The sequence below is a fragment of the Onychostoma macrolepis genome, chromosome 09 (genome assembly GCF_012432095.1).
Source record: "Onychostoma macrolepis isolate SWU-2019 chromosome 09, ASM1243209v1, whole genome shotgun sequence".
Classification (NCBI taxonomy): Eukaryota; Metazoa; Chordata; class Actinopteri; order Cypriniformes; family Cyprinidae; genus Onychostoma; species Onychostoma macrolepis.
Genome location: NC_081163.1, coordinates 16036245 through 16150098, shown reverse-complemented (window position 1 = coordinate 16150098; position 113854 = coordinate 16036245). Strand labels below are relative to the sequence as shown.

Genomic DNA, 113854 nt, shown 5'->3' with positions numbered 1-113854 from the left:
CAAAGTTAGGGCTGGACAATAATGTCAATGATTTTTAAACATTTCTAATATTTCAATATACAACCAGTGTTTCCCATACATTGATTTGAGCACTGCACGTTTTAAAATCAAAAAGTGGCGCGGGTGTTTTATATGAATGTATCTCTGAAGGGAACCGACTGTCTTCAGAAAAGTTTCAATGGCATTTTCATTTGATCTGATAAAGTAGATAAAAAAGCGTTCATGAGCAGAGCTGCTTTGATTACAGCTGTTACTGGGGAAACCGCTGTTTCTACCATTTTAAAAGTGCTCCCTGCTGGCAGAGAATGAGTTTGCATTTTCAATAAGCCCATCTCCAGCAACATGCTTTTGTTGTTTGTTGTTGTTGCTTTGTTGTTTTCTGCAGCAACTCTGAGCACTTCTCATATTCTTTATCCTGGCTGAAGCACATTTGATTCAATCTATAAGAATAATCAGCCTTCAACTACCAGTCAAAAGGTTTTGAACAGTAAGATTTTTAATGTTTTTTTTTTTTTTGTTAAGAATTCTCACCAAGCCTGCATTTATTTGATCCAAAATACAGCAAAAGCAGTAATATTGTGAAATATTTTACTATTTAAAATAACTGCTTTCTATTTGAATATATTTTAAAATGTAAGTTATTCCTGTGATCAAAGCTGAATTATCAGCACCATTACTCCAGTCTTCAGTGTCACATGATCCTTCAGAAATCATTCTAATATGCTGATTTGCTGTTCAAGAAACAAGGCTAGGCTTTTTCATGCCAACTTAAAGTTTCCATGAAAAACTTTATCCAAACTTTACGATCTAGTTATTATTATTATTAATAATAATAATAATATTTAAAACAGTTGAGTATATTTTTCAGCATTCTTTGATGAATAGAAATAAAAAGCTTCTGTAACATTTTACACTATACCATTCAAAAGCTTGGAGTCAGTATAATTGTATTAAATTTTTTTCTTGGGAAAGAAATCATAGAAATTAACACTTTTATGCAGCTCCTGAGCCACGTTGTTTAAATAGCAAATGCATTTGCGCCCATTTGTGCGCCCATGGGCGTGCTGGTCTGAAAACGAGGTGTGTTCAGGTGCATTGTTGCCACATTGCTATTTTGAGGAAATTTTGAGGGAAAAAAATTCATCTAGCCATGTCACCTTATTCTCTTTCCTTCTTTACTTCAGTTATTTTCGTTGAGAGTTTCGTGTTCTGAGTTAAGTTTTGCTGCGAAGCCGTTTCTCCGAGTCCAACTCCGACATCAAAACTTCAACCAGCCCACTGACTCTGCACCCTTTGTCAGCCAACGCCCAAGACATCACTTCGAATGCCTACTGAACTTCCAGTCAATCAACAACCTTGGGAAACCCCTTTCTGCAACAATGACAACAAAGGGAACCCCCTAAGCAGTAACGGAAGTACCTCCAGATTCTAGCTGAACTGGTGCATTTAATATAAATTTTAACAGCCTCATTGAGAAACTCAATGCGAGGGTTAATTAAATGATTGATGGTTGTTCAGGTCTAAGCAATTGCACATATTGCTATAAACTTGGGATTTCACATTTTCACTCTCCTAAACTCATTCTTTCCTCACTTTCTCTCTTTCTGTGTGAGAGCGTGTTTACATGTTAGTTTGTATGTCTTCGATTTATCTAATTTATTCAATTTATTAATTTGTCTTCGATTTATTTATATTAAAAAGAGAAGTATGTTGTGTTTTGTGCTTACAATTTAATGTCTTAAACTGCTGATATTGTTGCTGTGTTAATAAATAGTGTTTTGACTATATTTTAGATATTAATATCCATTGCAGAGTTGATTTTATACAGCTTGTGACTGACAGAGATGACGCCAATGGAGAAGGTTCCAAGAACGGAGACGTAGAGCCGAAGAACCAGGGTGACACCATGGGTCCAAAAGGCCAAGGTGGAGTTGACAGCTCCTGTCACTGTGGCAAGGCAGCGACACAGAAGGTCGTGGAGAAGCCAGAGCAACTGAGGACCAAGGTGAAGCTGGAGGGAAGAAGGAGCCAGATAGAGACAGAGGGATGGAGGGACAAGGCAAAGCCAGAGGAGTGGAACTCCGTAGCGATGGAGGATCGATGACTGACCAAGGTGGAGCCAGAGTTACAAGGGAGCCTGGTGGAGCCAGTGGGATGATGGGCCATGGTGGACATGAGGGAGCTAAGAGCCAAAGTGGAGCCGATGGGTTAAAGGGCCGAGGTGGAATCCAGGACTTATAGACCAGGGGCGGAGACAGGGGATCCTCATGCCAAGGTGGAGCTGGAGACTGGAATATCTGAGGTGAGGCAAGGTTCCAAGATGGTGCTGACTGAGGGTGAGCTGTTGGGCTGACAGGAACCAGCGGAGACAGGGATGAAGAACTGACTGACATATGGAGAGGAGGAGGGAGATTCAGGGCTGGATGGAACCAGTGCAATGACAGATGATTCAGGGCAATACAGGAAATTAACCACTTCAAAATTATCCAAAATATTTACAGAGGCCAGTTGCAACTTCCCCTTAGAGGCGGAAGTGTTGTGGGGTTTCTTTCCATACCGTTGTTTGTACTCCATTAATAGTCCTTTGGGAACGTGCGGTGTTGCCTGCCCACACCTTGTGAGGCTCATGCTCCAGGGCAATGATCGGCTCAGTTGCTTCCATTTGCATTGGCTCATGAATCGCGGCAGGCTCAAACTCTCTGTCTGTGGTGGGCTCAGGCAAATGCTCCATGCAGTGGGGTGATAGCTGGCTGGGCTCTGGGTCAGGCTCTGTTCTAGATTGGGGATAGAAGCTCCACTGGATGGTGAAAGTTCGCCCCGATCCAGAACTATGATTTTATGGTCTCGTCAACATAGGGGCTGGTGACGACAAGACAGCAAATACTCTCTGCATAAACAAAGAGATTGTGGCTCAACTGTTTACAGCTTTTTTTCATTTCATTTTAATATAATTTTTCCTGAAAAAAAAACAAAAAACAGATGATCCTTCCAAAACTTGATTTACAAGAGACATAGCTACACAGTTTTAGATGTGCACATTTGATGTTGACATGGCCTGTATTAACTTAAATATAACTGACTTTTCTTCCACTACAGCACAGGGGATCCTACAGAATGAGGGGGAGAACTTCATGGGCCAGATGTACGAGCTGACAGATGACTGTGACAGCATTATGGATCGTTACCGCATGTCTCACTGCCAGTCTTGCCATGTGATGGACGGCCACTGGCTCTTCTATGAGCAGCCCCACTACAGAGGCAGGATGTGTTACTTCAGGCCTGGAGAATACAGGAGCTTCAGCAATATGGATGGCATGAGATTAATGAGCATGAGGCGTATCATGGACTCCTGGTACTAATATTTTATCTTTGTAAAGAATTAATTTCTCTATAAAAATAAAAAAGTGTCATGAAACTAATTTCAGTGTCATTCATGTTTGTATGCTCACAAAAATGCCTCATGAGATAAATAAAAATTTATTAAACACTAAAGACCTCACAGGCAAGATATGATTTACTTCAGATCTGGAAACTGTAGCATTTTCAGAGACATGAGAATGAGTGTAATGAGACTTGAGGTATGTCATGACTTGAAGCATGAGGCATGTCATAAATACCTGTTTGTAAATGGATCCGACTTAATCTGATAAATCAAGAACAAATAAAATTTGAACTCAACAGCTTACAATATAAATTCAGCAGTTGCTTCTTTTTCACTAACAGCCAATAATAAATCAAAATTACACCAACACTTGTACTAAGCTCGCAAGTATAGTTAGGTCCATATATATTTGGACACAGGTGCAATTTGTATTGTTTTAGCTGCTGACCAAAACATATTCAAGTTACAGTTATAAAATATGTGGGCTTAAAGTGCACACTCTGAGCTTTAATTTGAGGGTATTCTCATCAAAATTGGAGGAAAGGTTAAGGAATTACAGTTCTTTAATATGTACCTCCCCTTTTTCAAGGGACCATAAGTATTGACTCAATTGACTCAAAAGCTGTTTCATGGACAGGTGTGGGCTGTTTTTTCAATATTTCTTTGATTCTAAGTGTGCCATTTGCATTTGGAAGCTGTTGCTGTGAACCCACATCATGCGGTCAAAGGATCTCTCCATACAAGTGAAACAGACAATTGTTAGGCTTCAAAAACAAAACAAATCCACCAGAGAGATAGCAGGAACATTAGGAGTAGCCAAATCAACAGTTTGGTACATTCTGAGAAAAAAAGAACATACTGGTGAGCTCAGCAACATAAAAGGCCTGGATGTCCCCGGAGGACAACAGTGGTGGATGATCAGAGAATCCTCTCCATGATAAAGAAAAACCCTTTCACAACATCCAGTAAAGTGAAGAACACTCTCCAGGGGGTAGACGTGTCACTGTCAAAGTCTACAATCAAGAGAAGACTCCACGAGAGCAAATACAGAGGGTTCACCACAAGGTGCAAACAAAGCCAGACCACTTCTGGAAAAGGCATTCTTTGGACGGCTGAAATTAAGATCAACCTGTACCAGAATGACAGGAAGAATAAAGTATGGAGAAGGCTTGGAACAGCTCATGATCCAAAGCATACATCATCTGTGAAGCATGGTGGATCAGTGTGATGCATGAGTGTGCATGGCTTCCAGTGGCACTGGGTTACTGGTGTTTATTGATGAAGTAACAGAAGACAGAAGCAGCCGGAAGAATTCTGAAGTGTAGATATATACTCTCTGCCCAGATTCAGTCAATGGAGCAAAGTTGATTGGGTGGTACTTCATAGTACAAATGAATGATGACCCAAAACACACAGCAAAAGCAACCCAGGAGTTTTTGAAGGTAAAAAAGTGGAATATTCTGCAATGGACAAGTCAATCTCCTGATTTCAACCTGATTGAGCATGCATTTCACTTGCTGAAGACAAAACTAAAGACAGAAAGACCCACAAACAAACAACAACTGAAGTCAGCTGCAGTAAAGGTCTGGCAAAGCATCACAAAAGAGGAAAAAGTCTTTGGTGATGTCCTTGAGTTCCAAACTTAAGGCAGTTATTGCCTGCAAAGGATTTTCAACAAAATATCAAAAATAAGCATTTTATTTATGATTATATTTATTTGTCCAATTAGATTTGAGCCCCCTAAAAATGGTGGGACTGTGTGTAAAAATTTTGTAATTCCTAAGCTTTTTATGTTATATTTTTGTTCAACCCCTTGAATTAAAGTTTAAAGTCTGCACTTCAATTTCATCTTGATTTTTTCATTTTAGTTATATTCTAGTCACATACAGAGCTAAAATTATGAAAATTGTGTCAGTGTCAAAATACTGTATATATGGACCTAACTGTAGGTACTTGTATATTATCTGTCAATCATGAATGAATGGATGACAGAAATGTGAAAACAGATAATGCCCTGATTTCTAAGCTGTTTCAAAGCCAGTATCACATCCACTGAGCAATCTCACTCTAAAACCCTTAAGGGGGAAAAAAAACCCTTTAGGTCAAAGCAGGCATGTGGATTAAGAAGTGCAGGAAAACAAAACTTGTTATCATACAATTTAAAGACAAAACATTTTTTTCTCATGTATGCAAATTAGAAAAAAATGTCAAGTCTCATAGCAAGGCTGTGATACTGATCTCAGTGCTTGATGTTGGAGAGGTCAGAGTATGCCAGGTGACTCTGTCTATTGGGAAAAAACCCAGCATACCAATGTATTCTCCAAAATTAAAAAAAGAGTTCAGTCCTTGGTGGATTTCCCTGGTGGACTGCTGATGACAGTCTAAACTGATAAAGGTGCAATCAGTAAGTTATGTTTGACTTTATACTGACACCTACTGGCCAAACATGGCAGAAAATTGAAATGTCAGAGACAATATTTTTATCTGTTAGTCCAACCATTCTTAATTATTAAGTGTGACTGACACAAAAGGGTGAGACATTTGCACAAAACGTCAACATTATACACAACGTTACTAAAAAAATTAAAAAAATAAAATTCAAGAGAGTGACCTTAATCTTAAAGTAAAAATATTTGTCTAGTGGCTATATTTCTGATACATTATCAAATCTGTTCATCAAATAATTTAATTATTATTATTGTTTTAGTTTAGTTTGCTCTTTCATAGTGATATCAACCAAATTTATTTACTTTATTTTGTGGTTTTCAGAAATCAATATCAACTTTAAATTAAACAACCGTAAAAAAATAATAATAAAAATAATAATAATAATAATAAACCCTATTTCTCTCATCTATATGGTACAGTCCCAAAACCTGAATTAATACGGAAAATACCAGTAATCTAAACTTGTATAAACTCATACAGTGCTGACGTCTTATGGGGTTATTCTGATGCAATTTTAAAAAACTCTGGATAAATGTTGCTCTAGTTCATCAATTGGACTTTCTACTGATGCATGAAGTTTATTAACTGCTTCCAATTCACACTGGAAGTTTATCTTCTTTTTCCTCACATTTTTCCCTTTGTTTCATACCTCACACAATATTTTCAATAGTAGGCCTATTTGCTACAATCTCAACAATTTTCTTGCATTTACAATGAGCTCTTTCCCTAAATCCTTTACATTGTCTCCTATATTATAACGGCATCTTGAACAGAGGAATTGTATGTTGTGATGGCCATAGTTATTGTTTTACCACACTCATCACTTTGAGGCCTGCTGTTTGTCATAGGCTCAGAGGTGTGGGAGTTGCGGATCGCTCCAATATTGCTCCAATAGCAACTGCTTTGAGCATTTAATTTAGCTTCTTCCTCATTTTGTTTGGATTGTTTTCATATTCTTTTTATGTTTTGTAAAGCACATTTAACCAATGCATCATACCATACATTTAATTTTGTTTTATTATTACTGTTAACAGTTGTCAAATTACAATAAGTAGTTAGTTATGTGAACTCAACAAGGAAGCCCCCATCAGGTCCATTAACAAAAAAGCCTTTTGGTTTTTAGGGACTGGTTGAACTGTACTTTATTTTAGTGCCACCTTTTTCTAAAAAAAAAAAACATGTGCAATCTACATTTTAATAATAAGAATCATTGATACGCCTCATGCTCATGAATCTCATGCCACCCATATCTCTGAAGCTCCTGTATTCTCCAGGCTTGAAGTACAACATCTTGCCTCTGTAGTGGGGCTGCTCATACATGAGCCAGTGGCCATCCATCACATGACAGGACTGGAAGTGAGACATGCGGTAACGGTCCGTGATGTTGTCACAATCATCCATCATCTCATGCATCTGACCCATGAAGTTCTCCCTCTCGTAGATCCTCATTCTGAAGGATCCCCTGTGCTACAAAGGTATGAATAGAAATGTACAGTTCATGCTAAATTGTTATAATAGCATTTAGTGAGCAGCTCTGTGGGAAGAAAAGTTGTTTATTCTCTTACCATAGGGATCATTCGGCAAGATCTGATGCAGTCATTCATGCCAAACATAGCATAGTCACCCCTCCTAAAGAAATACTGATTTCCCATGTAGTTTGGACGGTCGTACATCATCCAGCATCCGCTCTCTATTCTGCAAGAGTGACAACGGCTCATGTAGGATGACATATCAGCACAGTCGCTCATGCACTCATAAGAGCGACCCTGGAAGTTCTTGTCCTCGTAAAAGATGATCTATTTTGGAACACAAAAGAAGTAATAAGACACTTGTGTGCTTTTAAAAGGAGTCAATCAGCATCTTAAAGATGTACTATTGTTTTTATTTTTAAGTATCAGTGGTACTTACTCTGCCCATGATGGTAGTGACTGTCCTTTTGGAGCACTTTCGTACTGATATGATGACACTCTGTTCATGTTAACCCTTACATTTATACCTGCCCAAACCTAAAGAATATGTGCCTCCCATTGTGAAAACTCCTGACAAAGCAGCATGGTATAGAGACCCATGGAAAGCTGAAGTGCTTTTGTAATATGTCAATATAATTGAGTCTCTAGTTTCCAGGTTTATCAGTCTTAAGTAGACAATAGAGTGGTTTGCATCTTGGTGTTTCTTTTGTGTTTATAAAATGAATGACCAACTGACTAATTATCAGCCCAAAATTATGTGAGGAGTTCCTCTTCTAATCCATATATCCATTTGGCATTTTTATTAACTGAAAAATGACTGTTTATCTCACCAGAGCAGCCAGATCAACTTGACAAGATTACTGGCAAATTCAGGTATGGATAAAAAGAGGCTCTCATTTCCTTTCCCTGACACATGAGTCTGAGAAAGTTTGTTAGTATGCCTAAAAGTATGTCTTTTAAATCTCCTTAATCTATGTTTTTGAGGCGTATCGCCATCTCAAACATGTGCATACAGGTTTTGGAACAACAACATTTATTTATTGGCCAGGTATGCATAACATACAAGGGATTTACTACCAGTATGAGGCGTCCCACACACACACACACACACACACACACAAATAATAATAAATAAATAAAACCTTTTTTAAAAAGATACGTTTTCTGTAGCCGCTTGTGATCTCCTTACTATATACCTTAGCAGTTTTTCACTTAAAATTACACATATTGGGAAAAGGGAAATCATTGATTTTGAATGAGAGCTGTGTTCATGATGTGTTCAGAATCCAGATATATCAAATGTCTGTGCTATGTCATTGTTTTTGAAATGTCGAGTTATTAGAACAATTTCCAAACAGAAGAATTTTAATAATGGTATTTTTTCTAGTATTAATAGTTTATGTTAACCCTTAAAGCATTATTTAGGGATTAAAAAGCTAACCACAGAACAGGTTTAAACCATAAGTAGTAATGCAGTACCTATTATCAACAGGCCCTGTTTTAACAGATCAATTTTGAACAACATTGTGTTTTACAAAAAGAAAGACTTTTAAAAAAGCATATTTCAAAATGTCTGAAAATGTTATTGTGGAAAGTGTAAATGACCTGTAGGTTATGTCAAAATGGACCACAATGAATGCACTCTGAATGCTTCCATACTTATCTGCTGAGTCAGGAGGTTGTCCTCAATCTCAATAGCAAGCACACAGTTTTATTCAATTCGCCCGGGTATAAAAGTAAGGGTGAGACCTGGCAGGAGGACAGAGCAGTGTAAACGGAAGAGTGTCGAATAATTTTAAAAAATGACTTCAGCAGGCATGAGCATGTGCAAGGTAAGTAATGACATAATAAAATAATGACTAAACATCCCTTTCTCTCACTCTAGTAGAATGTAACATTTACTGAAGTACATACCTAATATTGCTAGTAACCTCATGTTAAACCTCGTCAGGTCGTCTTCTACGAGGACAGGAACTTCCAGGGTCGCTCTTATGAGTGCATGAGCGACTGTGCTGACATGTCTCCCTACTTGAATCGCTGCCACTCTTGCAAAGTGGAAAGTGGCTGCTTCATGATGTACGACCGTCCCAACTACATGGGAAATCAGTATTTCTTTAGGAGGGGAGATTATGCTGATTACATGTCTATGTTTGGCATGAATGACTGCATCAGATCTTGCCGTATGATCCCTATGGTAAGAGAATAATACACTGTGTTGACTTGCCACAGAGTTGGTTGCTAAATGTTCTTACAACAATTTAGCACAATTTTTACATTTCTGTTTACATATTTGCAGCACAGGGGATCCTTCAGAATGAGGATCTATGAGAGGGAGAACTTCATGGGCCAGATGTACGAGATGATGGATGACTGCGACAACATCATGGATCGTTACCACATGTCTCACTGCCAGTCCTGCCATGTGATGGATGGCCACTGGCTCATGTATGAGCAGCCCCACTACAGAGGCAAGATGTGGTACTTCAGGCCTGGAGAGTACAAGAACTTCAGAGATATGGGTGGCATGAGATTCATGAGCACGAGGCGTATCAATGATTCCTTCTATTAAAAAGTAAATTGTATTAATGTGACAAAATTTGTGTTACTTGACAATAAAATACTTCTGAACAACTCTCTTAAAACACCTTTGTTTATTTTATTTTATTTTTTTTATTGTTTTATCATACTTAAGTGAAATCTAGCAAAACAGCATAAGAATCATGGCCTATGGGTACTTAACTAAGTTGGAGACTGCATCACTTCGTGGTCCAAAAAAACAAAAAAAATTTATTAGATCGCTAAAAACTTTTGAAATCTTACAACTTCATTCAATCCAGTTCCAATCTAATCTAATCTTCAATCATGTATGTATGTATGTATGTATGTATATATATATATATACATATATATATATATATATATATATATATACACACATATATACATACACACATATATATATATATATATATATACACACATATACACATATACATATATATACATATACACATATACATATATATATATATATGGGTGGATAATTTATAAAAAATTTTACAGAACAATTAAAAGGAATATTTCATGTTTTATCCCGCCAAGCTCTATCAAACAGTATCTGCTGAATGCTGTTGATTACCACAGAAAAACATTGATTTGTTCCAGATTTCATGTCATACACATGCAGACCTGGGCTTTGTTTCTGTGGAATGAGCTGTGACCTATCCAACGCGTCTTGCACTGCATCAGGGCTGTAGCAGTAAGCAAGGCTACTGGGTCATGAACTTGGGCATGGTAAAGGGCACAAAAAATGACAATGCAGACCCATGGCCTGCAACTGTAAGATCCAGACTATGGGCTTATAGGCCCATTCAAGATCATCAGTAATTGTGCTGGAGCAGCAGTCTCAGCAGTGTAGTAGAAGGTTCTGAAGATGGAGCAGAAAATGGAACAGTAGTGGCTGTGACTATAACAGGTCGTAAGGAAAGGGCTGTTGAGACAAGAAAGAGACAATAGGAATGATATTAAAAAAAAAAAAATTTCAAACAAACACTAGATAGACAAAGACATGCACACAAGCTGGAACAGTTGCAAATCCAGGAGTATGAACCACTCATGAATTCAAATATGAATTCAACCAGAAGACACAGGAATATCCTATGCTCTCTTCACTTTCTCTCAAATCTCTCAAAAGGTTGGGAAAACTAGTTCATTTCATTTCAGAGTATCTCTCACATAGCATAGCTTGTGGGTTTCTCCTGGTTTGCTCCTGGTTAGCTGCAGTGAGAATTTACCAACAGTAGTCCAAGGAGGGACAAACCACAATCCAACAACAGGGTGTTGGGCACCTCATCGACGCATGAGAGCAATGAAGGCTATCTCGTCTGGTCCAAACCAATAGAAGGTCTACTGTGGCACAAGTCACACTAAATTTTAATGAAAGTTATGGGTACAATCTTTAATGTTGCTGGAACAACCCCAGTCTGTAAGGAGTCATTTATAATACTAAGAACAACAGGACACAAAGCATCAAAAGCAAGATTAAATTAGCTAGTGGGAATAGGGTCAAGCAAGGAAGTGGTAGATTTCATACTAGATACCTCCCGTTTAAGAGTCAGTATCAAGTTGAGGAAATTTAATGAGAAACATCTAATGTTTAAGAGAAAACATTTCATTTAATGTTTCAGAGATACATCAGTGAACTCAGGTGAACAGTGACATGAGGTAGTAGAAACAGGTGCAACGGAAATTTGTTTATGAACATTATCAATATTTGAATTGAAAAATTGAAGGAATGACTTACATAACTGCTGAGAAACAGGCATGGTAGAAACATTAACTTGAAGCAGATAATTTATAGTTTGAAACAAGTGTCTCGGGGTTTCCTTGGTTGCTTTCAATAGTCTGTGAAAAAAAAGATCTTGCAGACTCAATTAGTACTCTGTAATCACCCAGAAGATCCTTCCAAGCTAAATAGTAAACATTCAAGCCAGTGAGACGCCATTTACGCTCCATTTTCTGAAAGGCAGCCTTCTTAGTGTGCAGAATGTCATTATACCATGGAGCAGAATGAGCAAAAGTAACTGTGCGTGTCCTCAAAGGAGCAAAAGTGTCTAAGGGTGTATTCACACCTGTCTTGTTTGATTCGATTGAAATGAACTCATGTTTGTTTCCCCTCTTGGTGCGGATCTTTTGGGGAGGTGTGAATACAGCAATCGCATTCGGGTGCACACCAAACAACCGCACTGAGACCCAGCTGAAGAGGTGGTCTTCCGCTTCCAAACGAACTCTGGTATGGTTAATTTAAGGTGTGAATATGAACCGGCCTCGATCCGACCGAATTGCAGAAAGCACGCTTAGAAATACACAGCTCGCGCATATAGTGCTGTTGTTTGCATTTCAATAGCTTAAATCACTTGTTTTTAAACTGCAATGCTTAAAAAACATGTGCAAAATTAGTTTTCGTGACCATAGCGCACAGCAACGTGACATGGGCACACTAAATAGGCTAAAGCTTGCCGCAAAGCCCCAGCAAAAGTTACAATGAATGTGTCTGGGGGAAATGGTAAGGAGATATTTGAATTATTTATTAATAAACTAGTGTTTTCTGAGTCAGTGTCACAAAGATGAAGTTAAAAATCCTGACTCGCCATCTCCTCATTGTGTGTGTGTGTGTGTGTGTGTGTGTGTGTGTGTTTTGTTTTGTTTTTTTTTTGCAATTTCGAGGTGCTCAGTTTTATTTTGGTTTTAGAAAAGAACTTGATTGGTCTAATCACAAATAAAATTTTTCTTGTTTTTGTTACAAGCTCTCTGTGCCTTCTATTGGACTTTTATGTCACTTCGTGTCTACATTGGTGTTTGTAGTCCATTTGTAGTAAATTTGTTCATTGGTTCCCCTTGATGAGTCTACCCAGGTGAGTCTTGTTATCTTGTTAAGCTTGTTAGCCCCCCGTGTATGTATAGTCCTAGTGTTTTTTTAGTTCCTTGTGAGTTGTTGAATGTAATGGTTGTCTGTTTGCCCATCATTCTGTTCTTTGTTCCCTTTGGTTTTTTGGGTTATTGCGTGTTTTAGTTTGTCCATTAAATACCTGCACACAGATCCTTGCCTCTACCTGTTTCCTAGTGATGGTGAAGTGAAGCGTTCTGAACCAGTGAAACTTTCAACACAATTGTATCGGAAAAAGGTTCATTACTCAAAGCTTTTCAACACGGTTTATGTTGTCGCCATCTAGTGGTCATAAGAATGAATCGCACCTTCCAAAGTGCTGTGTTACAGCTGCTGGTTTCACATCACATTTTATTTTATTGTATATAAATAATGGTCATTGTAAAAGTCACTCATTTGTGTCAGTGCACTGGCACTAAAATAAGTAATATAAAATCAAACAAATTCATAAATTAAATCTGCTAATGCATTATAATGTAACATAATGTAAAGGAAACGGCGCTAAGGTTCGCTTCGTTTGAACCAGATACTGAAGCAAAACGACTCAAGCTCCAATACAGTGCTTTAATGTGAAATGTGATGTTTTTTTCAATACAAGCTTTGGATCTTCCGTGTTAAACGTAGCATCACTATTACCTTTTTTTAAGTTTTCCTCGACTTCTCCACAATGTACTGTTTTTCACAGGCATGTCTCTTTGACTATTGCTTATACTATATTTAGTACAAGTAAAGTACTTAAGCACTGTTAAAATCAGATAATCTTAGACTTTTACTCAAGTTGTTTTGGAATTGGTGACTTGTAACATGTAGTGGAGTAATTTTCACTGTAAGGTATCTCTACTTTTACTCAAGTATGGTTTTCAGGTACTCTTTACACCTCTGCCCCAAACTAGCAAATACAAAAAAACGTCCAAACCAACTTAAGGGTTACATTTTTATTGATGTTCAACAAATAATAAACAGATGTAATACAGATAAACAAATGATAAAGCTTGGCTTATTGAATATTAGATCCCTTTCTTCAAAAGCACTTTTTGGAAATGATATGATCACTGACCATAAACTAGATGTGCTCTGTTTGATAGAAACCTGGCTAAAACCAGATGATTATATTACTTTAAACAAGTCCTACCCCCCCCAAGATTACTGTTATAAACATGAGCCATGTCTAAAAGGTAAAGGGGGAGGTGTTGCTACAGTTTATAGCAGTATTTCTCAGAGGTCGGATTTCAAGTATAATTCGTTTGAAGTAACGGTGCTTCATATAACGTTATCCAGAGAAACAAGTGTTAATGATAATGCCCTTGTGACGTTTGTACTGGTTACTGAATACAGGCCACCAGGGTACCATACAGAATTTATCAATGAATTGTTATTTTTTTTCTATCTAAGTTAGTGCTGGCTGCAGATAAAGTCCTTATTGTTGGTGATTTTAATATCCATGTTGATAATGAAAAAGATGCATTGGGATCTGCATTTGTAGACATTCTGAACTCTATTGAGGTTAGACAACAGGTGTCATTACCTACTCATTGTCGAAATCATACTCTAGATTTAATACTGTCACATGGAATTGATGCTAATGGTGTTGAAATTCTGTAGCAGAGCGATGATATCTCAGATCATTATCTAGTTTTGTGTATGCTCCACATAGCTAAAGCTGCAAATTCAACTCCTTGTTACAAATATGGTAGAACCATCACTTACACAAAAGAATGCTTTGTAAATAATCTTCCTGACTTATCTCTTTCCCAGAATTTTAGATATGGTTGCTCCTTTACACTTAAGGAAGATTAAGGAAAACAGTCTGACACTGTGGTATAATGAGCACACTCACGCCCCAAAGAGAGCAGCCCGGAAAATGGAGTGCAGCTGGAGGAAAACAAAACTAGAGGTTTTACGTATTGCATGGAGGGAAATAGTGTTGTGACAGTACCAAAATTTCAGTATTCGGTACCAATACCAGTGAAAATCCATGGTTCTCTGTACCAATTTCGGTACCAAAGCAAAATACAAAAACATGCTAATTGAACAAAATTATTTTTTTTATTAATAACGTTAAACAAAAATAAAATGTACAAAACCAATGTCATTCTTTATAAGTTTTTCTACAAGTAATAAAAGTATGAAAAAAGTAAACAAGTTTAACCCAAAGGTTTTTGTCATATTTCTGCTGCCGCTGAAAAACATCTGTAAACTGTTGTCTGTTAGAACGATTCGATTCAAGACGATTCACAGTTAAATTTGATGTGATTCGATTAACGATTTGATTTGATTTGATTCTGCATTCTTTAAGTGCAATCACAGGATTATTAAAAAGCTTCCCCTAAATTCTTTATATGCTTAGTCAGAGGGCAACACAGCAGCCTTTATGGAGTCAAAAAAAAAAAAAATAGTCAATTGTTAGAGGTTAATCTAATGCTGCTATGGCATGACATATGGCATACGTAGAAGTTTACCCTAGTAAAAAAGTAATATATTTTAAATACATTTATTTCAAACTAAGTATAGTTCAAATCTATTAATACATTGACATATCGCTCGAGACTTACTGATATAAAAATTATAATTAAACTTTATTTGGAGTACTACTTGTGCACAATGCACATTTCCTAATATTAAAGAGCAGGTCAAATGGGTTTTCGAAAAATATCTGTTCCGCAGTTTATACTTGCAATAGTTCCACTTTAGCACAATCAAATGTACTTCAGTATATGTTTAATTGGACTTTCACACTACTCCCTCACAATGAAAGTGCATTAAGTACAAAATTAGTTGTTCCAATTTAGCAGACTTTCAGTATACCAGTTCAGTATACAATTACAGGGTATTTATATTAAGCACTTAAAGACAACCCGAATTCCAGAAATGTTGGGACGTTTTTTAAATTTGAATAAAATGAAAACTAAAAGACTTTCAAATCAATATTTTATTCACAATAGAACATAGACAACATATCAAATGTTTAAACAGAGAAATTTTACACTTTTATCCACTAAATGAACTAATTTCAAATCGGTCGTGGAGTGTGTAAAGGAGAGATGTGAGGGCACAAACAGCACTGTTTAAGGTCTCCATTAATTCGTGCTTGTAGTAATTTAATGTGTATATATTTTAAAGCACTGAATCGCTTGCCAGGGTTTGTAAACAATGCCTTGAGAAACCGAGTAAATTGTTACACCCCTAGCCCCAAATCATAATGTTTCCACCTCTGTGCTTGACTGTAAGGTTGGTGTTTTTTAAGTTATAATCAGCATTTCTCTCCCTCCAAACACAGTGGGATGAGTTGATACCAATGAGCTCAAGTTTGGTCTCATCTGACAACAGAATATTCTTCCAAGCCCTCTCTGAATTATACAGATGTTCACTGGCAAACTTCAGACAGGCCTGTACATGTGCCTTCTTGGGTTTCTCCAGATATTACATCCAGTGGGTTACACTACAAGTTCAACAGTGCTTGCAAAAAGGCATTCTCTGCTCTGACATGTTATGTCTCCCTCAACCCTTCCACTAACTGTTGTCAGCCTTTTTTTAAAAAACAAAATAATCATCAATAATCAATTCCCAGAACCACAAATTATCAATTGTTCTACTTTATAAAGGCTAAAAATTCTATTGACAAAGTTTAAACATTTAATTGAGAGCTCTTAACAGCAATATCAGACTATCAATATCTGCTATGAGTGCTAACAAGAGTCACTCTGTTTCAAACACTCAAACAAGCAAATAAAAAAAAATCCTATTAAAGTTGACATTAAAAAGAAACGTAATAAAAATCTAGGTGTGTTAACTTCCTATACAGGCCCAGGTTATGAAAGCGTATTTAGTTTAACCTATATTTTGGCTGTTTAGTGTGGTCTTGCCACTGGAACTGCTTTACAAGCAGAAATTTCTAATATTCTCCACCACAAGGCTTGAAATAATAACCCTTTCAGGTCTGTAGTAGCAAACTGTACAATTCACTACACCATGCAGCTGACTAAGGCTTTTTTAAACAATAGGAATACAAATTCTTTCAGAGTCCATATAGTATAAATAAGGCAGCAGGCTGTCATTACAGTAGCAAATTTGGAATAACCACAACCGCAACCATGCACGGAAAGGTAAGCCAAGATCAAAGAATAAAAAATTCTCAACATCTTAATAAACTACATAATTTTTGCTTTTCTGATAATTGATTGCTTTTCTTCTCTAACTGACATAGAACAAAATCTTGCAATCTCAATACAACAAATTGTTTTTGAAGTGTTGATAAACAGTTATTTAGTCAATGCTGAATATTTTATGTTTGTCCCAGGTCATCTTTTACGAGGACAGGAACTTCCAGGGTCGCTCTTATGAGTGCATGAGTGACTGTGGTGACTTCTCCTCCTACATGAGCCGCTGTCACTCTTGCAGAGTGGAGAGTGGATGCTGGATGATGTATGATCGTCCCAACTACATGGGAAATCAGTATTTCTTTAGAAGGGAGACTATGCCGATTACATGTCTATGTTTGGAATGAATGAATGCATCAGGTCCTGCCGTATGATCCCCATGGTAAGTTCCACTAACATTTTGCAATAAATTAACTTCATTTAATTTTTTTTATCCAAATTCAGAATAGATACTATAAACTACCAAAACTAAATCACCCAATGACAACTTCTTCACTACAGCACAGGGGATCCTACAGAATGAAGATCTACGAGAGGGAGAACTTCATGGGCCAGATGTACGAGCTGACTGATGATTGTGACAACATCATGGACCGTTACCGCATGTCTCACTGCCAGTCCTGTCATGTGATGGACGGCCACTGGCTCATGTATGAGCAGCCCCACTACAGAGGCAAGATGTTGTACTTCAGGCCTGGAGAGTACAGGAACTTCAGCAATATGGGTGGCATGAGATTCATGAGCATGAGGCGTATCATGGACTCCTGGTACTAGAGTTCTAAAGGGTCAATAAAATAATTTCTCTACAACACTAAACATTTGTTTTGAACATTCTTTAATGCAAGTATTTGATTCGTATGAATGAATAATCCACATAAAACCATCCTATGAAATAAACTCGCAAATAACATATTGTAAAATACAAAAAGATATAAAAGAACAAAATGTTATTCAAGTTACAGTACGAGTACAACAAAGCTAGGCATAATAGTAAAGTTCAATTGAATTATATTATTGAAACATTTGTGTGAGTAAATTACATCAATTCTGACACGACTTGTGAAATATAACATCTATGTTCTTGTGGAAGTCCAGAAATGTTTGCGTGATACGCAAGAACAAACTTAATTTTCCATTTACCATGTTAAGGGCTCGAAATGAACTTTTTTACTTGATAGCACTCGTGTTTCCAACTTCGAAAACTTAGGAGCACCAGCAAAAATTTAGGAGCACCCTAATATGTTTTTATATCAGTTTTGCATTTGTTAACACCATCGGGTAGGTTTAGGGCTGGATTTGGTGTAGGGCATATTTCCAACACGATAGAGCATTAACCTTTAACGACAGTCCCCAGATATGTGAATTCTGAACCGCCGCAATACATATCTGAAGCAACATAATAAAAAAAACAGCAATACGTACCAATATCTAAGTAATAAAAATGTGCCAGGGTTCACATATTGAACCTGTGTTTTAGCGCCACTCAGTGGACATTTCTATTTGAAACTGCGGCGAAAGGTGCAACAAGGTACGTAAAACGGTGTCGCACAAAAAGTGCGCAGAGGTACGTATTTTTATGATACCAGGTTGTTGTTTGCTCTATTACAGGCTGAACTCTCTGTAGCCATTTAAAATTAGAGGCAACCGCTGCATTTTAACCATGAGGATTAACAATTAACCATTTCTGATTCAAATTAGATTGTATAATTTCAAAATCTGAAGCAAAATCAGAATACTCTATCTTCAGCTTTCTAAAATTATGCTACATAAAATATATATGCACAACACAAAAACAGCAGATGCGCTGCATAATAATGAAAATTCACTCTGACAGCAGGTGGAGCTTAAGGAACATCAGCAATGCATCGCTTCCTTGGTTACTGCTGTAAACAAACAGCTTATAAATACTACTTTAATATGCACAAAGAGGCAAGATGAAAAATTACTACTATCTAAATTTTTATGAAGACAGTCAGAAAGATACTCAGAGATGCATTCATATAAACCCCCATACCCAATTCAATATTTAAGATTTTCTTCTAATATTTCGCTCATCGTGAGCAGTGATCTTGCTCTGCCTGCTGCAGCGTTTCCTCCTATTAACGTCCATCTTGGACGTTAATAGTTTCTGGCCTCTGTAGACATTTGGAACAAAACCCAGCCGCTTCTGAGGTAGCTCCCTGTCACATGACAATGGAGTGCAGTGTTAGTGAAAGGGAGTGACTGACATCTCATATTAACCAAAACAATCTAAAATCTGCATAAAAGTTAAGAATGTAAAGATGAAGTTTAATTGGTTATGTAATGTTGGATAGAATGCTCTTGTATCAGCTCACAGCAGGCACATAGTAATTAGCAAATGTTTTGTACAGAACTTAAAATAGGTCGCAACGCAAAACAATTATTTGCACTTGCATAAATGCTCCCAAATATATTTTTGAGGTCACACAGATAAAATTTCAGGAGCATATGCGACCAAAATGGTCACAGTTTCCAGTCCTGCATATTTGATGTGGCCTATATGTGTTGATCAATGTTTATGCGTAAATAAGAGTCTACATCAAATCTGTTCATCACATAGGCCTAAAGCAATTGCGTCTCTTCAGAAGAAAAGACTGCCCAATTTACATGGATTTCTTTTATGAACGCTTTATGAACTTCTGAAGTGTAAACGTTTTGGTGAAATTCACTTTCAATGAAGAGACCGCAATCTCAGGTTTTGCTATTAATTAATTTGCTATTTTTTTAAATTAATATCTTAATTTGTGTTTCAAAGATAACCTAAAGTCTTGTGTGTTTGTAATGACATTTTTGGATGAACTAACTCTTTAGTTCTGTTTGTCCAGAGTTTCAGGCCCTATTTTTCTCTGTATTCATAGCACCTCATTCCATGCCACAATCATTAAGTTACTGTTGAAAGTTAAGGCCACCTTTAAATTTTTCCATACAGCACCGCAAATGTTATGTTTTCAAATAATGACAATTCTCACATTTCAGTCAACTACAAAAAAGAATGATCTTCCTTACCACAAATGGCACACTTATGTCAGACACCTCAGTACAATACATGTAGCCACAACATAGACCTACTGTCAACAAATCTAATGCATAGTGTTTTATGGCATAGTAGCATAATGACTAATGATTAATGGCCATAACTTCACATTATAGGTCTTTTACTCAATATAACCGCATCTTTCAATGAAGTTACAAATAAATTACATTTCAAGAAGACAATATAACTAGGTCAATGGGCCTCACCTTACAAACCTGTGAGTCTAGGATTTGACAAGTGGTGGGATGTATTAGACAGCAAGTGAATAGTCACTTCTTGAATATGTATTGAAAGCAGGAAAAATGGGCAAGAGAAAAATCTGAGTGACTGTGTCATGGGCCTAATATTGATGCCTAGACGATTCAGTCATAGCGTCTCAAAAACATTAAGTCTTGTGGGATGTTCCCTGTAGCTATGCATAGGTTAGTACCGACCCAAAGTGGTGTAAGGAAGGACAACCAGTGGACCAGTGCCAGGCCCATTGGCACCCAGGGCACACTGATGCACATGGAGAGTGAAGGCTAGCCTGTCTGGTCTGATCAGACAGAAGAGCTACTCAAACTGCTGAAAAATTTGATAGATGCAGGCCATGAAAGAAAGGTGCCAGAACAATCATGTGCAGCAGCAGACTGGTCAGATTGCCCATGATAAACCCTGTCCACTGTCGAAAGCGCCTACAATGGGAATGTGAGCACCAAAACTGGACCATGGAGCAATGGAAGAAGTTTGTCTTGTCTGATAAATCACGTATTCTTTTAGATCATGTGGGTGACCAGGTGAGTTGTTTACCTTGCAGGACAGATCTACTGCTAATGTCTTGGTGGCAGGACACATCCAGGTGTTCTTGTATAGTCTATGCCACAACACAGAGGAATGGGTGGCATGACATTTATGAGCATGAGGCATATTACAGATCTTTGGTACTAGTGTTGTACTGTATTTGATATTTTAATTAAAGAAATCATGACTCCATTTAGTTTCAGTATCAATATGTCTGTTACATCATCTAAAATTGCCTAAAACATGCACAAATCTGGAGATGTCAATGCCATAACAGTGCAAGTCTGCCCATGAAGAGCACATAAAATTCATATTAACACTTCAGCATCATTTGGTATTTTCCTGCGATTAAAATCACAATTCAAACATTCATGAACACAGGCGTTTAATAAGCAGCACTGTTATCATTCGCAAGACAGCAAAAAAATAATTTGGTCTGCTGCCAAATGATACAAATTCCTATTGTTGTTCAGCAGCTGACCACTCTTTCAATAAAGCAAAAAGCTGACATCTGAAGTTAATTGAGGTCACTGACAATGTCTCTTTTCCAAAAGTATATAAAAGGATCGCAGTAGTCCTCTCTCAGTGTAGGACAACACAATGGGAAAGGTGAGGCTTTTGTCTAATCTTTGTCTCATTGAATATTTTAACATTTAAAAAACAATGTCATCTGCACAACTTCTGGAAGGGGAGGGGGTTATTTGTGTGTGAATGCATAACACATAAAGGAATGAAACAACAAAAAACTCTCTTACAGCTCATCTTCTATGAAGACAAGAACTTTCAGGGCCGCTCCTATGAGTGCACTAGTGACTGTGCTGACCTGCACTCTCATTTCAGTCGCTGTAACTCTATTCAGGTTGAAAGTGGAAACTGGATGGTATACGAGCGGCCACACTTTATGGGTTACCAGTACTTTCTGCACCAAGGCGAATATGCTGACTACCAAAGGTGGATGGGTTTCAATGACTGTATCAGGTCCTGTCGAATGATACCCCAAGTGAGCCCTCCCCTTTTACTTAAAATTCCAAATAATACAATATGCATGGTCTACACATCTTATAGCATTACAGCTTCCTGTGATGTTTAAATAAATGTGTTTTCACCCCATAGCACCAGGGATCCTACAAAATGTTGATCTATGAACATCCAGACTTTGGTGGTCAGATAATGGAGTTCACTGACGACTGTCCATCACTTTATGAACAATTCCATTATAATGATATCCATTCTTGCAATGTTCAAGATGGATACTGGATCTTCTACGAGCACCCTAATTACAGAGGCAGACAATACCTCATGAGACCTGGCGAATACAGGAGGTACAGCGACTGGGGTGCCATGAGCTCAATAGTTGGTTCTATCAGACGTATTACCTTCTGAAACTGAAAAGCAAGAAATAGATCTGGAATGAAAGAAACTATGCAATGAACCATATTCTGACATTACTTTTGGAAAATAAATGGAAACATTTATTTGTCTAATTAACTCCTGCTGCATTTCAGACAGCAGTCAGTTTTTGCACTTTCTTTTTCAGCTGAAGCGCACATACTAAAAAACAGCACCTGATTACTGGACGAAGTTGTATTTTGTGTCTAATATTGTCAAAAACCATAAATGGTTATATGGATAAACTATTTAAAAATAATGAAGCAAATTACAAACCATAAAACAAATACAACAGATACAGATTAAATATTAAATATACTCGTTTTTCTAATTCAGTAGGTTTAACATGTATAAATTTATTTAACACCGCTAAAGTCCAAAAAAGTCCAAAAAAACTCCAACCTCCATCCCCTGCTAGCGCAGAGCCAACAACGACCGAAATCGTGCCATCCGCTCCTTGCTAGTGGCTGGAGGAAGAATATGAATGCCCATGGTCCAAAAGAAAAACAGAGAACACTGCCCAACTGCTGGATCTGATGTTGGCTTCAGTATTCTGTCACGGATCACTCATGGAAAACATATGATCCAAGTGCAGTTTATTAATCCACAAAAAACAAAGATCCAAAACCAGAGCAACAAGCAGAAAAAAAAAAGGCAAAAGGTAATCCACAAACAGCGCAACAGAAAACAATACTGAAGCAAACAAGCGCTAACAGAACATGGTATATATAGGGGAACTAAAAGGACTAAATGACACACAGCTGGGAACAATAACCAGTCACAAAAATTAGTTTGGAAACACTTTTTGTCGAGAAAAGGGGCTTTAACGCAAATAAATGTCACATGACAGAATTAGCCTATAGGCAGCATCCGTGTTCATGGTGTTGCTCACGTTAAAGCACCGTTTCCCTGTAGTTCAAAATCGCATTAAATCATATTCATATTATTAAATTGCATCTAAAATGATTTTATACATGGTAAGAAAAAGACGAGTTACCTCTCAAACATAATTATCTTAATTTGATGTTTCTTTAGTAGGCTAGCCTACGTTTACGTTCTTTTTTTTACAGTGCACTGTTCAGTTTATAGCCTGTAGTCTATGCCTTTCAGCTTGACCACCATACCCCTGTGATATTATGCCAAGCACATTTTGTTTTACATGGATATTGGAACGCGAAGTACAAAAGTTTAAATTAATTTGTTTTGGCTTGTTAGCTTCTTATATTTTTATTCTTGTTTTGTTCTGAGTTCTTTCTACCGTTAAATTTAAAGGATTTGTTGTGGAGTGAGGGGAAATAAAATGGCATGTTTTTTCAATATGTTTGGCTGACTGTATTTTATTATGACAATGAACAAACTAGCGTTGTCAAGTCAGTAGGCTATGCTTAACTGTGCGCGTGAGGCGCCGGCACGATCACTTGATCCCCCTTATAAAAGTGGAAACAACTTACAATAGCCTACTCCTTCATTTGTGGTCATTTAAGAGTAAGATATTATTCAAAACTATTCAAAATGTTTATTTTATTTGTGTAGGCTACATTCACGATAAAAACAAAACATGTGCTTTCGTGAAATAAAGGAAACAAACAGGATGTGGCTTTCTCTGTGCTCATCACAAAAATGAACCAAAATTCTGCATATAGGCTGCTAATTGTTACACAGTTTTTTTTTTCTTTCGTTTTGCTAATTCATTAATTATTTAGAAAAATATATTTTGCATATGGGCCTATTTCTTTTATATATAATAGCTTTCAGTTTTTCTCCGTTCGCAGAAGCGCTGCAGGTGCGTGACGTGCATGTGAATCCTCACGTTCATGTTGTTTATGCTGCTTTTTGCATGTATAAAATTAATCCCTGGAAAACAAATTTAGGTATTTTTAATGGATCACAGCCACCTATCAATTGAAATTTAATTTAATTGTAATTTAACATAATTATTGTCAGTTAACGGTTAATATGGCTTAACGACCTTCGAGCAGATGGCTGTAACAGTCCACCCCAAGTCAGAATGTACTTTCACTCTGCCTATAGTTTATGTCAAGAAACTGCTTATAATTTTTGTTTACACATCAAAATAATAAATGTGAATTTTACATGGGTGTGTTGACTAGTTAAAACAGCCTGTTCTCATTTCTCATTCAAATAAAGCAGAATTTACAAACCAAATTGCTGTGTTATTTACAGCAATCTCTACAGCAACACATCCAAAGCAACTAGAAGGCTGAGTGGGCTAAGGTGTCCTTCACTGTCACTGACAGCAACAGTGCAGTCATGGGTGGTTTTCAAGATGGCTCCTTGATCGTAGGCGTTTCATGTACATGCTAACATGGCTAATTAAATTTGCAGCAGTTCGCAGGTGACCAAAATTTCTGTTAAACTGTCTTCTAGCGACATGATTACAAACAATTTACATGACTATCTCAAACAGGATACTGATCCAGATGAATTTATGTTGGCGGAGGAAGAATTTCCATGTCTCTCTGAAACCCCCTGTAAATCACCAGCCCCCAAGCAATGCAGAATTGCGGATAAAGATACGATGGTCATACTCTCGCAAATCTCGGATCTTTCTCGGCTGGTGCAGAGCAGATCGGACACGCTGGAGAAGTTGGTGGATCGAAACTCACAGGTAATGAGTTTATCTGTGCCATTCCCACAGATCGAAAAAGCACGCAAGGAAAACAAGAAAGCATTCTTCGTCGGTGGCCGTGCTTTTGTAGATGGCGTTGAGATTTCTCCACCCACTTAAACTCAGAGGGATGCCCTACTATAGTTAAGGTGATTGGTACTGGAAGAAAATAAATGTTTACAGCCTCTTTTAGAGCAAAGGTACTCTCTTCCTCATTTTGTTTAAAGACTTGAATGAGGCTGAGTCTCCAGTTCTAAAGTTTATGATTTGTAATTTTATAAAACAGGCAATAATACAAACATTTTCTTTGCTTTAAAAGGGGATTGCTGTTTTCATCCCTGTATACACTTGTTGAAACCATTTAAGATTTGCTATAATTTTTTATAGAAATCCTCTGGGTTAAACTCTTTGTGTTTTCTATAGGTTTTTGTTTTATGTCTTTATCTTCTCTTAACTGTAGATGGTTACGTAACGTTAAGAGGAAAGCCATTTTTTGTACTTGAAGCATTTTAATACAGACCTTTTTTTTAGGAAGTATTGTAGCGAGCTGGCAAAAAGGAAGAAAATTGAAGAGGTTACATTTTTATTTAAAATTTCTACTTTATTATCTAAAAGTGTAGAATATTTTGAAAAAGCAGAACTCACTTAACAGAAACTTAAACTAGAGGAAATGTACAAACAAAAGGCTGAAAGGGATTTTATAAGGTCTCGAAGAAAATGGCTTGAAGAGGGTGAAAATACTCATATTATATAAACTGACCCTAAAATTATTGCAGATTTTTGTTCTGAGTTTTATAGTCATTTGTATGCTTCTAATTTTTGTCAACAATCTACCTCTTGAGTTTTTTGAGTCCTTACATAATATGAAGCAGATTAGTAATGAGGAGTTCAATATGTGAAACCCCTCTTAGTTTACAAGAAATTACTGATGCCATTAACTCTTTGAAAAATAACAAGTCTCCGGAAACGGACGGATTAACTGCTGAGTTTTATAAAGCATTTAACAAAATTTTAGCTCCTTTTTTGTTTGAAGTTTTTACAGAGAGTATAGACAGAGCCTTGCTTCCTCCGACTTTGTGTCAAGGATTTATAACCTTAATTTAAAATCCTAATAAATACCCCTTGTTAATTTACAGTTGGCGGCCAGTTACGTCGTTAAATAACGATTATAAAATTATTGCTTTGGTTTTATCAAAAAGATTAAAATGTGTTTTGAATAATTTAATTGATGAATGTCAATCTGGCTTTCTACAAAAAAAAGACACATTTTTAATAATATTCGTCTGGTTTTAGATATTCTAGATTATTCTGACTTTTTCCCTAATGATAATTTAGTTCTCTTCTTAGAATATTATAAAGCCTTTGATTCTCTAGATAGAACATTAATTTTTGTTACAGACTCTTTGCAAGGTGGGATTTGGTGACTTATTTTGTAGATCTATTAAAATGCTTTATACTAATTGTATAATAGAGAATGAGGATTACGTCACAGTCTTTTCACTCTGCGTTGCATTTCGGGAAGGCGCTGCCATATTAGCAGGATACGCTATCCGTTGCCATGGTTACTTCGACAGCGAGACCAAGAGAAATAGCAACAGGGAGAGAGATCAGATTAATTTAATAATTAAATTTTTGAGATACTGCGCAGTTTTGTTGGAAGAAATGGAGAAGGAAAAAGAGAAAGTAAAGGGGTTATATCGGGAGAAACTAAACAACACCGCTAAACAGCGTTATTTAGAGAAACTGTTTGACATTAATAACATCGACCCGTACGACCTGCCAGTTAAGTTACAGAATGGACGAAAAACCCAGAAACACTACCACCTCTCACATACCCTGACATCGTCAATTACCTGGTTTATGGCATTAGTGCCTACACAATGCAAGAGTTTAGAAACTTTAAATCATTAGAAGCTTATCAACAATTCTGCTGCGGCTGGGTGCAAGACTTACAAACCTGTAAACTGCGAGAGCTCAGTCATACTTGCCAAGGTTGCACTCCACTTTTATTATGCTTTTTAAAGTTCTAATGCTTATTATTGTAAAAAAAAAAAAAACTGCTAACTGAATCATAGACTGGTTACTATGTTGGGTGATGGGAGCTTGTACATATGGATGATTCTGTAATTGCAGGTACATTTGGTGTCCAAAGTCAAACAAACTATTAAAATAATAAAACAATTATTTGAAAAAAGGTTATGTTTTATTATTTTAATAGTTTGTTATTCATTGTCATTCAAGCCATCCGGCGTCTTCTAGTCACATCAGCAACATGCTCTCCTTCATGCCTTTTCCATGTTGGAAACTTGAAAAACCTAATAAAATTGTGGATTTTGTCTCCACGAAGGTCGTGTGACCTGCTATGGCAGTTTTTCACACAACAGCAGTTTCCAGGCATCGCGAAAACAAAATCAACAGAACTCGACAGCAACAAACAACCAACCATAGACTGTAAACAAACAACGGAATCCTGCTAAGATGGCGGCAGCGTATAAGTTACGTCACATTCTCATTCTCTATAGCTCTATTAGCTCTCCTAGATTTACTCTGAATCGGGGAGTCAGGCAGGGATGCCCAATCTCGCCGTATCTGTTTCTGATAGCTGTTTCTTTTTCCTTGTTTTTGAAGGATGCCTCTCAGTTTGCTGTAGCATTAGAGACTCTTAAGCCCTTTTCTAAATCCTCAGGTCTTCGCCTTGATGTTAACAAATGTGAGCTACTTCCAGTTGGTAATTGTTCGGAATCCTTAATTTGAAATATTCCTGTAAGAGAGAATTTTACCTATTTGGGAGTAAAAAAAATAATCAAAGACGATAAAATTAGATGCCCCTTCGTAAGGTGTTGAACTGGTTACAAAGATATTTATCACTCAAAGGCAGAGTTCTGCTAACTAAAGTAGAAGGCATTTCTCGATTATCATATGCTGCTCAATCGATCTCTGTTGACAAACACACATGTAAACTAATTGATGGCATGTTGACAACATTTCTGTGGAAAAACAAGATTCATTATATTAAGAAATCAGTAATACTGAATTGATATGATAAAGGCGGTCTGAATTTGACTGATTTTAGCTCTCTAAACAGTAATTTCAAAATAAATTGGCTAAGACAATATCTTCAAAATCCTTCATCTGTATGGAATATAATTCCTCAGTTTATTTTCTCTCATGTGGGTGGCTTAGAATTTCTTTTAACGTGTAATTATAAAATAGGAAAAGTTTCAATCAAACTCTCTAAATTTTACCAACAAGTACTTGCTTCCTGGAGTCTTATTTATAAACACGACTTTTCTCCTCAAAGTTTTTTATCTGGAATAATGCCAATATTTTGTATGGAAATAAATTTTTTCACAATTGGTTTAGTAATGGGTTGTTATTAGTGAGTCAGTTATTGAACAATGAAGGAACTTTATTTAAATTTGCAGACTTTATCGCAAGTTACAAAATGCCTATTACATTAAAAGAATTCAAGGTGCTTACTAAGGCTATACCTGCAGGTATATATATATGCTGTTCAAAAGCAGTATATATACTTCGGGACTTTCTGTCTGTCCTCTTACACCTGAACAAAATCTTTTTCTCTGGGTTAAAGCCTAACAACTATAAAATCAGATTGTTGTTTTTGAAAAAGTTTATTTCTACGCCTTCTGTTATTTTTTTACTGGAACAATATCTTTAATCATGTAAATTGGCCATTACTTCAAAAATTCCTCCTTACAAATAGGGTTAAGGAAATCTCATAAGTTAATTCATAGAGTTTATCCTAACAAAAAATGTTTCTACAAGAATGTAAAATTATAGATATTGATTTAAAATGCTTTTTTTTGTGAATGTTCAACTGAAACAAATTCTCATTTGCTTTGGTCCTGTCAATATACCCAGCATTTTTGGAATAATGTGGAGGTTTTCATTGCTGATAATATTTTAAAAACATTTATAATTATACATTTTATTTTTATGTAAATTTCACATTCATAAATGCAAGTTTACAAAGGGCAAACATCTTTTTATAGTGCTTGAAAAAGAGATTAAAATGCATATAGATGTGATGTCAAAATCTAAAAATAGTAAAGCAATTAAAATGATTAATTATGCTCCTCCTCTAAAATTTTCACATAAAAATTATTTAATGGTGTTTACCTGAAAAGTACATTTTCTGTATTAAAATTGCATTGTAACATCCTATGGAATTGTAAATATATCTATAATAGATATTTGTCTGTAAACTGATGCTTATGTACCCTCTCTCCTCTTTTTTTATTTATTCTTTTTTTTTCTGTTTCCTTGTTCCTTCTTGTTCATTCATGTGAAATGTTCTTTGTTATACAGTGGGATAAATCATTGTACATGCTATTGTTGACAATAAAGCATTAAAAAAAAAGCAACAGTGCAAATTCTATGTTAGATGTTTTATCTTCAGTAACTTTAAGGTGAAAAACAGAACACCACAGGTCTTCACCAGGTTCTGACCTCTCGCCTGTTTCTCACCAAAAGCCTCCATCTATACCAGTTCAACACACTTTATAAGAAAACATCACTCTAGTGATTTCTGTCCTCATCAAACAACATTTAAACTTCAATCCCAAATCTCATCAATGAAAATTATGGGCACACAAGGTCACCTGTACTACAGTCACAGAGTGTAATTTATTATATATTAATGTAGTGCATGTGGTCTCAAGACTCCTTCGAACTATTCTAAAATATATTAATCAAATGTGTGTATTGGTGTAGTGCTCCACTCTGTATCTAAACCTCTGCTACTCTAGGTTCATGTAGTGGCAGAATTGTGAATTGTGTTAATGAATTGTGTTAATTTACTGGAGCGCTGAACAGAAAAGTCCATCACAAAAATATAAATAACATAATAATAACATAATAATAAACAGGCACAATTAAAGATAGATTTGCTTTTCTTTCTGTACATTAAAAAACTCCATTCATTCTATATGTTAACAACACAATCTTCCATAAATCCTGAACATGTGCACTACAAACTATTTCTAAATTTAATGTGATTTTATAAGAAATTACACATAAAATCACTCACCAATTACAATGCTCTCAAGCTCGAAGTTATGAATAGTCATCTTCCTTTTCACCTATCCTTTGACTATTTTAAGATGGATTTTTGCCGATTGTTTCCTTCAAAATTCACAAGAAAACGTTTTCAAATTGACCCCTTTGTCTCATTATTTTGATTTTCTGAAATATAAAGTGTTGAAAATACAGAGATGTAACAATACATAGTACCACAATATATCATAGTTAAAAAAAACAACAACAACAACGACTGATAATTAGTATTGTGGATATGCAAAAATGGATCTTGGATGATCATGCTTTTTCATGTCTTTGAGCAACAAAATGTTTGAACACCAGAGGGAGTAGCCTAGTCAACATAGGCCTAATGCATCATAGGTTCAGAGTTGATTCCTGATGTGAAACCTTATTTTGCTATTTTAATGAACAACGCTTTTTGTTCAGTTGTAAAAAAATAAATAAATAATAATAAAAAACAAACAAAAAAAACAACAACAACCGAAAACCAATGTGTATGTATGCATATGTACTGTAACTTAAACAATATAATTACACACACAAAAACATATCTTTTCTCTGCAATTCTCTTCTTCCAGTTTGCTACCTAAAGTAGTTGTCTAAACCTTTTTATTGCATGATCAGTATCATCATATTCAAGCAGGAATCAATTTCATCTCTGAAGGAAAAAGCGCACAGACCTAAAATATATGAGCAACATTAATTTTTACCAATTTCTTCGTCGAATATGCATGCTCATTATTTCTGAAAAATGACTAATGGCACGATGACATCTTGAAGGAATTGTGTTATCCTCTATTAAAAAGACAACAGAAAAGAACTACCAAAGAACAGAAAAAAAGCTAAGTGTAAACCGAGAAAAAAATAACAGCTTTACGCTTCTCTCCGAAAACAGTTGAGCTCCTGGAGGCATGCCGTGGGCGAAGCAAAAGCGTCATTAACATGCAAAGTTTTTGCGTAGCGATCATCTGCAAGCTGTGACACTGACATAAATAAAAAAGGAACAAAAACTTTGACTTAAATTAACTATGGCTAAAAACCAGATCCAGCCATATATATTCAATCTAGAACCGGATCCAAACAACTTCCACAACCCGAATGAAGCAGGTTGATGGGCATGCTCTTGTTCTCGCTCTGGTTGATGTCTGCGCATGATCTTCCCGGAGAAGTGCCCATAAAAGTAATTCCACCCTTCATGATGTCATACAGGGCCATACTTGAAAAAAACTTTCCGAAATGTATACAAATCCTGAAGGAGTGTGTTTGGCACAGAAATACTCCATACATCCAACTATTTAGCATGAGAATCCAACTCTTTAGCAGTGTAAATAAGTCAGAATGCATGAAATAGCATTAGACATCTCCTTTAGGTTTGGAATATGGAAATTTGTTTTCACATACAACAAAACTGTCGCATTTTGCACTAACACCTTCAAACAGGAGCATTTAGACTCTGGCTCTGCATCAAAAAGAAGTGTCCACATATTTTGATACTCATTTTTCTGATAATTATTTTCTAGATGAATCATGATTTTGTAAACCCGCTTGACCAAGTAGATCAAAAAATTGTTTTAATTTATTAATTTGGGCTTGCTAGTTCTGATTCTAAGCAGATAATAGAAAACATACATAATTTCTGAAATATTATCAAAGGAACACTCTCAGGTCGGTACATGGTAATCTCCCTCAGACATAGATTTATCAATTGTACACTGCACAAAAAATTAAAGAAACACTTTTGGTAACACTTTATTTCGATAGTCCACTTTAGACATTCTACTAACAGTAAGTAACTTTGCAACTACATGTCAACTAGCAGTCATTAGAGTGTTAGTAGACTGTCTGCTTAATAACTTCTAACATTTTATTTTGATGGGTCCACAACATACAACATAGCTCCCTGCTCCACCGTGGGTCCAGGAATGGACTCCACCCTGGAAGCCGTCTGTCCTGTCACCCTGTCCCTTGAGGCCTCCAGAGCGCCACCCCCCACCCCCGATTGATTGGCATTTGCCATTGAACACCAGAATTGGCAGGTCCGCCACTGGGGCCCTGTGCTTTTCACAGATGAGAGCAGGTTCACCCTGAGCACATATGACAGATGTGAAAGGGTCTGGAGAAGCCATGGAGAATGTTATGCTGCCTGTAACATCGTTCAGCATAACCGGTTTGGTGGTGGGTCAGTGATGGTCTGGGGAGGCATATCCATGAAGGGACGCACAGACCTCTACAGGCTAGACAATGGCACCCTGACTGCCATTAGGTATCAGGATTAATTCTTTGGACCCATTGGTTCTTCCTGGTGCACGACAATGCCCGGCCTCATGTGGTGAGAGTATGCAGGCAGTTCCTGAAGGATGAAGGAATTGATACCATTGAATGGCCCCCACGCTCACCTGACCTAAATCCAATAGAACACCTCTGGGACATTATGTTTCGGGCCATCCGACACCGCCAGGATGCACCTCAGAATGTCCAGGAGCTCAGTGATGCCCTGGTCCAGATCTGGGAGGAAATACCCCAGGACACCATCCGTTGTCTCATTAGGAGCATCCACCAACATTGTCAGGCATGCATACAAGCACGTGGGGGCCATACAAATTACGGATTACCATTTTGAGTTGCTGCAGTGAAATTTCAGCAAAATGGACTGACCTGCTGCATAATTTTTTCACTTTGTTTTCCATCAAACGATGTGGCATCCTTTAGTTCTAAACACATTACCCAGTCCAAATCAGTACAGATATCCAGCATGATATTTTTCCCCATTGAGATCTGGGGCCGTATGTATAAAGCCGCTCAGGGTAAAATTTTAGTCTTAAGAGAGCTGGAGAGGTCTCCTAAACTAGTTAGGAGTAACAAGATGGCAGCAAAGAGGAGGAGACACACACTTTCCAATGAAGATATGATGTATTGGAGTTACAGTATATGATGATATGGAGTTGATAAAACGATACAAACTTGATTGTTATGATAGTCATAGTTTTTTTGTTACTGACAAAGTAAAAAATTTAATAACTTCTACTCTACAAATCAATGCTCTAACTGCAGAAATGAAAGTAGTAATGGCATATTTTTGGCTGGAAAATGTGAAAAATGCAGCAATGCACCAGTGATGACACAGTAAGCAGGGTCTCACATATTGTGGCACTAACCCCACAAAACAAAACAGTGGCCAAAAGTGATGTGTGGATTTAAAAAAAAAAAAAAAAAAATGTATGACACCACATTTCACTTAAACCATTAAAAAAAAAAAAAAAAAAACTGCTTTCAATTGAAAGTAGCTAAAACTGGTCACTTAATGTTGCTAGATGACCTAATAAAGGTGAGTTCACTGATCTACATTTATATTTATATACTGTAGATCAGTTAACTCGCCTTCATGACATCATGGTAGAGTCTCGGATTGTAGATAAGGTTTGTCCAAGAAATTGATTTTGTTGCTAGGCTTTTGAAAAAAAAGTCTCTAAAGGGGTGAGGAAGTCACTAAATCTAGAGATAAAATCACTAAATTGGCAACATCGGCACACTAACTACAATATAAGTTATTAACATTTCATTGGTCCTCTTTGTATGCCAGCATGGCCGACAATTATGAGCGCACAATTTGGCATGTTTCATTGCATTATTATCACAAATAAAACAACTGACTCTAAGCAACTGCAAATGCAATATGCTTACAAAATCTTGAACTTTTTTTTTTTAATTAAAGGTGAATGTGTCAAATTTTCTAGGCTGCACATCACTTTTGGCCACTACTATATGGCAGTTTATTGACTTTCCAACTGACCGCCAAACCATATTGCAAAAACAAGCCACTTTTTTGAGGATTGTGGGCTTTCCTGGAGTTGTTGGAGTCATTGATGGAGCTCATGTTCACATCATTGCTCCAACTGTAAACGAGGAGGCATACCAATAGAAAATAAAGCATCAGTATTAATTTGTGATAATTTTGCACAATGCAAAGCATTTAAAAAGATACATTTAAATATTAAAATATTTCAGTGTCTTAATTAAATGATTTGAATGTAGTTACATTAAATGATTGGCTGTAGCTTTACATGAGCAGATTCACTACTGACTGATTCAGAGGTCAAGGTCAGCCATTTTGTGTTGACATTAGGGTTGGGTACCGAACTCTGTACTTTTAGGGGCACCGACCGAATTATGTCGGTACTACCGAGTACCGATTCACATTAAATCAATCGGTGCTAAATTTCAGTACTTGAGAACGCATGGGTGAGAGAGTAATGTACATTAGAGAAAGAGAGAGCGAGAGACCATGTGACATGACATGACGTGACCCTTGCAACTTCTTCTAACACAACACGCAGGGCAATGATGATGGCTGATCGAAAACGTTCCGGAGTGTGGTTACATTATACAAAACAAGATGCAGACAATTCTATTTGCAATATTTGTAAGACTAAATGCAAGGCTGGCCGTGGCAACACATCTAACCTCAGGAAGCACCTAATCAAATACAAGATTTATTTAAAAGCCCAAGAGTGTACTGTATTTGGTAGCCTAATCTCCCGCAAAACGGAAAAAGTCACTCCAGCAGCTGCATCCAGTGTTGAATCCATGGACGAAACATTAAGTGACGCATCGATTTCGACGACAACTTCAACATCTTCAGGTAATTAATTAACCAACTAATTTGATAAATTGTTGTTGGAGAAAACGACATTTTGACTGAGTTGTTTGACGTTAATGTAGCATTTTTACTAGTGTGAGTTAATGCTGCCTTCACATGCTATCGGAGTTAATTGTACTAGTTTCCTAGTTAACAAATTGAACATGAATGCCCTCTCAAGTCAAACTTTGAATGCAATAAACTACAGTATACAAACATCACAGACAATGGCAAACAGCGACCAAGGTAGCTCTGGCATAATGCCAAGAATATTTATATAAATGACTTACAGTTACTGAGGTAAACGCATGCCTAAAAAAAATACCTGTTCCTAAATGCAGGCCTAATGTAGGGTAATTTTAGTGAGCAGAATATTTTCAAAGTAAAGCCGGGAAAAATAGGCCCCAGATTGAAAAATACCATTTAAGTAATATAGGGTTTTACTTTTGCATAATATATTTTTGAAATATAATTATTATTGTCGTTGTCAACTCATAAGTCATGTTATTTACACTCTTGCCTTCATTGACAGCTCTCAGACTGGAGAGAGTGTCAGATGATGACATGAGGAAGTGTGAGGACTTCATCGACACCATGAGGTGTCCTTTACAACTCTACGCTCTGTGTGTCATCTGACAAGAGTGCCACTGCAGGGCAGATCCTCCCCATCCTGGACAAACTCAAGAAGAAGTTTAAGGTGGAGGAAGATGATTCTGCCTTCAAGAGAGCTATCAAGGAGAAGGTCTGGACAGATCTCTCTCCACGGTACACGGTATGTATCTCATTTATAATCATTTAGTAGTTCATTCACTTGTGTGGTTTATTCAAAATGAAAATGCATTATCAACATTTTTAAAATGTTTAATCTTGTTAGTATGAAAGAAATTATGACCTTCAACGGTTTCTTGAGGAGGCTACAGCCCTGGATGTTCGATTCAAATCCAAGGTTCAGCATGAGGCTGTTTGGGCCCCCTTAGAGAAAGAAGCGGTCACATTTGCAAGCAGAAACAAGGTTTGTTCCTGATTATAAAGTAGACTTATGTGTTCTATTCTATACGTATTGTTTTAACTTAGTATTGTGTATGCTTTATTAAAGGGTGGAGAAGTGACCCAGGAGGAAAAAGGAGAAGAGCTGCTGCAGCAGGAGGAAGAGGAGGAGCAGGATCATCGGTTCACAGAAGACAGAAAACCAGCAGCAGCAACAGCACATGTAAGATCGACATTATTACTGACATGCTTGTATTGATCACATAATGCTTGATGAATTATCATGAGGCCTTTTTATATTTGAAGACAGCTCTTGGGGAGCTCTTTAAAGATGAAGACCAGGCCCTGCTGGTCCTGGAAAGGGTGAAGATGGACGTCAGAGGCCCCTCAGTCACTGAAAAGGCTAAGAAAGAGATACAAGTGTACCGGAGCTTTCCGACAGTCCTAAGCTCAGTGGATCCTATCCTGTGGTGGTGGCAGAAGAGGGACCAAATGCCAATGCTGGCCAGATTGGCAAAAAGGTATCTCTGTGTCCAGGCCTCTTTTACACCCTCAGAGCGGGTGTTCTCGACAGCGGGGGACACAGTGAGTGTGGAACGGGCACGGCTCTTACCTGAGAGAGTTGACATGCTGATTTTTCTCAAAAAGAATTGCTAGATTAGTTAGTTAGTTTTTTTTTTTTTCAATATGAAATGGTTTATTGAACTTAATGTTCATTGATCATTTGTTTAATTTTTTTTTACATTTTATTTGTGACAGCCATCAGGTTGTAGGGACGGTTTGTCTAGTGTGTAATATTTATAAATAAATAAATAAAAATGTTGAAATTAAGAGGTTTGGACATTTTTTTTTCACTGAAATAAATGTGTTTGTTATTGCACAGAATACATAATGTATAATTCATTCTAAAGTAAAGGTCATGGAAACCCACTAGTAATGACCCAAGTATTACCAAATTCTTCAGAAGGAATTACTAATTATTTGGATCAGTATTCTAAAGTGAAGATCGTGATAACTCCCTAGTAATTACTGAAGTCATTGTAACCTTTTGAGGTTTTTGTAAGGTCCTGGTTAGTAATTCATTTTGCTAGATTTGGTAACACTTAAATCATTACTAGTGTGTTACAGTGATCTTCACTTTAGAATACTGATCCAAATAATTAGTAGTTTCTTCAGAAGGATGTAGTGACACTTGAGTCATTACTATCCAAAACCTTACATATATCTCAAAAGCTCACAATGGCATCAGTCAATATTAGGAAATTATGATGATTTTCACTTTAGAATACTGATCCAAGTAATTAGTAGTTCATTTAGAAGGATTTGCTAATACTTGAGTCATTACTAGTGGGTTACCATGATCTTCATTTTAGAATTAATTATTCATTATGCATAATTCACATTAATTATGAACCTGTATAAAGTAGTTCTTAGATTTTTATAAATTTTTATAGATAAAAATTTTTAGTTATTGGTTAGCTAATAGTGAACTACCAATTTTCAACTTAGCGCTATTACTTAATAAATCATTAATCAGTTTCTTGTTAGTTAATAGTAGTTACTACAATGTTAATAGTGCATTAGCCATGTGTTCCTGTGTAGTTATTAATTAACGACGGAACAGTATTCTAAAGTGTTACCAATATTTTTAGTCTAACAAATTCAAGTAACTTATTTACATTTAAAAAAAGGTATTAAATCGAAGGGAAAAAAAGGGTATTCAGTTATTTTTAAAAATGCATTGACCATTTAAAAAAATTAGCCAATAAAGCAATAGACACCACAGTTAGTTCTGAAAATAACCTTTTATTTAATTCTACATTCTAGCAGTTTAACACATATCAGTGATACGCCTCATGCTCACGAATCTCATGTTGCTGTATCCCATATCTCTGAAGCTCCTGTACTCTCCAGGTCTGAAGTAGACCATCCTGCCTCTGTAGTGGGGCTGCTCATACATGAGCCAGTGGCCATCCATCACATGGCAGGACTGGCAGTCAGTCATACGGAAACGTTCCATGATGTTGTCACAGTCATCCATCAACTCATACATCTGTCCTCCGAAGTTGTCCCTCTCGTAGATCCTCATTCTGAAGGATCCTCTGTACTGTAAAACAAGGAAATATTCATTAGAATTTCTTCATTATTTAGCAGTTTCTCAGAAATGCATGCACAGTATAGTATAATATCAAAAATAAGCAAAGTGCATTACTAAATCAACACAACACTGTAAAAAAAAAAAAAAAGTAAGAGCCGTACTGGAGGAATCATGCGGCAGGATCTGATAGTGTCGAACATCATGCCCATACTCATCATGCGCTGTATGTCATGGTACTCGCCCCTCCTCAGGAAGAACTGGTTTCCCGTGAAGCCATTGCGCTCATAGACCATGAAACAACCACTCTCCACCCTGATTGAACCAACGCGGCTCAGGTAAGAGGAGATATCAGAGCAGTCGCTCATGCAGTCATAGTTGCGCCCCTGGAAGTTCCTGTCCTCGTAGAAGATGATCTGTTGATGGGATTAAAAATTCAGCTGATTTTAAATAAATTCATTGCCATATAGATCTCAACTGCATCATGTTTTTTTATTAGCCACTAAAAGAGTTAAAGGGATAGTTCACCCAAAAATGAAAATTCCAAACAGTAACCAAATGGTAGCCATTGTCATTCATTGACTTCTATAGTGTTCCAATGGCTACCATCAACTGTTACCAACATTCTTCAAAATATCTTCTTGTGTTCAACAGAAGAAACCTTATACAGGATTGGAACAACTTGAGGGTAAGCAAATGATTTCAGAATTTTCAATTTTGGGTGAAATACCCCTTTAAGCAAAATACAAACTGGATGCAATATTAGCCAAAAGCTTTCAATGAAATATCAAGCATACTAATTTCAAACATTATTACCTTGCCCATTGTGGTAGTGTGTTGTTTCTCAGTGCTTCAGCTCACTGTACCAGCTGTACTTTGATGGCCTTTGGTGGTGGTTTTTATACAAAAACCAGTGACCCACATTTTGTTGTTATTCAAATGCAAAAGCTGCTGATCAAGCAGTATGACTTCTGCTGAAGTGGTCCAGTAAACTGAAACAATAGTTTTCATCCATACATCTCTGGCAGCTTTTCATGCATTGTCTTTTACAGTATTGGCAAAACTATAGTCAAATCCAGAGCGAATGTTCTTTCAATATCACAAATGACATAATGACCATATTCACATGACAGAGATAAAATGTGATGGATAGTTTTTCTCTTATTGCTGATGCACTCCAACTACAGACAAAACAAGTGTGCTACCAAATCACAAATTTATCAGAAATGTGTAACTGAAAAAAAAATTCAGTGTCCTCGAATTTACTTTAAATAATTTCTTTAAATAATGTATGTGCTATTTTTCAGTAAATGTGCGAAACATTTTACTTATTGTCACATATTTAAATGATGCTCTAGAAAATTCAGTTTCCTCCGTATAGGCTACTTGCATGCGCATTACAAGCAGGATCGCTCCTGCAGGAAGTAATTCAATTTACCTGGTAGATGAGCATTAAATTAATCATGCAAAAGTTGTATTTCTCTATTAAATATAGATTTTAATAAAAATAATAAATATGGTACTCGAACAACCGAATAACAATATTGAGCAATTAAGGATTTAGATCAGCTCAACTTATTACACTTAAGTCCATCATTATATCAGTTGACAAACTGTAAAATATAACAATTCAATGAAATAATCAAATGTAAAATAACACTGGATCTTCTTCACTATATGAATAAATACAGATAAGTCCTTACAATTAAAGCTACAAAAGTTATTCAGTCAAGAGCAGTGAGTGCTTATAAAGTTCTTCGCTGAAACTTGAAGCAGTCTGTCTCAAGTCCTCATTGAAGTTCACACCGGACAGAATCTCATTTCCTCTATTCGCTCTCATATCAAACCCAATCTGATTAATTTAAATTTCATGGGATCACATATAATAAAACACAATTATGTAAACTATTTGTATTGCTGAATAATTAATAAGAATGTTTGCTGATTGTTTGCTGACTGGCTGATGTTTGTGATTAGCTAATAAAAGTTTGAATGTCAAATTTCTAACCGTTGTGTTTGTTTAACACTTATAAATAACTGTTGGGGTCTGGGTTTATTTTTAAAAATAAATGTTCCCTTCATATAAATGCCATGCGATTTAATGACTTTTCCTGCACTTGCTATACTTCATACCTTTGTATAATAAAAGTGAAAGTTGTTATAATATTTTTTATAAACCAAAAGCAAAAAGTGAAAATAATTATGGCAAATTAGCTGAGTAATCCTCTGCAGCCATCTACTGGTTATAACAGTAATGTCATGTTATTTTCATTAGAAAAGTGTTTGTTTTCCACCAGTTGACAGAAATCGTCCTCTAAAGCTTGGCACATTTTCAAAATCACATACTCTTGGTAACTCTTCTGAAAATGTAATTACTTTGTAACTGTTAAAAAGGTATGTTCTATATAGTATGAATGTGTGTATGAATGTAATGTGGACACACTACATTTGTCAAGTCATTGTCATGTGACCTACCAGAGTCAATTGGTTGCATCCAAAAGCTTAGTCTGCTGACTTGTTGCCTTGCTGCTTCATCAGGCAATGACTTTGCAGGCAGCATTTGTGCACAAAGGCACCTCATGAAATTGATTTTGGATGGGCTTCTGAGGCAGCATAAAGGTTTTATGATCTACAACAAAATAGAGCAAACTATTGATAACTATGCAAATATTTAATTACTATAATGCTCATTTTTTGCTAGAAATAACATCAGAAGTGGAAAAAGGCAGTCAGAAACATACATTTACACTGCAACTTTGAGACACCATCTTTACTCTTTAGCTCAGCTGTCACAGAATGGATGGCATGTCATGATTGTGGGATATCAACGGCAGTGAAGGATGTATCTTTGCTGCCTTCAAAAATTTATCAGATGAAGGCATCTCAAGAGACAGGAAGTGAAGCTAACACCGGATTCAGACGTGCCTTGATGTATCCTTCAAAGGCAGTTGTGTCAGTACACTGTCATTCACAAATCATCTCCCATGGCCTCATGGGATAGTAAAGTGTCCATTGGATGCGCACTTTAGAACATTTTTATGAATACTGTGAATTTGGATAGAATAATCTTTTCACCTTTTCACCTAATACATATTAGGAAGTATGTCAGATCAGCCAAAAAGTAAAGAAATACTCAACATAATGTAAATAATGAGGGAATATGGTGATGTGGTTTACTCCACTGGCGGGTAGAACTCCAGTCTATCCTTATATTGGCTGCATTGTTTTTTAAAGTGACTGTGCCTAATTTACTAGCTGCTGTTGGTGTCTGTAACGTTAATCCAAGAAAATAAATGAGAGAAAATCACTCACTACTCTTCACTGAATTACTTTGTAGTTTTAAAAATAACTATTCTATATTTAAGTCATACAGTGAAGACTATGCAATGCTATTTTACATTTGATTATTCGGTTTCTAAAAATAATAATAATAATAATAATTGAGGACATTACAAAAAGAATGCACAGCCTAATTTACCTTAATCTTTTACATCAAACTAGATTCAAGTACTATAATTGTTTTCAAAACATCCTCCTTAGTCTGACAAGATTGAAAATAAGTTGAAAAATGGGTTTTCTGAAATGATTGGACCTACTGAATTTGACAGCAAACCCGTAAACCCAGGAAGAGCACTGATTCTGTTTTCAAATGTGAATATGTCATTTACTTGAAGCTCTCAAAGACAAAAAATGGCTTGATTAATTTTAAAGCTCAGAAAGAGGGTGGAAAACAGTCATGCAAACCTTAATTATGAATGTTTTAGTATAACAAATCTAAGTGACTTATTTAGGCTATATGTTAAAAAAGTGATTAAATCTAACAGAAAAAAAAAAGAAAATATTAAATTATAAAAAAAAAAAAAAAAAAGAAGCATGATATGACCATTTAAAAAAGTTAGCCATTCAGTAATTCAATAAAACAAGACACCACAGTTAGTTCTGAAAATAACACTTTATTTCCTTCTATATTCTAGCACTTTAACACATATCAGTAATACGCCTCATGCTCATGAATCTCATGTTGCTGTATCCCATATCTCTGAAGCTCCTGTACTCTCCAGGTCTGAAGTAGACCATTCTGCCTCTGTAGTGGGGCTGCTCATACATGAGCCAGTGGCCGTCCATCACATGGCAGGACTGGCAGTCAGACATACGGTAACGGTCCATGATGTTGTCACAGTCATCCATCAACTCATACATCTGTCCTCCGAAGTTGTCCCTCTCGTAGATCCTCATTCTGTAGGATCCCCTGTACTGTAAAACAAGGAAAGATTCATTAGAATGTTTTCATTATTAAGAAGATTCTCAGCAATGCATGCATGATATATTATTATTTTTTGGGGGGGAAAAAGTGAAGTACATTACTAAATCTACACAACACTATAAAGAAAGTGAGAGCCGTACTGGAGGAATCATGCGGCAGGATCTGATAGTGTCGAACATCATGCCCATACTCATCATGCGCTGTATGTCATGGTACTCGCCCCTCTTCAGGAAAAACTGGTTTCCCATGAAGCCATTGCGCTCATAGACCATGAAACAACCACTCTCCACCCTGATTGAACCAACGCGGCTCAGGTAAGAGGAGATATCAGAGCAGTCACTCATGCAGTCATAGTTGCGCCCCTGGAAGTTCCTGTCCTCGTAGAAGATGATCTGTTGATGCGATTAAAAATTCATCTGATTTTAAATAAATTAATTGCCTTTTGGACTGCATCATGTTCATCTTTAGTATTAAAAGAGTTAAGCAAAAATAAAAACTGGATGCAATATTAACTTAAAACTTTCAGTCAAATATTAAGCATACTTATTTCAAACATTATTACCTTGCCCATTGTGGTAGTGTGTTGTTTCTCAGTGCTTCAGCTCACTGTACCAGCTGTACTTTGATGGCCTTTGGTGGTGGTTTTTATACAAAAACCAGGGGCCCACATTTTGTTGTTATTCAAATGCCAAAAGCTGCTGATCAAGCAGTATGACTTCTGCTGAAGTGGTCCAGTAAACTGAAACAATAGTTTTCATCCATACATCTCTGGCAGCTGTTTGTGCATTGTCTTTTACTGTATAGGCAAAACTTCAGTCAAATCCAGAGAGAATGTTCTTTCAGTTTCACAAGTGACATAAATGTTCTTCGTGCAAAGTATGTCTCATATGAACGTATAACATTCAGTGCATGTGACTCTAACTAGAGACATAACAGGTGTGTTACCAAATCACAAATTAATTATCAGAAATGTTTTAACTGACAACATTTTAGTGTCTTTGCATTTGCAGTTTTTTTGTAATTATGCATGTGCTATTTATCATTAAACGTGCTAAACATTTTATTTATTGTCACATATTTAAACATTGCGCTGGAAAATTATTTTTTCTATTTCCTCCATACTTACATGGACATTACAAGCCGGATTGTTACTGCAGGTAGTAATTCAATTTACCTGGTACTTAAGTATTAAATTAAGCATGTAAAATTGTATTTTTGTCCTATTAAAATAATAAATTATCGAACATCTGAAAAACAGTATTTAGCATTTAAGGTTTGAGATGTTTGAAATGGTATTATCCATTATTTATATACCTCTAATATTCAGCATTGTGTTTCTTTTACCTAGTTCAAGGCTGCAAGCATTTGATATATCATTTAAAATACAATCTCATCCTTTCATGCTTCATCTTTTTAATCTTACAGACCTGTTATTTATTTCTGCTCTTCCCTTATGTATTATTTAAGCAGTGGCTTTAGATCAGGTGAGACTTTATGAGCAGTTTATGGAAAAATCCAGGTTTTCCTGTATAATTTCTGTTGCTATATGCTATATATTGACATAAATTTTGTGTTGTTATTATTGCTTTTAGTCAAGATTTGTGTAAAAATGTGTAAAATGTTAAATAAATAAATAAATAAATAATTAAATACAGAAAGTGAAAAAAAGCCAATTCATTCTGTTATAAGAGACTGATTTAGTGCTGAGAATTCAGTCAAATCGGAGTACTTTATTATTACAAATATCATTTTATTTTTATCTGTTTGTTTTTTATGTCCAGGCACAAGAAGTGAAAAATCAAAATGTTTATAAACAGTTATGCTTATAAACAGGAAATGAACAGTTCATATAAATAAGTGCAAGCAGAATGGCTAATAATCAGTGACTCGTCTGAAGGAGCCCACAATGGCACAGGTAGCACACCAGTCTCGGTATCTCCTGTATTCCCCAGGTTTCAGGAAGTACTGCCTCCCTCTGTAGTTGGGATATTCATAGAAGATCCAGTAGCCATTCATCACATTACAGGAGTACACATGTCGATGGTGGAAACGATCAGACACACAGGGGCAGTCGTCTGTGAATTCCATCATGTGACCTCCATAGTCAGCCTTCTCATAGATCCTCAGTCTGTATGGTCCCCTGTACTGTTGACGTCAAGACGCAAATGAATGATTCAGTACACTGGTGTCAAAGAAACCGTAATATAAGTATCTCCACAAAAGCAGCACATTCAGTGAAGCTCACCATTGGAATCAGGCGACAGGACCGAATAGAGCTACTGAAGCCCATCCATCTCTGGTAGTCAGTATAATCGCCACGTTTCATAAAATACTGGTGGCCCATAAAATTTGGACGTTCATAGATCATGAAACAGCCACTCTCTACTCTGATGGAGTTGCAGCGACTGAAGTAAGTGTGCAGGTCTGTGCAGTCGTTACTGCACTCATAACTACGACCTTGAAAATTTTTGTCCTCGTAAAAAACAATCTGAAAGAGCCAACAAAATCAACACTTTGCTTTAGTGCAGAGATTAGGAGAATAATCCATCTGCGTCAAAGCTTAGCATACACAGGGGAGGTGCAATTCAATGTAAATGTCATGAAAGTGGTGCCAAAAATCCTACCTTGCCCATGGTCTCCGTTGGAGAGATTCCATATGCTTCCCAAGCTTTTTATACTGCCTCTTGACAAACAAAGTATTGTTATTCAAATGAATACAGGAATATGTCAGGGTACTGGCACATGTTTACCTTTTTGTTAGAGCACAATATTGGGTTGAAAAATATGGATTTTACTTGAAAAAGGATATATAATTACATGTTTGGTGTTTTCTCTTGCATGGTCCAGGGAAAGGACTGGTACGGCACCCACACATTCACAGCACAATGCACACAGAACAATATGGAACATCCCTTTTGCATTAAAGAAGTGGTTCAACAGAGGGAGCAGTTACTGAGATTCCATTCCCAACAGCATTGTCAACTGCACTGACATACTGAATTTTCCAATAAATTCTTACATATGAAAAAAAAAATGTTGCAGGAGAAATTTCAAAGAAACTTTTAAAGATTCAGAGTCAACTCAGCTGTGTTTTGGGGATGTTGCTTTAACTGTCTCTGATATTCAACTGTCAAATGTTTATGTACTTCATGCTCTAGAAAAACCATACATATTTGTTTGTAAAACTTCTGGTTTGTTTCAGTTCTTAGTCAGAATTGTGCAGTATTAGCCACAAGCTAAAGGTCCAGTTAAAGGTCCAGATACAATTTTTTTATATATATTTTGTGGCATGTAAAAGGTGCAAAAAATTGTTTTGTTTATCTACAGTATATGACAGCAAAAGCAGAAGTTACCAGTTTCATTGTAGAAATATTCTATTCTAAGTTTGTCCAACATGTTTTTGTAACATTATGGACATGCATTATTTATATGCTTTTTGTAAATCTCTTGCACGTGTAGATATAAATAGCCTTATTTAAAATGGCAAAAATGCTACAGTAAAATTGTTTAAATGGAAAATGATGAAGATAAATACAACCATCTTTTATAAGCCTCTTACTGTAGATACACCTTAAAAAGCAAGCAAGCAGTATATCATTTAATGTTTTTGTGATATCAGAAAGCACAATTTGACTCTATGTGTGCAAACAGTGTTCATCAGTTACACAAAATGGCATGTAATTTTTTTTTAAATCATAAAAAATATAGTATATCAGGAAAAAAAGACCATCGCAAAGCCATACATGGGTGAATAGCCATCTATCAAGTTACATTAGCAAAAACCTGTATTAAAAACAACAGCCATAACAAATGATCAGAAATTTACCTGTATCCATCCAATTTATACCACAACTTATTACTTACTTTAGCTATAAATCCAAATGACCTAATTAAGATCGATTTTGTCTTCTCATTCAGTCGTCTTCTCATTATAAAGCTGCACGTCCATCACTGAACATGTGTTTGGGAGCTTTAAGCTGCACGTCCATCACTGAACATGTGTTTAGGAGCTTAGTATTTTCACTTTTTCTTGTAATTTGGCATTTGATTGCCACTTTGTACCACTAAAACATGCATGTGGATTAAAAACATCCTCTAATTTCTCTGAGGTCAATGTGCCTTTAAATAGCAGGGCTGCTTTTGTTTTTTGTTTTTTGACAGTCATGGCAGTGATAGATTTAACTACAATGAGGGCAGTTAATCCAGATTGAGCTCTGCATTGTTCAGCCAAAAGCATAAACAGTGTGAGAGACAGTTTGCTCTCAGTTTTGCTTTACCAAACTTTCAATGCATGTTTTCCAGTCTGGTAACCAGATTTGTGATAGAAAATGTCACTAATAAGTAAATTAAATGTGGAATAAATAGTTATAGATTAACCACTTGACTTTTTCTGTTATTAATTTCGCATGGAAACACTAGAACAGAAATAATAACCAAACTTTCTGTTATTAATTTCACATGAAAACACTAAAACAGAAATAATAAGCAGACAAGCAAAAGTTTCAGTCAAGAGATTTTATTTAGTGCATATGTTGTCGCACAATTCATGTTGTCTAGTTGAAAGAGGTTATTCGCCTGAGGGACCCGATTCTTGGGGCCGTTCCTCCCCAGTCACTGTACTTCCTGTATTCACCTGGTCCAAGGTAGTACGTTCGTCCCCTGTAGTTGGGCTGCTCATATAGAAGCCAGTGACCGTCCATCACATGACAGGAGTGGATGTCAGATGTATGGAAGCGGTCCATGATGTTAGGGCAGTCTTCCGTGAGTTCTATCATCTGACCTCCCATATCAGCCCGATCATATAGCCTCATTCTGTAGTTACCAGTATACTGGAAGAAAACATGGATTTGGGATATATTTAATCAACACATTTATTATTTCAAAGATGATCAAAAGTGTGTTTCTGCAGTCTAAAGCATCCTATTTCTTTGATCCGATGAACTAGTGCATGGCTGTTTTTTTAACAATGTTTATTTGCTAATTCCCATAAATCACTTACCATGGGGATCATCCGACATGATCTGATACAGTTACTGAAGCCAATCATACGCTGACAGTCAGAATACTCGCCCTTCCGCAGGAAGTACTGCTGTCCCATATAATTTGGGTGCTCATACACCATGAAGCACCCATTCTCTACCTTGATGGAGTTGCATTGGGTAAAATAGGGGTGCAGGTCTGCACAGTCACTGCTGCACTCATGATAGCGGCCCTGAAAGTTCCTGTCCTCATAGAAGATGATCTGTTAAAGATAAAAGGTATGATAAATCTACTATACAATATACAAAATAATGTTAACTTGCAGCTGTAAAGTGGCTTCATGTTATAGAGTTGAAAACTATTGTAAGTCTATTAGTCTATGAAAGTGAGAGATGCCATCTTACCTTTCCGATAGTCATGTTGGCATCTGGCAGGGCTACTGCTCGACACTGGCATCCAGTTTATCACTGTCTTTTATAAAACCTAGAAGCTGCTCTGTGATTGCACAGCATAAAGTATTGTCATTCAAATAAATCTAGCCCAGGGAGAAAGTAATAGGGGATAGAATTTGGTGGGGGGGGTGAATCAATGAAACAATCTGATTACGTTTGGCTTGGCCCTGGTGCAGTTTTTCCATATTCATCAAAATACCCCGTCCCGTCCTGCTTGCAGAAGCTTCAGTCTGACTGCAATCAGCACAATGAATCAATGCAAAAGCAACAGGTCTTAAACTGAATCAGTTGAGTAATGGATGGTTCATTTAAGTTTGGATAAAGGTGCAATATATGATTTGAAAATACCAATAAACTAACATAAAAGAGTAACATGAAATAAAAAAAAGCAGTAGTATTTAATTAGTCTGCTATAAGTAGAAACACAGATACGTTATGAATAATATACTGTCAAATATTACGTAAAACATTCTATGAGTCAAAAATAAGCAAATTTATAGATTTAAAATGTATAAACATTTATTTCTGAGGTAACATATAAGAGCGTTTGAAGCATAAAGGCTGCATACTGTAAGTTGTTATTCAACATGATTGCCTGTGTTGCTTAACATGGCAGACCTATGTTAAGTGATAGAAGCAAATAATTTTAAGTTTGGTGTGTGTGGATTTACAACAGTGTATATTACATTAAAAATAAACAAATATTAAAAAACTGCTAAGCAGCCTGCATGAATGTTAATTCTAGTTATCGATGATTCGTTTGATGGAACCCACACGGGCACTCAAGCCTCCCCATTCAGTGAATCTTGTGTATTCTCCAGGCCTTATGAGGTACATGCTGCCTTTGTAGTTGGACTGTTCAAAGAAGAGCCAGTTTCCACCAATCACCTTGCAGGAGAATATATGGTTTGTCTGGAACATGTCCATGATATTTGGACAGTCCTCCACTAGAGCCATCATTTGACCTCCATACTCCATTCTCTCAAACAGTTTCACCTCATGAGAAGATCCATGTGTCTGGTAGAGGGAAGAACAAAACATGTGTAAATCAACTACTATCTTAATACTATCTAAGTTTTCACTCATTCCTTACATTTAAAAGAATGATTAGAGTGATAAAAAAGTGAATTCTATCATTACTTCCAATGTAGCTCACTCAAGCATATAGTATAATCACCATGGGAATTTCACGGCAGGAGCAGACGCAGTCATTTTTGCCCAACCAGCTTTCAAAGTCTGGGTACTCTCCTTTACGGACCAAAAATTGCTGGCCTTTGTAATGTGGCTGTTCATAGATCATGAAGCATCCACTCTCCACCATGATGGAATTACAGCAGCCAAGATAGCAGAGCATATCTGCACAATCACCACTGGATTCATACTGATGACCCTTAAAATTCTTGTTTTCATAGAAAATGATCTATTAAAAAAAGAGAGAGAAGACAGTCCATATGCATGCAGTTTACAGGAAAACCAGTGTAAATATGTTGAATATAAGGTAAACAATATTTTTGTATGACTTTTCTCACTTTCCTTGCAGTATTGCTTTACCTTCCCCATTTTTGACAGGAGTTATGCCATGTGAGTGTGACGCTCTATGGTATATATACACCCGAAGTGCCGACACTGTATGTGTCATTCATATTATAATTACATACACAAAAAAATGCTTTTTTGCCATTTGGTTTTAAAAAGTTTTGTTATAATTCTTTTGTTAACAATATTGTCAGTACTGCCATTTTGTGAATGAATGCAGAAAAAAAAAGTGAGGCTATGATCACATATTGAACAGATGACACACAGAAAATAATTAATATCAATACCCAATATCCAATAAGTCATGATAAATTGTTTGTATGTTCCATGTAAAACTTGTCATGCGATATTAACTAATAAATAAGTTTACAATAGCCAGTTGTGTGGATATGTTTAAAAAATATATAATATGAAATTATTAATGAAAAATTATTTATAGAAATGATTAATATGTTAAATAGTGTATGCATTTAAATGTATGCATGTATTTATTAATTATGTTCATGTTATTGATTATTTAATTTCATTCATTTGTATGGTACTATTTCTTTTGGATACATAATATTACATTTTTTTTACTTTATGCTCATTGTGTGCTTATATAGTGGTTAGTCAATAAACAATTTATAAATTCTGGTATTATTGATAAATATATATATATATATATATATATATATATATGAACTGTATTTTGACTATATTTTTAATATATTCTGTATATACTTTACACTCTAATAAATATGTTTGCTTACTCTTTAATCCATAGCGATTTATAATTCACTTACAACAGGGTTTACCTGAAGCAAACTTTGTCTAAGTCACACCCCATATTTACATGGTTATAACAGTCCTACTTTTTAATGTTTATCTATATAAACATTGTGTTAAACATAAGCCTTATTATTATTAAGCAAGTTTTCAACACTTCATCTGTTTATCATTAGTTATTTACCATGAGTGAGCATTAATATACAGCACAAGCAGATAGATAGAACACTTGAAACCTGTCTCATGGAGGAAAACGTCTCTATAGTTTTATTCAGTTCTCTGAACAGTGTCAAGCAGTCTGGCAGCCTATAGTAAGAGTCGTCATCAGGCAGTGACTCCTCCAAGTAGAGGGTGCAAGAACAAAACTCAAGACACTTGAGCACAGACACCATTTTATTTAGTGTGAGAAAAAGGGCATACAGCAGACATTTCACAAGGACTCTTTCATTAGAGATCCATGATTCGTCTGATGGAGCCCATCCTTGAACTCATGCCGCCCCAGTCACTGTACTTCTTGTACTCGCCGGGCCTCAGGTAGAAATGCCTGCCTGTGTAGTTGGGCTGCTCATAAACAAGCCAATGACCATCCATCACATGGCAGGAATGGAAGTCGGACATGTTGAAACGGTCCATGAGGTTGGGGCAATCGTCCTCAAGCTCCATCATCTTGCCACCCATATCCTGGCGCTCATAGAGCCTCATTTTGAAGGACCCACGATGCTAATGGGTAAAGAACAGAAAGTTAAGGCTGAGTGCTTAATTTTTAAAACAAGAAGATTTATACTTTAGATAACAAATAGCTTCAGCCTTTACCATTGGGATCATACGACAGGATCTGACGCAATCATTCATTCCCATCGTACGCATATAATCAGGGTACTCGCCCCTTCTCAGAAAGTACTGGCGTCCCATGAAATTGGTTCGGTCGTAGACCATGAAGCAACCGCTTTCCACTCTGATGGAGTGACAGCGACTGAAGTAGGAATGCAAGTCAGCGCAGTCACTCATGCACTCATGATAACTGCCGCCGAAGTTCCTATCCTCGTAAAAGATAATCTAGAGGAAACATTTTACATAAGCAGAACAATAATAATTCATATATGGCTAATACATTATTTCATACAGACCTTTCCCATGTTTGTGTAGGCTTTGAACCTTTTTCTATGTAGGTGCCAAATGCTACTGGAACTATAAATATATATCCAAGAAAATAATGGTACTACTGTTCGTGTTGTCATTTAAATCACAGTGTACTCATGTCAGCAGAAACTGTACAGGAATATTGCAAACATGGACAGTTTTACCCCAAACAATCACCTCTGTAACATTGGTTTTTCCAGCAAAAGCTGCTGGAAAGGTCTGGGGAAACAATATAACAATAGTGTTGCTTGTCTGCATTTATTTTAAAATTACAAATCACAAGTCTGTTTGTATTTGTATTTGACATTTAATTGAAACTGAAAGGTTTTGTTTTTGAAATTGTGAAATGCCTTTAGTATAGCCAATATGGATATTTATGAGGAAATCTATTCAAGAAATATTTGAATGTGGGTAGTTGAAAAATAAAAATTGGACTGTGTCCTATGGTGTGACACAGCAAAAATGTAGAAAAAAAATTTGACATACAAATAACATGAGAAAAATGTATCTTCATTCTTAGAGTTAAAAATAGCATGAGAGAGGTTTATCTTCAATGTTACAGTTTCCTTCACACCATAGGACACATTGATACGTCAACTACAGTTTTGTCAATGTAAGTCCCATTGCCATGATCTATCTCACTAACAAGTGTATTGCAGCAATTATTTTAAGTCTTTATCCAGTGTAAAGGTCATTGCACACTGAGTCCGAAATTTTAGCGTGCATTTTTCTGTTTTTCCGTATTCCTCATCCTTTCCTATCAAATGCATGCTACGGATACGAAAACACAGAAAATTTAACCTGATCCGAATTTTTTTATGACGGACGAAAGTTTCAGAGGCAGTGTGTAAACGTGATGTCATATTTATTTTTTAACGTGCGGAAATTTCGTACTCAGTGTGCAATGACCTTAAGATGGCTACCTAGTCAAAATAAGGCCAAACAGAAGACATCAAGGCTTTGTCAGTGACTGAATATGTTACCAGAACGAAAAGTTCTATGTGATTGCCATTAGAAAAGTTGAGTTTGTAGGGATCAAAACCTTTGTATTTCTTTGACTTCTAAAGAAAGGAAGACTTCTACATGCTATAAATTGATATTGATATGTAATGCCTACAGTGTATTTTTAAATCTTTTACACTGGCAAACGTAAGGGAATACTAATTCTTCCCACAGATGTCATACAGCCTGATATCTATAGGCCTATATGTTTGATCATGGACAGCTGTTGTAATCAACACACCTGCAGCATCAATACATACACTGCCAAGCATTTGGCTTTGTGACATTTTATTGACAAGTCAATGCCAGAAAAGACACAATTATTTTCATAATGTGAACTTTAAAAATCTGTGATTTTGCGGAAGGAGCCAATGTTGGCACACACGGCACCCCAGTCACTGAACTTGCGATACTCGCCAGGAGGCATGAAATACTGACGGCCTCGATAACTGGGGTGCTCATAGAAGGTCCAGTAGCCCTCCATGACATTGCAAGAGTGAATGCTGCGGCACTGGAAATTTTCATGAATGGACTCGCAGTTATCACTGAATTCCATCATCTGACCTTGGAAATCTGGCCGATCGTAGATTCGGACGCGGTAGGATCCATCACTTTTCTGCAAAACATTTCAAAAGATTTTTTAAATAAAGGTTTAAATGGCTTAGAGTTTGAATGTCTGCAATGAAAATGTGTACAACAACACAAAATGCAACAGATTTACACAGCATGGATACTAAGAACTGGAGTTTTCTGTGGCAGAATAGTGAACAACAAAAAATAACAATAAAATAAAATAAAATAATAAATGTAGATGTGGAAATAGAAGTCACAACAAATATTATGGAATTATTAACATGCATTTTACTCACATAGGAAAATGTACGGCATGAACGAATGGTGTCATTGTAGCCCATCCAGCGCTGGTATTCAGGATATTCACCTCTGGTTAGCACATACTGGAAACCAGAGTAATTGGGTCTTTCATACAGGACCCAGCAGCCACTCTCCACTTTGATAGAGTTGCATCGACTGAAATGAGGGTGCATGTCTGGGCAGTCTGTGTCACACTCATAGGAGCGACCTTGGAAGTTTCTCTCCTCATAAAAGGTAATCTGAAATCAAGAGATGTGACAGATTACAGCAAATTAAACAGACAACTGTAACAGATCTGTTGTTCTGTTTATAGTCACAGTAGCATTCATTCTAATTAGCATTTTAGCTGTTCAGTCAAATGCTTATCTTAACTTTCCTTAAGAAATGCAAAAATAAAGAGGTTATCATCTTTGACAGTCTCATTTACCTTACTCATTTTGATGTGAGCCTCTGGAAACAGTCCTAAACATGAGAAACAGTCAAACAAACTAGGGCACGAGGTCTGCTTTATAAACCACCATCAACATGGTGGATCAAACTTCATTTGTCCTTTCAATGACTGGGATTTGGCACTCTGATGGTAGTGCCAACCTCTTAATCCTATCCATAGATTTAAAAGCCCTGATTCATCAAATCAAAATTCCAAGCTGGCAAATTACTGACCTCAGCTGCCCTCCTCTGTTTTGATCCAGACACTAATGAGATGCTTTATGTGATGGAATTATTGCTTATGACAAGGAATGCATCAGCACATCCAAAAATGTCTGTAACACACCACTTGTTGCAGAGTTCAGAAAGCAATAGTTCAAGAACTTTATTGATTACTGTATACTTAACATCGAATCTTCATTCACATGTAAAATGAATATGCATGGACAAATTAATTATTGTTCACACCTTCAATTTCTAAAATAACACTATGTATGAACACTTTGGACAAATACTAAGAAAGTAGGTAAAAGTATTATTGGTATTTATAAAATAACCTTGTCAACTGATCTGCTGTCTTTATTATTAACCTGGTTGTGAAAAAAAGTCTCAGGAAAGAACTAATATTTTAATAAGGACAAACGAGGAAACATCTGAAATAATGTTACACATATTTAATAAAATGAATATTTGATTGTTGGACAGCTACTGTTTTCAGTCCTGCAGAGATTCTTGCGAGCCTTCATAGTGAGCAGTTTCATCTTTTAAGGAGTCCTCGCTATCCTGTATTCGACACAAAATATAGGTGCAACAATTCCAGTACACAATCTGGGCACATGATGAAAGTAATTTTGTTTTACTTTTTCAGTACATTATATTACTGAGTGTATGGGTCATAACAGATTGTGGTAAAATGTGACTAACAGCTGACCGACACTCACACTAAATGAGGAGCTAGAAGAGGAGGTGGAGGACTCCAGTTTCTCCATTACTGGAGAGACCTCCTGTTTACAGTGTTCCTTGATCCAGCGTTTCAGTACCTGGGCTGGTGAAAAGAGTAAAATAATTACTTTAACAGGATAAAGAAAGCATTTTGTTCTGTTGTTAATGATCACTTTTTAATGCTGTATTAAATACTACTGTATTATATTAATTGATTTGATTGCTATGATGGCACATACTGTGTTTTCTTGAGTGGTCTACTGCTTTGAATGAACTGAGCATAGCAAATGGATGATAAGAGAGGGAGAATGGGTGAACAATGTTGCCCTGTTGAGAAAAATTTCAGAAATCACAAAATATATAGGCCTACTATTTTACTAATTTTAGATTGCTTCAACTCAATTCAATTATTAAACAAACAAAAAATGCAATCTTTCAAAAAAGTAATCTTTCAGAAATTTGCTGAATTTTTCAGACCAGATGTATATAATTCCCATTCTCATCCATTGTGACATTTGTTCACTCAGGTGACAAACATAATATAATAAATACTGTAACATACCTTAGCATGATTATGAGGGTAAGATGCCACTGGTTTGCAATTGTACAGAGACAGAATGTCTTCTATAGGTAAGTTGTTCTGAAAATGAGAGAACAATGATACAGCTTATGGACAAAAACACAAATGTTGTTGTAACTGTTTACTTATCCTTACCAGAAGCATTCCAGCAAAGGAAGAAAGGATCATTGCTTCTCTTTCCAGGTGATTAGGGTACTGGCTAATATGTCTTAAACCGCCAGTTCCTCTACAAACAATATATCATTGCCAAATGTGAGGCAAAACACTGCACATAAAGTGTATCTATTGAACAAATACAAATACCAGTTATATAAATTACTCACATGTAGTCATTCTCAGCTGCATTCTTCCCATTATCTTTATTGAGCCACCACAAAGCCACACTTATAGCCAAGTCATAATGGGCCTATATGAATATGCAGATGTATTTAGAACAAGTTGTTGAATCTTGTTTTTCTATTTTTTATTATAATGAAAGAAACAAGAACAATAGCAACTAATATCTACACTCTCTCAATAAGACAAACCTATACTATGAAATTAAACTTTCACTTTAATATCGATCACTTACCAAATCATCTAACATTGTAGAAGTGCTTTTTCCCTTTGGATCAAAACCAGTTTCTCTGAGTCGCTGTCCAATATATTCATCACTAAAAAAGTTTTTAAAAAGCTTTGTTCTGAAAGTGTGTTCTTACAAATGAACAATTTATGATCACTTTATCCTGATACAGTACAGTGAATTTATTTCATGTTACTTACAGCAAAGTTTTAACATCTCTCTTCACTCGCTTGACCTCCATTTTTCAGACACTTGAAATACTTAATTCTAAACGTCTTTATTTCAAGATTTAGTCAGGAACAATAGCAGAAATCCATTAAAATAGCAACATTAGGAAAAAGAAACATTACAAGTAAAAAAAAAAAAAAAAAAAAAGCACGAGTATAACTTTACCTTATAGTTAATCTTCTGCCAGGGGCAACACTAAACACAGGAGGAAAACTTCAAACTATATTTTGGCTTCCTACGAACAGGAAAAGTGAGATGAACAATTAACAGGATGTCTAACATACAAGTGTTAGGTTACCAAAGGCATCTGATGAGATTAACATTTGGAAGAAATAACAAGCTGGGATGCTCTAAAAAAATTTATTAAATAAAAACAGAATGTGACTATAAGCCCATAACTTTTGAATTCAATGCATTTTCTTAAAACAAATAGATCACCTCAACAAATTCAAAGTAATAATTTTCTTGAAAACACACTGAAAGAAAGAAAGAAAGCTCACTGAAACTCACCTAAAACTCAGATACCAACACTTCCTGACAGCACAATAAGATAACTATATATCAGAAGTTTTAGTCCGCTCTCATACAATATAAACTGGTTAAACAGACACTCCTACTCAGTCTCAGAATTGTAGTCGTCTCAGGTGAACAGTCCTCTAAATAATTCATTCAGTCCTTCAATCACTTTAACACTGTTGGCCGGTGCCTGCATGGTTACATAACACACAGACTCAACTTTCCTACATATATCTTGATAGGAAAGAGTTGAGGAAATGAACTTCCACATGACCAGTATGAATGTCACAGAGGGATGGAAAACAGAATCAAGTTAACAATAAAAGAGAATAGAGCAGCCTAATAGAACAGGTTCTCTTTATTAACCAATAAAATAAATAATCTAAAATTTTAACAACATTTCCTATATATACACAAGAATGAAACTGAGCTGAGATCTGAAGGCAAGTTAACAGCTGTGATTAAAAACAATTACTTTAAAATCCATCTTAAACATTTGCATTACATAAAAAAGACAAAATAAAATAGAAATGACAAAATAAAATAAAAATGTAAAACCAAAGGAAAGTCTGAAATCAATAAAAGGTAAAATCACTCCTAAACTCGTTTCTTCTTCTTTTTGTCTTTGAACACCGGAGAGTTTAAGAATTTTGTATCAGAGTGTTTGTCCCCACGCCTCATCTTGCTGTTGGAAAACAACAACAACAAATCAATCAATCCAAAATTATCCGAAATTATTATTATTGTTTAAATCTTTATAAAAACAGAAATGCATTACATTTTATTTTATTGCATTGCATTAGATTGTGTTATGCCATGGTCTGTCTGAATACTCAATTCTGATTGGCTGGTAGGTGTTGATTAAATTCGTTTAACTGCACAGGTAGTTCCAGGTCAGTTTAATCACGTTCTATATTAATGCGCTTCCTATAAACATTGGTAACCATAGTAACATACAGTTACAGTTGAATAGTAATACAGACAAAAATAACCGTCATTTTTATCGTTCCGGTCAAATATTGCAGCGCAAATATTATTAACATCATTAATATGTGAATGCTGGCAAATGACCACGGCATAAACGGGATAATCAACGGCTAGCTGTGCATTAAACGATTTGAATGCACTTTGCGGAGGCAACCACCCTCCGCTGTGCGTCAGGTGGTTCTTCGCCTTCACGTCGTGCATTCAAATCGTTTAATGCACAGCTAGCCGTTGATTATCCCTTACTTATACCATTCAAGCGTAACTCACCAGTTGAGGGCTGGTTCTTTGTAGGAGACTGGTGCTGCTCTTCTTCGTGTTCTCCCACAATCAGAGTTATGCCCTGTATTTGTTAGACTCTTCATGACCCTGCCTTCTTCTGTTCGCAGAATGAAAATAAATATATGAGATACAAACAAATATAAGACATATGTGAAATGCAAAAAAGGGAAAAATTAAAAATTAAATGGTCTCAAATTCATCTGTATTAAAAGCATACAAATATGTATTATTGTTTCTCCTTAAAAATACAAACATTGGCAAAGCATTTAGACTTATTTATAAGGTTTACCTGGAGCTTGGTGCCTCAAGTCTGAGTCCTGGTCCTGGTAAATGTTCATAGTTTGACAGCGGGTCTCTGGTTGAGGGCTGTGGACAGAGCTTTCATCTAAGAGTGCTTCAGTGTAACCATCAAGGGTCTCCCAGGGAGGCCTTTCTTCTGTGAATTGAAAGTCTTTTGTGTGTCCACTAAAACCATCTGAAGTCACATTGTATTTTTCCATGACAAACATGCTTCTGTTCATAACAGGTGAAACATTAGCCGTTTCATTAGTAAAAAGATCATGTCCAGAAATGTCGCTGGAAGCCCCACTGTCAGTCTTTTCCTTAATTGGCGATTCATGACAAGATGATACAAAGTATGTTTTCCTGCACCTGCCCTCAAGAGCTTGGTTGGTTTGATCCAGATTTACGCTAAGAGAGCCCACGTTGATATGGTCAGTCTGATCTAGCTTGTCAACAGAGGAAGGGGAACTTATTTCAAGGGTTTCAGCATTATGTTCATCCCTGAGATCCTCCTTTGAGGCAGAGCAATGAGATATTACTGGTAGCTGTAAAGTATTAGACAAAGACCTGCATCCTGCTCCATTCTGACGATCAGTCTCATCTTGCCTTTTAGTCAACACAGTTTCATTCACACTCACAGCACAACTGTTTTGTTTCTTTGTTAATGCTTTGGGTTTTTCTCTTGGTGCAGCATTCTTCTTTTTGATTTTATCTGCCCCCCCTTTTCTGTGTTTTTTGGCTTTGCCAGACACTGATGACATAAATTCAGAGGGTTCCTGTACAAGGCTGGCATTCACATCTTGTGAACATTCTGGATGATAGGTGTTTTCTGTCAATATCTCATGAAAATCGTGCTCTGGCTCCTTGTGTTGTTGTGCAACATTATCTGAACCAACCATTATCTGTCTGTTGGGATCTTCTAATATATCAGTTTCATTCAAAAATGATTTCCTATTGATGAATGATTGACTTGCCTGTATCACAAATGTTCCTCTGTTTTTCTGTGTCTTGCACTTCTCAGACTGAGGAAGTGGGTGTGCTGGAGTTTTGCTTTTATGGTTTTGAACTGCGGTCTCACCGACATGGACATCTGTACAAGCAGCCTCTGGGCATAAATTACTGGCAGACTGAACATTTTCATGCATATCCAAACTATGATCCATCATAAGGGACAAGACTTTGGTCTTCCTGCTCTTCTGAGGTCTTAGCTCATCTTGATCTACAATTGTTCTTCTGGTTTCCCGGGTAGCATGGGACTCTTTAGCTTTGCTTTTAGCAGCTTTATTTGAAATATTTCCATGTGAAAGAATTGCCTTGCTTCTTTCAGAATTCTGAAGCTCAGGATCACCAAAACAATCATTAAAAATGTCATTAGGAGGATCTTGGGAGATCAGGTATGTTCTTCTTGGATCTGGATTTGGTTCTTTCAGTTTACATGTGCGTCTGCTACTTTTATTACGAGAGGTGACGTGAGTCTTCCTGCGTGCAGTTATTGACTCCATTTGCAGCTCATTCTCCACCTCACCCTGAACAGTGGGAGGGCACTGCTGTGTGACAGCGGTCAACTCTTTTGGCACAGCTGACGTATATTCTAATCTACTAAAGTCAATTGGTGAGTCTTCCTTTGCAGATATAACCTCACTAGCTTTTTCTGATAGACACAAATCCTTCTTTTTCTGGTGTTCTTCTGTAACTCTAGAGGTTCTTCTTGCATTTGTTTCAACTGTTACTATTTCAGAAGCACTGTCACTAACGGTCATCTCCATTTCAGAGTCATATATGGTGTTTTGCTGTGCTGGACTATCTCTCTCTTGGCTGGGAGCATCACCGGCTGAATTCACTGGTTCAGACTGAACATGGTCCTGCTGTGGATACAAAGGTCTGTCTTGCAATCTCTCAACGTCTCCCATTTCAATGATTTGGTCTGAAAAATAAATCACAAATTTTAATAACAGCATCAAGACGTATTTTTTTTTAGCTGTAATGTACAAAGAAATTAATATTAGCTTAATTTCTATGAGTTGACATAACAGTGCCAATCATTCTAACTAAATCTGACTGACATTCTTAAACGGATAGTTCAACCAAAAATAAAAATTGTGTCATTAATTACTCACCCTTATGTCGTTCAAAACCCGTAAACCCTTTGTTCATCTTCAGAACACAAATTAGATATTTTTTATAAAAACCGAGAGCTTTCTGACCCTGCATAGACAGCAATTCAACTGACACGTTAAAAGCACAGAAAGGTAGTAAGGACATCGTTAAAATAGTCCATGTGACATCAGCGGTTCATCCGCAATGTTATGAAGCTACGAGATAGAGCTGTGCAAATAATCGAATGCGATTATCATGCGCATCTCGTCAGTAAAGCAATATTATTAATATACGCGGTATTGCGTAGCTTGTCAGAGAACTACGGCTCTGTGTAGCAAATGCTGCTCCATCTGAAAACACATGATGGAGATTTACTACTCATCACAGAACCGGCTCTACTGACGAGATGCAAATGATAATCGCATTCGATTATTTGCACAGCCCTAATACGAGATTACTTTTTGGGCGCCAAGAATACAAAAATAATGACTTTACTCAATTTCAAAGTCAGAAAGCTTGGTTCTGAACATGAACGAAGGTTATGGGTTTAGAACAACACAAGGGAGAGTAATTAATGACAGAATTTTCTCTTTTTGGGTGAACTATCCCTTGTGTACAATGAACAGCCTACAAATTGTTTTCATACCTTCACTGGTGTTGTGTTCCAAGTCCATACTGTCTGGATCCTTTAAAATAATAATTAGTTTTAATATGAATTCTAATAAAAATAGTTATTAATAATATTGTGTCCATCTAACAAATAGCAATACGTGAACAATCACCAAAGCTTGGCTGAAGTCCTGATAATTATGATTATTGTTATTAAAAACAACCACCACAACAACAACAAAAATAGCCATATAATTTAATTATTAGACAAATACATTGACCGCTTACCTCATCATTACAAAAAATGTCAACTGCCTTTGTCATCCAGTTTAGGGAAGAGTCATAAAAGTCTCGTATAATGCCAAACTATACAGCAAAAAAAAAAAAAAAAAAAACTGTTAACTACATATACTGATATGAAATATAATGTATGTTCTTTGTGTACATCTAAGTACAGCACAAGCTCAACGTATTCCATAATTCTAGAGTGACTCTTAACTTATGTCTGTACAAGTGTACAGTATATAAATATATAACGAATCCAAGACTGAACTTCACATGAAGAGCCTAACTTCACAAGTGTTTTAATAAAAAATTCGTGAGTGAATATTCAAATGCCACATTACTGGATTTCACTGTCACAGACTCACCAGTTGTTTGTTTTTATGACGCTGATGAGCAAGATCAAAATGAGTTGTCTGCGCATCTTTCCTCAGTCGCACCACCTCTGCCTCCAGCTCTCTGCTCTTCTGCTTCTGAGCAACAAGAGCCAGAGCCAGAGCCTTGTTGTTGCTTTTCAAAGAAAGCTTGAAGAATGATGAGGTATCTAAGAGATAATAAAGGTCCAGTTATTGTCATTGGTCAACTCCTAACATATAAGACCACAAGCTACATCAGTACTGCAGACAACTGAATCTGTTTAGCATTTCTTACTGTGTATTTTGGTCTTTATCTTTGCTGCGTACACTGTTGCCGTCTGTTTGCCCATTCTTATGTTTTCCTTCTTCTCTTTAGACGCCATTATCAGCGTTTTATCATTGGGAGCTGTAATAAAGACATGACTGATAATACCACGGCGGAATAAAGCCGTTAACAATAATGAATCTATATTCCAACTACTCACCATTAATAAAAGAAGACGACAAATTCGACTCTTGGTGATGTTTATCTTTATACTTGTTGAAATGCATTTCTACTCAGATAACAAATGAAATCGGTTTATACGTATTTAAAACCAAACATTTCCGCGGAATTTTAAAATTCTTCTTCTCTTGCTGTTAATAGCGTTTGTAGAATCAACTGTTTAAGTATCGCCACCTACTGAACTAAATCTGTAACGTGACAAGCTTGAGAGCCTCGACGGACCTGGAAAATGTCATGAAATTAATAACAACATAAACAAGTAACGTTATAATGAATAATAAGAAACAAATAAATGACAACATAATTACATAACACAAATAGAGAAGATTAAGTGTATTTCAGAATAAAAGCTTAAACACAAAATTTACATTTACATTTAGTTATTTAGCTTTTTTTTTTAGATTATATAATAATTAAAAAGAAAACAGATATAATTGGAAAAGAATAGAGCAAGCTAGTGTTAGAGGCCTTTGTTTGTTTTTGTTAATTGTATAATAAATAAAAAGAAACAGATAGAATACTAAAGATTAGAAAAGCTTTTCTTTTTTTAAGAGTAAATAAAGCAGTAAATGAATAGAGTGCAAGTCTAAAAGGGACAAGTTTTTTCTTTTCTTTTTTTTTTTTCCAAAATCGACTTTAATAGAAACATTATGTGCATTTAAACGTGGTAAGAGCATCAAAGACCTGCATGATACAAAACGGCACGAATGACACCACATCGTCCCTAATTTAAGAGACCGCTTCCCTGACTTTTATTTTGGAATTTGAGCCTGTATTTCCTGTGTGACATCAGGCCAGTGGCTGAGTTCACACACCCGCGCGCACATATTCCATTGAACTTCCTCCTCAGCTCAGCTGTCAAAGTGTCTGCACACCATTGCTCGAGGTAGCAATATCATCTTTTTTATTTAGGATATCAGACAGGGCTTAATCTGAGATGGAAGGCCAGCGCTGGTTACCACTGGAAGCCAACCCAGAGGTATGAATTTCTCACTATCTGACGACTTTTTGTCGTTAATTCAGTTTTATATCGTTCATCGGTTCATTTTTTTCATAGGCAGCTTTTAGCTGGTACGGTAAGCTGCAACTCATGTCTTTGACATCATATTTTATATGATACTGTTTTGTGTTCTGTGTCTGCTTTTCAGGTTATGAACCAAGTGAGTAGAGGTCTCGACTATCTGGGTGTGTCTAGGATTCAAAACTTGTGCCAAATGAATGAATCAGGTTTATTAAAGCACGTCTGTGTTAAAGCTAATTGCATCAGCTTTGATTTATGTTTATCAACATACTGCGCTTGATATCTTGTTTATAATTGTATAGCATTGAAAGTAATGCAAGATGTATTTTATGTTTCACATTAGTTTATAATTGATAGATTTAAATAGAAACGCTTCTGGAATGCGTAGGCCCTTGTGTGTCTCTCACCATACACTTCTAACCTCATTACTAGTCTTATGATATAATTTGTTTTTAACATTGTATGTGTTGTGTTATACCTTTAAGTTTTTACGGCAGCTTGGCTTGGTACCCACCTGGCAGTTTGGGGATGTGTACGGTTTGGAAGCTGAAGTTCTCAGTTTGGTGCCAAGGCCTGTGTGTGCTGTACTTTTGCTCTTCCCTATAACAGAGAAGGTATGACTGCAGTTTGCACCCATAATGACTCCATGTTAGCAAATAAGCTCTTTATCTGTGACCCTGGACCACAAAACCAGTTATAAGGGTCAATTTTTTATTTATTTATTTTTTTAAATTGAGATTTAAACATCACATATTGCAACTGGCATCAACTAAGCTTGCAAATTATACTAAATCATAGTTGTATAGATTTTTTTTTTTTTTTTTTTTTTCTCTTTTTGACGTGATATGGTAATTCCCTTTTAATATGTATTTTAAAAGGGTGTATTATTTTACTATTTGGTCTAAATAAAATGGAACAGGAAACACTAATAAAATGTAACAGAATCATGAGTTGCTCTCTTCACCAAGACCCAAAATAAAATGAAATAACTGAATTTGCAACACCAACACTTCTAATAATATTTATGATGATCTGAGCATTTTGTTCAGTTGGTTTGAAGTGATTATCTACCAATAATCATTATGTGGTTATGTAATTGGTGTTAGTGACAATAAGAGTTCAAAAACTTGTGAATAATTTTTTTTTTTTTTTTTTTAATGAGGGTGGTTAGTTTTCAGCATGACACAGGATGTGACAAAAATTGTATTAGTTAATGCAAACCTGTGGCCAGTTGCATAAACTTAGCCTCTGTGTTAAGACTAGGGTACTTGGTTGTATTTTTATTTTTTATTTTTTTTATTAAATGACTAATTCTTTGTTTTATGTAACCAACTTATGAATTCTTAATTCCATTAAGTCAGATGAATAAAGCATCTTTGTCATTCTTGCAAATTATTATTATTATTATTATTATTATTATTTTACAATGCGTGATCTGTACTGTAGATTGCATTTTAGTAATATTCTTTTCTTCAATGTAGTATGAAACCTTTAGACAGGAGGAGGAGGCAAAAATTAAGGCACAAGGACAAGAGGTGTCCTCAGATGTGTACTTCATGAAACAAACCATCGGCAATGCTTGTGGTACAATAGGGCTGATTCATGCTGTGGCTAACAATCAAAGGCATCTGGAGTTTGGTAAGTATCAGTGTTGATCTTTTTCTTTTTCTTTTTTTTTTTTTCTTTTTTTGAAATGGTTTCCCGTTTTGAAAAATATTAGTTAGTTCATTTGTATACAGTTCACGGTGTACTTGTTTGTGGTATGTTCATGACATTCTTTTTTTTACAGAGCCCAATTCACCGCTTAAAGCATTTTTACTGCAGTCTGCAAAGATGAGCCCACAAGAAAAGGCAGCTTTCCTTGAAAAAGATGAGGTGATCAAATGTTTTTGTTGCAACTGAACTAAACTTTTATTCATGGTATTGATGATAATTTTTATGATTTCAGAGCATCCGAGTAACACATGAGTCAAGTGCTCAGGAAGGACAAACAGAGGTTGGTATTTGCTAAATACAGAGTAGCTGCTAACACAGCATTCAAAACAGTACCAAGTATTTGCACATATTTGGAAGTTTCATCCCACTGATGAACTTTCCATGTAGTGTTGTTTTGTTAATGTTGAAGTAGCAGAATTTTGAGAATTGGACCATGTTGAAAATATTGGACTGTTAGTTCTTGATTCACAGTTTCTTAAAAATAAAATAAAAACACACACATAAATAGATTCAGAAAGGCCCAGCTTATTTTTTTAAAAATTAATTCTGGACCCATGAATTAACACAACAGATTTTGCATATCTGGTTTGTCTGATGCAGATTTGTATTTATTTATTTAAGTTAAAAAAAAAAAAAAAAATTTAACTTGACTATTTTTATATATATATTTAAAAAAAAGCATTTATTAGAAATTATTTATCAATGCACATTATTTATAATGTTCTCTTGTAATCTTTAATCAAAAACAAAAACTTCTCACCTTGAAATCTCTGATGTGTGCATGGACGTGAGGACGGGACAATAATACATCGCCTCTGGCAACCTGTTACTTACATGAGATTGCAGAAAAATACAATGATCCAAATAAAATCGTCAATTAAAACAAAAAGTCTTGCCCTATTTTTTTCCTCAATCAACTGTGTACTCTGCAACTGCAGATTTAGAATTAAATTAGATTTAGAGTTAAATTTAGCATTAAAATAAGAATTATTGCTGCAGTCACTTCTACACAGTACAACCTTTAAGACCTTTCCAATCTGGTTTCACTTCTTTCCACTGGACTGTGATGCTCTGTTAATTCTTAATGACCTTCTTTTCTCTGGCTCTGAGAACTTTAGTATTCTCATTGTGTTGGATCTCAGTTCTGCTTTTTCATTGCTGTTCCAGTGACATAGAAAAATTCTAACATGCTAACTTTACTCTTCTCACCCTTATAGGCTCCAAGTTTAGATGAAAAAGTGGATTTGCATTTTATTGCCTTTGTAAATGTTGAAGGACATTTATATGAACTGGGTAGGTCAATTTAATTTTACATGATGAATTTTGTCATTGTTTTAGTTGCTTGTCAGTTCTACACACAATTTGATGTACAGTATCAACACCTATACATAATTATGTGCAACATTGAAGGGAGATATTGCTGGTGTTCCTATTTTGTTCATGTGTTTCAGATGGACGCAAACCTTTTCCAATTGTTCATGGGAAAACCACAGAGGACACATTTCTTGAGGTGGGATTTTTCTCAGTCATGGGCTGTATAGATTATCTCTTGCAAAGGATGTACATTTGCAATTTGTTTTGTTTGTAGGCATTAGCTACGTTTACATGGACACCTTTTGTTTCAATTGGAATGAAATCATTTTGATTGAGGAATCTGAACGTAGTGTTTACATGAATGTTAAATAAAGTGATTGGGTTGATGTGCATGTTTATATGTCACAAGCTTCAAATTGAATTTGATCTTTTGACATGTGCACATTGCAGGAATATACACTTTCCCGCTGTTTGCACATACTATGCTTCTTCCATCGCTTCTTTTCTTTGTTTTAAAGAGCAGAGTTAGAATTTATCTGTTTCTGGTCCTAATTAGGTAACAAGGAGCACATGAAGCTTTTTGCCGTGCTGCATAAATTTATCAAGCAGTAAACTCACAAATTGCCATTGCCAAACTAGCCATCTGTGGATGAGAGTATGAAGTAAGGATTGATGGGACATTGTTCTGCTCCACTTCACAGACAATGAGTGGAAGGAGAATTTAAGAATAACATGACAGTCACTTATAACACTTCATTCTACAAAAACATTCTGCATCATACGGCATTACACCATTTTTATGTCATTGCACATGTACTTTCTAGTTTCAGTTGTATGTCTATACTGCCCCTTTCAATCCGATCGAAATTTCATTGTGATTGAGGTGTTTATATGAAAGCATTTCAGTTAGATTGAGCCATCAATCTGATTATTTAATTGCATGTAAACGTAGCTGTGGATTGGGGGTCCGGTTTTATGCATTTGACTCTGTTTTTGCCTGATCTACAGGATTCTGCAGAGGTCTGCAAGAAGTTCATGGCACGTGATCCCCAGGAGCTCCGTTTCACTGTGGTGGCTCTTTCCAAAGCATAAATTTTCTTATTTTACATAATAGAAAAACTGCCAATCATTCAGAAGTGCTGAATACTTTAAACCTTTATTGGTTCAATTTTGACTTTGAATAAAAAATGTTTGTTAAAGGTTTTGACGATAACCGACAAAGCAAATGAGATGCAAATTAGCTAATAATAAAAAGTGTACATGCGCACAAAAAATGTTGTATCTGAATGTTTACAACTCTCTGATTGAAATAATGTTTGTTCATTTCTCCAATATTATAAAAACTGTTTTCTTGATGTTAATATTAATTAATCTAATGGTGGCGTTCTTTTTTCTGCCAGAAAATATCCATTTAAAATAAAAGTTCTGATGAATATGTAGACTTATATTTTGACACAAAAAAATGCTCTTTTAACAGGAGTGTGCCAATGTGTCATTGCATATGGTGTACTACTTCTAAATACAGTTTTCTCAAGAATACAGCAAAAATTCAGATGAAACTAAAACAATGAAGAACAAATGTTTTCATCTCAAGGTGACCACATTGCTGTATTATGTGACAACAGTTCACTCCCTGAATACTCAAGCTATGATTAATATGCTTCTTTTGTTTACAATAATTTTTTTTCTCATTTTTTACATTAAATGTTCTCTAAAAATAAATTAAATTTTTAAACCAAAATAATCAATTCAGATTTATATGATTTTAAGACATTGAGTATAGTTATATATAAGATAAATATAATTTTTTTTTGTACACTGTATTATTTAGAGTATGCCTCTTGAATACTTGGTTCTGATTGATTAGTTGCTGCATTCAGTGGAATCAATAATGACGATTGTCCAGGGAAAATCAGGAAAGCGTTGCTTAGCTACATACTGTGATCTTTCCTTCTTTCTTTCTTTTTTAGTGAATTATTTGGTAAATAACCTTATAAGTAGATAATGTACGGTCAGCTAGCTATTATTGCAAAATAAATGCTGATAGTTTGATTGGGTCAGTGTTCCTGGACACTGGTCTTTGTATTCTCACATAAATAATTTAGTTAAAATAATTTTGTCCTATTAACCAGCTGATCTATCCCTTATTTACAGTTTTACAACAGTAGTTACATGCACACTCGAAAAAATGTCAATAATAAATTAAGGGGAAAAGGATGTATTTAAATTGGATAGTGATTAAAAAACATTAAATCAAAACCGTCTTGTATTTAGCTTTAAAAGTCGTCAATCTATGCTTAAAAGAAACTTCACCATTTGAGTACCATTTGACCTGCATCAAAACATGTAATGTTATTTAGGCTATCTAATAAATCTGCAGACGCGTTTTTGTTCCCTCGGCACCTGTAATGTAATCTGACAGTAGTTTAGGTGAGTATTTTGACGCACTAGGGGGCGTATAAAGTACACAACACGACTCTAAAGTTTCTCAGGAGTAAGCTAAAGAACGAGGAGATTTAAGTTGTACCCTGCGTCGTTTACAGCTTTTATAAGACCTTTGTTCGTTGACTTTGCGACACGGTTAACGGTTGTGATGCTGGTAATCAAATACGTGAAGCGTTTACCTGGTGACTTAATTTTTTAAGAAAACAGGTGTAGTCTTAAAATTATTCAAGCGACGCAGCAGAACAGAACGCTCGCGTTTTAACTATACACGCGTCTTGCTCGCGTTTGTGCAGCGTAGACGCCTGTTTCCTTCCAGCCTCAACAAGAAGCGCACTTAAGGCTGGTGATGGAGTGGCGACCGCAGTCTTCAGTGGGATATGAGGCTGCTTACTCAGAAGCACAGAGATGGATTGAGGTAAGAACTTTCACACCTGCTCTCATTTAGATAAAGTTAGTAAGTACAGGGAAATGACACTTGATACTGCCAAATGATGAGGTAACCAAAATGAAAAGTACTGATTCGATTCATCAGCTCGTGCTGAATATACCCAGACCTGTTGCATTCCTGTTTATAAAACCTGGCTATATATGTATATATAACATTTCGTGTTGCATATATACTAGCCTACAAAATTGTAATGAGTATTACAATTTACAAGTATGTTTTGATAATTATATCATTAGTGCTCATATTTGTAATGCGTTCAGCATCGCCTTTTGCTTTTCAGCTTCTTGACATTTACTTTTGCTAAACGATGCATTGGTAGTTTTTGTGTGAGTGTGTGTGTTTGCAGTAAAGATCATTAAATGTGTATTTATGTGGATATTTATTTGACCTAAATAAAGATTACCTTTAGTGTGACATTTCTAGTACCCTGTCATCATTATCAAAACACCAAAAAAAAAGGATACTTTTTTTTGTTTGTTTGTTTTGATTATTTGTTTCTTTGAACACTGTTTATAATAATCTTTATTATTTATATATTTTTAGTTAGATTAATATTTATTATTACCTAATCAACAAACACATTTTTGATTGTCATGAGGACAGTAAAATTCATTGTTTAATCTTATTCCAATAACGTTGCAAAGCATGGGATAGTTCACCCAAAAATGTAAACGATGACTTTATACTCCCTTCATGTCATTTCAAACCTAAATAACTTGCATTCTACTGTGGGACACAAAGAATATATACTGTAAAATGTTGGTAACCAAACAGTTTTGGTTCTCATTGTCTTTTATTATATTATTTTGTCCATACAATGGAAGTCATTGGAACCTGAAACTGTTTAGTTACCAACGTAGTGTCAAAATATATTTGTGTGTGTGTTCCACAGAAAGAAGAAAGTCATACAATGAAAGTAAATGATGGCAGAGTTTAATTTTTGAGTAGACCATCCCTTTAAAGCAATCAAAAAACTGATCTATTTTCTTTTTCCAAGCTCACTGTGGCAAAACAAGTAGTCCTGCAAATATTTTCACACGCTTTAGTCAGTTTATTCCACTAAACCCTCTGGAACGCACTTAGTCTAAGGCACAAATGATTAGGACTTTCCTATCCTTGTGAATTCCCTTCTCTGCGGGTGATGGCAGGGCCAAAGCACTGGCTGTAACTGAACAAATATTGTTCTTAATTCATGAGGGTTGAATCTGAATGCTTTCAGTGTGACATCAGTCTCTCACACATGCACACTGGTGCATTGTCACAGGCGGTGGACCTTGGCAGGGCAGTTTGACCCCAAGCCGATTGCTCCCCTGCAAAGGAAGGTGATGTGCCGCTTAGCGTCCGATCTGACTGACTTGTTGAACGGGTTGTCAGGCGTGAGGGCACACCGAGCCTTGCTGGAGTCTGAGTGTTAGAGTGTGTGGGGTGTTATAGTCAGCTGAATGATCTGGAGTTTGTCACATGTGCAAAGACATTCCTGTTTTTCCTCCTGGGTAGTTCTCAGCTTGTTAAAGTCAAACCCAAAATTAGCCAACCTTTTGAAGTTGCTTGGTATATCTAAGAGTAGAAAGTTGGCAACTGAGTCATCCTTCTTGTGAAATAATGTTAAATACTTAAAAAGCAGTTAAAGTACATTTATTATGCATTTAGTAAAATATTTCATCTCACTTCATTTTACTGATGATCATTGAATGTTTATTAATGTTGAGGTAATTGCGTTTCATCTAATTTTAAGTTGTACACATTTTTGAGAAGTTTTTGAAAAAAAAAAAAAAAATTGATAGATGTTTTATACAAATCCTTTTTTCTTTTCCACTTATCCTGTTTGTTCTTCTTAGCCTAAAATGACCCAAGAGCATTTTCAATATTTCTTCATGTTCAACAAACCCTACTTGGTCAAAGGGATTAAAGCACTTTGGCACAATTAATGATGTTCAGCATTCCGTGTGTCCAAACAGCTTGGAATGCCTCACTGCTCCTTCATGAATGAACAATAACTGTGTGCAAAAGTGCAGCTGAATAAGAATGACTTACATCATCAAAACCTGCTATTTAAATCAGTCTGATCACAATGTGAGTTTAGAGAACAAATAATTTGTATTGAATTTTTTTTGGGGGGGGGGTTGTAGAGTTGGTGGTAGAATGAGGATATGTGGATGTGAATTGGTGTCATTTTTAACTGTTTAGAATCTTAAATGTGTAGGGTTTTTTTTTTTAAAAGGCTGCATTTTTGTGATCTAAATACAGTAAAAACAATAATATAGTGAAACGTTAAAAAATTCTAATATATTTAAAAATGTAAAATAGTCCAATGACAGTAAAGCTAAATTTTCGGTAGCCATTTTTCAGTGTCAAATGATCCATCATAAATCATTGCAATTTGCTGAATTATTGCTCAGGAAACATTTCTTATTATTATCAACATTGAAAACAGTTGTACTGGGTTTTGCATGATTATTTATGTGGAAACCATGATATTTAATGCATTATTGCTAAATAAATAATACTTATTTTAAATAAATTTATTTTTTGTTTTACAATACTATATTCTTTTAGATTTATTAGTTCTAAAAAGTATCTCCCACCCCTTAAATTATAATGGACTGGAGCAATGCTATTTTTTTTTTTTTTTTTTTTTTTTTTTAGGTGTTTGTTGGTTTGTTTATTGGTTTTGTAAGTGATTTGTTCAAGCTCTTAAATTGTTCAATTTTCACCTGCTACAGAGATCTGTTTAAAAACAAAAAGCCGTCATGGACATTACAGTGACAGGAACAGCAGGGGTCAGGATTTCATATGTCATTGAACTCTGATGTTTACTACGCCATGCTGTGTGAATGTGCTCCATATGATTATTCTCTTTTCCCTTCACACTCCATATCTGTGAGGGTTTATAATGGTTACATAAACCTACATGAAGGGTACAGGAAGTCATTTGTCATTTTGTGCCAAATAACTTGATCTTTAATATTATTTGATATTACAGTATGTATTCTAATACATAATGGACGTTTTTTGGCTGTATTAGAAGAACTTATCACTTATCTCGATTTTGAAAGATTTAGATCAGTGTGACAGGGGGTACACAATTCCTGTTGAGATAATCTACCTTAATTTGCACTGTAACTCGATCTAATACGAGGATCATAGTATTTGTCCACACATTATTTTTGTCCTTGTTTTGTTCAGCAGACATAGAAAGTGTCCTTTGAAGTCTGCTTCTAAAAGAGAACAATTGCGGTTCAAATCTCACAGTCAATACTGATCTCAACATAACCAGTGTCCTTTTACATGTAAGGCTCTCCACACCCTCTGAATACATGCCATGTTCCTGAGCGACAGCCAAGTAAAAGCAGCTTAAGAGTGTGCTATTCAAAACAACAGACTTCATGTTATTAATAAGTGGTTACGCTTTATTGACCTCTCAAGATTTCTCTATGGCCTGATTATTATAATTTTTCTTGTAGTCAGCTGAGGTTTTCTTAAATGTGATGTTTTCTAGACCTGTAGCATATTATAAAACATACTTGCTAGCTAAATGAGCAACTCTGTTTTTACTGGCGTTCAAACTTGGAAATTGAAAACATTTGTATTCGGAAAAAGGGCTATACTCATAGATTATGTTATATGAGGTGTGGAGCAACAGGGTTCACATTGTAACGGTGTAGTCTGAGGGTATAAACACAACATAAATGCTTCCCTGTGTGTGAGCAAAAACAATGGGCTGCCTTCCCTCTGTGTCCTGCAGGAGTAGCTTGAGATCAGTGGAAACGCATGAAACTGTGTGTAGAACTGTGACATTCCTCCAGATGCTCTCGTTCTCTGTGGTTTGGCCATTGGGCTCCAGCCATGATTACTGAATAACCCACGATTCTCCAAAAGAGGCTGTGTTGTTGTACTGGTGTGCTAGTCTCTTGGACTTGCAGCTTGGAAGAACAACTTTCCTCTCCTTTCCCTGGACATAACCTTCCCACTTACTGGTTCTTAGTGCTTCCTGTGTTTGTCCTCGTCTCGCAGGCAGTCACTAAGAAGAAGTTTGTGAGCAGTAATTTCCGGAGTTCTCTGGAGAATGGACTTCTGTTGTGTGAGTAAGTAAAGCTGTTTTTACTTCTCTCATTTTAACTATGGTTTTCATGCTTAATGCATGAAAAGATTTCTGTTATAACTTTTATAAATCTTTTAATAACACCTATTGCATAACTCCTTCATGTACACTGACATAATATAATGTAATCAGTCTTAAATGGACAGTTAACCCTAAAATGCAAATTCTGTTATCATTTACTCATCCTCATGTTCTTCCAAACCTGTATGATTTCTTTCTTCTGTGGAACAAAAAAAAAGGGTATTTTGAGGAATGTTTCGACTGTTTTTGTCCATACAAGTCAATGGGGTCCAAAAGTTTTGAGCTCCAAAAAGTGCATAAATGTAACAAAAGTAATTTATACAACTCTAGTGTCCTTGATCAAAAAGATCCCTTTGCATGATGTAAAGAGCAAAAATTTAAGTGGTTATTCAATATCAAATCAAATCAAAACATTGATCAACTCATGCATATGCATGCCTAAATCTAATCTGGCTATACATCAGTAATGTTAACTTTTTACAGTGTCTTGTAATTTTTCGACCCCATTGATAAAAACAGTTAAAACATTCTTCAAAATATCTTATTTTGTGTTTTGTAGAAGAAAACAATTATATGGATTTGGACATTAATTTTGGAATTTGGGCTTTTAAACTATTCAACCCAGGCAGGTGAAGGTGAAATCTGGCAACAGTTTATTTTGTTGGTTGTTGTACATTTCAGAAATTCAGAAATGAAATATTTGCTGAGCCACTAAAAGGTTAATGCTGTATCGCTTTTGAAAATAATGTACACCAAACCCAATCCTAAAACTAATCGATAGTGTTTTTAATAGCAAATGTGAGATAAAAACATATTTGCTGAAGCAACCATACCATTTTAGCTTGCTTCTCTTTGTCAAGACTTTGAGCTTTTTAGCATGACTTGTGTTTCATTAAACTCATACTCCACATTGCAAATGCAATGCTTTACCAGGGGAGCTATCGAGCAAGTTTACTATGTCAAAAAAGCTAAACATATGGAGATGTAAATGTCAAAGTGAATTTGTTTATGCGCTGTGTTTGAGGTCATAATATAGTGTTGTACAAGGAACTGAATGAAAATAAGTCTTGAAAATTGATAATCTGCCCCCGTAATCATAATTTGCATGAAAAGGATAAATATGTTTTTGGTTTTTTTTGGTTTGCAAAAGTATAGGTACAGGCACATTTTTCCATTGAGCTTACTCTATGTTGGACGACCTATCCTTTTAACTACTTTTCTATTATGCTCTGTAACAACATTTTACCTGTTGGTTGAAATGTGATGCAAGCTAACCAGAACTGTTTCATTTGGAATTAGCATCTAAGCTGTGTGTTATTTAATGTGCATTATGCCATGCAGCTATTTTTAAAGACATAATTTGTACCCGGCTGCCACAGTCACACTCTGTTCCATCCCAGGAAGCATTAGTAAGCCCAGCAGAGGAAAACAACACGGATGGCAGAGCATTTAAAAGGACAGCTGGGAAGAGGTGATCCATAGGGCCAACTACTCTAGCAGGGTTCAGAAACCTGAGCAGGGCAGAGTGCAGGCACATAGGGATTGGCGGCACTCAGGACTCTTCTGCAGCAGCTCTGTTGTGCTGTTTATGTAGAGAGTGCATTGGGTCGGTGGACTGGGTGTGACATGCTGCAAGCTCAGGGATTTCAGCACATTTCTGAACCTGACTAGATGGTTCTGGGGCAGTGCGTGGGCTGGTCTGACATGCTGGTGTCAGTCGAGTGACTCAGCAGACTAATTACCACAGTCCAGTGCAGAATCTCACCGTCCTGCTCCTGCACTCTCATGCTGCTTTCCTTCAGTCTGTACTAAGCTATTAGCTTTGCCATTTCCACATGAGTGGACAAAGGCACACATTACCTGAGGATACTGTCACTCTGGATCTCACGTCTAAACAAAGACTCCTGTGAAACTACCGCTGGGGTTGACATAGCAAAGTCTTGACTTGAACTTAAAGAGTTCATAGGTGTGTGAACAAGTTTTTCAGTGATTGAGCAGGATACACATTTTTACAGTTTTAAAGATCACAAACAGGGAAGATAATGCCAGCACTACATATTGTTTAGAAAAAATGCAGCTCTGTTATTTCCTTAAAGAGTTCACCTAAAATTGTAAATTCTGTCAGTTACTCACCCTTGTGTCATTCCAAACCTGTATGTCTTTCTTACTTCTGTGGTTAAAGAAAGAGAAGATACACTGGATGGGACAGTTCATTAAAATGTTAATGGCTGTCTCTCCCCTTATTACACATAACCAAAACAGCCAGGAATCAAGTTTCATGCATATTATGTTTCATGCTCATCACTCATTGTTAGGTACACACCTTTTATTTTCAATGTTTATTTCTCCAAGTTTTTCACACAAAACTAGACTTAGCCTACTTAGAGGCTATTGACTGATGTCTGTTTCCACAGAGAGTTGTTTGTATTTTCTTCAGGGCATTAGATGGCTTTGTAAACTGAAGCCAGATGGTCAGAATTAAAGGAAGCCATAAACTGGCAACCGACACACAATATAATTGTTTAGAATTTTGCTCTGTTTTTCTCTTTCTAGTCTGATCAACAAGATCAGGCCTGGCGTCGTCAAGAGGCTAAACCGATTATCCACACCTATTGCTGGCCTGGTACGTTTTTTTTTTTTAATCATTATTATTATTATTATTATTTGTACTTTGACATCCATATATTATTTGAGCTGTAGTATTTCACCTTGGCTAAGAACCTTAATGATTTGAATGATTTGCCAAACAGTTTACATGTACAGGGGTGTTAAGTGTGAATTGCACAGGGTTGATCATTTACTTATACTTGGTATTTAATAGGAATAATTTGCCAAACAGTAAGCATTGTGATTATTTTCCCCATCAAGAACAATCCATATGCATGTAGAAAAGAGTAGATCATCCAACTCTCATGACAACTTGTAAAAAACACATAAATCTTTCTGAGGACTTTTTAATTCAAGAGCATAGACAAGTTGGATATGGGCCTGAATTAAGCTGTTTTGGCATAATCTATGCAAAACATGCTCATTTATTTCCCATTGCCCTTTAAAACTTTTGACCCAGGTAAGCTTAGATAAGCATCTGCATGTCCAACAGCATCACAGCGGTATTTCCATAAAATGCTTCCAACCCCAAAACCTACCAAGCACAGCCTAAACTCACAATTGAGGGCTTACATGGCAAGGGCTAAGCAAAGGCATGCAAAGAAAAACACATAGTTTGGAGTATATTTTAGTTTTGCTAAATACTGCTGAGCCTGTAAAGTTTGTCCGTAAGAGAGCTGTTTCTGACCTCCCAGCAAACCGTAAGATGCAAAAGAACACAATGCTCTTATCCAGCTATGTTTATGACTGATGAAAGATATTTTTCCACAGAATGAAAGGCTCATTCAAGGCTCTGAAATCTTACCAGCGCCATTATTGTTCCTTCTGGCTGCTTTGCTTTTGTTCGAAACAGTTTCATTCTAATACAGAGGATTTATATTTTGTTAAATCAAGGCTCATTAGTGCAAGAGCGGAAATCTCTGGTTTTGTGGACTGTGTAGCGACTCTGGCTTTGGATCGCTAAACTCTACTCAGGGTTTGGCTTCGGCTGATCTCTGGATCACTTTCCCGTAGTTCCATCAAACCCGGAGCCGTGGTTTACCCTTGTGTTTCCCTGGATAGCTGATCCTCCTTTTAACAATTTGAAGAGAGGAAGCCTACACTTGTGTGGCATGCTGGTCGGCCACATTAGAAAAGTTATTCTGGCAGGGCTTTAGCCTGAGGTTTAGCAGAAAGATGACTCCTTAGAGCATAGCCCTTCATAAACCCCCCATAATTGAGCTGGATGGATATATTTGCAACGAGTCTCACCACTGTGAAAGGAGAATTGGCAGAACTGATTATTTGAATAGAATTTTCCACAGGCCACCAGGCTTGTTAGCTCTTAAAAGTGGGCATTTAAGCATTTATATTTTATTATTTACTTTTATTAAACCCATAATATGAAAGTGTTCAATTTTTAATGAACTGGCACATTATTTCCTGTTCACCATAATAGTTTACTGAAAACAACATGTTTCATATGAGAACTTCTACCTGTATGCTGACACACTTTTCACACAAATGTGACCCTGGACCACAAAACCAGTGTTAAGTGTAAATTTTTTGAAATTGGAAAGCTGAATAAATAAGCTTTTCATTGATGTATGGTTTGTTAGGATCGGACAATATTAAAGTTGTCCAAATGAAGTTCTTAGCAATGCATATTACTAATCAGAAATGAAGTTTTGATATATTTACGGTAAGAAATTTACAAAATATCTTCATGGAACATGATCTTTACTTAATATCCTAATGATTTTTGGCATAAAAGAAAAATTGATCATTTTAACCCATACTATGTATTTTTGGCTATTGCTACAAATATACCCCAGCGACTTCAGACTGGTTTTGTGGTCCAGGGTCACAAATGTACTTTAACATACCTTAGATTGCAAACATATCACCAGTGATGCCTGTGCAATACGTTGCTGGATAAAATATGAATGTATGGTATACAAGACCTCCAAATTCCTGAATCATAATCAATCAACCAACCAACCAACCAACCAGTGTTTGTCGCAAAACAGTGTTTGACAAGCGGCTTGATAGTTTTGTCAGAGGACTGTAATCACTAAATGAGAATTTCTGACAGGATTATGTGCACTGACTGTAAAGATAAAGATTTTTTCTGCATCATGTCTACACAATTTGGTTCTTGAGATGAATTCTGGTATGCTAACTAATGAATGTTAAAACTTGCTTAAGTGAATTGAAGGAATTTTTACTATGCAGTTGGTTTGACCCAAAGCTATGCCGTTTTCAGATGCTATTTCTTTGCTAACTTATTTATACCATTAATATTTAACTTTTACTTATTTACGTACAGTAGTTAGGAATCTGTTTTTGCCAAATTCCTTTTCACTAAAATATTTACATAAGCATTTACATTTTCTATTTAATTATAATTAGTAATACTCTATATATTATATACAATATGCTAATTGTAGTAACCTTGGTTAGGCGCATTTTTCAAGGACACAAAAGTTATAGATCCTGAGTCACATATAGCTGGGATTGAACATGTAACTTTTGTGTTGTGTGAAACCTAATAACTAAACTTAAATTTAATACATCTGAAGTATTCTGCTGTGGCAAGGTGATATTGTTATTGGTAGAGGTATCTGACAAACTCCAGTTATTGTGTCATTGTCCTGAAGCTATCTGTGTAAAATTATTAACACCTATTAATGGTTGGATTTACATGACCTGTTAAGGAATTGTAGGTCATTTTAAATTCCATGTAAAGGTCTGTTTGTTCCTAGCCACCTGTTCCAAGACATTTAGCATTCAGGTATTCAGGTAAACAGATGACAAGCTGAATTTTTTCATATCTTAGATATTTTGCATAAGTCTAGGTTAAAGGTTAAGGACACTGATCAAGCTATTGGAGTGTGAGGATTTGTTTGAGGAACAGAACGCTAAAAGACATCTTGTTGACATCAATTTTCTATGAACTTCATTTCAGACACGCATTTGTCACCTTTAAACACAGATGAAACATACTTCAACAGATACTTTGACCCTCACAAAGGGTCAGGGTGAGACTATGGATTTAACAGTTTAAGCAAGGAGGTGATTCAGAAGTGCAGCTCCTCATTGCCATCTGCTAATAAGCATGTTTGCTGTTTAAATATAGACCAGAGCACCCTGTGATTATTTTAGAGCAAGCTGGAAAGCAGGAAAGGGTGGGCTGCACACTCTGAACATCTTATCCATGTGGTTGATCGAATCTAATTGAAATGATGTCACAACACAACATCAGTGCCGTGATAGTCTGCATTCATCAACATACCGGATGTGTATGTGAATGCACACACACAATCTCGAGTTTCCTTTATATTTAAGCATTTCCCTACCCACCCACCAAGCGATTTTAACACTTGCTCGGGGGAAATAGTTTGTCGTTTCAGTCACCTGTGTTTCATGGCAACCCGGTCTCCAAAATAATCCACCGCCCTGAAGATTCCTCAAATATTCTGCTGAGAGATTTGAGTGGCGGTTTCTGGGTGTGAAAAGGGAGAGTATGCTTGAGTTTATGTTTGTGCACACGTAGGTATGTGTCTGGGTTAGTCTAGAGCGAGTGAAAAGGGAGAGTGTGTGTGTGTGTGTGTGTGTGTGTGTGTGTGTTTGTGTGACTGCCGTGCATGTGTGGGGGAGGGGACTAGTGGCGTTGATACTCTCTGTCATGTTTTTGCACCGCCCCGAGGCCAAACTCCTGCTCTCACAGGTACTGTCAATCAGTGAGGTCCCTGCCTTCATTCTTTGCTCTTGTGGTATCACTTTTTATTTGCCACCTGCCCTCTTTCGTCTCCTCCCACTGCTTCAGCTCACTGAACTGAACTTTGGATGCAATGATTTCTGGACTGCGTGTGCCAAAGAGTTCTCATATGACTTCTGTCTAACTCACAAGGTGGACACATATTCTCTGTTGACAGGACAACATCAGCCTCTTCTTAAAAGCCTGTGCAAAGCTTGGACTAAAAGAGGCCCAGCTTTTCCACCCAGGAGACCTTCAAGACTTATCCACACGTGTGACTGTCAAGTAAGTTTTTGTTTTCTCAACTTACAATGTTCTGTAATATGCTTGACCCTTCATCAATGTGAAAATAGCAGTGGTTTAGCTGCAACAGAATGTGTCCAACCACTGTTTATGGCTCACTGGATGGTGATTTTGGCAGATTTTATTGTCTTCTGGTCTCATATCCACATACTTTTGTGAAACAGGCTTGTATTACCAAGCCAGTTATTTAAATTCATTGTATGAGACTCAGTGCGAATGGCTATTATTAATACATTTATGGGACATGTTGTGGTTGTTGACATAATAGCGTTGTAACATTTATCATTCAGTCGTTCCCAGCTTGTTTTGTTTGTGAAAATGAATTGAATATTAAATGAAAGTCATGAATTAGATATGCCCTTTTGTAAAGTGAAAATTGAAAGTTAGAGAAGAGTCAATAAATGAAGCAGAGCAGAGGTGAGTCGAAATGAAACTATAATCTGATCTTAAAACAACAGAATCACCCTCATCAGTGAAGCATAAACTCTCACTATCGCTGAATCAGAAGCTGACAGTTGGCTTGTGTATGTGTAAATCCGAGATGAAGAGAGATTTAAGGACTTTTTGCGCGTGTGCTGTGGGTGAATTTGCCACTCGCAGGTGTTTATGTCATGTGCAATCTGTAATCATATATTGTTGTAGTTTCAGTGTTTTGGCTCAGCCCATGCCTGTGACCAGGGTGGAAAAACATGGCATGTTGATCAACCTGTTCATATTCTCACAGGTGTGTCTTGTATGGTTACGTCGTGAGATCTGTCAATCCAGCTTTGACATGTTCATCACCGCAATAGCACTCTGGTATTTGCAAACAAAACCACTAAGAAGTACTAGGCTATTATATTTTACGAGTTACTTAAATGAACTAGAACATTTGTGATTCAGGTTCAAAACAAAGGTTCACAAATATAATAATTCTGTCATCATTTTTGTACCCTCATGTCATTCCAGTCCTGACTTTGTCTCCCATTGAAGAAAAAAGGAGAAATTTTGAATAATGTGCTGGTTGCAGTTGCAATGAATGGGAACTTTCAAGCTTTAAAAAAGGAAGTAAAGGGCCATGAAATTATAATAAAAGTAGTTTGCTTGACTTGTGTGCTATTTTCATTATTCATTCGAATATTTTAATTTGCTTATGCAAATTACACCAGTGTGTTTTATAAGAATTTTAAAAATGCCAACATCCCTTTGTTTAGTACCAATGTAATTTGAAAGCTCTTTATATACATTTCCTGTTTTTTTTGTTGTTTTTTTTCATTTTAGTTAAAATTTCAGCTTTTTTTTTTGTATCTTACACTGCATGCAGTTACAATGAATGGAAACTAAAGCTTCCAAGCTTCAAAAAGGAAGTAAAGGACCATAAAAGTATAATAAAAGTAGTTTGCTTGACTTGTGCAATATTTTCCAAGTCTTCCAAACAACTGTGACTAACAGATCAGTCATTCACTGATATTCTTCATCAGTGGTTTGTTAGCCAGATCATTTTAGTCAATGAGTTGAACTTGAAAACTGGATCAGTTCAGTAAATGAATCATCGAGACTGCTTTTATGACCTGATTCGTCAGTTTCACCAAAAAGATTCATTCATGAATTGGGAAACACTACTACTCCTGTAAGCTCTTACGAATTCTCATGAACCTGGCAAGGAAAATGTCAAATGTCAGGTTTTTCAGTGAATTACGACTTAAGTTTGGTCTGTTCCTCACATAACCTCATCATATGACCTCAGAAGATTTAGAAAGAATTACACCACACAAGTCACAGTCTGAACCGCATTAATCATAACTTAATGGTGCGTTTTTGTCATTTTGGAGCTTAGCAGCTTGTTCACTTTAATTAGCTTAAAAAAAGAGTTCTAACGATATTCTTCAAAAATTCAAGTTATGTGTTTTAAGGAAGAAAAACAACACAATTTTTAGGTGAACTATTCAGTGGATTGTCTGCAACTGATTTTCATCTTGTTCCTGTGTTTTCTCATAGTTGATCCTTTTGTGAACCGCTTCATTTGACTAAGGTGTGTTCAGCTCTGGCTTGAACTAGTCAAGCACAAATTATTGGTGCGTTTGGACCATTGTGACCTATCAAAGCTGTATCACGTCACATTCAAATATGTAAAGTCAGCCTGCTCATATTGATAAGACTGCTTTGAATATGGCGAGGGAGGGCTGGAAGTTTCTGCCTGTCATGTCATTGTTACCTTAGCTGAAGTGACAGTGCCATCAGACGCTGAGATTAAACAAAGCGAGCCTGACGGTTACCATGCCACACCCTCACTGCCATGCCAACCGTACAGAGGCTCTGATTAAACAGAACTCATCCAGTGCCTATAGGCTATAATTATAGTCACTTACTCCACTTGTATATGTCTGAGGGTGTGTGTGAGGGTTTATCTGCGTCCACTGACAGACATTTGTCGGAAGGGTTCCAGGGGTCCTAATTTTAGAATTGAAAGGTCACTTTTTGACACTAGACGAAGTGCAGCAGTGATATGATTCTTGACTGTTACTTTTTATAGTTTGTTTTCTCTTTCATTCTCCTGGTGTAACTTTACATCTTCAGGAACATGTTTATGTTTACTTCATAAACTCTACCGTTTTGGCTTGTGTTCTCTGTTGTGGGTTTGTGTAGGCCGTGCAATTTGCATATACTAACTGTAAGCTGGTCAAGAAGTAGACTCGACCCACTCTGCACTGCAGTCCAGCAGTGATATTTAAAAGGGTTTTTTTACCCAACTCTTGCCAAATCATTCGAGCAAATGCCATGCATTTTTTTGTGTTCTGAAGCGATACATTGTTTGTGCCACTTTCCTGCTTCAATGCTCTTTCACCAACTGCTAATACAGATGGCAGTAAACCTTCTTCAATGTGAGGGCATAGTTTGTACGCTACATTAAAGTTCTCTGATCTCTCACACTGATCTGAGGTTTACAGCCCTTGTGGAGTTTGACGCCGAATGTTCGCAGTCACATAGAAGGCAACGTGAGGAGATATTGCAGCTTATTGCCGACAGACTTGAGATAAGCAGGGCCTGCATTCATCATTACTCATCGGCCCATGAAAAGCAAGTGTTTCAGAGAGGGAAACAACTTTGGGTCATCTGTCCCTCAGGCAGCCTCTTCCAGCACGACAGCTGCTCATTTCATGGCCTGTTTATGTCTGCTAGTAAACGCGATCAGTATACTGACATACTACCTAATACAACTTATTTACTTCTATATACTACCAATCAAAAAGTTTTATATAAAAGTATTAATTAATAATATGATTTATTGTAATGTCTTTAAATGCTGTGGTTATGTGAACAAAAAGTTCATTGTTAATTTGAATATTAAATTATTTATAATAATTTAAAATATTTATATTAATTCTGCAAATTACACCAGTCACCAGTGTGTTTTATAAGTATTAGTTGTTGTTTTTTTAAATGTCAACATCCCAAATTAAATTTAGTACCAATGTAATTTGAATGAGTTTTATATTTCCTATTTTCATATTAGTTAAAATGTTAGCAATTTAGTTTTTTGTGATTTTTATAACTGTTTTATTTCAGTTTTAGTTGACTTCAATAAAAATTTGAAATGATGCCTTGCCTGAAATAAAATGAATGTAGGTTTTTTATATTTTATTCCAGTTGACAATAGATTTATTTCAAGTAGCATTTATTTAATTTAAACTTCTTTTTCTTGAACTGAAAAATTTACTTAACTGATGAACAGGATTCTGGAAAACAGTTTTCAAGTCCAACATAAGAGAGCTTTTCATGACTGCTGTTTTGTAGATTCATTATTTATTAGTGCTGTGTCAATGTAGGATGTATTGAACATACAGGCAGGCATGAAGCTTCTTTGAAAATAGGTATTCTAGTGGTGGTTCAGAAAGTTTCATTGCTGTAGTTGTGTGAACTTTGTCTCTGTGTTTTATTATTGTCTCATCCAGTGAACGTATTGCCGTGTTACTAGTGATTGCATAAAGTTAATGATAAAGAATTATATCTTTTCCTGCATTCCAGTAGTTTAGAGTTGTGCATTTTAGTGATTTAGAGTGTTGATAAAACCTCACTTTTTGCCCTCAGACAGTGCTAATAATTATGGACAATCATCAGTTATCGATTTCAAAAGGAGTCATACTGTACATAGCTTCAAATAAGACAGCCAAATTAACCATAAAAGAAATGTGATTACAAATGCTCTGGCTTCATGTCATGCTTTATCTGTTTCGGAGGTTTTACAGCATTAGTACAGTGTGGCATTAACAATAGTGTTTTTATTAACCGCCGATATCATCATCTCATGCTCCAGCTCCGAACTGATTGCCAGATAAACCACTGACTTCTCTTCTCTTAGCACATGCAGATGTTTTGTTTGAGGTCGGCTGCTGGTTATTTTTTAGCTATGTTTAAGTGGAAAAATACTTAAAAATGGAAATGTTGAATGTTGTATTCCTTTTTATTAGATTTAAATATACTACCGTTCAAAAGTAAAAAATGTATACTTTTATTCAGCAAGACTGAAAATGCCTGGGAAAAAAATATTTCCAAAATGTTAAGGGTAACACTTTACAATAAGGTGTCATTTGTTAACATTAGTTAATGTATTAACTAACATGAACAAACAATGAACAATGCATTTATTACACTATTTATTAATCTTTGTTAATGTTAGTTAATGAAAATACAGTTGTTGATTGTTTGTTCATGTTAGTTCACTGTGCATTAACTAATGTTAACAAGCACAACTTGTGATTTTTAATAATGCATTAATAAATGCTGAAATTAACATTAACTAAGATTAATAAATGCTGTAGAAGTATTGTTCATTCTTAGTTCATGTTTACTAATGTAGTTAACTAATGAACCTTATTGTAAAGTGTTACCAAGTTAAGCAGCACAGCTGTTGTCAACATTTATAATAAGAAATTAGAAAAAATTGCATTTTTATTAAATAAATGCAGCCTTTGTGAGCATAGAGGACTTTAAAACATTAAAAAAGTTGGTCCCACTTTATATTAGGTGGCCTTAACTACTGTGTACTTACATTTAAATTAATCATTTGGTACAATGCACTTATTGTGTACATACATGTTCTTACATTGTACTTTTATTGTTAATAATACCTATATGCTATTACATCTGTAATTCATTTCTGTAATTACATTTATAATTACACTGTTGACCCATCCCTTACACCTAAACCTACCCATACCACTTAACCTGTCCCTAACCTTACCCGTATCCCACTTTAATAGCAGCAAAAGTGTTTTGAAATACAATATGAACACAATAAGTACATTGTACTTATTTTTGGATGTAAGTACATAGTAGTTAATGCCTCCTAATATAAAGTGTGACCAAAAAGTCTTACTAACCCCAAAGTTTTGAATGATGGTTTAACTCCATTTAGACCAGTAAATAAGTACTGTCGGTGCACTGTTGCATGCTGAAAGTGTAAAAGAACCACTCTGGATTCACAGTGTTGTGAACTGCAATATAAGATTTTCATTATAAGAGTTGTGGGAGAATGAATAGGTTATTTTTTCAATGGTGTGTGGCACTGGATGGCATCAGTGGTGTCTGTGACATGAACACTAGTACATTGTGAATTACTCAATTGTCCACACAGACAAACAAGTGTTGCGTTTGTTCGACACGCTCATCAGGCTAGTGAAAATGATATCTTTGCAATCTTTACTTGTGGATTATAGCTGGTGATTCGGATAAAGATGTATCAAGTCTTTTGGGAGGCATTAAATCAATCACAGCTGACACCTCCATTGAAATGTTAATGTTGTATCATAGGGCTGTGAGTGAAGACTTTATAAAAAGCAAAGACACAATGAAAGATTGATGCAATCTGACATGACTCGTTATTAGCATTTGTTCATAAAACCAGGAACATTCTTTACCTGCTGAATGTTACTGAACTGGGCTGTGAGCTCTTAATATCCCAGCTATGCACACACACCCTCTAGTATTAGGCTTTGTAAATAAAGGGTGTTGATGTGTCATGAACCTGCCTGACCATTGTCACTGCGTCATTTTATTGCATTGCCCAAAAGGGACTGGCAGGTCTTTACCACATTTTTATGGACATGAATCATTCCGATATTGAAGATGGATGTATGACTTGAAAATTCCAGAATTATGTCTTTGATATTGTGTAACTGAGGGCTGGACTTTGTCCATGTGTAAGTATTTTAGATTATGCGTGGGCAATATTCTATCTCTATTGTAGACTAGCCTGCTTTTTCACTGCACAACAGCTGTATGAGCCTCTCTGGTTTGGACATTGTTTAGAGTGAAACAGCATAGTATCATTTAGAAACTTCTATTGTGTTCTACTTTGACATGACACAATAATCACACATTCAGAAATGGTTTGGTTTCTAGAGAGAGACACATCCTAAATGTCAGTGTGACTTTCCCACGGGCTAGTACAGCACTTGTTTATGGCACTGACTGTACCTTCAGGCCCTAAAACTACCAGAAGAAAAAAAAGCTCTTGGGAATGTAGCTCAGATTCTGAGTTCATTAACAAATATTACAGAATGCAGCAGGTTGATGTTGTCTTTTGTGAGAATGTAACAGTGCAAACATTATATTCTCACAGACACAAACATTATTGCAAACAACATATTTTTTTTTTTTTTGTCTTTTGTCTTGGGAACAGACGGGTGATTATTTGACGCAGTCTTGTACTTGTTTAGACGCATTAGTTCAAAGCATTTAAAGTCTGTTGTGTGAATAGAGATCCCATTGAAAAGCATTTGTCTCTGATTATGTCTGACAGTGTTTTGAGTAGAAAAATGAGCTGTTGTAATTGGAATGTTACAGCCATGGTTCTCTTACTAAAGGATGGAGAATTAAGAGTGGCATGAGCGGCTGTTAAACACCAGTGCCACTACTTTTATTTTTTAACATAACTTAAAGGGGTCATTCACCTCAAAAAGTCAATATTTGAAAGTGAATTTTTAATAAATATACTGGCCACTCTTTTCAATATAATGAATTAGAACAGAGGCTGTCAAACTCCAAAATAATAAAAAAGCTCAAAAAAAGTTTTAGGAAAAGTGGTCCATGTGCTTTATTTGCATATCTTGCAAAGCCAAAGCCACATATTATAATTTTTTTGATAATATAAGTGTTGCTGACTACTTTTTATTATGCATTTTATGGGTTTATGGTGTGTTTGCATTCTTTTTAATGTTTGAAAAGTTCAGTCATTGTAATTGCAAGAAAAAGAGGACCAGTAGAAAATTTTTCAAAAAAATCTTCATCAGAATAAAGTCATATGGGTTCATGACAGCTTAAGAGTGAATAGATGATGACAGAATTTTAACTTTTTTCGTTTCTTTGTTATCAGATTCGATCAGAAATGCTGATTTAGCTGATCTTGAAAGCTTTCCCTTTCAAGATCAGTGCCTTCTCCGTTAGATAATATCTTTTGATCTTTTTTTTACCCCACATAGGATTTGCTGATAAATAAATACCTCATATTCATGTGAGTAAACCGTTGATCACATGAAACCAAAATACACCCTTGAGGTTCTATCTTTTCTCACCCCAACAAAGAGTCCTTTGGCTTTTTCAGGGCTCATAAATTATCATTAGGTAACAAGCGTTTAAGGCAGAATGTTCTTGAATTTTTTTTTTTTTCAGCAGCTTTGTAAATGTGGACTTTGTTCCGATGTCAGGCACATACTTTTTTTCCTCTGACGTCTTTTATTGGAGCAATAAATTGTTGCTATCGAGAGCAGTGAACGCCTTTATTCAGCAAGTTGAACATGTCATACAGGTTCACCAGCTTGAAAAACACACAGGTCACTGACTAGCATAATCGCTCTCCAACCTCTCAGCTGTTGAACACTCTAGCTTGTGTCATAAATCTTGCATCATGGCTGTCACAGCCATGTATTGTACAAAATGTATTGTATTGACTTTGAGAGTGTATTGTTAGTACTGTAAGAATGTGCTCTGTTGTGTCAGGATGGTATGTACCTACAGTGCAGGTCCTCCCAGTGTCATTGTATTGTATTGTCTATATCTCTAGGGAAATGGGTGTAATTTTCCATAAATTTGTTATTTCATGTTAAGGCATATGCTGAAAGTTGCAGGGAAAACCAAGTCAAAGTTTAGCTAGTAAGCATGGGACCTCCAATTCAGAGAGCAAATGGCTGAAGTATTATATAATCTCCTTGGTCAAAAAGAAGGAAATGCCTCAGTTACACACACAGCAACAGGATGTCAAGGATCTTAAGTTCAAAATTCCATTGACGTTTTACATAGAGGTATTTGGTATTTTTATTGTGATCCTATTTGGTCTTTACCTTGTGGGACAGTGCTCATAAATAACCTGTCAAGGACAAGAAGGTGACATAAAAGTAGAACATACACAGCACATGTACTGTGTCTTATCGTTGTTTTATTGTTTATGTGCTTGTCGCATTTCTGACATAAAATATATACTGTCGATTTAGAATGGAGCTAGTTTTAGTAGGGTTATTTAGCTGTTGTTCATCGGGTTGTTTGAGTGAACGTGTTTTCAGTGCATATCCTTTTGTATAGAGCTACCGGGAGCTGGCCTGATGGGATTGTGCTTTCACCTTCTAGCTCATTCACCAGAGCACACAGAGACCCAAAACATGCCCACTGTTTTTTATTGTCTTTTTCCCAGGCTGTGAGTGATTAACCAAACACCTCTTCTCCTCTACAGGCATCAGGAGAGCAGCAGGAGGCTCAAAAATGTAAGTGTTAATGCTGAGTTATTTGGGTTGCTCATGTTTATCTCCTAATTTGTTCATTTGGAATATGCTGGGAGTTTTAGGAGTCTGGCTTCATTCGTGCAGTGTCAAATAAAATGCTCACTTTGCAGCTTCCATAGTGTGGTTTGTGGTTGTCTGTTTATCTCTTAAAGTAGCTCAGTGGCAGTATATAATAGTAACGTTTCAAGAGGCTTTATCTAAAACTCAAGTACGCTGCTCAAGACACCTTTCTTGAGAACAAATGCAGTGGCCTAAAGGGGGCTTAAACCACCTTTAATGAAGTGGGAATGTCTGAACAAAATATGCAGGCCATAATATATATGTTGGTAAATTTCAAGTTATTTCAAGTGATGAAGCCTCTTGAAATGTAAACTGCCACTTAAAAGTTTGGGGCCAGTATGATTTTTTAAAAATGTTTTTGAAAGAAGTCTCTTTTGCTCATCAAGGCTGCTTTTATTTGAATCAAAAAAAAAAAGAATGTAATCTTGTGAAAATAAATAGCTCTTTTCTATTTGAATGTATTTTAAAATGTAATTTATTCCTGTGTTGGCAAAGCTGAATTTTCGTCAGTGTCACATGATCCTTCGGAAATCATTCTAATATGCTGTTTTGGTGCTCAAGAAATATTTATCATTATCACCACAGTTGAAAACAGTTGTTCTTTATAATATTTTTTTTGTTGTGTTTTTTTTTTGTTTTTTTTTTTTTTTTTTACCCAAAAAAACAGCATTTATTAAAATTTGAACAAAAATATTTAAACACTTAATGCATTAAAATGAACATTAGAGTAATTTGAGAAATGGCTCAAAGAGCATCTTTTTAGGAACTAAGGGCCAGGTTATATAATGGCTTTTAATCTTTAAATGGTGATTTAGCTAGTTTCTGTTGACATCCCAGCATGTAGCCAGGGACGAAGTAGCTTTGGATTTTATCACTGAATCATATCTTTGTTGCAATATGTTCGAATACAGTTGTGTTGATTTGTTTCCTAGGTTCTGATCACCATATACTGGTTGGGCAGAAAGGCACATTCTGATCCTTTTTATAATGGACCTTACCTAAATCTAAAGGCTTTCGAGGGATTACTTGGCAAAGCACTGTATAAGGTAAGATATGTATTGACATTATGCAGTATTTGACTGTAGTATTTACTTTTAGATGTTAAATTGTAGTGCTTGAATACCATGGAGACTGGCTGACCATGTAAATATCATTTTATGTCCATTCTGGTATTTAAAATATCTTGCTAAGAATGCAGCAGACTGGGCTCATGGTTTAACTAAATATTAAGGAACAGTGAGCCAATAGCAATTAATTGCTTTGATACTGACTCTTACATATGGAAAAAATAATTTATTTGAATTTAAATAGAATTTTCCATGCTTATTATATTATCATAGAAGTGCCATCAAAATCATTTTGTCATTAAACCTGCCATTTAAATTTAAAACTCTGCATAGTTCAGTTATTGTAGTCAGAAATAACCATGCAAATCTTTTTGTTAATACACATCAATATCAGAACAGAGTTTAAACACTTCTATGTACATGATCAGCTTCAATGGCATGACTTGCAATGGAAAAGACAGCAGATTCTCATGAGCAAGACTGTGTTTATGCACTGATGGAGGCTGTATGCTGTGTTTGTTGTTTGTGTTTTTCCCTTGTGCATGCTGTGTGTTGGTCCCTCACACTCACACCCTTGTGCTCGACAGATACTAGAGGATTGCACATCACTGCAGGGCAGTGTGCGAAACAGCTCTTGTAGAGATAGCTGGTACTCAGAGAAAGAAGAGCTCTTCCCACTACAAGCCGGACACAGGAGAGAAGACTCTCTAGACAGCCTCAACTCACTGGGCTCCAGAACTTACAGCACATCCTCAGACGCTACACTCAAAGGAAGCAGCGAGGGTAAGACTCTTCAGTCTCTCTTATGTGTTCTAACTTGACTTTGAGGCAGTCAGAGAAGAGTAGTTGTATGAAAGTGAAGTTTGGTCTCTCATTTTGCCTTTTTGGACAAGAAACAAACAAAAAAACACTCAAGCAGAGCAAGTGAAATAAGCTGTGAAGTGCCACAGAAAATAAAAACTTTACTTGAGCTGCAATGTAGTTATTAATTAACTCTTGCCTATCAAAACAAATACTTGGTGCCCTCTAGTGGTGTATGAGTGATACCATTTAAGGCTTTTGTCATGAGCTATATTTTGCTGACTGCCACAGTCAGCAGATACTTTTTTGATGGAAAGTGCAAATGTCCATCCACTCATACTCTTTTGGTTGCGTTTCAGTGGCATTAGCAGCTTTCTACTCCGTCATGGTCTCAGCGGCTCAATTGCAGCTCATGAGGAAGGTGCTGATGTAATTAGCAGCTGATATAATTAGTGTTCTGGGCTTTCTACACATTCACTACAGTGAGACATTTTTTTTCTTTTTCCCCACTGACCTGTTAATGAGTCAGTCGCTTCCCACTGCCATGTTTACTACATAGAAATATGTGCATGAGTGCGCTACAAAAAAAAAAAAAAGTTGTCTTGTTGTCTATATTTGGACAATGAAGACATTTTCTGAGAATTCTAATTTTTAAAAGTTAGAGGTTTTTGAAATAAGTCTCTTAGGCTTAGCAAGGCTGCATTTATTTAATCAAAAATACAGTAAAAACAATAATTTTGTGAGATATTATTACAATGTAAAATAATTGTTTACTATTTTTAATGTAAATTCTTCCTGTGATGGCAAAGATATGTTTTCAGCAAATGTTGCTCCAGTCTTCAGTGTCAAAAGATCCTTTTGAAACCATTCTAATATTATCACAGTTGAAAATGAGTGTACTGCTTAATATTTTTGTGTAAACATGATGCTTTTTTTCAAGAGTCTTTAATGGATAGAAAGTTCACAAGGACAGCATTTATTTGAAATATAATTTCCTTTCATCAGTTTAATGCATCTTTTCTGAAAAAAGTAATGATATCTTTAAAATAAAATAAAAAATCTTACTAAGCCCAAACTTTTGAATGGTAGTGTTTTATAATTATATGAATTACTGTAAGCTTATTTTCTTATCCTATTGGCAAATAGTTTTTTCTTGCTTTAAGATAAATATAATCAAATTTGGTGAGACTTCTGTGTAAAATAGATTCTGATGAATAACTTTCATTTTTGCACGGTGTGTTTTGTCTGAATCAAATTTAACAAGGATAGTAAAATGTGACTTCATCTACATTGTGTGGACTATCCAACAGTCCCCAGAAAAACAACTTCATGAATACACTAAATGAAAATCTGAAAATTCAAAAAAGTTATTCCATTACATTCTGTAAGTGTTAGGGTTTATGGTTATGGGTTAGAAAACATCATTAGCTCGGTATAAAAACAATAAATGTCGATGGAAAGTCCCCACCAGGATAGAAAAACAATCATGGGTGCATGTGTGTGTTTATAGCTCACACTCCTGGCTCTCTGTGCTGTTTCTCCAGGTTGTGGCAGTGACCCTGAAGCAGATCTGAGCTTCATGATGTCAGAAAATAAAGAATACCGCCGTTCACTGGTCATAGCACCTAAGACCACCACTCCGTACAATCAGTTTCTGCCATCAAAGGACAAGCAGTCATGCTACGTTCCAGCACCATTACGCAAGAAACGTGCAGAGCGAAATGATGAAGACAGAAGAAGCTGGGCTAGCCCTATGTTCACAGAAGATGATGGCACTTTTACAAGGTAATGCAAGTCTACATTATATCATAGGGGTGGTCATAGATCATAGTGGGGGGGGTTCAATGTACGGCATATATTCACCTACTTTGGTGAAAGGTGACCAATGATATATGATATTATCCAGATCATGCTTGCAGAAAAATGTTTTCTGTAAGTTTGTTCTTTCTCTAAGGAGGCCATAGGATAGAAAATCCACAAGTTTCTATCCTAGACAGCAACGAAATTAAAATGATAGCAAAACTTTCTTTAGTCTCCAGCTTCTCAGATTTTCCTGCAGAGAAAAAATATTAATTTTAAATCTTCTTGAATTTTAAAAGAACTCGACAATGACTCACAGTGTGCTCTGAAATCTGCAATCAAAAGATTTGAATGTGAACTATTGGTCATTCACTTTTTCTAGATTCATTATCATTACATTCCTCCATTGTTGGTTTGTCTTTGCCGGTGCTTATTTTTCCCACTATATCTTGGCACTGTGCTTTTGTGACCATCACTGGCGGTCCGTCCCAGTCATGAGAGGGCAGGTTCAGACCCTTCATCTATCACCGGGTTTAAATCCCAGACATCTGCTCACCCGTCTTTGGCCTATCAGTATGAGAGCAGTGATTCGGATGCAGACCGACCGGATGCTGACGTGGTTCTAGATGACCTCGCTAGTCGTAGGTTTCACAGCCCCTCCCCTGTCGCTCCGACCAACTTTGCCTTACCCATGAGCCTGGAGGCAACTGCTGTCCCGTGTACTACCAGGTCACAGGTGGCTGACAGTAATGTGTCCCGGCAGACACTGACCCATCTCAGGTCAGGACTGGCATCATTGACATGCATCTGTTTGCCATTTTATCAGTGCTAACTGTGGGATTTCTTCGTTGCTGTGATGTCTTTATTTCGCTTGATTTTAAGCCTATAGTGTGGACTTTTTGAAACATTTTGTTTTCAGTGTTTGCTTTTTATTTGGTTTGCTGTGCTTGTTAATTGTGGATGGTTTGATGTGCATTGATCATTGGCAGTATGTAACAAAAATGGCTGTCTTTTGAGCAGCAGTCAGTCACAGCCTCTTCAGAGGACTTACAGGAGACCTGTATCGGCTGGTGTCTGCGTTTATGATGACTCTGAAGAAGAGGATGACGAGTTTGGCTATGCTGATCCTGTTCAAGATGATCTTTATGCCCGTAAAGTAGGCCTGACGCCTCAACCGTCTGTAACAGTGCCTTTTGATAAATTTCTGCCCAAGTTCTGGACACCTGAGGAGGATGCACATGTGAAGAAGATCAAACTGGGCTCCCAGCGCCGGCCTTGGTACAGGAAGATCCAAGGTTTCAGGTCTGTCCGGTACTGAGGCAAAAAAAAGAGAAACAACATACCACAAATAATTAAAATTAATAAAAATTTGAAAATTCCAGGAATATTTAATTTTTCAACATATGCGTGATGTATCAGATAAGCAGAAGGGAAGGGAATCATTAACGATTCTGCTTCTTAGCAGAGATTCAGATTCTCTGGTTCATAATGTTTCTGTTGACAATATTTCATAATTTTGAGGAAGAAAGAACGGAAAATATTCCATTATTACTGCATTCATTCCAATAAGAGGCTGTTGAGTTTTAGATTTCAACAGAACAATAAAATCAAAATAAATCACCTCTTCATATTTATTAAAATTGGCAACTGTTCATCAAAATCTTTCAAAAATGAAATTTAAAAAAAAATTGCATTTACAGTATTTTTTATTAAATCTAAATAAGAACCTTTTCTCAATTCCTAGCCCTCTCGATCAGTCCATTAAGTGTTCAGATATTAATTTCTAATACACTGTAAAGACATGTTTGGCAATACACTGACTCTAAAAAAGTACAGCATTTGGCCACTTAGGTCACACTTAAATTTGTAGATTGCATAGATAAAAAATACATTACAAAATGATGTGGAATCTGCAAACAAATGGTGCTAGACCTGTCATATGGACGTGTTCTACAAAATCAACCATCGATTAAGTGTCCAAATTTTGATTTGAGCAGTACATCAGTTTTGCTTATACTTTCGTATATTTTTAAGTGTGGCTTAAATGTCCAAATAGTTTTGGTGCACTGTAAACCCTGAGGTTTCTTTTTGGCTTATTTACTTTTTCACTAAGGCTTCTGTTACCTCTCTGTCTTCTCTGTGGTGATGGTTGCTAACCTTTCTCCCCTGTCTTTCTCTGTGCTCTTTTACCTCACATTTTCCAGCCACAAGAAGTCAGGTTCGTCCTCTGAAGAATCAGATGGTGACGTCAACCCCTGGCTCTCTGTACCTACTTTCTCTCGCACTCAGTCTGAACCCCCTTCCTCTCACTCCCATGCACCTGAAGGCCTCGCTCAGTCCAGCCTCACTTCCACACTCAGGTCCTTATCACAGCCCTATATGCATTAGGACTGGACATCTACTCACTTCCCCCAATCAGCTTCTCCTCATGTTCTAATAAATGTATGAACTGGTGCTTACTAGCATGTAGTGTTTTTTATTCGAAATCATCATCATGAATGTTAGTGATCTCACCAAACAAGTGCAATTGTATCCATATGGAAATGGTGAGAATTGTCAGCATAGTATCAATATTCACGTAATTCCGGACTGTTTCCTTCAAAAAGGACAGTTCACCCAAAAAGATGAATCTTTATGCTGCTCTTTTCCAACAACATTGTTCATAGTAATGAAAGTCGTTCCTGCAACTCATTACAAGTGAAGCCCATGATTTGTGTGAGAAGAGGACAAAGGCCCTCCATTAAGCTATTCCTTCAAAAACAATTGAGACAATATAATATAATGTGTCCGTGAATACAGCTGATTCAGTTTAGAAATCTGACTGATCAATTGCTTTACAAACACACTGATGATCTGGTTACAGCAGCTCTTGAACGATTTGCCACAGCTGACTTGAAGGGGAAGATTATCAGTGAATAATGACTTAAATTTCTGTCTTCTCCTTACACAAAGCTATAATATGGCTTCAGAAGATGTGAAATATTATGAATGCATTTTATGGACCACATTTATAGCTCTATTTTGGTGCATTTATCAAAGCCTGTTCGTACCAAAAATGATAACTATGTATAGTAAATATATTAGCATCGACACCAACACATAACTAGATTCTGTTTATTATAAGTGTAGTTGCACTGTAGTTATGTCATCTGCCACTTTAAATGCTCAAACACTTTAAAGTCAGATAGATTTTGATTGGCACTCAATGTTTTTATCATTCATCAACTGGAAAAAAAATATTGTTCTGAATGTGATTCCAGTAATATTGTTCAACTTAGTTGTTATCGTTATAGTTGTGGTGTGGACTACTTTGCTATTCTCAAGAAATTCGAGCAGTTATTAAAACTTTAAAGTTATCAGTTGTAGTGATCATGCTTTGTGGCCTTAACAGTCGTGGTCGCTATGAACTGTTGTGTGGCCTGCGTCACGATTCTTAAAAATACTTGCTGTTCTTGTATTTAACTTTTAGTGAATATAACTTCTTAGTATTTTGTGGCAGAGTGCTCACAATGCTGCTGTTACTTATATGGTTAGTTGCATCCTCCTGCATGCACTACTCTTGCTTACTGATTCTTACACTTGCACTCTCCTACTGTCCCCTTGCATGTTCTGAATCCTTTCTTTGCTCTTTTCTCCTTTCATTCACCACAGTTCCCAAACACAACCTCTCACGGTTGCTCAGCAGACTGCTGTGCTGCATAATTTAAAGCCCCCTGATTTTTGGCCCAGACCGGATCCCGCCTCTGGCCCCAGACTCATAAAATGTGAAAAGCGTCCCCTCCTTGGGCGTGAACACCCTAACGACCCGTACAACGTTTCTGCCGACATCCTGCCTGATTTGGAAAATGACGATATGTTCACACGTCGTACAAAAGCCTTCCACTCAAGTGATGACCTGGCCAAGTTGAAGTATGGTAACTTCCTGGTGCCTCGCCGCAGATCGGAGGCCGACATCATGGTGGTAATTCAGCCCCGGCATGAGGGTGAACCCGTTTATCCTGACATTGAAAAAGACGATGTGGTTTTTCGAAGGGCTCAACAGCAAATCAGTCATCACCCTCTGTCTGGGGCCCCTGATAACTACCACCCTGTTCCTATTCCAGAGGCATGGGCTTTGCCACCAAAACTGCAGGCCAAGCTGATGTGTGACCCAGTTGAACCCAGACAGCACAAACCCAAGCCAGAGATTAAACATGGAGCAGAACAGCACCTGAAGGCAGATGATATGCTACTTAGGAAGCTAAGAGCTTTAAATACCCAAGGAAAGATGGAAAGAGAAGCTCCTGGTGTTTCTTTCTCTTGCAGTGAGGAAGATATGCAGAAATGGCAAGCCATCAGAGAGGCCAGCCGTGTGCGATACCGGAAGAGGCTGATGGTGGAGAGGTTAGGTTTCTGAGCCTGCAGAAATGCCTGTGTGCGCTTGTCATCATGATCTCAGCTGCGGTGTACTTTTCCCATTCTCGTGTTAACTATGATCTGATACTGGCAATGGCAGATGTTTGTGAGTTTAATATGGGTGTGACTTTGATTGCATGAGACCTGCCACTTGATGAATAATTGTTACAGGTAGATATTTGGATTTTCTTTTGAATTATGTTGGACTGGCTTCAAAGTTTGAACTTCTTTTTGGTTTGTGCAATTTGTGCATGAAGTCTTGATGTAAAAATGGTTCTCAGCATTGAAATTTGATCCATCCTGTGTTTTACCCACCCTATTTTTAACATAAGAGCAGGTACAGCCATTTTTTATTTGAATGCGCAATGGTGTCAGTCCCTTCCAGTAATTTTAACTGTACAAAAACAATACTTTATACTCCTTGATGTTGCTGGTACTGGTATTTGTTATCATATCATTTTAATTTATTGGTGTAATCATAAATGCACTGGTTTGTAGTACAAATGATTTTGCAGTTTTATGCAGTTTATTATTATTTTAGTTATTTAACTATAGCAACTAAGTCTGAAAGGTGGATAAATGGTTTATTTATTTGGTCTTTAACTTTGTTTACTTTGTTTAATTTATCTTTTAACATAATTGCATTAGGATGCATAAACCTTGCTATTTACAAGAACACCAAAGAAAAGGATTTTTGCCATACAGACAGACCTTTTTTGTCTTTGCAGAGACTGATCAATTGCCTGTGAATTGCATTTTGTTTGTGTTTAATAAAAAGACTGATTCTGGTGATGAATGCATCTAAGAAAGTGATACATCATGTACAGACTCCATTGCTGTGGCTTTCGTTAAGTTAAGGCTCCTAACAGGCTTTATAAGGTGCTAGTGTATCCAGCTATGCTGTGGTGGAATTTTAAAACCTGAGCAATGTCTATAAATAATCTAGTCAGACACATTCACTCTTTACGAGGTAGCTTACAATGCGCTTTAGCTCCAAATTCCCCACACCCTTGTGATCCTGTGAAAGCTGGAACTTACACTTATGTGACCATGGAAACACACCTAGCACTTGAACCCCAAGTACAACATTTCATTTGATCAGAGTCCATGTAATGTCGGGGCATTAAAAAGAGCAACCACACTGGGATTGGTGGGGAATTCTACAAGTTTCCAATGATGTCATTTCACCTTAAACTGTACCTAAACCAAGTTACAACTGACACTTAATATTGTTTGCACATTTTAAATGTCAAGCAGCTGGGTCTGAGAATTGACCTAATGTTGAAGCATGACTGTGTGTACTGTAAAAAAAAAAAAAAAAAATATATATATATATATATATATATATATATATATATATATATATATATATATATATATATATATATATTATGCACTTGATCATAGCTGGAGTTGTGTGACTAAGCTCTTGACTATCGTTTAAAAGTTTGCGATCAGTGAAAATGTTTTTGAAGAAATTAATACTTTTATTCAGCAAGGTTGCATTAAATTGATCAAAAGTGACAGTGAAGACATTTAAAATGTTGTCATTGTGAAAATTCAGCTTTGTCATCAGAGGAATAAATTACATTTTAAAATATATTAACATTGAATCAGTTATTTTAAATTGCATAACATTTTTATTGTATTTTGATCAAATAAATGCAGACTTGGTGAGCATCCAACACTTTATTGGTCAGTTAATAAAAACTGTCAATCATCATATCAATATATGACTATGTTGTTGTTGTGGTTCTCTTTGGTTCCTTAGACTGCTCCAGAAAAGCTCTGGTAGTGAGGGGTGAGTTGTGGCCTTGTGCAGGCACAGCACGTTTGTGTGTGTGTATGTGTGTGTGTGGTCACGGATGCTGTGTAGGCCTTTGTTTCCTCTGCTCTCCCCTACATTAAACACGGACACTCACAATGCTTTAATCCCCATGGGCTGCTGCCTAAAAAATTTCAGCAGTGTAGACTACAGTCACACATACTGCTGGCTAATTTAATTCAAATCTGTGTCAATCATATTGTTCTGGAAATATCCGAAAGCACATGTATTTCTGTAATGCAGAAGTGTTGTGCTCTCACAGGTAAGAGAGCATGAGTGAAAGTGATTGAATAGGTCACTCATGAAATACTAACCCATTGAGTTGCCACATAACATTTGTGACAACTCATTAGTTATCTAGTAAGACAACTAATTGTGGCTTGAAGAATATTTGGAACGTGCCTGCTGTTTTACTAACCCTTCAGTATTTTGTCTTGTAAATTTCTGTTATGTATAATTGCTTGATGAGAGCATGTAACACTTTTACTCATAACAAAAAGCTGAATGGCTACAATCCACTAAATAATTTTTCCATCCTAATGCGTGGCTTTTTTTCCTGACTGCTAATGTTTTTGGAAAAACATCTGTTTTCAGGAGCAAATCAGTGAGCGACATCACTGAAGGTGAGATGAACCTCAGCAACTTGTCGATGGAGTTGCGAGTTGAAGAGATGCAGAAGATGCGTGCTCGGTTGAAGGAGAATGAGGATAAGTGGCAAGATGTGAGTATCGGGTCACAAGGTTTTGTTACTGATCGTGTTTATAGCTGCAGCTGTTTGGCCTGTGGTTCAATGAAAGATGAGACAAGTAAGATTTCCTCACCTCAACTTCAAGCCACACAATCGCAACAATAATAAGCAACTGTAGTCTGTAACTGTTCAGTGGTACTTTGTAGTGTGGATGTAGTTGGACTGAGCTTCAGTACAGTATTTAGGTCATGTACGGCCCCTAATTCACACGGGAAATGGAGTCGGGTGGAGCCAAACAGGCAAAATAGGACACCGGCAAAATCTAGTCCTCCCTCACTTCTCAATCTGTCCTCGTGTCTCTCCACCCTTCCCCTGAAATGTCCCTCCTACCGTTACTGCTTATGAATAAGCACCTGTGCTCCAGTTATGGAGGCTGAGCGTCTTTCTCCTCATCCCTGCAGGATCTTACAAGGTGGAAGAATAAGCGCAAGAGTGTGAATTCTGACATTGTGAAGAAGAAAGAGGAGAGAGAGCAGGTTGAGCAGATCATTTCAGGCGGCATCAGGAAATCAAAGACCTTCAAGGAAATGCAGGATGAGAGGTGAACATACAATTACATACATTAAATCAAGTAGTTGTGTGAAGCTTAAACAGTACAAAACTGTATATTTCATTTTTAATTTAATATTTTATTTTGTATTATTTCATGAATTGAATACTACTTTTTATATTTTATTTTATTGAAATGTGAAATATGAAATGTTGCGGTCGATGTTTTTATCATTGTGTTGTCTGCTGTTAGTGCGGAGAGTGTAGACTGTTCTACTTTCTCTGATCCGTCGTCTGCTCAGTGTAAAAGTGTAATCTAATCGCGGTTCTTGCCCTGCCTCCCTCACTCCCGCCCCTTTTCAGAGAGAGCCGACAGAAAAGCAACTACAGGGACAGCTTTAACTCTGATGATGTCTTCGAAGAACCTGTACCACGAAGCAGAACTCTGCCAGCACGCAGCTACACCATTGACACCCCTTACGCCCCCAAGGACAAACCTTCAGTACCCTCCATACCATCTCTGAGAGAAAAGGAACCCGTCGCTGGCACTCTGGCATCAGATCAGACAGATTTTCATACCAGACGTGATCGCACCAGCCCAGATATCCCACTGAAAATGAATAACAACATTGAGGAGAGCCAGACAACGACCCGAAGCCTTCTGGACGATCCAGTTCCTGCGTTGTCCAGCAGCAACACCAGCCTGATCAAGCCCGCCAGCATCAGTAAAACCAGCGGCGTTCTCAACAGCTCGGAGTTGATTAGCAACACTAAGCCAGTCGAGAACTCCAGCGGCCCCATTAGCTCTTTGTATAAACCCAATTCAATGGATACAAAGCAGTCTGGGCTGGCTCAAGTTTCTGCCTCCCTCCCCAGGAGCTACCAGAGATCAGATAGCGCAAGACTCACCTCTGTAGTCACGCCCAGGCCATTCGGCACACAGTCCAATCGAATCACGTCCCTTCCCAGAGCGTTCACGGTGAGTGGTCATCAAGACCTATTTGATTGACTTTTATTTAGTGAATAAACTTCTGTGAGAACTTTATGCTACTCGCCATAGTTGTGATCAATTTACATTGAAATAATGATGTAATTACATCTCATAAGATTAAAAAAATTATGCACCTAGAGTAAAACCATTAAGTGGAAGTCAGTTTTTTTTTTTTTTTTGAGAAAGCATATCATGCGAAAGTGTGTCATTATGGAGTGCAACAATCTGGTTCTGGAAGTAAAAATTCATAAATTTTCTCCATAGATTTTTAACGATAACTTTTAAAAACTGTGAGTAACAAGGTTGTTATTTAATGGTATATGCTTTTGTTGTTGGCTAGCATTATTTTAAGTTTTTAAATAACTGTGTTTAACAGTGGAATTCCTAGTGACAAACTACATTACCCAGTTATCTGCAAAAAAAAACAAAAAACGGGAATCAAAACAAGCAAATCACACCAAAAGCACTCTTTAGTGTCCATTCGCTCCCATAATGCGCTGAGAATGACGTAATCGAGTCCATTTCTGAGTGCTATCAAACTACTGAAGCTGTTAAGTTGCATTTTTGTACCTTTGCCTATTCGTCTGATTTTCAAAAGATTTTTTGCTTCAAATCAAAGTTTTTTGATTCACGTCATATAATAAACGAATGGGGCAAAATCACATCAGGGCCTTTAAAAAAGTGGATTGGCACTGTAGCACTCTATTCCTCTGTTTGAGATATTTTAACCGAACTAGTCTCATGTTTAAAATGATGAGTCATGATCTATTCTACATTATTAACTGTAACAGCAAGGAATGAATACACCTCAAATAGAGTTCAGATTGGTTTGCGAAAATACTTATATGGTATTAAAAACATTTTAGGTGGACGAATCTCTTAAGCGCACAAATGGAGAGACAGATAGCCTCAAGAAAACTACAGCTTCCAACCGATATGCTCAGTATGTGAAAGAGGATATTTCCCAGGAAAGTCCTGTGCAAAGCAGTGATGAAGAGGAAGAAGAGGAGAAAACCCCATCTCCTATCCCTCCAGTTAATAGGGTGTCCCCCCTGCCCAAATCTCCATCCCCGCTCATCCTTTCTAATGAGGTACAGCAAGACTCTCAACTCACAAATCTCACCTACACACTATATTCAGTTTTCTAAAGCTAAAGTAAATTCCATTCACAGTGACAGATACACAAGCACTTTATATTCCTTAAATCTTGACTTAATCCAGATCTTTTAAGCATTTTAAAGCTACACTTTGGGGTCTAGGTTGCCCTTTGTGACCATTTGGATGGAAATGTTGTCCTATCCAAATTTTATTGTAATAAATCTCAATGGCACACTCCCGAAAACCAAATCACTTTATTTTCTGTGTAGAATTGACCTAACTGTGTCTTCCAGGTGGACTACAGTGAGATGAGGATCAGCCTGAACCAGAAACCCAACAGTAGCCGGGACTTTGGCTTCCAGAGCAACTGGGACTCCACGGGGGTCCGTGTCAAATCTATAGTTCCAGGTAAAAGAAACATATAAAATCCTTAGATCTCATGTGCTGCACAGTGAATTAATGAAGCATAAAGTACAGGCTCTACCTGCAGCTTCAGAGAGCATCTGCTACAGTATATAGGGCAGATTTGTTTTTCTAGGTTGATTCTGATGAGCCTCTAGTTGCCCAACACAGCAATGAAACAAAATCAACAAAATTTAAATGAATGTATTGTTTGAGATGCTAAATGTTATCTAAATCACAGTTGGAGGTTAATTTGGCATTTGGCACTGTTATTACTTTAGTTGAGAAAATTGTATGTTTGATTATGTGTGTGAGAAGGTAGCCCAGCTGAGCTCGGTCAAGTGAAGGTTGGAGATGAGATCCTTACAGTGAACGGCCACAGGGTGGCAGACTTGAGCTATACTGAGTGGAAGAACAGAATGGAGGAGGCCTTGCAACAGGGTAGTCTGCTTATGGACATACGCAGACAAGGCAAGAATAGTAAGTCTACACCATCTCTTTGAGTGCAGCACTCTCAGACTTCACCTGAGTAAATGACCACAAGAGGCCTGGAAAAAGCTTCCGAAGTTAACCAAAAGCAGCAGAAATAACATTATCAGACACTTTGCTACGCATATAGCACACTAATTTCCTCTGTTCTGAGTTGACCCTGTTGTTAAAGTTAGAATATACAGTAGTAGTAATGTGCACATAGTGTATCAGCTTATGTTTGTCAGTTGTGTGTTTGGTTGCTTTTGTGTTTGGACTTGTGTGCACAAAAATCAGATTTTATTTTATTTGTGGAGCACATCTTTTATTTATGTGTTCCACTGAACGAAATAACACCTTTTAGATGTAATCGTTTTTGGGTGATCTATTCCTTTATTGTCTACTTTTCCCTGGCCTGGTGTCTACAGTGTATGTGGTATGCCTTTTATTTCTTCCTAAACGGTGTGCATTATTTCTCATTATCTGGTTTCTAAAGTTTGTGGTTCTTTATAACATCAGAGATTCATGTTTTCAGTGTGTGCTAGCAGGCTTATGGTTTGTGACTGAAGCCATATCAGAGGGCATCTGTAAGCTTGTTTGTAAACCTGTTGTGTGTGGAGCTCATTCTGACTGCATGGCAGGGGAAGGTGGTCTGTCTTTCATCCCCACTATTTAGAGTATAGTATTATGTCTGTAGTCATACATCTGTTTTCATTCTGTTTTTTGAAATAAATGATTTTGTTGACATGCCACAATCAGACTGGGGCAGAGACCTACCTTCCCTTCCATTTAAAAGCCATAAGACCATCAATCTGACCAGTCTGGATCCTCTAGGTCCCTCTGAGCCATACCTCAGCACCAACCTGGATTTCACATCCCAACAAACCAAGGATATGGTGGTGAAAACTGTGAATGTCAGCTCACAGTCTGGCAATGTAAGCAAACTATTATTAATCACTTATATGTGATACTTAATTTGGAGTTATTTTAATGCTTCTTTATTATACTAAACAGATGACCTCTTTTTTTTTTTTTTTACAGAATTATGGTTTGAATGGGATAAATGGTGGTTTCCATGAGGATTCAGAGACTTTGAATAATAAAGGTAAATTACTTTTTTCAGCTAATTGCTTGGAAACATTCTGTGAAGCTTTTTTTGTAGTTTGTTTCTATGCTTGTTTTATTAAATGCATGTTGTGCAGAAAAGGTGTGAAAAAAAAATGAATCTTGTTCAGAGATTGTTTCATAGCTTGACAAGAATGCTTGTTTTTGATTAACTTAAACTAGCCGAAAGTAAAAAGTAGATAGCCAAGCACTGTGCACATACTATGTTGATATAAAAAAAAAAAGGTTTTCTTGAATTAAGAATTAATTGCTAAATCTAGTTCCCCAGGGCACCTGGAACTTTTTCCTTTGTACAGATTCAACTTCTTCTAACATTTTTATCTCCCATGTAGAATCCATTACTTTGAAAAACTTAAAAAGGAGATCAGAGTTTTTTGAACAAGGTAACAGAACAGCATCAGTCAAGTGCTGGTGCATTCAGGCTTTGTGTTTCGGGGGCTGTGGGTAAACCGCTAAGTCTTCATCCTGCCATCCGCCTCCTCCCTCTCGCAGAAGCCCCTCATAACCTCTGTGCTCTTCCCTCTGCAGGGCTTACAGTCAGTTCTCTGGTCTACCTCTGTGGTAAAGGGGGGTTGAGTGTGCAGTGTCCACTTCCATTTTGAGCTCTGACATGCTGTCTACAGGAGTCTGAGTACTTTAAAAAGTAGAGGAAAATAGTGCAATAGTTCACCTAAAAATGACAATTCTGTCATTATTTACTCACCATCATATTCTTCCAAAGCCACCTATGACAAAAGGAGAACATTTGAAGACTGATTTCAAAATGTAAAATTAATGTGACCTGAAGCTATCAGGCTTCAAAACTGACACAAAAAGCACCATAAAATATCATAAAAATGGTCCACACAACTAAATTTCAAGCCTTCTGAAGTTTAGTTTTCTGTAGTGAGTACTATAACACTATATAAATAATACTAAAATAGTACTGGTTCTGTTTGAAATTACATAAGAGTAAATTATGAAACAAATTCAAATTTGTTACATTGCAAATGATTGTTGCTGCAGATCATGAAGCCTTATTGAAAAAATATGACCTTTGGTTGCTTTTTCACTATGAGTGCAAACAAACCTTGAAAGTTTTTTTTTTTTTTTTCCTTCCTCCATTTTCTCTTATGTTGTCATGCTCTTGAAGACCTCTTAAAGACAGCATGTCAGGAACCATACCAACATACAAAGCACTCTAAATAAAAAATAGGAAACTGCATCAGAGGGATAGATAGTCCATATCTTGCTGATACATGCCACATTAATATAATATCAGAGAATTTCCCCATAGGCATAAATGAAAGAATTCAGGATGAGACCGATATGAATATGAGGCTGTACTACCTTGTCACACTCAAGTCAGCCCTGCTGTATATCCCTGATTATAGGAGCAGCTCAGGGAAAGAAATCAGTAATCAGTGTGGAGTGTGGAGTGTGTTGGTATTGTGTTGTGAATGTGAATAGTGCATGCTGTGCTGGACATGGATGTGGGGTTTGGTTTTACTAATAACCAGTGCTTCTGCATGTGACATTGCATTTGAAGACTGTCCAAATGTGTTTATGCATTATTCATTTGGTTTGGTTATTGAAGACTTTGCATGGGTTTGTTTATTCAAGCCATTGCATGTGGTTCTAATTTAACATTTATTTATGGAGCTGTTGGGTTATGGGTTTCTTATTTGAACAGATATTCTGTGAGATATTTGGGATGGAATGCTGTCCATGTGTTCCCTTCATGCTATCATGAAGGGTTTCATTAAAAATATAGGTTACAATGTATTTATTGAGAAGAATCTAATTGTCGCTGGTTTTTACAGGTGGATCGGACACAGCAATATCAAATGTAAGTGGTTTCAAATGTTTTCTTTTAATCAAACCACTGTTGTTGGCATGCATACGATTTGATTAATTAAATGAATTATGTAGTTTAATGCATAATAGTGCTTGATGTTTTGGGGCTTGATTCTTTTTGGATCTTTGACAATGTGATCATGCAGGGTCTTGGAAATTATCTGTGTGATATTTTATTTGGCCAGTGGTTGGCTCCAATAATTAAAAGCATTTTTTTGCATCTGTAGCTGCCTGTTCCCTCCATCACTACATCCACTACACGCTGGTCCTGGGACCCCGAAGAAGAGCGCAAACGACAGGCGAAATGGCAGAAAGAGCAAGAGCGTGTGCTGCAGGTAAATATTATAGTATCTGTGCTCATGCATTTGGCTTTGTAAACTTGTCAACTTAATATAATTTTGTTATGAATTAAACAATTATGTTGGATAAAATAGATTTATAGTATTTAAATGAAATGTTGTGAGTTTATTTTTTCTTGAGATTGTAGAAACTAGTTCAACTAGGATACATTTTGTTCTAATTAAGTTAATTGTTGTTTCTTGAATACAAAACTAGACATGCACCATATAGACCTTTTAATTTTGCAAAAACACAATGTTATTCTCTGTTTGCGTGTGAATGTTTATTGCATATCCAGAACATTTGTATTTTGATTGCGAAAATCAGTGGCGAACTAATTCATTGTTTGTTAATAAATGCCAAAAGCACAGTGCAATTATGAATTTTGTAATTTGAAGTATTGCATAACTACAATCAATGGTCTTTTCTTTTTGTTTTCATTCCCTCTCTCTTCTGTTTTACCCTTGCTTGGCTTGCTGAAGGAGAAGTACAAAAAGGACCAAGAAAAACTCGATGAGGAGTGGAGAAAGGCACAGCAAGATCTTGAGAAGGAGAACTTAAAAAAACATGAAGAGGTATATGTAATATTTTATTACGAATGCCTCAGCAATAATTATATCATATCCACGAGAGAATGTATATTCAAACAAATAAATAAATAAGAGAATTCAGGAAAATAACCGATTTAACATAATTTACCCTTTTCAAAAGTTCGTATAAGCCATTTTTCTGATGATTTTGCCACAGAGTATTATTTTATATGGTATACATCTGAAAGTTAAAAATCCTTTGATTGCTGTTGAACAGGAGATGCGGCGTTTAGAAGAAAGGAGAAGAAGAGAGGAACATGAGCGCCTTGAGGAAGAGAAGAAAAAGAGAGAAGAAGAGGAGAGGAAAAAAAGAGAACAGGAGAGGCTGCGTTTAGAGGAAGAGAGGAGAAAACGAGAAGAACAAGAGCGCCTTGAGGAAGAGAAGAAGAAGAAGAGAGAAGAAGAGGAGAGGAAAAAAAGAGAACAGGAGAGGCTGCGTTTAGAGGAAGAGAGGAGGAAGAGGGAGGACCAAGAGCGCCTTGAGGAACTGAGGAGGAAGCGAGAAGAAGAAGAGCGCCTCCTTCAAGAAAAAGAGAGGAATAGAAGAGAGGAGGAGAGGAGGCGACTGGAAGAGCAGAAGAGATATCAGGAGCAAGAGTGAGTTTGTCATTTCAGCAGTCATTACCCGGGTTCTCTTACTTTAGCTTATGTCCCATCGCTCATCATCTGTGTCATACTGATATGTATAATATATGTATAATATGTATAATAATCTCAAGCATGCATGTCAGTTTGTTTACTTCCAGAACAATAACATGAAGGAATGGCACTGAATATCATGCTTGACAAATACTGCTTAAAATACCAAAGTAACCTGACTAAACTAACATTGTCTGTGTTAGGGCTGGGCAGTATGACACTATAAATTTGCAATATGTATGTATAGGTGAGCAGGGCTGCTTTGCATTGTTAAATGAATGGAAACAATGATGATGTTATGCTAAAGAAAATGAATTTGCAGTAATTTTAGCTGAAGTACGGTCACAGGTGTATGCATAATATCTATTTTACAGCGCCTTCAAATGCAACTCGTTCAGTCAGAATTTAGAGTTGGTGATATAACCAAATAAGATAAAATACCTTTCGTTTCTAGAATATTTATTCAGTGACTTACCAAAAAGCAATACCACATGGTTATTTAATAGTATCATCGAAAAGTGCAGTTCGTAATAATTTTTTATATCTTTTAGGAAGTCTCTTTAGCTCACCAAGGCTGCATTTATTTGTAAATAAGCAATTTTGTGAAATATTATTACAATTTAAAATAACAGTTTTCTAATGCTAATATATTTTAAAATGTAATTTATTCTTGTCATGTCAAAGCTGAAGTCCAGATTCTTCAGAAATCATTCTAATATACTGATTTGGTGCTCAAAGATACATTTCATATTATTATCAATGTTGAAAACATTTTTTCAGGATTCTCTGATGAATAGAAAGTTCAAAAGAACATCATTTTTAAATATCATTTTTTGTAATATTATATTAGTGTATCAGTGTAGAATTAGTCATTTATTATATTAATTTTCGGAATTTTTACAGCAAAAATAAATATATGTTGATATGCCGCAACTGCGATACAAAATACTCATGATGCCATGATTTAAGATTCTTGTCATACTTCCCAGCTCTAGTCTGTTTTTTTACTCATGCATTATTAACCAGACTAATTTGTCTTCTATTAATGTTGTTCAATCATGACTATGTGAACATCTGCTTGTCTGTGCTGATTCTGCTGTTTGGCCACAGTATGGTGGACTCCTTTGGCTATACCAATGTTTACCCTCAGTTATCCTACTCACACAGGTAATAGGACTCCCACTTGTATTTAATAAAGTTGTAGATGAATGCAGTGCTTTCAGGCTAAGCATCCATATAGGATTTATACATTGATAAGATCTTTCATCCATATGTTTATCAGACTGAGTAATCTTTGTTTCTTCCAATTTGGTTTGCAGATCCATTTCCAAATCAACTCCAGAACTTGATGAGGTCGCAAAACCAGATATTAAAGGTCAGTGCAGCTTTTATCTTTACTCTAAACCTTTAAGTGTGTCCATTGTTCTTTTGACCAATAAGGAGCCGCTGAGACAGCACTATGTAAAGGATCGTGTCAGATTCCTCACGAGTGTGTTGTCAGTGGGCCACACATTGTAAGGGCTGGAGTTAGATGGGTGCTGTAGAGTCTGCGGCTCTCTGCAGGTGTGTACGGCAGACACAGGGGTTTGGCAGGATGGCTGCTGGAAGAGGAACTGAGGCGAAAGAAAAACAGTCAGATCCAGAGAGAGCAGGCAGCGAGTGAGCTAGAGCTTGAGAGGAGGAGCATCCTCAATGCCATGAAATACAGAGATCCAGAAAGAGGTGTGCGCGGCTCAACCCACGCCAATCAATCAGCCCAACCAATCAGCTCGGCCTGATTTCTGCAAATTTGACAGAGGCAATGTCAGCAAAATCAGTTGTAATCGAGCTTGTGTCCACGTGATCAGTGTGCATTTGATTTTTAAAAACTGTAATATAAAAACAGTGGGGTCCAAAGTCTGAGACCACTAGTGAAAATGCTTCTATTTTCTAATTTTTTAAGTTAATATTTTTTTCTTACAATCATCTAATATGCATTACACTACCGTTAAAAGTTTGTTGTCAATTTTTTTTTTTTTAAGTAGTTAATTCTTTTATGCAGCAAGGATGAATGAAATTGATCTAGACTGACATGAAAGACTTTTACATTGTTACAGAAATATTCTGTAACAATGTAAATTTTGAAATTTTGAAAAAAAAAAAAAGGTTTCATGGGTTCCACATAAATATTAAGCAGGACAGTTGTCTTCAACATTGATAATAATGATGAAATATGTTTGTTTGTTTATTTATTTTGAGCACCAAATTAACATATTAGAGTGATTTTTGAAACATTATGTTCAAGAACAGCTGATCGTCTGTGCTTATTTATTTCCAGGTTTACATTATATTTTGAATCCCAGCTATCCACTGTGGTCTCAAACAATCAGGCCCCACTAAATATAATCGGATGAAGAATATCTGAAATCAGTATTGCTTTTGCTCTTGATGTCTACTAAGTCTATTTACAACTTGTTGCTTTGTTATTAATGGTGATTTTTGTCTGTTGTTGCTCGAGCAGCGAGCGGTGGTCTGGGTGAGTTCAGTAGAGACTATAAGAAAGAACCCCAGTCTCAGTCTGAGGTGGAAAGGCAGCAGATCCTTCATGAAATGAGAAAGAAGACTTCCTTGAACACAGACAACAGCTGGATTCGCCAGCAGAGCGCTGCCAGTGCCAGTGCCAGTGCCAAAGAACCGATTGATCTGCCCATCAGGAAGTCAGTACTAGACAGCAGTATTTTTCTTTGTAACAAAATTATCAAATAAAATAAGCAATGAGGAAAATGCAATTATGTGAGCTTCAAGCATAAAGACTGACATGCTCACTCTGCTTGCAGAGGCGAGTCTCTTGACAACCTCGATATGCCTTGGAGAACATCATGGAGCACATCTAACAGCACCTCGTCCATACCAGACTACAGCCGGCCTCATTCATCCCTCTCTGGCTCCTCGTTGTACCAGAGTGGACGTCCAGGGTCTGCAACTCTGCAGTCATCTCAGTCCATGAGCTCCCTCAGGCAGTCCTGGTCCCCATCCGCAGCTACACCAGAGCCAGAGCCTCGAGCTCCACCACGGAATAGGTAATCCTCACTAAAAAGAAATTTTCAATGTTCTCCAAACACTCTAAAACAGTGGTTCTCAACTGGTAGATTGATAATAGCAGCATAATAAAATGAGACAAATTCTGGATAGCAAAACAAAAAGCTTCACCTTCCATATTCCAATCTGATACAAGTCTTAATATGCTATGCAGTATTGCTTCTCTTGTTTTAAGGATATGTACAGTAGATGTTTTAATGGAAAACAAGTAAAAAAAAAAAAAAAAAGATTAATCAGAAGTCAGTTTTGGAGGGAATATATCAGTTGGCCTAGTGCTTGTTCTATGTGATTGGCTAATAAATGAATACACTAAAGTTGCTGTCACACATACCATTGCTTTGTATATTTTCATGGTCAAAATGAAGTAATTTCAATAGGAATCTGTGCAATCTGTAACTTTGCTTGAAGGTGAAAGTTTTTCAAATACAGATTTTGCATCAGATTCAAGATTCAAGATGGTCACACAAGTTGCATTGACCAACAGAAAGCTGCTTGTTTCAAAGTGACGTGTGAGCAGTGCTACCCTATTGTCAATGAACAGTGGACCATTTGAGAACTGCGGATCTAAACCATACCATCCATCAGTTCCCATATGTCTCCCATTTTCTTGTTGTCTTCAAAATGTGTTTTCACCCATGAGCCATGGGCTGTGTGCAAGTCTGTGTTGCTGGGCTTCAGATGATGTTTTCTGTAATCTAGGTCAGTGAGTGGCAGGAAAATATGTTCGTTCTGTAATTCACCACTGGGCAAAGGAGCAGCCATGATCATCGAGTCCCTGGGGCTCTGTTATCATTTGAGTTGTTTCAAGGTGAGCGTTCAGCTACTCGGAGGTCAGGTCCAGCCTGGCTTCATCAGTGACTAACCTGACTAATGTGCTCTGCCTGCTTTTATGATTATTCTAATCAGTTGTTCTGTGCACGTATAAACTCGATCAAAATGTCAACCCAGAGAATCAAAATGCCAGTTCTTGCTGCTTCATGGATAACGGCACTGACAGCACTGCCCTGTGACTTATCTTTCTTTCCTAAAAGACTGTTATTTATTTCTCTCAAATGAGCATAAACCATCAAGGACAAACCATGTGCATTCTAAAGGCTGGACTACAAAAATCTTGAAATATTTGTGATTTTACTTCTATAACATTGTTGTACTATGAGGATTTTGATTACATCTGTGCCAAAAATCCCATCACATAACAAAAACGTGTCTTATTCACCAATCACACATAGTCTAATTTGACTAGTTATATGTTGGTTTAGCACTGTGCCATTTTTAGCATAAACGCACATTGTGTATATGCAGATTAGAATAGAATTATAGAGTGTACCTTATACATTAGTTGCCTGGTGCAGTAAACTGCACAATATTGTATTTAAGACATGCTTGTGTACATTTTGCAAGTATAATTCATCAAATGTGACCCTAGACCACAAAAACAGTCATAAGGATGAATTTTTTTAAATAGATATTTATACATCAATGGAAAGCTTATTTATTCAGCTTTCAGATAATGTATGGTTTGTTAGGACAATACAACTATTTGAAAATCTGAAATCTGAGGGTGCAAAAAAATGTAAATATTGAGAAAATGAAGTTCTTTGCAATGCATATTACTATTTAAGTTTTTAGATATTTACGGTAGGAAATTTACATGGAACATGATCTTTACTAAATATCCTAATGATTTTTGGCATAAAAGAGAAATCCATAATTTTGACCCATACAATGTATTTTTGGCTATTGCTACAAATATACCCGTGCTACTTATGACTGGTTTTGTGGTCCAGGGTCACAAATGATGACTAAATAATGGAGAATAGTGTTAAAAAGGGACATATATCTAAAAATGTTCTGTAATCAAGCACACTAGATGTATTTTAACATGCAGTTTATGTGTCTGGATCACACAGTCCCAGTTAAGTGCTCCAAATTGCAGTAATCTGCTGTATCTTCCATAGCTTAGCACGCAAAACTGGGAGTGTGCACCGTGCATAATGCGTTTAGCACATTTATAGTGAATCGAGTGCTAAAACAAGTATTTGTAAATAAATGATGCTATCGGTGGGCATAATTCATTCTTATTGAATTTCCTCCTGAATTTATTCCAATGCCTTTACCTTCAGCGCAGCTGTATGTGACTCATGTAGAATTTAATCATTCCTCGCACATCTTCGTCATTCTCCAAATGCCAATCATTTGTATTTCTGCTCATCCTCTCATTCACGTTGCATTGTCCTCCTGCTTATCATGTTGCCGGGATATTTCTGGTCCTTTTGGCTGGTGTTATTACTTCAATTTCATATCCTCTTATGCTGCTGCCATTGACCTCAAGCTAGGATTCTCTCTCTCTCACTCTTATATGGAGGTTGTGCGCGATACGGCATTACATGGAGGATTCAGTCTTTCTAACAATGCGTTCTTTCATCTTGTGTTTGCAGTGCATTAACTGCAGGTCTGATTTGGGAGGCTCAGAAGCAGGAGCAGAAGTCAGAATACGAAACCAACAGCTCTATTGTAACTCCTGCTATATGCGACTCAAAAGTAGGCCACACATCTCTGCAATATATGCGGCTCAGTTACATAGTTCACCAAGTGATTTCTGATGTTCTTTATGATGATTTTTCTCTCTTTTCAGCTGGGCAGCCCACAGCCATGTGATCTCGCAGTACTGCAGCAGATCGAGGAGGAACCAATCACAGAAGAGGAACTGTAAACACTAAGAGCGTGTTGGGGATGTGATGAACATTGGGTGATTTAGCCAGCCTTGATTATTCAATGAGCTTCTATTCTTCTTTTTCACTTATGAGAGGGTGAGATTCCTAAGGTTATGTTTATTTGAAAGTATTAGTAATTGTTTGTACAAAAGGGATGTGCATGTACCTGAATATGAACTATGCATTTGAAAATATTATTCAAACACTGTCTTTTTCATCATCACTGATTGAATCTTCTGATGACTTCTGGCTGGTTAACTGATATCTGTATGTTCATGAAAGTGTTTATAGTAATTAATAGAAATATGCTATTTTATTGTCATTGCTTATTTAGGTTTCTCCTGCAGTCTTTTCTTTATAAGGGTTTGCTGACTAAAATATCCCATTATTTCACTTCATCTGTGTGCCTTTTTGTGTTCTGATGGGAAAAGATGATTAAGGATAAATCCATTAAGACTTTATTTAAAAGTGGCATGGTTAGTAAGCAGCACTCATGAGTTATATACTCTTTCATTGGTAGTATCTATTTTATGCATCTGAGCAATTTCTCTGCAGGGGGAAAAGATGAATCTAGAACAAACCATCGTACTCAGTAATAATTGTAAATAAAATTTCCAAACTATAATATCTTTCCTGAGTGTGATTTACTTGACTAATCTCTCATTAATTGTATTGTATTTGTACATTTAAAACTAGTCTGAATCCACCATTACTGTCTCCAAGTGACACTGGTTCGACTTTCACTGTGTTTATAGCCTTGTCACAGTCACAGTCACAGGGGATTTTCATCCAATACCTTTTCCAATGGTTCATGTATTTGTATCATATTGTAGTACAATGCATTTCCCATGATACTTTTCAATGAGTGTGTATTTTTGTTGCAGTTGCCTAATGACATTACATCTGCACACTGCAAACACCTGTTGGGAATTCACTGCAAAATAGTCTTGTAAAAGTGAATCTGATGTATCAGGGCCTCAGGAGCATTACAATAATAATATTGTTCGGAATGTAAGAGGACAGAAAAAGAGGAGCCCTGCAATTCCTGCAGTTTGTTCTAATGGAGAGCATCAGCTGATTCTCTTATGAGTGTAGTACTGCCCTTACGAAAATTAACCATGGTTTCTCTTGCTACAGTAATGGTATTTGTGTGGTAAAACTTGTGCTTATACAAATGGTAATCAATGCGCCAAAAAAAAAAAAAAAAAACTATAGTTACTAAATTTGTACTAGCCTATAAAACCATGGTTAATGCCAGATAACTAGCAAGTAGCTAAATATAATATAGCAAGTATATCAATATAACATTGTATTTTTAAAGCTTCAGATAGCTTTAAGCCCTACGTTTCTCTCTGTCTCCCCATGTGTATTTTGCTGTCTTTTCTTACCCTGCAGAGAACTTCTGGCTACAATGGCACTTGTCATTTTGACAGTTTGATCACCTGGAGGTAAAAGGTGAGTGGAAATTTTCCAGATATGTAACATCTAGACAGAGTTTCCCTCCAGCAGATTCCCCCTCAGATTTGTATTTTTAAGCTTTATCCACAATTGATAACCTTCCGTATCATCCACAAAATGTACACATCTTGTTGGTTATGTTTTAGCTTGCTTGGCTACTTATTTATCACCTTATTTTTTTATTTTTTTATTTGTTTCTAATTGAAGCGCAGTCAGCTCAAGGGGGCGCTGTTGGCCTAGGTGAACAGTTAATTGACCT

The 113854-nt window shown here is 36.5% G+C and overlaps 15 protein-coding genes and 1 pseudogene across 33 annotated transcripts; 6 read left to right on the top strand and 10 right to left on the bottom strand.

The window, feature by feature from the left end:
* Nucleotides 1–7024: 7024 nt before the first annotated feature.
* Nucleotides 7025–7806, bottom strand: LOC131547374 (gamma-crystallin M2-like). 3 transcript variants are annotated; one of them, XM_058787905.1, is made up of 3 exons: nt 7798–7806; nt 7396–7626; nt 7025–7297 (listed from the first exon to the last, which is right to left on the bottom strand). In XM_058787905.1, exons 1-3 carry the CDS (start codon nt 7804–7806, stop codon nt 7025–7027), a joined length of 513 nt encoding a protein of 170 aa, XP_058643888.1. The 3 variants fall into 3 exon arrangements, with proteins under 3 accessions (XP_058643888.1, XP_058643886.1, XP_058643887.1); XM_058787903.1 differs by lacking the exon at nt 7798–7806 and adding an exon at nt 7729–7747 and having other exon boundaries at nt 7396–7628; XM_058787904.1 differs by lacking the exon at nt 7798–7806 and adding an exon at nt 7739–7747.
* A 1295-nt stretch (nt 7807–9101) lies between these two features.
* LOC131547371 (gamma-crystallin M2-like) lies at nt 9102–9868 on the top strand. The gene is made up of 3 exons (XM_058787900.1): nt 9102–9131; nt 9251–9493; nt 9596–9868. Exons 1-3 carry the CDS (start codon nt 9102–9104, stop codon nt 9866–9868), a joined length of 546 nt encoding a protein of 181 aa, XP_058643883.1.
* Nucleotides 9869–16836: 6968 nt separating this feature from the next.
* Nucleotides 16837–17676, top strand: LOC131547373 (gamma-crystallin M2-like; annotated as a pseudogene).
* A 3767-nt stretch (nt 17677–21443) lies between these two features.
* LOC131547370 (gamma-crystallin S-1-like) lies at nt 21444–22191 on the top strand. Its single transcript, XM_058787899.1, has 2 exons — nt 21444–21737; nt 21851–22191. The coding sequence occupies exons 1-2, from the start codon at nt 21468–21470 to the stop codon at nt 22118–22120; spliced, it is 540 nt and encodes a 179-aa protein (XP_058643882.1). The 5' UTR covers nt 21444–21467; the 3' UTR covers nt 22121–22191.
* A 10056-nt stretch (nt 22192–32247) lies between these two features.
* LOC131546522 (E3 SUMO-protein ligase ZBED1-like) lies at nt 32248–36211 on the top strand. The gene is made up of 5 exons (XM_058786122.1): nt 32248–32380; nt 35052–35224; nt 35327–35464; nt 35549–35662; nt 35746–36211. The coding sequence occupies exons 1-5, from the start codon at nt 32248–32250 to the stop codon at nt 36094–36096; spliced, it is 909 nt and encodes a 302-aa protein (XP_058642105.1). The 3' UTR covers nt 36097–36211.
* Nucleotides 36212–37270: 1059 nt separating this feature from the next.
* LOC131547372 (gamma-crystallin M1-like) lies at nt 37271–38359 on the bottom strand. Its single transcript, XM_058787902.1, has 3 exons — nt 38351–38359; nt 37699–37950; nt 37271–37546 (listed from the first exon to the last, which is right to left on the bottom strand). Exons 1-3 carry the CDS (start codon nt 38357–38359, stop codon nt 37271–37273), a joined length of 537 nt encoding a protein of 178 aa, XP_058643885.1.
* A 2948-nt stretch (nt 38360–41307) lies between these two features.
* LOC131547099 (gamma-crystallin M1) lies at nt 41308–42369 on the bottom strand. The gene is made up of 3 exons (XM_058787399.1): nt 42361–42369; nt 41939–42190; nt 41308–41788 (listed from the first exon to the last, which is right to left on the bottom strand). Exons 1-3 carry the CDS (start codon nt 42367–42369, stop codon nt 41513–41515), a joined length of 537 nt encoding a protein of 178 aa, XP_058643382.1. The 3' UTR covers nt 41308–41512.
* Nucleotides 42370–43670: 1301 nt separating this feature from the next.
* On the bottom strand, nt 43671–44443 carry LOC131547100 (gamma-crystallin M2-like). Its single transcript, XM_058787400.1, has 3 exons — nt 44423–44443; nt 44044–44286; nt 43671–43943 (listed from the first exon to the last, which is right to left on the bottom strand). Exons 1-3 carry the CDS (start codon nt 44429–44431, stop codon nt 43671–43673), a joined length of 525 nt encoding a protein of 174 aa, XP_058643383.1. The 5' UTR covers nt 44432–44443.
* A 1908-nt stretch (nt 44444–46351) lies between these two features.
* Nucleotides 46352–47206, bottom strand: crygm6 (crystallin, gamma M6). Its single transcript, XM_058788164.1, has 3 exons — nt 47183–47206; nt 46798–47040; nt 46352–46627 (listed from the first exon to the last, which is right to left on the bottom strand). The coding sequence occupies exons 1-3, from the start codon at nt 47195–47197 to the stop codon at nt 46352–46354; spliced, it is 534 nt and encodes a 177-aa protein (XP_058644147.1). The 5' UTR covers nt 47198–47206.
* A 765-nt stretch (nt 47207–47971) lies between these two features.
* si:dkey-57a22.14 (gamma-crystallin S-1) lies at nt 47972–48790 on the bottom strand. The gene is made up of 3 exons (XM_058786121.1): nt 48782–48790; nt 48408–48650; nt 47972–48247 (listed from the first exon to the last, which is right to left on the bottom strand). Exons 1-3 carry the CDS (start codon nt 48788–48790, stop codon nt 47972–47974), a joined length of 528 nt encoding a protein of 175 aa, XP_058642104.1.
* A 1191-nt stretch (nt 48791–49981) lies between these two features.
* crygm7 (crystallin, gamma M7) lies at nt 49982–50670 on the bottom strand. The gene is made up of 3 exons (XM_058786840.1): nt 50662–50670; nt 50348–50590; nt 49982–50254 (listed from the first exon to the last, which is right to left on the bottom strand). Exons 1-3 carry the CDS (start codon nt 50668–50670, stop codon nt 49982–49984), a joined length of 525 nt encoding a protein of 174 aa, XP_058642823.1.
* Nucleotides 50671–51815: 1145 nt separating this feature from the next.
* On the bottom strand, nt 51816–53120 carry LOC131546829 (gamma-crystallin M2-like). The gene is made up of 3 exons (XM_058786838.1): nt 52977–53120; nt 52546–52788; nt 51816–52292 (listed from the first exon to the last, which is right to left on the bottom strand). Exons 1-3 carry the CDS (start codon nt 52983–52985, stop codon nt 52017–52019), a joined length of 528 nt encoding a protein of 175 aa, XP_058642821.1. The 5' UTR covers nt 52986–53120; the 3' UTR covers nt 51816–52016.
* A 113-nt stretch (nt 53121–53233) lies between these two features.
* Nucleotides 53234–55211, bottom strand: LOC131546831 (uncharacterized protein C2orf80-like). The gene is made up of 7 exons (XM_058786839.1): nt 55072–55211; nt 54824–54906; nt 54636–54726; nt 54483–54560; nt 54160–54247; nt 53920–54023; nt 53234–53761 (listed from the first exon to the last, which is right to left on the bottom strand). The coding sequence occupies exons 1-7, from the start codon at nt 55084–55086 to the stop codon at nt 53693–53695; spliced, it is 528 nt and encodes a 175-aa protein (XP_058642822.1). The 5' UTR covers nt 55087–55211; the 3' UTR covers nt 53234–53692.
* Nucleotides 55212–55370: 159 nt separating this feature from the next.
* On the bottom strand, nt 55371–61363 carry sgo2 (shugoshin 2). The gene is made up of 8 exons (XM_058786837.1): nt 61184–61363; nt 60994–61104; nt 60711–60886; nt 60349–60426; nt 60098–60137; nt 57362–59278; nt 57061–57169; nt 55371–56491 (listed from the first exon to the last, which is right to left on the bottom strand). The coding sequence occupies exons 1-8, from the start codon at nt 61248–61250 to the stop codon at nt 56404–56406; spliced, it is 2586 nt and encodes an 861-aa protein (XP_058642820.1). The 5' UTR covers nt 61251–61363; the 3' UTR covers nt 55371–56403.
* A 619-nt stretch (nt 61364–61982) lies between these two features.
* uchl3 (ubiquitin carboxyl-terminal esterase L3 (ubiquitin thiolesterase)) lies at nt 61983–66528 on the top strand. Of its 3 annotated transcripts, XM_058785962.1 has the most exons (9): nt 61983–62182; nt 62352–62363; nt 62710–62838; nt 63706–63862; nt 64014–64099; nt 64173–64220; nt 65158–65233; nt 65392–65450; nt 66263–66528. In XM_058785962.1, exons 1-9 carry the CDS (start codon nt 62141–62143, stop codon nt 66344–66346), a joined length of 693 nt encoding a protein of 230 aa, XP_058641945.1. In that variant the 5' UTR covers nt 61983–62140; the 3' UTR covers nt 66347–66528. The 3 variants fall into 3 exon arrangements, with proteins under 3 accessions (XP_058641945.1, XP_058641946.1, XP_058641947.1); XM_058785963.1 differs by lacking the exon at nt 62352–62363; XM_058785964.1 differs by having other exon boundaries at nt 62016–62430.
* Nucleotides 66529–67837: 1309 nt separating this feature from the next.
* lmo7a (LIM domain 7a) lies at nt 67838–112762 on the top strand. Of its 15 annotated transcripts, none has more exons than XM_058786595.1 (35): nt 67846–68114; nt 72162–72232; nt 74824–74893; nt 78795–78901; nt 87624–87654; nt 88665–88778; nt 89387–89582; nt 91145–91385; nt 91893–92180; nt 92421–92702; nt 93605–93760; nt 95052–95783; nt 97567–97596; nt 98215–98341; nt 98770–98909; nt 99221–99836; nt 100715–100939; nt 101240–101354; nt 101667–101828; nt 102576–102751; nt 102858–102921; nt 103274–103324; nt 103470–103502; nt 104744–104769; nt 105005–105112; nt 105599–105691; nt 105924–106303; nt 107456–107512; nt 107665–107720; nt 107909–108067; nt 108846–109041; nt 109162–109404; nt 110123–110231; nt 111862–111964; nt 112059–112762. In XM_058786595.1, the coding sequence occupies exons 1-35, from the start codon at nt 68046–68048 to the stop codon at nt 112079–112081; spliced, it is 5649 nt and encodes a 1882-aa protein (XP_058642578.1). In that variant the 5' UTR covers nt 67846–68045; the 3' UTR covers nt 112082–112762. The 15 variants fall into 15 exon arrangements, with proteins under 15 accessions (XP_058642581.1, XP_058642578.1, XP_058642580.1 ...); XM_058786600.1 differs by having other exon boundaries at nt 67852–68114; nt 102651–102751; XM_058786598.1 differs by lacking the exon at nt 110123–110231 and having other exon boundaries at nt 67838–68114.
* Nucleotides 112763–113854: the final 1092 nt, after the last annotated feature.

Bases quoted from the DNA above. Each gene is read 5' to 3' on its own strand.
- LOC131547374 (XM_058787903.1), bottom strand. The intron at 7,298-7,395 runs GTAAGAGAATAA...ATACCTTTGTAG, and splicing joins CTTGCCGAATGATCCCTATG to CACAGGGGATCCTTCAGAAT.
- LOC131547371 (XM_058787900.1), top strand. From the start codon at position 9,102: ATGACTTCAGCAGGCATGAGCATGTGCAAG. The intron at 9,132-9,250 runs GTAAGTAATGAC...AAACCTCGTCAG, and splicing joins CAGGCATGAGCATGTGCAAG to GTCGTCTTCTACGAGGACAG. The intron at 9,494-9,595 runs GTAAGAGAATAA...ACATATTTGCAG, and splicing joins CTTGCCGTATGATCCCTATG to CACAGGGGATCCTTCAGAAT.
- LOC131547370 (XM_058787899.1), top strand. From the start codon at position 21,468: ATGAAACAACAAAAAACTCTCTTACAGCTCATCTTCTATGAAGACAAG. The intron at 21,738-21,850 runs GTGAGCCCTCCC...TTCACCCCATAG, and splicing joins CCTGTCGAATGATACCCCAA to CACCAGGGATCCTACAAAAT.
- LOC131546522 (XM_058786122.1), top strand. From the start codon at position 32,248: ATGTTTCGGGCCATCCGACACCGCCAGGATGCACCTCAGAATGTCCAG. The intron at 35,465-35,548 runs GTTTGTTCCTGA...GCTTTATTAAAG, and splicing joins CATTTGCAAGCAGAAACAAG to GGTGGAGAAGTGACCCAGGA. The intron at 35,663-35,745 runs GTAAGATCGACA...TTATATTTGAAG, and splicing joins CAGCAGCAGCAACAGCACAT to ACAGCTCTTGGGGAGCTCTT.
- LOC131547372 (XM_058787902.1), bottom strand. The intron at 37,547-37,698 runs GTACGGCTCTTA...CTTGTTTTACAG, and splicing joins CCTGCCGCATGATTCCTCCA to TACAGAGGATCCTTCAGAAT.
- LOC131547099 (XM_058787399.1), bottom strand. The intron at 41,789-41,938 runs GTACGGCTCTCA...CTTGTTTTACAG, and splicing joins CCTGCCGCATGATTCCTCCA to TACAGGGGATCCTACAGAAT.
- LOC131547100 (XM_058787400.1), bottom strand. The intron at 43,944-44,043 runs GTGAGCTTCACT...TGACGTCAACAG, and splicing joins CCTGTCGCCTGATTCCAATG to TACAGGGGACCATACAGACT.
- crygm6 (XM_058788164.1), bottom strand. The intron at 46,628-46,797 runs GTAAGTGATTTA...GTTTTCTTCCAG, and splicing joins CATGTCGGATGATCCCCATG to TATACTGGTAACTACAGAAT.
- si:dkey-57a22.14 (XM_058786121.1), bottom strand. The intron at 48,248-48,407 runs GTGATTATACTA...TCCCTCTACCAG, and splicing joins CCTGCCGTGAAATTCCCATG to ACACATGGATCTTCTCATGA.
- crygm7 (XM_058786840.1), bottom strand. The intron at 50,255-50,347 runs GTAAAGGCTGAA...TTTACCCATTAG, and splicing joins CCTGTCGTATGATCCCAATG to CATCGTGGGTCCTTCAAAAT.
- LOC131546829 (XM_058786838.1), bottom strand. The intron at 52,293-52,545 runs GTGAGTAAAATG...AATGTTTTGCAG, and splicing joins CATGCCGTACATTTTCCTAT to AAAAGTGATGGATCCTACCG.
- LOC131546831 (XM_058786839.1), bottom strand. The intron at 54,024-54,159 runs GTATGTGCCATC...TCTTTTCACCAG, and splicing joins AGACCACTCAAGAAAACACA to CCCAGGTACTGAAACGCTGG. The intron at 53,762-53,919 runs GTGAGTGTCGGT...TGTCGAATACAG, and splicing joins CTTCTAGCTCCTCATTTAGT to GATAGCGAGGACTCCTTAAA.
- sgo2 (XM_058786837.1), bottom strand. From the start codon at position 61,250: ATGCATTTCAACAAGTATAAAGATAAACATCACCAAGAGTCGAATTTG. The intron at 61,105-61,183 runs GTGAGTAGTTGG...TCTTTATTACAG, and splicing joins GTCGTCTTCTTTTATTAATG to CTCCCAATGATAAAACGCTG. The intron at 60,887-60,993 runs GTAAGAAATGCT...ATTATCTCTTAG, and splicing joins GATAAAGACCAAAATACACA to ATACCTCATCATTCTTCAAG.
- uchl3 (XM_058785962.1), top strand. From the start codon at position 62,141: ATGGAAGGCCAGCGCTGGTTACCACTGGAAGCCAACCCAGAG. The intron at 64,100-64,172 runs GTGATCAAATGT...TTATGATTTCAG, and splicing joins CTTTCCTTGAAAAAGATGAG to AGCATCCGAGTAACACATGA. The intron at 64,221-65,157 runs GTTGGTATTTGC...TCACCCTTATAG, and splicing joins CTCAGGAAGGACAAACAGAG to GCTCCAAGTTTAGATGAAAA.
- lmo7a (XM_058786595.1), top strand. From the start codon at position 68,046: ATGGAGTGGCGACCGCAGTCTTCAGTGGGATATGAGGCTGCTTACTCA. The intron at 104,770-105,004 runs GTAAGTGGTTTC...TTGCATCTGTAG, and splicing joins CGGACACAGCAATATCAAAT to CTGCCTGTTCCCTCCATCAC. The intron at 107,721-107,908 runs GTCAGTGCAGCT...GGCTCTCTGCAG, and splicing joins CGCAAAACCAGATATTAAAG to GTGTGTACGGCAGACACAGG.